The sequence below is a fragment of the Periophthalmus magnuspinnatus genome, chromosome 3, assembly GCF_009829125.3.
Source record: "Periophthalmus magnuspinnatus isolate fPerMag1 chromosome 3, fPerMag1.2.pri, whole genome shotgun sequence".
Classification (NCBI taxonomy): domain Eukaryota; kingdom Metazoa; phylum Chordata; class Actinopteri; order Gobiiformes; family Gobiidae; genus Periophthalmus; species Periophthalmus magnuspinnatus.
The window spans coordinates 14,107,266-14,228,416 of NC_047128.1; the positions used below are offsets into that span (position 1 = coordinate 14,107,266).

Here is a 121,151-nt window from a genome sequence, read left to right on the forward strand (position 1 = left end):
TATATATTATAACATCGATCAGAGAATGGCGTAATATTGGCCCTTAAAAAGCGCTGCAGTCTGTTGTCTTCTTGTGTGATAATTACGGGGCAGATACGCGCTGTAAAAACCTTTCTTTAAAACCACTGAACTCCAGAAACCTGACCTGAGGCTCCCTGTGCGCGCGCACGCGGCCGGAGCCAATAATCAGCTTTACGCGTGCGCGTGCGTGAGACAGACAAGGACTGCGCTCGCGGGACCAGTAAGTCTCCTCAGGAGCCATGTCCCGGAACAGCTCGAGCCTCGGACCGCTCCTCGAGGACCCCTCCACGGCCCCACGCGCACACAATGTCCCAGCGCTCGTGTTCGGCGTGGCGCTCATCGTGACCATCACCGGCGGGAACGTGCTGGTGTGCGTGAGCGTGTACCTGGAAAAGGCGCTGAAAACCTCCACCAACTATTTCATTGTGAGTTTAGCGGGAGCCGACCTTCTGCTGGCGCTTCTCGTGCTGCCGCTGTTCGTCTACGCAGAGGTGAGGAGCAATGTTCCCTCTAATTTTTCACGAGTCTGAGCAAACACAAACTCCCTGAGCGGTCCCATGGACCGCTGTGAGCAACATCGGACCTGTGCACTGTGGTCATGCTGCATCGCATCCATCCAAGTTAAATGGTTTATTAAAAGAATCAAATGACCGCATTTACATTTCTGTTATAAGACTTTTAATTAAGTGCTATAGTCCACTTATACAATGAAAATGACAAAAAACTTGCTCATGGCCTGTGTAGTATGTTAATGCTATTGGAAGTATAAATATTGAATTTTAACTATGGCAAAACATGAACTTCCAACCAAACCACGACAACTGTAAACTCCAATGTTGAAAACACACTTAACATTTTTATGATAAAGCTCTGACTTGTATTATGAGTATAAGCCATTGTGTGAAGCTTTTGCTTGATTTTTACTACTCATAAACTAGTGACAGTATCAATGACCAATACACACTCAGAGGAATCTATCTGCACACCCAGCTGCTCTATTACTGTACATTTATATATCATATCAAAACACAATATATAATGTGTATTTGTATATAAAATATATTCAAAACAAGTAGTATGGGTCAAAATAAATGTATATTTACAAACCACACACTACAAACGGTAAACAAACACACACTGGAAACTAAAAATACACTGTACATGTGACAGTGAGACAGTCATTCTGTGACAGAGGTTGGAGGATCGAGTCCCGCTTGGACCAACTTCTGTCATTGTATCTTTAGGTCTGTCATTGTGCCCTTAGGCAAGACACTTCGCCCAAGTGGTGTGTGCGTGAATAATTGGTCGTGGTCGGGGGTCGCAGATTGGCATTAGCTAATGCTAATGATTACACATAATACACATTTGACCCACAATTAAGTCAATAGCAGAATAAACCACGCTTACCGATCAGGAACAGCATCCAGTCCATCAAATCATAAGGTCCTCTGCTCCTGAGTCCACCATGAGATCTTCACTCGGTTCCACGAACCGCTTCGGGTCCGAGATGCCTCTAGTTTAACTTGTACAAACATCAACAGTGTCCTCGGTCGCGTACTTCCTTTGTTTTGTCCGTTTCGTCATATTTAAACGCAAAACTGCTGCTAAACAGTGCGTAAAATTACGCAATTACGCGCGCGTAATTTTACGCGCGGATTTTTGGCCGAGGGCGGGCCGTCGGAATGTTACGGGGTTAAACACTTAGCATCATTAGCGAGTTTTCACTCCACGTCGGCCACATCGGCTAAAACACTAGGAGCGGGACATGAGGACGCCTGTCAATGACGTTGATAAGATGCGCAAATATGTGAATCACATAATTGGCTGGAGCAGCTCGTCACACTCACTGACTCACATTGAAAAATAGCGCAGAATGAATTGTTGTGTGTTTATTTTATTTTCAACTCCGGTTCGATTTTTTTGTGCGCAGCACAGATTTTCTGTGCGCGGAGACCGTGTCAGCAGTGCGAAATTGCGCACGCGCGCAGCTTAGAGGGAACAGTGGTGAGGAGGGGGCTGAAAGAGGGTGAGGGGGGCATGGAAGGGGGAGAGAGGTGAGGAGGGGGGCTGAAAGAGGGAGAGGGGGACATGGAAGGGGGAGAGAGGTGAGGAGGGGGGCTGAAAGAGGGAGAGGGGGACATGGAAGGGGGAGAGAGGTGAGGAGGGGGGCTGAAAGAGGGAGAGGGGGACATGGAAGGGGGAGAGAGGTGAGGAGGGGGGCTGAAAGAGGGAGAGGGGGACATGGAAGGGGGAGAGGGGTGAGGGAGGAGAGAGCAGTGAGAGAGGAGAAAGAGGTGAGACGAGTGAGAGAGGAGAGAGTGGGAAGATAAAGGAGGAAGGGGGATGAAACACAGAGAGGAGAGAGGGGAGGGTTGAAAGATAATGGGGAGGAGCATTTCAAATGTAGCATTTCGTTCTCAAGGACCACACCACAACAGTGGAATACGATAAAGATATTTACTGATGATATGAACAGATGTGGAGGCTGGGGAAAGACTCAGGTTGCAGGCTCTGTCTCAGGTGGTTAGCCCAGCCAACTTAGGACCCCCCTTTCTTCAGCCCGAAGACCTCGCCAAGAGACAAGGGGTGGGAGGGATCAAGAGAGCGGAGACAGACAGTGTTGATGGGCTTGTATAATGGGTCATTAGAGGTGTGGCTGACGTGAGCTGTGGTTCACTGGAGAGGAGCAGGAGGAGGTTAAGGCCTGGTCTTGCTCCTGAAGCTCAGTTGAATCATATTAACTCCATTTTTGCACCGCTTTGAAACTCAGACACAAGTTTGACGCAAGGAGGAGAGAAGATGAGGAGGGAAAGAGTGAGAAGAGGCGAGAGGAGGAGAGAGTGAGAGGAGAAAGAGTAGGGGGAGAGAGAGAAGGTGAGAGGAGAGAGAGTCTTGTGAGTGCAGTTTTAGTCAGATACATAGATAAATAATAGTTTTGAGAGCTTTTGCCACGCCCCCTTTTTAATTGACCAGTGTCACCACCACCACATGTCTTTAGTCCAACAAGAATTTTCTTAGGTGTCTACAGATCTTGTAAATAGACTATGGTCCACAAAAGGAGAGGTGGGCAGAAGGCAAATGTTGACATAGTCTACTAGGGTAACACACATGGACAAACTACAAATTACATATGGCTATGCTATTTATGTCCTTGTATATCAAAGCCTATGTCGACAGTTAAAGTGTGACTAAACATCAAAACCCCGCCCACAACCACATTTCATATAGAGCTGCTATACTGAGAAGTACCTGGAGTACTAAAGGTTGAGAGTGAGGGGGGAGGAGGTGCGGGATCTGGAGGACTAAAGGGGAGAGTAAAGGGCAGGTATCGATACCTGCTCAAATTAGTTTTAGTAATATTTAATATCTGATTTTTGATACTTTTGACAGCTGTACTCAGAATAGGCCCTGAACTATGAGAGCTAGAATGAGGAAAAAAAATTACATTGTCTAATTTTTAAAGAATTTATTTGCAAATTGTGGTGGAGAATAAGTATTTGGTCAATAACAAAAGTTCATCTCGTAGTGTGTTACTGATGGTAGCTTTTGTTACTTTGGTCCCAGCACTCTGCAGGTCATTCACTATGTCCCCACGTGTGGTTCTGGGATTTTTGCTCACCATTCCCACCATTTTAACTCCACGGGGTGAGACCTTGCGTGGAGCCCCAGATCGAGGGACATTATCAGTGGTCTTATATGTCTTCCATTTTCTAATAATTGCTCCCACAGTTGATTTCTTCACACCAAGCTGCTTACCTATTGCAGATTGAGTCTTCCCAGTCTGGTGCAGGTATCCAATTTTGTTTCTGGTGTCCTTTGACAGCTTTTTGGTCTTGGCCATAGTGGAGTTTGGAGACTGACTGTTTGAGGTTGTGGGCAGGTGTCTTTTATACTGATAACGAGTTCAAACAGGTGCCATTAATACAGGTAATGAGTGAAGGACAGAGGAGCTTCTCAAAGAAGAAGTTACAGGTCTATGAGAGCCAGAAATCTTGTTTCCTTGTAGGTGACAAGTACTTATTTTGAGGAATTTACCAATTAATTTATAAAAAATCCTACAATGTGATTTCCTGGATTCTTTCCCTCCATTCTGTCTCTCATAATTGATGTGTACCTATGATTCCATGCCTCTTTCACCTTTTTAAGTGGGAGAACTTGCACAATTGGTGGTTGACTAAATACTTTTTTGATCCATTGTAATAGGCGTTGTAACAGTGAAATCTTTCGTCCATCAAAACAAATGTGTCTCAAAGTCACATTCCTGATTATACAGACATATTTACTTAATGCTATTATTTTTAATTCTTATATTTTTAATCAAAAAGTATAAAGTCCTGGAAATTGAAGGCCAATAGCCGATGCACAAAAAATTATCTGCCTCTATCTCTATTCAGCGGGTACGCCTCTCCACAGCTCTAACCTATAAATGCCTGGATAAGCCAAATGCCACTGTGGAACATTCCAGCAATAACATCTCCTTGGAGACAAACAGTTAGTGGATTCAGACCGCACAAGAAAAGTGGCTAAAAAAAGTGACATAGTGCAGCTTCAAATGACAAAGGTGCAGAATCAATGACCTGAGCAGGGCATCAGTGATATTTGACGTGTTAGCATTTGCACTAGCACTGTGGTATTAGCCGCATTAGCAACGAGTGAGATCTTGTTACTGCTAATCTGCCCCCACAGTCTGACCTCTGATGACACTGATGCAGCACCACTAAGCCTCATTTCCACTGGCATGGTTCGCTTGGGACTGCCTTGGCATTGAACAGTTGGGAATTGGGCACCCCCAGCCGGGAAGCGTTTCAATTACAAATGGCCCAGACCGCTGTAGACCGTGACAAAGATCTAACAAGACACACCCAAAAGCGTGACGTAGGCCTGCGCGGCCACAAGGCACAGGACAGCTATAAAAAGACCAGTGTTACAGGAGCATCAACACAGATCAGTGGCACAACAATGAGCTTGCGAGGGTTGGGACTGGACGCAGTCAATAGAAGAGCAACAGTATGCCACTAGGTCGCAAAAAACAGAAAGAAACATAAAAATAATTTCTCAGACACTGACTTGATCTTGTGATATACGGTCAGTGATGGCAACATATATGTTGAGTCGATATGCTTCGTGAAACAGATCTAGCCTCCTGTTTATTGATGCACACACAATAAAATACACTGCATTCCAAATTATTTTACAAACGCTATTTTTCTCTGGTTTTACCAAATTGTCAGCATAAATGAGTCATCATAATTTTCAAGTCATCAACCTTTAGAGTAATAAAAGGCAAAGTAAAATCTGTCGACTGGATAAAAGGTTGTAGGAGTGAAGACGTTTCGTTGCTCATCCAAGCCACTTCTTCAGTTTTAGTCAGATTACTCGTGGCCACTGCCTGATATCTATCTGGAGCTAACTACACTGAAACTGTAAACAGCTATTGTTGCAATTGTATTTTTGCTGTCTGACCAGAACTGAAGAAGCAGCTTGGATGAGCAGTGAAACGTCATCACTCCTACAACATTTTGTCCAGTTCTCCAGATTTTGTATGGATCAGACCTGGATGACTGACAGATTACATAAAAACCTTTAGAGTACAATATAAATGTTATTGAACAAATCTCTCCAAATGATTATGCACAACCGAGTTTCAAACCATGTTACTGTTGTAAAGAACTGAAAATAGTCATTTGTTTATTTTTCAGTTACAAGCATTAGCATATTACTGAAATCAAAAGCTATTTCAATCAAAACATCTGACCAGGTCAAGTTATGTTTCAACATTTGACCCCTTATTTGATAGGAGCTTCACAATTCTTGCATCCATTGAACCTGTGGGGTTGTGGACAGTTTCTGCTTGAATTTCTTTGCAGGATGTCAGAATATCCTCCCAGAGCTGCTGTTTGGATGTGAACTGCCTCCTGTCCTCATAGATCTTTTGCTTGAGGATCCTCCAAAGGTTCTCAATAGGGTTGAGGTCAGAGGAGGATGCCACACCATGAGTTTCTCTTCTTTTATTTCCCATAGCAGCCAATGATGCAGAGGTTTTCCTTGCAGCATGAGATGGTGCATTGTCATGCACGAAGATGATTTTGCTATGGAAAGCACGGTTCTTGTTTTTGTACCAACAAAGAACATGGTCAATCAGAGAACACAACTGTTTGAAAATTAGTCTTCATGTATTTCTGGGCCCACTGGAGCCGTTTCTGCTTGTGAGCATTGGGTTAAGGTTGGCCGAATAGAAGGTTTATGCATAACTGCAAGCCTCTGGAGGATCCTGCACCAGCAGCTTCATATACCTGTTTGCTGCTTTGTAATGGCATTTTAGCAGCTGCTCCCTTAATCCAATGTATTTGTCTGTTAGAAACCTTCATCATTGTACCTTTATCTGTACAAATCCATGTGTGATCTGAATGAGCTACAAGTCTACTCTCTATCTAAGGTTTTCATATCTTGTCTAAGGTATTCAACTATTTAATGCTTTTCGGCACAAGAGATATTATTTTTTCCCATATTGCTAGAAAATGATGATCTGCTTAATAATGTGGAACATCCTTCATAGCTATTTTTTCCTTTAATTGGACTTACCTGGTAAACTAATTGGCACAGGTGTCTGAGATTGATTTCACTGACTCAAAGAGTCCTGAGACACAATACCATCCACGAGTTACGCTGGAAAACAAAAAAATAATTACCTTTATGACACTTAAACACAATTTGTATAATAATTTGGAATGTCTGTGTAATCACAGACATTAAAAAAAAACATAGGCGTTAAGGTGCAGATAAATGAAATACAGGCAAAAAACTGATGATAAACTAGAAATAGTTTAATGTTTACGCTAGCTTTAGCTTTAACCTCATCTCACAGCACCACAAACTTGGATTGCTAAATGTCTTTTTGTGATTTGTTGAGATGAGCCTTATGAGAGTATTATTCAGGAACAATTTAGATTTTATTAAGTTAGTATTAGTTATGCTGAGGTGACCTCAGTTGTTCACATAGCAGAGCCCTGTCCCTGACCCTGGAGCCGTACTTGGAGTATGGAGATGTAACATGGCTGGAGTTGCTGCTGGTCCTCCAATGACTGTGTGAGGGCGTAACTAGCACTGCCCCCTGCGAGCCAGTCCCAGGTCCCAAGCATTCCAGACCCCTTTGGAAGGTGGTACCTCCAGAGGTCCGCTTTGGACCTCTAAAAGCGGGCGGTACGGACTGCTTCATGCAGTGGAAACACTCAAGGTCTATGTAAACGAGGCTCTACAGTTAGGTCCATTTAATCATTCTGTTTAAAGAGGAGGTATTTTACTTCTATTTGGTATTAACTGCTAACACATAACATATTTAGATCACCATGTTACTTTTTGTTGTTTTGAAAATGCTATAGTCGCCCAAAACAATGTGTTGGTTTCACTTTTGTTTTTGACATTCTAAGTCTTCCCTCCCTTTGCTCTGTGTGCTAAGTCCCTCCCCCTTCAGTACTATCACATTACAAGGCTTGTGGACTGAATGTTGCGCAGAATCTTACAGCTAACCTTAAGGAGGGTGGCATGGATGGCATATAAAACCTCTTCAGGCATGTTTTTGGTGAGGGAACTATGTTATAAGATGGTAGAAAGTTTGATTTTTTGAAATTTATTTATTTGTTTTTTATTATACTCCCTTTTTAAAGCAGCATTTTTTTTATAAACATGTTTTTATTGCTGAAAAAAGGACAGGTGACTTTTGTATGTAAAATGTATGATGCTGATTTTAATTAATATTCACAATTAGGTACAGAGATGTGGATGGACATAGGGGGCAGGTGAAAACAGACATTTTCTGAGCACTCAAGCATTCAGTATAGGACAAAACAAGATTACAGTTTATTCCTGGTCTAGTTCTAGTATAATCCTGGTTCAGACCTAGTTTAGTCCTGGTTCAGACCTGGTTTAGTCTTGGTTCAGTGAGTAAGGGAGAGGACTTACACGTGCAGGATCCAAGCTGGTAAAACATCCATCCATCCATTTTCTTCCGCTTATCCGGGGCCGGGTCGTGGGGGCAGCAGTCTAAGCAGGGACTCCCAGACTTTCCTCACCCCGGACACGTCCTCCAGCTCCTCCGGTGGGATCCCAAGGTGTTCCCAGGCCAGCCGAGAGACATAGTCCCTCCAGTGTGTCCTGGGTCTTCCCCGGGGCCTCCTCTCGGTGGGACATGCCCAGAACACCTCCCTAGGGAGGCATCCAGGAGGCATCCTGAGCAGATGCCCGAGCCACCTCAACTGGTTCCTCTCGACATGTAGGAGCAGCGGCTCTACTCCGAGCTCCTCCCGTGTGACCGAGCTCCTCACCCTATCCCTGGGCTGGTAAAACAAAATTTGAAAAAAGAAATGGGTCCACACAACTCACATACTGTAAAGACAATTTATTTCTCTCAACAGGGTGTATTGTATCAGGCTTAGCCCTTTGTCAGACATGAATAATCGTAAGAAACATGCGAAGTATAAAGGATACTGATTGTGTACTCACATGACGACATGATAATACTAAGTATGGATACATTGCTAAAAAGAACAGTGGTTGTCCTAGCTATAAAAAAAAAAAAAAAAAAAAAGAGATGATAGTTTGTGAGCCACAGCCACATTATACAGTACATACATTATTTGAAGAAAAGGACAATGGGGACAGCAGCACTGCAGCCATGTTCAGTATTTGTAACAATACATGCAGGTAATTAAAGGTGAAGGGTGGTGCTATGTACATGGAATGGAAACAGTTAAAAATGGTGTTGTTCGGGGGTCACATTGGCTCTGACCACCATTGGTCTTAGGTTGGATGGTCTTTTTTACACAACACATGGTGATAAAGTGAGATCTTTTAGACTTGGACCAGACTGTATGATATTCAAATCTTTTTCCCAGAGGGGAGTCTTGTACTGTACAGGTGACTCTGGGTTCAGCTTGTTTTTTTAGTTTGTTGTAGGCATTAGTCTCGGTTCAGACCTGGTTCAGATCCTGGTTTAGTCCTGTTTTAATCCTGTTTCAGACCCTGTTTGTCTCCTCAGTTCCAGGGCGGGATCTGGACTCTCAACTTGGTTCTCTGTGACTTCTTGATGTCAATGGACGTGATGCTGTGCACAGCCTCCATCTTTAACCTCTGTGCCATCAGTGTGGACAGGTACAAAACACCTGCAGGGGGCGCTATGCAACCCACACCTGTACACACACACCTGTACACACACACCTGTACACCCCCACACACAACTGTACACACACACACACCTGCACATGCACAGACCTGTACATGCACCTGTACACACACACCTGCATATGCAGCTGTACACATACACACTTGTATACACACACCAGCACATGCACATACCTGCACACATATACCTGTACACATACATACACTTTATACACACACACCTGTACACACACACACACACTTGCACACGCACACGCACACACATACTGTACCTGTACAGTGGTCCTTTGTTTATCGCGGGTTTTACGTTCTAAAAATAACCCGCAAAAGGCGAAATCCCAAGTAGTCAGCTATATTTTTTCTAATTATTCTAAATGTTTTAAGGCTGTAAAACTCCTCACCACACACTTAATACACTTGTAGGCATGCATTCACATTTTCTCACATTTATATCTTCTTTAATTAATTAATAGTGACTCACGCATATTTCTCAGTTTGTCTGACCGTGCCTCTTTGTTCGCCACTCCACTGTAGTGTCGATCGAACATTTGTGTAAATTTGACAAGCTGAATGCATTCTATACTGTACAGGAGACACGGAGGAGATTGATTGACAATGGTCTACAGTCCCCTAGTCAATCAGAAAGCAGAACACAATGCGCCTTCATACACTCTAAAAAAAACATGCAAAATTGCACCAAAAAAAAAAATGCAAAAGAGCGAGACCACGAAAGGTGAACCGCAATATAGCAAAAGACCACTGTACACACACTTGTACACACACCTGTACATGCACCTGCACACATGTACCTGCACACACACATCTGTACACACACACACCTGTACACCCCCACATCTGTACACATACACATCTGTACACACACCTCTACCTTTTGATTTTGATAGGAAATAGACTTGATACTCAATACTGATTCTGAAAACAGTCTTTCTTTAGACATGGTAGTACTTTCTTTTCTATTCCCATATGGCCTTATATCTGTGTAATCCCTCAGTGGTCCAGTAGGTTCCATCATGGTTCATGGGTGTATACTAGTCTATGTGTCTTATACTTGTTACAGCTCAAGATCATTCTAAAGCTATTCAGGAAAGGTTCATTTCTTCCTATGATTGTGACTTTTTTAGTATTGATACCTGCTCACATGAGTATCTAGTTTTGATACTAGTGTTAGTATCAATTAGTATCTGATTTTCGATATTTTTGACAATTGCTTTACACACACCTGTACATATATGCCTGTGACATCAACGTGGACAGGCACAACTCCTCCTGTAGAGGGCATATCTAGAGAAAATTAATGAGTTTGTTTTAGACCATGCTAATTCCAGATTTAGACCCGGTTTACTCCTGGTTCAGTCATAGTGAGTCATAGTCCTGGTTTAGTCCTGTTTTAGTCATGGTTCAGACCAGGTTTATACCCATGTTGCTCTCTCCAGGTTCATCGCCGTGTCTGTCCCTCTGAATTACAGCCGCAGACAGGTGGACCAGAGACAGCTGGTGCTTCTGTGCGCCCCCTGGCTGCTGGCTCTGGCTGTGGCGTCTCCGGTCATGTTTGGGGTGAATGATGTCGTTGAGCGTGATCCGAGCGAGTGCCGTTTGGAGGATGATAACTATGTGGTGTACTCGTCCGTGTGCTCCTTTTTTGTGCCCTGTCCTCTGATGCTGCTGCTATACTGGGGTGTGGTGAGGGGGCTGCGACGCTGGGAGCACGACCGCAAACACCGCCTCAAAGTCAGCATCCAGGCCTGTCGTGAGCTGCAGCACCACAACCACGAGACCCAAGACATCAGCAATCACACAACCCAGAGTAACCACGCCCGCAGGACCCCCAAGAACCACACCCACATGACCTACCACACCCACACGACCAACCTCAACCACAGGAACCCCAAGAACCACAGCCACACAACCCCCGACAACCACGGGCACACAAACCCCGAGAACCACTGCCACACAAACCCCGAGAACCACAGCCACACAAACCCCGAGAACCACGGCCACACAAACCCCGAGAACCACGGCCACACAACCCCCGAGAACCACGGCCACACAAACCCCGAGAACCACGGCCACACAAACCCCGAGAACCACGGCCACACAACCCCCGAGAACCACGGCCACACAACCCCCGAGAACCACGGCCACACAAACCCCGAGAACCACGGCCACACAACCCCTGAGAACCATGCCCACTTGACCAACCATGTCCATGCAACCAACGAGAACCACTTCCAGATGACCTACCATGCCCACACGCCCCCTGGTAGCAACAGCAACGCAACCCCCGGCAACCCTGCCCTCATGTCCCCTGAGAACCACGCCCACAAAACTGGCGGCAACAACCACATGACCCATCACGTCCTCACAACCCAAGGCAACCACACTCACACGACCTTCGCCACAGGTAATGAGTCAGGCTGGGAACAAGGAAGTACAGTTATAACTAGTGTATATATCTTCTTTGCACCGTATAGCCCTGGTTTAGTCCCTCCTTTTCCCTCCACAGACACCCCACTCCCTGTTCCCTCCCCTGGCCCATCTCCTCTGCCTTTGCCCTGGATTGTGGAGCGGGACTTGGCCCAGTGTCGGATGGACGTCTCAGGGGACTACACTCAGACAGAGCTGCCGTACCCTCGACGGTATCGCGAGAAGTCAGTGCCCACGGTGGAGTACAGCCCAAAGAAGAGTGCCAAAATCAACCACCGCGAACGCAAGGCCATGAGAGTGCTGCCCGTCGTGGTCGGTGAGCGGGGCATTTTAAGGTCCTAAAATACAGATTAAAGTCATAGACTGTATATATAGATGGACATAGCTAGCCCATTAGCCGCTGCGTTCCAGAACGGAAGTGAGCATGGGCACGATTTGGCTCACATTCACATTTTATGGAAAATGCATCTTCCCTCTCTCTGTAACTGCTGTTTTTTTTACTTTGCCCGTAAATGAAGATATGAACATTAATAACAGACCGACGAGGTGCCTTCTTTCCCAAGGTCCTTGTGTATATCATAGCAACCAAAGAGATTGGCTCTTTGTTTGCTATGATATACATGCTCAGATTTCAAATACTTGCTCAAAGTCTGTGAAAATTCTATATTTATACTGTTATTAAATGTTTAAAAACAGAGCAGAACAAAGTCTGACATCAGTAAAACATCTAACTTTGATTCTGGTCAATTGCTATCTTTTTCTAAGATTAAACTCTGTGAAATTGTCAAACATTGATATAGATAGATATCCATTAAGCTGAGCCATAGTAAATACAGCATACAGAACACATAAACACATGCAAAAGAATTAAACAAGTTGAATGAAAAAGGTCTCCAAATTGGACCGGGAGCCAAATCAAGCAATGACACCCCCTCTGACCATGACCTCTGACCCCTGTGACCCTACCCTCTCTTGCAGGCTGCTTCCTGTTTTGCTGGACACCCTTCTTTGTGGTCCACACCACCCGAGCGCTGTGTGTGTCCTGTCACGTGCCTGTAGAGCTCATCAGCACCACCACCTGGCTGGGCTATGTCAACAGCGCCCTCAACCCCATCATCTACACCGTCTTCAACCAAGAGTTTAAAAAGTTCTTCAGCAAGTGCCTGCAGGGGGCACTACAAAGACTCACCAGCCTCTGCCAAAATAGGACAAGTGGAAACTGACTACTACTACGTCCTGATTCAGTCCTGCTTGAGTCATGGTTCAGTTCTAACTACTACTGAACTACTACAGGAACAAGCTAGTACTAAAAACTCAAGAAAAAATGCAAAATGGATTTAAACAACACATTTTCAGGAGCCTTGATCGATATTAGTTGTCATGGTCCTGTTTAGGAGTTTGATTTTCAACAAAAAGGTGAGAGGGACTAACTGAAAAACTGTTGGCTACTGCTAGCTAACATGTGACTATAATGTTGATTGAGAGAGACTTGTTTAACAACACAAATCTGCTCACCTGTTGTAGTTCCAGCTAAATCAGCTCTTTTTTGTGTTAAAATAAAGCTCAGATTAAAGTCTAATAGAGCTTCAGACAGAGTTGTGCCTGCAGTTAGCATCACACCCCCAGGGAATGTTAATGACATCAGCTGCAAAGGGAAGGACTATCAGGAAGTGCTTGTTAGCATGCTAGTTGTTGTTACGTTGTCCGTGATAGCAAAACTTCGCTCTGGTCTCTGAGAGTTGTGAAAAGTGCTTATAAACTCATTGTGGTGAGTAATTAGGATGCTCTGAATGCAAGCAAGGAATCACTATGGAGAACTACAAACTGTTTAAAATGAAATAGTTCTGTTTTTTTTGTTTTTAAGACAGTAAAAATCTGATATAGCACCTTTAAGCAGTGGTTGCAAGAAACACACGTTTCAAACAAGTACATTGACTTGTTTATACTTTAGATTCTTGCGTACAGAGCTCTGTTTATGTCACACCTTGACAGTTCGGGCTGCCACCTTCCTCACAAGTGTCATGTGATGTTTCTGTGATGTGTCTGCTTAGAGGAGTTAAAGTGATTGTGGCGTTGTCTTCCTACCGGTGGAAGCACGACCACAGCGCCATCTGCAGTCCGACTTCTTCAGAACTGTATCCGAGGTGTGAGAAAGTTGGTACACCCCCTCCTCCCGATTTACAGTCTGGTGGGCCTGTTCCCGGATCTCAATAGCTTCCCTGATCCAACGATGGTACTTGCTGCTCTCTGTACGTATGACCCTTGTCCCAATCCATCAGATCCACTGCAAGAGGGAAAACCATCTCATGGGTTAAAATGAATGTTAAGGTTCACTAGGGTCACTATCTCCCTCTGGTGGCAGATTCTAGTCAGTACAGTTTCTGACTCAGGCTCAGATTTCTCTTTGTTTCCTATTTTATGTATTAAATATTGTCTTGAATTTGTCAATGAACCGTATTTTTATATGAATGTTATTTCCACGTTTTATGTGGGAAACGGCTGTGTGGCCTTTTGCTTTAAAACAATAAAGTATTTTTCAGACTAAAGTGGACTCTACTCTCCTTCTGTTTCTTCTGATCCCTGAGTGTGAAGAGTCTCTGTTCATTTAATCCATTTACACGTCACTGTTTTAGTTCAAATTTTTTGTTTTGTTATTTTTTTGTTAAAGCAGATATATTGTGCTTGTATCTGCCCTATAGTTATAATCTATGACATCCGTGGATCATTATTTTATAATTTGCACATTTAAAATTGCAATATTCATCTAAAACGACTTCATAAAAGAAACAAGTCCGCTGACTTCTGCGCTAGAAAACTACAGTGGGCCATTGTAGTAAAGAGCCACATGCTGCAGGCCCGTCCAGTAGGATAGATGCACTAGAGTAGCGGATTTTTTTTCTTCTTCACTTTAAATACAACTTCAAATGGTGAGGGGAAAAAAGAACATATTCTCTTGTCAGATAGTCAGATCTGGCCCTCTGCTGGTAACAGGTTTAAAGATGCACTATGGGTGTTTCTCAAAGCCTGGGTACCTTGCCTTGGTCTATTCTGGATGTGGCAGGGCATCCAGGTCATTCATGTTGTGTTCCAATGTTCATGTTCTCCACAGGCATGTGTCCTCCGTTTGATCAGCATTTTAGCATTTTACCAGGATACATAAGTGTGTCCTTCGCTACCTTGATCGGGCAAATGTACCCATAATGCATTTGATCTTATATTATGATTAAGGAATGACACTCGCTTTGGACTGGAAGGAAGTGACTTTAGATTAGAAGAACCCACTACCAAGTCAAGGGACCTAGGCTTTCAAAAACCTGTGGAACTTTCCTGGAGAGGAGATTACATTTAGTAATAACAACACCTGTAATTGAATAAATGCACGCTAGATACGTTTAATGCCTTACTGTGGAACATTTCAGACCTCTCTATATGGAGAAAAGCAGGTGTAAGATCCTCCACCAGAAACGTTACGCAGTTTAAGTTAAGGTGAACTCTGACCTACTCAGTTCAAAGGTCAGTGTTGTGCGCGTGACAAAACCAGTGCTCCGCTCGCGAGCGCTGTGAAGATGCGCTGAATACAGTGTCTTACCCAAAAAACATGGCATCACTTTCACAACGAATTTTACGACTATAAAAGAAACCTGCGCGTGTCTCATCTGCGGAGCGACTGTGATGACGGCAAAGCGGCACAATGTGGAGGGACATTTCACTAACTCCCCACGGGGACGAGCTCTACGGGCAGAACAAGCCCTGAGCTAAAGGCAGCTTTGGGTAACAGTGTTTTTTCATGAGATCACTGAAAAAGTTACAAAAAGCAACCGAGATTTATTTTAAAATATGTAAGTTGATTTTTCTTTAACGTTACATAATTGATAACTATTTGAAACATGGTACAACATTGTTTTGTGAAAAAGGTTTGTCAATGGATAGTGAAAACGGGACACTTTTCCTATGAGATGTAGTGATGTAAGTGATCATCTGGAAATTTAACATTTACTAAGATTAGTAAAGTTAAAGTGCTGAATATTGATATATTTTGTCACCTTGCTCATTGTTGATAATTATTGTGAGAAAACATTAACGTGATCAGTGTTTTCACATAGATGATTATCATTTATCATTATTAATAATGTATAACTAAAGGCAAACTGAGCAAATGTATTATTTCAGAAGAGCGTGTCAAACTGGTAGCCCTTCATATGACTCAGTGCCCATGAAGTAGCTCTCAGCTTCAAAAAGGTTGGTGACCCCTGAGTCTAAAAAATACTTAAGCATAAACAGAGAGTGGAAACACATCCTTCTGGCCATACTGAACAAAAATCCAATGAGCACACACCTCTATTTGCAATCATGTTACCATGACAGCATCTAACATTGCCATAGAAATACATGATGTTCGGTGTGGAAAAATGTGTTTATTATAGACCACTGATATTTGATACACATTCTACACATCATACTCAGCAAAAAAACAAATGAGGACATACCTGTTTCTCCAAACACATATATATAGGCCTACTATACAGGAGAGAATGGTGTAGACTGGAAAGAACGAGAGGCAGGCTCTGATTTCATTTGTGTATACAATATGCCCACTACAGTCACCTATTGCATCATATGCAAAAGCACAACTTAGAATCACTTCACTTTGGAGTAGGTTGAACAAGAGATTTTTAGTTCCTTCAATATATTTCCCAACTTGACAATCTTGCTCCAGTTGCAGAAAACATACACATGCAAAAACATCGTATGATCATTGTTCAACTATAAATGTTAGAATTCAAAGTTTCATCAGATCGCCAATGTGAAGGCTAAACCCCAACACTCAAGTGTTGGCTCCCTCTAGTGGTCGTTCTCTTCCACGTCGTCAAAAGTTGCAATAGTAGTTTATACCAGCAGGTGGCAGTGATATTTGAATCACTGAGTGGAGTGTGTATGTCCTTCCTGTGTTACTGTGGCAGAGTGGTTAGCCTGTCTCCTCCTCTCAGTAAGGAGGTTGTGGGTTAGACTCCTGATCTCTCACATATTTGACACAATGGCCTGTTGTTTGGGGTTTAAGGGATTATAGATTTGAGAAACAGCAGCCGCGCTCTGCAGCTCTGTGTATAATCCTCAACACGAAGCACTCCACAGTTAAACCTACGTCACATTTATTTATAAAACTCTGTTCGTTTAAACTGAGCTGGAGAACAGGCCAGAATTCTCAGAGGTGCAGAGTAGCCAAAAATTGCACTCAAGTAAGAGTAACATTACTTCATAATAATATTACTCAAGTAGAAGTACAAAGTAGTGGTGAGAATAACTTAAAGAGGAATTGTTGGGATGTAACATCTGATTTTATGTTAAGTTAATGTAATAAACAAAACATTAATTAATGCACAAAGGGGCTGCAAGAAACACAAATGTGCAAATCATTTCATATTGTTGACATAAAGCGTTTGTCACTAGTAGATTTAATCACAGAGGGAAGAGAAACTACAACTTTTACTCAAGTAAGAGTACTGTTACTTCAATAAAAATATCACTAGTAGGAGTAAAAGTATGCTCTACTCTAAAAAGTACAATTTAAAAGGAAAGTTACTCAAGTAAATGCAACTGAGTACTAAACACCTCTGAGAATTCTCATGTGAGATTGCAGATGTGTTGAGCTGGTTTATGGTTAATATCTCTGTAATTACTGGGTCTATCCATATGAAACAAAAACTGGCCCAGCATCTTCTCTGTCTGTATAAATAAACAAAAGTGAGATCATTTTTAACTATAGCCTCAAAAAGTAGAGGTGAAAATATTCCCTCACACATTTATTTTCGTTTGAATGTAGAATTTGTTTGTGCAATTTGTGAGACCCTGAGCCCAAGTTAATCAGCTTTAAACAGGAATGTACCGGTCTGACTCAGAGCTCAGTCCAGGACTCTCTCTGGACCTAATTAGAACTAAACCAGGACTACAGCAAGACTTAACCAGAACTAAACCAGGACTATAGTAAAACTAAACCAGGATTACAGTAGGACCTAACCATAACTGAGCCAGGACTACAACAGGACCAAACCAGAACTAAACCAGGACTATAGGAGGACCAAACCAGAACTGAACCGGGACTACAACAGGACCAAACCAGAACTAAACCAGGACTATAGGAGGACCAAACCAGAACTGAACCGGGACTAAAACAGGACCAAACCAGAACTAAACCAGGACTATAGGAGGACCAAACCAGAACTGAACCGGGACTACAACAGGACCAAACCAGAACTAAACCAGGACTACAGCAAGACTAAACAGGACAGGACAACAGCCAAACCTTACCAGAACTAAACCAAGACTACAGGAGGGCCAAACTAGGACTAAACCAGGCTAACACCCCTAACCCTGAGGATTAAAAACCTGTCAAGAATTAAACAAGGAACACACAGGACCAGGATTTTATCAGAACTAAACCAGGACCAAACAGAAACCTTTACCAGGACCAAACCCAGATCTAAACCAGGACTAGACCCGAACCCAGGATGAACCAGACCGCACAGCAGTCGGAGCCCTTTGACTATTCGTACTATGAGTATCCAGACTGGTACTCCAACGCCGAGCCCACCAAGCCCCCCAAAGAGTGAGTCTCAGCTGTTTATATAGTCTGGGGTTAGTACAGAGTTTAGTAAACATTTATTTATTATATTTGTATAACATAATAAAGAGGCACTGTGTAACTTTTGCCTGGAATGTTCCACAGTATGGGAGGAAAAATAAAATGCTTGTAATGATATAAATGCAAGATAGATAACTTTAATGTCACAGTACAAAATGCACCTTTTAAAATTTACTGTCCTAGTCCTGGTTTAGTCCTGTTTAGACCTGGTTTAGACCTGGTTTAGTCCTGTTTAGACCTGGTTTAGACCTGGTTTAGTCCTGGTTTAGACCTGTTTAGATGTGGTTTAGACCTGGTTTAGTCCTGTTTAGACCTGTTTAGACCTGGTTTAGACCTGGTTTAGTCCTGCTTAGACCTGGTTTAGACCTGGTTTAGTCCTGGTTTAGTCCTGTTTAGACCTGTTTAGACCTGTTTAGACCTGGTTTAGACCTGGTTTAGTCCTGGTTTAGACCTGTTTAGACCTGGTTTAGACCTGGTTTAGTCCTGTTTAGACCTGTTTAGACCTGGTTTAGACCTGTTTAGACCTGGTTTAGACCTGGTTTAGTCCTGGTTTAGACCTGTTTAGACCTGTTTAGACCTGGTTTAGACCTGGTTTAGTCCTGTTTAGACCTGGTTTAGACCTGTTTAGACCTGGTTTAGACCTGGTTTAGACCTGTTTAGACCTGGTTTAGTCCTGTTTAGACCTGTTTAGACCTGGTTTAGACCTGGTTTAGACCTGTTTAGACCTGGTTTAGACCTGGTTTAGTCCTGTTTAGACCTGGTTTAGTCCTGGTTTAGTCCTGTTTAGACCTGTTTAGACCTGGTTTAGACCTGGTTTAGTCCTGGTTTAGACCTGTTTAGACCTGGTTTAGTCCTGGTTTAGTCCTGTTTAGACCTGGTTTAGTCCTGGTTAAGACCTGTTTAGACCTGGTTTAGTTTTAGTTAGACCTGCTTTAGAACTGGTTTAGTCCTGGTTTAGACCTGGTTTAGACCTGGTTTAGTTCTAGTTAGACCTGGTTTAGACCTGGTTCGGTCCTGGTTTAGACCTGGTTCAGTCCTGGTTTAGACCTGGTTTAGTCCTGGTTTAGACCTGGTTTAGACCCGCTTTAGTCCTGGTTTAGACCTGGTTTACTCCTGGTTTAGACCTGGTTTAGACCTGCTTTAGTCCTGGTTTAGACCTGGTTTAGACCTGCTTTAGTCCTGGTTTAGACCTGGTTCAGTCCTGGTTTAGACCTGCTTTAGTCCTGGTTTAGACCTGGTTCAGTCCTGGTTTAGACCTGGTTTAGACCTGCTGTAGTCCTGGTTTAGAACTGGTTTAGAACTGGTTCAGACCTGGTTCAGTCCTGGTTTAGACCTGGTTTAGACCTGGTTTAGACCTGCTTTAGTCCTGGTTTAGACCTGGTTCAGTCCTAGTTTAGACCTGGTTTAGACCTGCTTTAGTCCTGGTTTATTCCTGGTTTAGTTCTCATATATGCTGTGTCTGTTTCAGAGTGATTCTTCCCTGTGATCCAGTGGCTGATGATAAAATCTTCCACATCGTGATCCTCTTGCTCTCGGTGAGTGTTGCTCTGTTGTTAGGACACTTCTGATATCAAGTACAAACATGAAATACTTTCCTGCATAAAATAAAGTTTAAACCTGGATTAGTCCTGGGACATCGAATGGGTCAAATGCAGAATTTATATTTTCTCTGTATTCTCATTTACACATACCAGTTTACACAGACATAGGGAGCTGTCTTGCACGAGGACACTCAATTTTTAATATTTTAATAGATCCATGGGACACCCCAACAGTGAAGAGAGAGCCACTGTTTGGGGCCCTTACTGATGTGCATTACAACTCATTATGTCTGGGTGAGCCCTGCTAGGCACGTATGTTATCAAAAGTTTCACAAAGTTAACAGGACAAGGTATTTCAATCTTTTAAGTTAATTAGATTTAAAATGAATTTACAGGACAGAAATTGTTGTTCTACCCCATACCTCTAACGTCTTCTACTGATATTATATCGTTATCTTGTATAAAGTACTTTCCACATACACAAAGTAGCTTCACAATTTCATATATTATTCTTTCGTGTCTCACACTGGTGGTAACACCCACATCTGCCTTACGCCATGTCTCTCTGTCTCCAGTTGGCGGCACTGTTGGTGCTAGCGTTCTTGAGCAGAAAGAACAGCCTGTGTGAGGGCTTCACCCGAGGAGCCTCCTCTATCTTCAGGTCTGTTTACCTCATGCATGGGTCGCTGTACCTGATTTTTACTGTCTTAAGAACATGAAAAACAGAACTCCTCACTTACCTTATGCCTTCAGAGCATCCTAATTATTCACCACAATGAGTTTATTAGCACTTTTCACAGCTCTCAGAGACCAGAGTGGAGTTTTGCCATCACGGTAAAGCTAAGAACAACTAGCATGCTAACCATGCATTTCCCGATTCAGTGATGCTAATAAAATGCTTTATAATCAGATGGAGACAGTACACAGCAGACTTATGCTGCTTATACAATATATCTATACTGGACAAGACACACATTGTTGAAATTGAAAAAAGCAGGTACAGGCCCTTTAATACACACTGAAAACTATCATGTCACATAACCACCTGTCTCACCTGTCTACACCTGTCTGCACTGTGTCACCTGTTTCTCTACTGCCCCTTTCAGTCCAGTGAACTTCCTGGACCAGACTCAGGACAAGTCCCTGGTTTTGGCTGTGTTTGGTCTGGTCTTCAGTAAACTGGCCGTGAGTGTGATAGCCCCAGACCCTCTGCCCTTCTACAAGGACACGCCCCCTCATCTCAAAGGTACACACCCCCTCATCTCAAAGGTACACGCCCCCCTCACCTCACAGGTACACGTTCTCTCACCTGAAAGGCATATGCCCCCTTACCTTAAACGTACACATCTCCTCATCTCAAAGCCCTGACCTTTGACCTCTCTCTTAGAGTATCTGAAGATCGTTTCCATCTTTTACTATCCACTGCTGTACTGCCCCCTGCTGGTGTGCTCCACACTGCAGCGCCGCACAGGTTACCTCCTCGGGACAGTCCTCTCCTTCAGTCACAGTTCAGTGCTACTCTGGCAGAAGATCGACTGCCCCAAAACCCCTGAGGTAAAGACCGGGTTTAGACCTGCTGTAGACCCCAATGTACTGGTTTAGTCCCGCTCTAGACCTCTGAGGTACTAAAGAGTCTGGGTTTAGTCCTGGTTTAAGGTACACTTTATGGTCCGTATAGGGAAATTTGTCCTCTGCATTTGACCCATCCTGCAGTGCATTTGGGTTAAACATGAGCAGTAGGACCCATCTCCACTCTTAGCTGAAGGATTTTTCCAATTGCTGAGAAGAAACCCATCCTGACACAGGGAGAATATGTAAACTCCACGGTTGTGCTTAGTCCTCCTATAAGCCCCTGAGATAACTCATAGACCAGGTTTAGTCCTGGTTTATACTCCTGCAGTACCAGCAAAAAATGATATTGTATTGTGTCTATATTTTTTCTTAATCATTTTAATTTGATAATGTTATATGTCTCCACAGTTGTATAAGTTCTATGCTCTCCTAGCCTCTTTGCCTCAGCTCCTCTGTCTGTTCTTCATCTGCATGCGCTTCGTTCTGCTCTTCGTCAAAGGACCAGAGCATGATCAGGTCAGAACTGGTTTTGTAGATAATCAGATTTCACCTAGATGTAAAAATATTGTTCTGGTATCTGTCAGGACCTGGACAGCAGCTACTACACAGAGTATGTGAAGGAGCTGCTCAAGAAGAAGCCCTCAGTTAGGTGAGTCATTTTTAAAATAATTTAAGGTATTATGCAAAATCTATTTATTCTTAGCTTTCTACCATGTTCTTTATACCATCAAAAACATGCCCAAAGAGGCTTTAGATGTCATCCATGCATGTTTGAGTAATCTAGTGATCTCTCCCAGGTCCTATTCAAACCCTCCTTACCGTTAGCTGTAAGTTTCTGTGCAACGCTTCACCCACAATCTTACATCCTCCAATGCTCCCACCTGATAATTCTCCATAAATATACAAAAGCATGAAACAAAACTGTACACAACAACTTCACAAACCTGATGTGATGTGTTTCAATAGAAGGATGCTCGCTGATTGTGTTGTGAAAGCCCTCTGAGGGGGGAGTGACTTAGGGCGAGGAGAACAGGGAGGGAGGACTCAGAGTGTCAAAAACGAAACTTATTAAACATTTTAATATGTTGTTCTCTGCAAATATAGCATTATAACATATCAAAACAATAAAAGGTAACATGGTGATGTGTAAGGTTAACAGAGATAAAAAAAAAAAAAAAATTAAAAAAACACACATTCAGATCCTGTTGTGATGTTTTATATTTCTCCTCCTCTCTGCTGTAGCTCGTCTGTGTCGGATCAGTCCGGGCTGATGCAGAGGATCCTGGAGCTGCCCAAAAGCTACATCTATGTCCCAGAGAAAGGTCTGTCCTGGTCTCAAGTCTGTGTCACACCACCCTGTAACTACTGTACTATACTACTACACTGCTATACTACTACTCTGTATATGTAATCCCTCAATCGTCCATGTCTGAGCCATAGTAAATGCCAAAGGTAAATGTGTCAACTGCATTTAACAGATTTAACTTAACTGGCTTTTACTATGGCACTTGGACCAGTGAGCTTGTCATATTTATTTGAATGTCCCAAACGTCACTTTCAGCAGGAGAGAGCAGACACAAGCACAATATGTCTGTTTAAAGGTCCTGTTTATGTTTAAATCTCTTTCCCAAACAGTGTTCCGGTTTCCTCTGAAGTTGGCCATTGGTGCTTTTGTGTCCTTTGTCTGTATTTACCATGTGAGTATCAGCATGTATAGTCCCTCAGGTGGATTCATCTTGTGACTTATATTAAACTCGGTTTCGCTCTCCACAGACTTCGCTCCTCCTGATCATCCTGGTCGTTCCCACGCTCCACATTGTGCGCTCTGGGATCGACGAGAACATGTTCTACCTCATGATGGGATTCGGAATTGTTCTGTCTGAAGATCGACAGGAGACAGTCAACATCCTGGTTTACTACACATGGCTCCTGGAAGGTACAGACCAAGTCCAATATGTCAGAGTATACAGGTCCAATATGGCATATGTGCAAGTGCCTGTGTTTGATGTTTAATATGTTCTGCCCCCCTCTCTCTTCCCTCCACTCTCTTCATCTTTCTTTCTCTCCAACTCTTTGTTACTCTTCCTCTCCCTCCCCTCCTCTCCTCCCTCTCTCTTCTGTCTGTTCCAGTATGTTACCTGTGTGCTATGACTCTGTCCATCGTAGTCAGTCTGCTCATGCTCATGAAGTCCATGATCCAGCACAGGTCTGTCCCATGCACCTCACACACCTAACACACCTGTCAAACACCTGTCAAACACCTGTCAAACACCTGTCAAACTTGTATAGAGGAGACGTGCCAGATGCCCTGTCTCTCACCTGCCTCTCTTCTGTATATATGTTTCTGTATATTTAGGTCTAACCTTCGAGCCTTGTACAGAGGAGATGTGTGTCAAATCTACAGCAAACACAAAGCTCTGGAGCCGAGCCGAGGGGGCGTGGTCTGCTGGATGGGACTGGTGGGCTACCAGGCTGCCCTCTACAGTCTGGGTAAGGAAGTGCACAGAGAGAGAAAGTGAGAGGAACGTCCTTTTTACTTGAAAACAATCCGTAAGAAACATCATGAACGCAATTTGGATTATCATCTGTTCTCACCACCACCTCACTCAGTCACTCACACACCACATTCACGCATAGGTGGATGAAGTGTCTTGCCTAAAGACACAATGGCATATATATGGGATTGAACCTGCAAACTTCTGGTTATCTCTTTATTATCTGCCTAGAACAAGTCTGCCTAAGCGTTATTTCATATTTTTGATTTCTGCATGTTATACTGAAGTAAGTTATTTATACAATATAGTTATATAGTTATATTATACAACCCTTAAACTCCAAATCAATACAGTAAAAATTTACCACTTCTGATCTTGTTCTGCATTTGCAAAAGATACTTGAGTCATTGAGGTTTTGTAGAAAAGCGTTGTCATGGACACAAAATTATAAGTTAAAGCATGTTACACAATGTTGGTCTTTGTGCAGGCATGGTACTCCAGACAGTGGTGTTCTTCATCTGCTTCCTCTTCCTTGTCTTCCTCGTCATCGTCCCAGTGTTCTACGGGAGGAACCTGCTCGTGTTCCAAGAGGCTGCTCAGACCTGGTCTGTGCTTCATAAAGCATTCGAATGCGAATACATTTCTACTTTAGGCCTTCTCAACAACATTTTTGGCATTCACAAAATTTGTTATGTCTTGGAAGAGCCAAATATTAAATATTGAATATTATTACACTAATAATGCAATTTAAAAAAACCTATACTGCTACTAATAGAATAATAATGTTCATGAGTGGAGTTTTATAGAGCATGTGGTCTGTTTGGTCTAACAGACTTTATAAAGGCTGCTGTTCTGCTGTGGCAGCAGTGCCAGTCTGTCCCACCCTGAGTAAACGCCATATGGGCGTGCCTGGTCACCGGACTCAACACCCCCATGACCCTCATGACCCCTGTGACCCCATGACCTCTCATGACCCCTGACCCCCCATGACTAGAGTGCACTCTCTGTGTGTCTGTCCCTAGCTCACTTAAAACTAAAGACATTTTAAACGTTGTGATGTCATCTGGACCTTTCCTTTCTCAGGTCAGCGTGGGTGACCCTGATCCTTGTCACGATTCTTCAACACGTCACAGCAAAATTTATGTTTGTCAAGAAAGAGGCTGGAACCACAGACATCAACAACAGGTATGACAAAGTTCAGTCTTGGTTCAGTCCTGGTTTAGTCCTGGTTCAGTCCTGGTTTAGTCCTGGTTCCTGTCTCCATAGGGACTCCCTGTTCCTCCTGACGTATCTCCTGTTCTTGGTAAACTCAGTGATTGGCCTGCTGGTGGCTATGTGGAGGATTCTGATCTCTGCCGTGTATAACCTGATCCACATGGGACGCACTGACCTGAGTCTCTTGCACCGCTCCTCCCAGGACTACGACCCAGGTACTCTCACCCCCAAGCACTGACTGTAAATAGAAATGTGATGTCAGCCATAATGGAGCATGCTCCCATTGGTTCAGTGTGTACTCCCCATGGCGTACTCTCACTAAAGAGCAAAAGAACAGCACCACATTGATGTTTTAGAAGGTTTTAGTGCTGAATATTTTTTCCTCTGTCTGTCTGCCGTTCACATTTGTAAGTATTTTTGCAACATGCTAATAAGACACAAAGTGGTTGCAGCCTGGAGCCAGTTTTGGCAGTGTTTGTTTTTAATAGTCGATTTTATGTTCGACAAGAAATAATAATTTATACACCAGAGCTTTCCTGTCCTTGTACTCTGCATCCATCCTTTTGGGAAAGGTGTCCACCAGGTCATCCAGAGACTTCAGTTCGCATAGCCATTGTACTCTTACATTTTGGTCTTCCCTACCTCCTCACAGTCCTCTGGTGTTTGAAAAGTCCACGCTGTCGACCATATTTCATCCGCCACTTCCTTAAAATAGAGCTTGGTGTAGACTCCATTTGCCAGTAGGTATTCAGGTGGATATCCTAGAAACTCGACCATTCACGGACCATCTGACCGTTGCAGGCGATGGGGAATAAAATGTACCCCAGGTAAAGGAAGGCCAGGTTGCAGCCCAAGATGAAGACATAAATGTCTTTGTTAAACTTGTTGCCAACGTCTGGTGACCTGGATGCACAGGGCTGAACCCACATGCCAGGTCTGACCTCAGAAGAGTACCAGTGATACTAGAGTGATATTATCCATTTTCAGGTCTGTATGGATGACGCAAAGACCTTTTAGACCTTCCAAAGTCACCAGGAGCTGTTTTGCGATTGGTCATATGTCACTTGGGGCATGAGGCTCCCATTCTTGGCTTTGGAGAGTCAAAGACAGTCATCTACAGCATTTCAAAGGCTAGACAGGTGAGGCCTCTGTGTTCGAACCTGCCAAAGAATTTCACCAGGTTGTGGGTGTGGGAGTCCAGGACGCTTAGAGCTTCCAGCATGGATACATCTTTAGCGGCATCTTTCATGGCACTGGGGTCCTTGAGGATTTTTACCACCACCATCTTCTTAGTTTGAACATCTTGGCTACTTTGCCAAACACTGATGTTGACAGTTTTTATAGTGTCTTCCAGTGTGTGTGTGTATGCGTGTGTGTGTGTTTGTATGTGTATAATAAAGAGGATCTGTCTTCGTGAGCCCCCATGAATTCCATATGTCTGCACTCCACTGGTGGGCACGTGTTATTTACCATAGCATTATTAAATTAAAATACAGTTTGATATAGCGCTGCACTGCTGGATGTAAATACCTCACTATATGTTTATGTTGAGCACGATGGGAGTAAACTAACTGTGTGAGAGTGTATGTCCTGTCTTCAGCTCAATATTCAGTATTCCCCCACTACCACAGTGTAACCCCTCAATCTCTCCAGTAGCTTATCGGTTCTAATCCTCCCTTTGTCTGGCAGCTTACCGGTTCTACACCCAGTTCCTGGCGGTGGAGGTGAGCCAAACCCACCCTGTGATGAAGGCCTTCTGTGGAATACTGCTAGACCTGATGATGGAGGGAGGGAGAGCTGCACATAAGATCCAACAGGTCGAGGAAGGTTAGTCCTGGTTTATTTCTGGTTTAGTCCTAGTTTGGACCTAGTTTAGTCCTGGTTAGCACCTAGTTTAGACTGAATTTAGACCTGGTTTAGTCCTGGTTTAATATAAGTATAGTCGTATTTTAGTTGTTTCATAATAATCTTGGTTTAGTTTTGGTTTAGTTCTTGTTTGTCCCTGGTTCAGTCCTGGTTTAGCCCTGGTTCTGTCCTGTTTTATCCTTGATTTAGTCCTGGTTTAGTCTTGTTTTATCCCTCGTTCAGTCCTGGTTTAGTCCTGTTTTAGTCCTGGTTTAGTCCTGGATTAGTCCTGTATCATCCCTGGTTTAGTCCAGGTTTAGTCCTGTTTTATTTCTACTTTAGTGCTGGTTTAGTCTTGGTTTAGTCTTGCTTTAGTCCTTTTTTATTCCTACTTTAGTTCTGGTTTAGTCCTGGCTTAGTCTTGCTTTAGTCCTGTTTTACTCCTGTTTTATCCCTGGTTTAGAACTGGTTTAGTCCTGGTTTAGTCCTGGCTTAGTCTTGCTTTAGTCCTGTTTTAGTCCTGTTTTATCCCTGGTTTATTCCTGGTTTAGTCCTGTTTTATCCCAGGTTCAGTCCTGGTTTAGTCCTAGTTTAGTCCTGTTTTATTCCTATTTTGGTCCTGGTTTAGTCCTGCTTTAGTCCAGGTTTAGTCCTGGTTTAGTCCTGGTTTAGTCTTGTTTTATTCATATTTTAGTCCTGGCTTAGTCCTGCTTTAGTCCAGGTTATGTCTTGGTTTAGACCTGGTTTAGTCTGGCTTTAATCCTGGTTTATCCTTGGTTTCTCTCTCAGGTCTACAGGAAAACCGTCCAAATGCCGCCGTCCTCAGTCGCAGAGTCCGCAGACGTTGGCAGCTTGTTTACACTCTGGTCAATAACCCTTCGCTGCTTGGCTCCAGGAAACACTTCCAAACTCAGGCGAGCGAAGCTAACCCGGCTAACGCAGCTAACGGCACGCCCACCACCAAAACAGGAAGCAGGAGGTCCCAGGCAGGAAGTAGAAAGGACAAGAAGGAGTCTGAGCTAGAGCTAGCAGTTGAGGTTAAAATCGAAGAATCGTAGATATATAACTCTATCTCATTCAATAATCCAATATGATTTGTGTGTTTTTTTGTGGTAGGAGGTTGAAAAAATTAAGAAAATTCAGAAAAAAAATATTATAAGACAATCAACATTATTATACTGATTTTGCTATTTTATTTCCTGTTTTTTTCTTTGTATCAACAGCGTGTAATAAAACGTATTTTGTTTCTTGAATGGCACACAGACTAATTCTTTACTTTTAAACTTGACTGGAAAATTAAAACTAGTGCTCCCAGGCAGTGTGGGACCTTTCTGTGTGGAGTTTGCATTTTACCTACTTTACCAGTCAAATGTTTAGACACACTCTCTAATTAAATGTTTTTACTACTTTCTGCATTTTATATAAAAACTGAAGACATCAAAAATATGAAGCAAGATATATGGAATAACATAGCACAGAAAAATAGTTAAGTAGCTAAATGTAAAAAAAATTTGTTTTATATTTACATCATCAAAGTTGCTTTGTCGACAGTGCTGCAAACCCTTGGCCTCGTCTCAATGAACATCCTGATGATATTTGTATATGCCCAATATGTAACATTCTTCAGCTAAGGTAGTGCTGACTAGGATGTAACAATAACTGAAATATTGTGATATCGTATCGTCAAAAATCTCACAGTAATGGGCCATCACAATATATCCAATTACAAGCTAATTTTGCTTAAATGCTTTGTTTTATTGTAGCAACAGCTAATAAACACGGAACTACATAGGCCATGATTCATTTCAGTGCAGACTACATGAGGAAATATCTTCTATACCATAATGGTTGGGATTATGATGCTAATGATTCAAACCAAAGTCCTGTGAAGGTATTTTAGTAGCATGACAGATTTAACTCAGAGACACTGAAGGATGGGTCAAATGCAAAGACGCTGGTTGAAAGATGGGCCAAATGCAGAGAATGAATTTCCCTCACGAGGTATTATATCTTTATTATATTTTAATTGAGGTCAAGCTTAGAACTTTTAATGGAGAAGTCTGCAGTCTATACAGTTCATTAATTATATACCAATAACGATCGATGATGGATCATGACTCAAAGTCTGTTCATATCTTCACATTTTGACCCAAAGGAAGAACAGTTTAGGTCAGTGTTTCTCAAGCTCCTTCAGGTGGGATTTAGATAGCTCTTCAGTTTGTAGGTTGGCCGCATTTAGAGATCATTTGTTCCCCTTTTTTGTCCTCCTTTTATTGTTTAGAACTACAGTGCCAACCATGTACAGTATCCACTTTAGACCTGGTTTAGCTCTGGATTAGACCTGGAATAGTCCTGGTCTAGATCTGGTGGTACTTGGAAACCCAAATCTTTTCTTTGGTGGTGCTCGGTGTGAAAAATTTCACCGGTCACCGGTTTATGAAGTCCTGCTGCTCTACAAAGATTGTTTTAGGGGTAGATTCTCTCTGTTTATGAATGTGCACTTGACATGGAGCCCACCCTGCTGTTCTGGAACTAAATTGCCCATTTATTTTTTTCATACACTGCGAGAAAAAAAATAATATTAAAAGTCTGAAAGCTTGCACGGGGATAATCAGCTACGTGGTAACTAAACTGAAACAACCATGTCATTGATAGTAGTTACAATGTAGCTGGTTAGCCTTTGAACTCTTATTTGAATTTTTCAAAAAGTCTATAGGAATAATCAATGGAAAATTTACTTCTGCAACCTCAGCTGGCGGTCACTGTTCAGCTTCACTGATAATACGCTAAACTCAAAAAGCACCCTCGCTCTGCAACCTGAGACGACTCTAACCCCATACTCACCCACAAATCAAATTCAGTCCATAATCTTCCCTCAGTATCATGAGTCTGACACCACGCCCTTCAAGACAACTGGACATTATGCAAAATCTTTTTTTTTTTTTTTTTAGCTGTCTGCCATTTATGACATTGTTTAGATGTCATCCATGCACGTTTGAATTATTTAGCGATATCAAACAAACTCTCCTTATGGTTAGGTGTAAGATTCTGTACAAAGCTCAGCCCACAAACCTACGTCACCCATGCTCACGCAGGACAATCCTACAACTATACAAAACTATGATGAGCAAAGAGACGGGGGACTAAGAGCATCAAAAATGAAAGTCAAACCTATTAAACATGTGAATACGTTGTTTTCGGCAAATATAGCATTTTCAAAACAATAAAAGGTAACATGGCGATCTAAATATGTTATGTGTTAGCAGTTAATACCCCACAGAAGTAAAATATACCTTCTTTAACAAATACTCACACAAACACACTGATAAGTGGTTTATTCCACACTGATAAACAGTTTTGAAGGAAACAGTGCAAATGATGTCAACAAGTCTCAAAATACAGATAAAGGACACATATTATGCATTCTTTATATCAGTGGTTTTCAGACTGTAGAAAGTGATGATGTCATACTCCCAGATGGGGCAGGGACAGATTTCTTCATTGATTACATTGTACTTTGTCATGAAATATCCTTGCAAATGTTGAATCTGATCATTTCTGTTAGTGACTAGACCCAAGAACTGTATTACAACAGAAATCTGCATTTTAACAATTAATTTTTATCGACTCCATGACTGTTAGACTAGACTGCTGTGATGTCATCTGAAACCCAGCAATTGTGGTCAGCCTTTAAACTTGCTCTTGAATGCCTTTACTTTGGCATTTAATGTTTTAGAACTTAAAATTATGGCCAATTAAAGAACCAGATTATTTCACAGCTTCAGTGCTGCCTTATACTTGAATTGGACAGCTCTATCTACTGGCAGCAAAAGGAATTACCATGGGGACAACAATCAAACCAGGTAATATTCATGTTAATATAAGCTGTTTGGTTACATGATTTAGGAAAAACATTGTGATTGTGATTCGGTTTGTGACTTATTATCTACATAACTTCACATTTTAAACATGTCCAGAAAAAATGTCAAACAACTGAAATCTATACTGACAAACTAATACAAGAATCACATTTCAGAACATGTTTGTACAGATCTAAACTAAAGGATTAGCTGTTTTTATGCACAATAAGACCCCATAGAGACAAAGGGGGGCATCTGACACGCGCACATTTCAGGACATGTTTGTACAGATCTAAGCTACAGGGTTAGCAGTTTTTATGCAGAATAAGCCAGGAGATATTGTGTAGCCTTTGTGATTTGCTAATTGTATCTATTCAAACTGTGATTGCCATTTGATCATAGTTTATCTTGCAGGTCTAATAAGCACACAGTTGTAGTCTGCAATTTGGTGGCAGAAACGCTGAAACGAGTCTGGTGATGATTTAAGTACTGAAAAACTGCACAGGGCTTCTAACTGTGACACAACAATTATGGGAAAATTCAAGCTGTAGTGACTGCTCAGAGGCACAGATTTTATACACAATTAATGAAACCAGTGTGAAAGATGCTGAATACAACTCCAGGTATGTTTTTAATGAAGGAACACTGTTATAACATGGGTAAAAACTCAAAAAAGTACATTTTGCATAATATGTGTTCTTTAAGATAGTTGTATACTCTACGCTTTCCTCTCAGGTCTACACAGTGATAAAGGCAACATGCTGTCTGCTCATTCACAGACACAGGTTTTTATGTGTGTGGTTCATAGACTGTATATAGACTGTATACTCTGATGTGTAGAGAACATTAGCAACAGGAGAGGTTAGCATTTATAGCTGCACTACGCTAAAGGCCACAGATAGATACACTCTTTGGGTTAGCAATATAACATCTTACATTTCGAAAGTTTTATTTTTTCATTGTTTAATTATTTGTTTATCAATTTTTAATGGTTTGTTATGGAAGTGTGTTGCTGTCACATTGTTACAAAATTACATGATATGCATGATTACATGGGTTTATAGCCTACTCTGGAGACATCTTATAGGCTCACTGTGTGCACTATGTAACTTGGTCTGGTGGCGGCACTTTCTTGTCTCCATGGATTTAGATACAAGTTTAGTGCCAGACTCTAAAACGTTCCAGGCAAAGCACTACAGCTCCATGGAGACAAGCAGAAAAATGGCATAGCTCCAAAAATCAGCGGTAATTAAATCAAGAATAAAACCAATGCCTTAGGAAAAAAGATTAGAAGGGGAGGGTCCATCACATGCTAGTCTCCAAGGAGATATTATCGAGCAACATTCCCGACAAAGCAGTAGGGATGCTCTAATCGAATTTGAATCGATATTGAGATTCTAGTCTCTAATGGTCAGTGGTCAGCCTGGGTCTTTTTAAAACAGTGGTCTACAGCCAGTCCTCGGTTAGTAAAAGCATGTGGAGCAGACGCAAGACTTTGGAGGGAAAAAAACTCACTACTGTTTGTGTTAAATGACCCAGATTAAAAACTACCATATGTAGATTGTCCGACCTGCCCCTGTTGTAGATGTTATCTACATTACTGCTGTCTGATTGTCTGAGTGTGCCAGCTTTGGCCTGACAGAAGGCCAGAGAGCACAGGTGAGCCTGAACAAAGGCCAGGAGAGGGGACATCTACTGATGAAAAAAAAAAAACAACTTACAGATGGTAGCTTTAAAGTCAGTCCTGTTCGTATATTACACAAAATGGACACATATGTTAGAATGTTGTTACCTCATCAAAAGTTGTGTTTTGTTTCATTCACAAAACAGGGTTTTATAGTGTAACCCTTTATTATTAGTCTGTCTCCATCTCCAAAGCTCAAAATGCTTTGTTCCACCTTGTGATGTCTTGAAGTTGTGATTTTCAAGTTAACAGCTACCTTTTACCTTTTTTAAGTAGAGATTGGCAGTTTCAATGCTGAAATCATCCAAATGATTCTAGTGAAGATGTGTGGAATTTAAAAACACGGTGCAACACGTCCTATATTACATCATGACATCACAAGTTGGAGCAGAGTGTTTTTCCACCACTATAACTGTCAGCCTCGATGAGCTTCATTTAACTGGAGCCGAACACTATGTGTGACTTCACAGTCACTTAGTCCACTTCTTTATACAGTCTATGTTAAGAACAGGCTATTCACGAGATTTTGCTAATAATCAAGTGTTTTCTGTTTGAGAGAAGAACTCAGCCTAAATATGCAGGGTTCATGGGTTAAATATTTGAGAACGAAAGAAAACACAACTCCAGGTCTGTTTTTGATGAAGAAACAACATTATAACATAGATCCGAAAACAGCGTAATATGGGCCCTTTAAAGACTTCTCACCAGAAAAGTTACATAGTGCCTTTAAATTATAGGATTATTCTGTGATGTTATCGGCCTCAGCTCCGAGCGGCAGGCGGTCGCTGTATTCCGACTCCACTTCGCACTCATTTGTCAGTTTATCCACGGATGTCGAATCGGCTAGAATACTCTCCTCTGTGTCTTTTTCGCCGATGTCCGTCATCTCGTCCTCTGCTAAACCTTCGCTTAAATCCTTCTCTGACTCTGTTTGCGCTCTGAATGTCGCCTTCTCCACTCTACACTGCCCCCTGGCTTTCAGATACATCCTGTATGTCTGACTGCGGTATTTGTAGATCAAATGATAGCACGTAGCACCCAGTAAAGGGACAGTGGACACCGTTAGCAAGCAGATGCTAACAGAAATTATTATTATCAAGTTCGGGATGCGTTTTCTAGTCGTAAAATGCACTTGCACATCGCACTCTTTGCCTTTTAACGTTAAGCAAAGGGAATAGTTTGTATTGGGACGCAAATTCGCAAAATAGTACGTGCTAATTCCGTCTTCTAAATGCGTCCACTGCACTGCTTTTTGATCTGAGCTAAGACATAAAAATATTCCATTCAAATCCTCTTCCTCGCTAGATTCTTTTGGATCTAGCGGCGTTAGCATAGAGTTTAGCCTTACAACAGCTTCTGTTTCAGTTACTGCTAATGCTAAAACACCAAAGTCGAATGAATATTGCTTCACGTCGTCAAAACTGGCATTAGAAACAAAACGTGAAACATATGTTGTATCCGGAGACAAGTTACATTTGCTAATAGCTTTTTCTAACACATTTGATTGACTTTCTGTTGCTTCTTTGGAGTCAAAATCCAAACTAGAGTGTGTTGCTTGGATTGTGGACTGTGTAGCTTTAGCATCATTAGCTATGGTTACTTCATGTTCTGCTAAAATCTCGATTACAACAGATTTTTCATCCTGACCAGCCTCATTCACAGCAAAACAACTATAAACACCGCTATCTTCCTTTTTAAGATTTGAAATGACAAGTGTACCGTTATTATAAACTTTCAAGGAGTTGTCAAGCATTTTGGCTGAGTTATTCTCTGTTAGCTTCAGCGCTAACTCTTTTTTACTGTTAATTCTCCACTTCACAGTTGGTTGAGGATTGCCGCTGTATTCACAAGTCAAAACTAGCAAACTTCCTTCGTAGAATCTCTCATTTTGATCCTCATTTTCAATATTTATCGTCACAATTGGGCGTACACAATTTGAATCAGTCAAATTTACAAGTGATTCGTTTTCTACATTGTTTGGAGTTGCGCACGTGATCAAATCCTGGTCTGGAATGTCGATGTTAGAGTTCAAAATCCAATGCTTAAGCCAGTACATATAGCAGGTGCATGCGAACGGATTGCTGTAAAGTTGTAAAAATGACAAAGCAACTAAACCGTCAAATGTCCCTTTAAAAATAGTTGTGAACTTATTATTGTTGAGCCGAAGGGAGCTGAGATGTTTAAGATTTGAAAAAGCATTTTGCGGTATGCTTTTTAGTTCGTTATTATCCAGTCTTAGCAGTTGTAAAGATGTAAGATTTTGTAGATCATTCCAGGGAAAGTCTTTTAATCTATTGTGGCCTAAATCCAAATTTCGTAAATAAATCAAGTTAGAAATCGCTCCGTTTTCGATGTAAACAATCCTATTCCTCATCATCCACAATGAGGCGACTAGCTTGGAGTTCTTGAAGCTGTGCGCAGGTATGGAACCAATCTGGTTAGCGGTGAGGCTAACTGTAGTAACATTTGCAGGTAAAAAACGTGGGATTTCTGTGAGGCCTTTGGAGGAACAGTCGATGACGTGTCTGGAGCTTCTATCAAAACAGTCGCAGCGATGTGGGCAGGCGGAAGAGGAGGAGGAGAGGATGGACGAGAGGCACAACAAGAGGAAGGACAATCTCGTGGCGGACATTTTGAATCCTGCAAAACAAAACAGTATGTGTAACAACCACAGACTCTATATTTTATAAATGGACATAGCTAACATGCTAGCCGACACGTTCCAAATAGCATGGGCGCGGATGATCCTGATGTTTTTATTTCATCATTGTGTCCGGAAGTCAAGATAAGAACAGTAATAACAAACAAATCAGGAGCCTTCTTTCCATGCTCCCTGCTAAACCAGTGGTGTGGGCGGGAAGGGACATTGCATTCAACAGCCTGGCTCCGGATTGGCTCTTTAGTTGCTATGATACTCGCGTTTTGAATTCGGCTCCAAATTCGCCCGTATAGTCTCGATGAGCTTCATTTGACTGAAGCTAAACGTTATAGGTGATGTCACACTCCCTTAGTCCACTTCTTTATATTAAGGACAGGCTATTCACAAGATTTTGCTAATAATCGTGCCTAATTTGCCTATATTTCAACATTTTTGGTAAAGTTTATTTATTTATTTATTTATTTATTTAGAAAAGGGACAGTGCATATTAATGAACATAAGATACATATGTAAATATGCCAGATTTTAGCCACAGGCTAGTTTCCATCTGTTGTCCCTGGACAGGTTGATGGTCACATTTAACATAAAATACCACATACACAAAATACAGTCAAATACAGAAAAAGGACAGAAGCCAAGTCAAAAACATAAACTCAGGAGGGTTACTACAACTTTTAAAGTGCTGTGTGTATTGCACAAGTCCTAAAGTGCTGTGTGTATTGCACAAGTCCTAAAGTGCTGTGTTTATTACACGAGTTCTAAAGTGCTAAGTGTATTGCACGAGTTCTAAAGTGCTAAGTTATAATGTTACTTCCTGGTTGGACACATGTAGCAGAGGTTGTATTTGTTCTTGCTCTTACCAAACAACTATAATTGTAACCAGGGCTAAAGCATCTCTAATTTACACAGGAGCTATGATTTGACAAATACAATGCATGACAACACCTGGATTTAGTTAAATTAAGTTTAAACTTGCAGAAAATTGTGTTCCCTGAGAGTTAACTGTCTCTGCATGTTGGATGGAGTTTTTTGTGTTCTGGGTGACATACGTAGAGGTTTTAAAACTCAGCTCTACTGCCTGTATTTTACGGCTTTGATTTTTTCCACTTTTGTTTCAAAAACTTCCACATAACTGATGAAATAATAGAAACTATTGAACACAGGTTCTATCCCACTAAACCAAGTCAGAATTAGAAAAACATAAAAACCTGTCATATGCGCTTTAAACTGCCTGATGGATGCAAATGCTTGTCTCCATGGAAACAGACAAGTTTAATGCCATATTATGAAACCTAGCAAAGTAATAACGAAGACAGACAAAAGAAAATTACATAGACCACTTTTTAGACTAAACCAGGACTAAACTACACTAGCTACGATGAGCTACTAAAAAAAACAAAACAAAAAAAAACAAAACAAACACTGATATAACTTTAAGTGCACATGACTAAAAAACATGTCTAGTTTTCCCTTGTTTGACAGTTTTTTAGAGTAATCCCTCAAATGTTGGTGAGATTTATGATTTCATTTCCTGGTTGGATATGGGCAGCACCTGTGACAAATGTTGAGGTAATTCTAAAACTGTTACCTAGCAGCCATAATGTAAGCAAGGGCCAAAGTATGTCTAAATTACACAGTACAGTAGTTAATCATTTGATGACTACAAATACACATTACCACACTTTATTTTGATATTTGAATGTTTAAATGATTACTTCCTGTAATTTATTCAACAAAATTGTCACCAAATGACACTTGCCTGGTGTAAAACTTTGAATAAAGAGAGGATATTAGGCTAAAAAGATTTTTATTAGCTTTCTACCGTGTTACAATGCGGTTCCCTCATCAAAAACATGCCTGAAGAGGTCTTATATGTCATTCATGCATGTTTGAGTAATTTAGCAATCTCTCCTGGGCTCTATTAAAACCCTCCTTAAGGCCAGCTGTAAGATTCTGTGCAATACTCAGCCCAGAAGCCTACTTCACCAGAACTAACCCGTGCCCAACCCCGGATTAAACCGAGTATAAACCAGGTCTAAACTGATCCTATACCATGTCTAAACCAAACCTAAACCCGGTCTAAACCAGGCCTAAAGCCGGTCTAAACCATGCTTAAACCAAGTCTAAACCCGGTCTAAACCAGGTCTAAATCATGCCTAAACCAGGTTTAAACCATGTCTAAACTATGGTATGTCTAAACCAGGTCTAAACCAGCGCTAAATCATGTCTAAACCAGGACTAAACCAGACCTAATCCAGGTTTAAACCATGTCTTAACCAGGTCCAAGCTATGCCTAAACCAGATCTAAACCAGCTCTAAACGATTCTAAACCAGGCCTGAACCATGTCTAAAACAGGTCTAAACCAGATGTAAACCACACCTAAACCAGGTCTAAACCAGGCCTAAACATAGTCTAAACCAGGTCTAAACCAGGTCCAAATCAGGTCTAAACCACGTGTAAACTAGGTGTAAACCAGATGCAAACCATGTCTAAACCAGATCTAAACCAGGTCTAAACCATGTCTAAACCATGTCTAAACCAGGTCTAAACCAGATCTAAATCATGCCTAAACCAGGTCTAAACTACGGCGTGTCTAAACCAGGTTTAAACTAAGTCTGAACCAGATGTAAACCATGTCTAAACCAGATCTAAAACAGGTCTAAACAATGCCTAAACCAGATTTAAACCAAGTTTAAACCAGGTCTAAACCATGAGTAAAACCAGATCTAAACTATGCCTAAACCAGGTCTAAATCAGGTCAAAACCAGGTCTAAACCAAGTTTAAACTACGGTATGTCCAAGCCAGGTCTAAACCAGGTCTAAACCAGGGCTAAACCAGGTTTAAACCAGGTCTAAGCTGTGGTCTTGGCGCTGGTCTCACAGAGCTGTACACATCCTACAGTTTGAGAAGCGCTGCTCTGTGTATCAGGTGTCTCTCTCCGTGGTGCTGACTGTTCCTTTCTCTCTGCTCTCTCAGCATAAACATGTCTGTGTAATGCCTCAGTCGTCCTTAGCAAGAACACAGAACAGGCAAGTAGTAAACGTGGTGAACACAACCTGCAGGTGATGGAAAACTATTACTCCCACATTCTACCAGCAAATACAGCTTATAGCTGTATTTTGCTGGTAGATTCATCCCTTTATTTTCATTTTGCATGGCATTTAATAGAAAAAAATCTGGCTAAAACAAAAAGCTGTTTCTCACCAGCAAGTGCACTATTACATTTTCTGTTTTGTAATGAGTATTGTATAGTTAACATAATCACTATTCCTTCAGAATGAGGTTGAATATGTCTCGCCTTACTACAGATATTTTGTCTGTCTATATCTAATTAGAAAACGTTTTATTGTCCGATAATCAGGAAGTACGTATCAGCATGCTAGTTGTCATTAGCTTTACGGTGATGGCAAAACTCTGATCTCTGAAAGTTGTGAAAAGAGCTTATAAACTACAACGCCTTTAAAACTAGGACTGAACCAAACCAACAACAAAGCGATATGTATTAGAACAGGCTACTCACATGTAAAACCCTAAGTGATCACGACTTGAACTTTACTGTTTCCTTTTCATATTTCCTAGGTTATGCAATGAAATGATCCATGGCTTACAGCGTGATGAAAAATTTGAACTGTTACCATGGTAATTAACATAAAGGTGCACTATTTGAACTGCTTGTCTCCATGAAAATGATATCACTTTGCCTCTAATGTTCCACAGTATGGCATAAGTTGATATAACTGACATTTAGGCGTTTGTTTTTTTTGCTCAAAAGTGCTTTGAAAACATGCATTCTTACTGTGAGCAGGGTCACCTCTCCACAGATCTGACCTCGCAAGATTGACTCACTCCAGAAAATGTGACGTCTTTGTTGTGCTGTCTGTGCTGTACTCACCTCCAGCTCTCCTCTGGGCTCCAGTGCAGAACCAAACAAGAATCAAACAAGAACCAAACAAGAACCAAACCAAGATCAAACCAGCACCAAACCAGGGTTAAACCAGTATCTGTGCTGTGCTGGTCCGATCTGGGTGAGACTCTTTCTGCAGATGTGACAGTGCTGTCTCCTCTCTCTCCTCTGTCCTGTTCACATTTAAAGGGCCAGTACGTCCTTGATTTGTCCTCCTCACTGCTGAGTCTGTCTCTGTGATTCCCAAACAGCGGGACAGGGACCTCCAGTGGCTTACCATTAGTACCACCAGGACTAGACCAGGACTAGACCAGGACTAGACCAGGACTAGACCAGGACTAGACCAGGACTAGACCAGGATTAGACCAGGACTAGACCCAGACTCAAATCCATTCTAATACAATTATTGACACTTCATCAGTGCATCTGACATGGCTGAGCTAATTAGTCAAATTTAATCGAGATTGAGATTCAGTCATTTCTAATTATTTCATATGCTTGTGTTTGCTCTACACTTATAAACTCTCACATCCATCATTATGTTATAATTTGATCTAAAGCTACTTAAAAGAAACAAGTCAGCTGTCTTCTGTGTTAGGAAACTTTGGTGCCTAGTGGGAGCTGACGTCGCTGTAAACTTCATCACAATGAAGTTGCTGTCGGTCACAGTAGAGCGAAGTGGATTTGTTTCTTCATTTGTGCCAAAATGACTACATGAATCCTATGAGTCATTTTTATATATGTATGTATATACGGGTTTTTTATCATGTCGTAAGCTAGAATAAGCTAGAATCCCTCTGCCTATGTCATCAACACAGAAAATAACAAAAAAAAGTGGCATTTATTTTTATTAGTCTAATTATAACTATTTTGTTTAGATTTTTTTTTTTAAATTATGGTTGGTAGGGAAATGTGTCCTCTGCATTTGACCCACCCTTCAGCGCTGCTTCAGGGTTTGACCTATTGTGCATGTTTAGGGTTGAGTGCCCACTCAGAAACCCACTCTGACACAGAGAGAACACACGACCTCCACATAGAAAGACCCAGGTGAAGCAGGGATCAAGCCTGGAACCTTCTTTCTGTGAATTGTGAGTACAAGCCAGTCAGCCACTGTGTCACATAACGGTTGTGCAGTTACCTCTGTGTCATATCCAATGCCCAGTCCAACCAAGTCAAATTGTAAACATGGTACGATTTTGAGTAAGATCTGAATCAAAAATATAATAACTATGTTTTAGTGAAATGAGTCCTCTTAACTTGGCATAAGCACTGTGTATATTACACCATCAGTGTACTTGAGTAAAGTAATAGGACCAGTGGTGGAACATAACAAAGTACAAGTAGTAAAGTACTGTACTGTTATTTTACAGTGGATACTTTTTACTTTTACTTCACTACATTTGAGAGCAGGTGTCTGTACTTTCTACTCCACCAAACCTTTAAACTGGCCTGAAAAGTAAAAAGTAATTATCATATGATTTGAGGAGTTATTTTTTTTTTTACCATGTTTGTGGTAACATTTCGAGTTCAAACTTCGGCTTCGAGCAAACAGAAATAAATGCATAAAATTCATAAGAAAAATGAAGAAATTGATTCATATTGTAGCTATTTTTAATTAATAGAACTATTTTTACACTTTAACAAATGAGCAACACTTGTGAGAAATGCTTTTACTTTTTACTCTTTAAGTACATTTTTAAATGGGTACTTTAATACATTTACTGTTTTTTTTCCATGTGATACTTTTACTTGAGTAACATTTTACCTCTGTATCTGTACTTTTACTTAACTAACAAAATTGATTACTACATCCATCACTGAACAGGACTCCAGTCTCAGAAGAAAAATCCCTTTATACATCCATGCTTCAGCTTGTTATATGTTACATTATATGCAACACTTTTTTTATTATTAGAAAGATATAATATGTTGTTTTGAACTGTTAATCACTATGGCAATGGTAACTGTTATCTTGTGATGTTTCACTATGTCCAACAGATGGCGATAAAGTCGTTCCTTTAAACCACATGCGCACAGTCCACAGTCCCAGAGAGAGGTCTGGAGGAGGAGAGGACAGGACCAGACCTTCTGCATTCTGTATCTTTAGCTGCAAAAAAATTCAACCCCAGACTCCACTGAAAAGTCTCACATTTTTAAGAAAACCTTTTGAGCATTCTTTTTACTGGACTTTATTATGAGATGTAGGTGAAAACAGGAATTTTCTGTCCCTCAAATGCAGGACCCTCCTCTTCACTTTCCCTCTCCTCCCTGTCACTCTCCCACTCCTCCTCTTTCCTCCCCCTTCCTCTCTCTCATTCTCCCACTCCTCTCTCTCCTCCTTCAGTCCTGATTAAGTCCTGCTTTAGTCCTGGTTGAATCCTGGTCTGGTCCATGATTCTGGTTTGGTTCTTGTTCAGTCCTGGTCTGTTCCATGGTTTTGGTTTGGTCTTGATCTCTTCCATGGTCCTGATTCAGTCCTGGTCTAATCCATGGTCCTGGGGTGGTCCTGGTTCAGTCCTGGTCCAGTCCTGGTTCAGTTCTGGTCCGGTCCATGGTCCTGGTTTGGTCCTGGTCTGGTCCAGTGCTGCTCTGTTCCATGGTTTTGGTTTGGTCCTGATCTTGACCATGGTCCTGTTTCAGTCTTGGTCTGGTCCATGGTCCTAGTTTGGTCCTGGTTCAGTCCTTGTTCAGACCTGGACTGGTCCATGGTCCTGGTTTGGTCGTGATCTTGTCCATGGTCCTGGTTCAGTCCTGATTCAGTCCTGGTCCAGTCCTGGTTCAGTCCTGGTCTGTTCCATGGTTTTGGTTTGGTCCTGATCTTGTCCATGGTCCTGGTTCAGTTCTGATTCAGTCCTGGTCTGGTCTATGGTCCTGGTTCAGTCCTGGTCTAGTCCTGGTTCAGTCCTGCTCTGTACTATAGTCCTGGTTCAGTCCCGGTCCAGTCCTGCTCCAGTCCTGGTCCAGTCCTGCTCCAGTCCCGGTTCAGTCCTGGTTCAGTCTTGGTCTCTCTCAGGTGCTGTAGCTGCAGTGTGTGGAATGTAAACAGCTTCATGAATTCTAACGCCTCATTTCACTCACACTGTAAATCTAACACAAGGCCAAGACCGGCAGATCCTGTCTCCTCCTTCCTCTCAGTGAGGAGGTTGTGGGTTAGACTCCTGATCTCTCTGAGTGGAGTGTCCATGTCCTCCCTGCCTATTGTGAATATATGGTACAGGGGAGAGGGTCAGAGGAGCAGAGGATGACATGTCTTTAGTTGATTTCTTCTCTCTTCTGTCCCTCCTTTGTCTCTCTCTCTCTCTCTTCAGTTGCTGATGATGGACAGCTCCAGCACAAAATCACCCCATAAAAAACATGACTATGAATCAGCCCCAGAGACAAACACAGGAGTTATGATCACAGGACTGAACCAGGACTAAACCAGGACTGAACCAGCAGGACTAAACTGGACTGAACCAGGACTGAATGTTTACCTAACCAAAATAAAACAAAACAAAAGGACTAAATCAGAACTAGACCAAGGAAAGAGCTTTTAAATTATTTAGTTTTTCAAATTAACCTGCTGAATAATTTATATATGTAGTCCTAGATTATTCCTACTTGAGTCCTTCAGTACTACTCCTGGTTTAGTCCCGGTTTAACCCTAGTTTAGTCCTGGTTTAGTCTTGGTTTAGTTCTGGTTTAGTCCTTATCTTAGCCCTGGTTAAGTCCTGGTTTAGTTCTGGTTTAGTCCCGGTTCAGTGCTGGTTTAGTCTTGGTTTAGTTCTTGTTTAGTCCTTTTTTAGTCCTAGTTTAGTTCTGGTTTACTTCTTGCTTAGACTTGGTTAGGATCAAGTTTAGTTCAGACTTTTGTTCCCTTCTGGGTTAGCCTGGTTCAGTTTAAATCTGGTTTAGATTGGGTTTAGTCCCACACCAAGTATGAATGCACCCCAAGAGTAAACCAGGACTAAAGTGGGACTAAAACAGGACTAAATCAAGACTAAACCAGACCTAAACCAGGACTACACAGGGATCTAGGCCTAAACCAGGTCTGAATTAAGTCTAAACCAGGACTAAACCAAGACTAAACCAGGTCTAATGCACAACTAAACTAGGACTAAACCAGGTCTAAACCAGGCCTAAACCAGGTTTAAACCAGGTCTAAACCAGGTCTAAACTAGATCTAAACCACAAATAAGATAGGCCTAAACCAGGTCTAAACCATGTCTAAACCAGATCTACATCAAGTCTAAACTAGATGTAAACCACAATTAAACTAGGTCTAAACCAGAACTGAACCAGGTCTAAACCAGGACTAAACCAGGACTAAACCAGGTCTAAATCAGGTCTGATACACAACTAAACTAGGACTAAACCAGGTCTAAACCAAGTCTAAACCAGGCCTAAACCACAACTAAACTAGATCTAAACCATGCCTAAACCAGGTCTAAACCAGGTCTAAACTAGATCTAAACCATGCCTAAACCAGGTCTAAACCAGGTCTAAACTAGATCTAAACCATGCCTAAACCAGGTCTAAACCAGGTCTAAACCAGGTCTAAACCAGGTCTAAACCAGGTCTAAACCAGGTCTAAACCAGGACTAAACACTCAAACTCCCCCTCACATGTCTCTCTGTGGTTGTGCTCGTAGCGTGCCGTGCCCTCTGCTTTTGACAAGGGCAGACCTGAGTCCTGCTTAAGTTCCGCAAATGGACCCAGATCTAATCAAACCTGGTCTAATCCAATCAGGGCCTGGACCATCTCGTTAGGCCAGACCTGGACCAAACCAGGACCAGACCGCATGCATCCTCCTGTATCCCTATGTGTCAGATGCCCTATATCTCCAACTACACCACAACATCTGCAAATTAAAGATACCCTCATCTCAGTCTAACACTACATGGGATATCAGCGGATGGGAGGGCATCTGACACACAGGGATACAGGAGGATGGGAGGGCATCTGGCACATTTCTCCCGTATGTTTTGAGCTGGCTGTATTTGGTGGATTCACATTCTCCTCACACAGTCTCAGAGGAAAACACAAATTCACTCAAAGAGAAAAATTCAACAAGGTGAGAGCGAAGGAACCGAGGAGACGAGAAGAGGAGGGAATGAGGAGGAGATGAGAGAAGGGAGCGATTTCTGTCTGGAATGTTCCACAGTATGGAATTAAATTTATTTTACTTAACAGAAACAAGCATGTATAACATAAACAGGCAAAGTTACAGGTCAGATCTATGAGGAGGCGACCATGCTCACAGTAGGAATACAGGTTTTTCTAGATATGTTTTAGCAATACCAAAACTAATCCAGGACTAAACCAGGTCTAATTGAGGATTTACTCAAGTCTAATCTAGGACTAAACCAGGTCTAATTGAGGATTTACTCAAATCCAATCTAGGACTAAACCAGGTCTAATTGAGGATTTACTCAAATATAATCTAGGACAAAAAACAGGTCTAATTGAGGATTTACTCAAGTCTAATCTAGGACTAAACCAGGTCTAATTGAGGATTTAGTCACATCTAATCTAGGACAAAAAACAGGTCTAATTGAGGATTTACTCAAGTCTAATCTAGGACTAAACCAGGTCTAATTGAGGATTTACTCAAATCTAATCTAGGACTAAACCAGGTCTAATTGAGGATTTACTCAAATCCAATCTAGGACTAAACCAGGTCTAATTGAGGATTTACTCAAGTCTAATCTAGGACTAAACCAGGTCTAATTGAGGATTTACTCAAATCCAATCTAGGACTAAACCAGGTCTAATTGAGGATTTACTCAAATATAATCTAGGACAAAAAACAGGTCTAACTGAGGATTTACTCAGGTCTAATCTAGGACTAAACCAGGTCTAACTGAGGATTTACTCAAATCTAATCTAGGACTAAACCAGGTCTAATTGAGGATTTACTCAAATCTAATCTAGGACTAAACCAGATCTAATTGAGGATTTACTCAAGTCTAATCTAGGACTAAACCAGGTCTAATTGAGGATTTACTCAGATCTAATCTAGGACAAAAAACAGGTCTAATTGAGGGTTTACTCAAGTCTAATATAGGACTAAAGCAGAACTAATTCAGGACTGACTCAGGACTGTTCCACAAAACCATGAAAAAAACAGCTAACCCAGGATTTACTAAAGTTTAAACTGGAACCAAACCCCATCTCACCTCCCTGCTCAGAGCTCAATCTCTCTCTCCCTCCCTTTTTTCCTTTCGTTCTCTACCTCCCTCTCTCTTTGCTTCTCATTTTCTTTCTTTGTCTCTCTCTCTCCCTCCCATTCTCCCTCTTCCTCTCTCTTTCTTTCTTCTCCCCCCCTCTCTTCCCTCTCTCCCTCCCTCCTCTCCACTTTCCTCTTTCACTCCCTCCTCCTTGTGTCTCCTCTCTCTCCTGCTCCTCCTCTCTTCCTCTCTTCCTTCTCTCTCTCGCTGTCTTCTCCCTCCCTCTCTCTTGTCTCTGGTGTTAAACTCAGGACTTGACTCTTATTGATTCTCTCTGAGCTGTGGCTCTCGCATTAACCTGCGCTCACACATTACCCACAGTGCACTGGGCCTGGGGAATAGAACCCTCGCCCACACACTCTGTACTGTTACTTCATAGGCAACACTGTAGAGGGTAAATCTTTATTTTAGGAACTGGAAGGTTGTTGGTTGGATTCCCGCTTGAGCACATAGTGTTTCTGCTTGTTCCTGTCACCTTCTTGTCTCCATGGAGATGTTAATTCCTTCTCCAGAATGTCCCACAGTATGGCATTAAACTGAACTATCCATGGAGACAAGCAGGTGACACCGACCCACTCACAGTAAGAATGAATGCTTTTCAAGATTTTTTGTTTTGCGGTAAAAAAAAACATTTGTCACTCAATGAATGCAGGATAAATAGGTTTAATGCCATACTCTGGAACATTAAAGGCAAATTATTAAAGTTGCTGTGCCGGATTTTTACTCAGTTAATAGCGTGAAAAACAGAACTAGTTCATTTTAAACAGTTTGCAGTGGTCCAAAGTTATTCCTCACTTACCTTATCCATTCAGAACATCCTAGTTATTCACCACGATGAGTTTATAAGCACTTTTCACAATTTTCCAGCAATTTTCTAGCATGCTAACACACACTTCCTGATTAACAGACAATAAAGCATGTTTTTAGGACACAGTGGACTTATTTTGACCTACAGTATGTCTGTATCTGTAATTTTTTGTCAAATAAATGAAAAAAAAAAAAAACACTATAGGAAAACAGTACATCTCCATGGAGACAAGCAGGTGGCAAATACAGACAAAACCATCTATACCTGCAGTTTTGAATACTTCTACTTATACTAAAAGTTGCAGAAATCTAAACTGCAGGGTGAGCAGAATATTATGCAGAATGAGACAGGAGAGTTTGTTTGTGGAGAAATGATGGTGCTTCAAAAACTGCAGCCTCTGTGCTTTGCTAATTGTGTCCATTCAAACAGTCATTTCTTTTTGATTGTGGTTCATCTTGTAGCTCTATTGCATGTACTTGTGTACTCGTACCACTCCTAGTACTTTTACAGTTTCTGGTTTCTGGGCGCTCAGACCCAAAGGAAATCTGTGTTTGTTCGATGGAGGAAGTAAATGAAATATTGATCTGCGCTCTGCCCTCACCTTGTGTCTGACATGTGACTTACCTCCTCTGATACTGGGGGTAATTACTACAGCCAAACGCATTATTTACACAGGAGAGAGGGAGGAGACAGTGAGAGGGAGGAGGAGAGGAGAGAGGGAGGAGGAGAGGAGGACAGGAGGACAGGAGGAAAGAGGGAGGAGGAGGAGAGGACATGTGACTTACCTCCTCTGATACTGGGGGTAATTACTACAGCCGAAAGCATTAATTACAGAGGAGAGGAGAGAAGGAGGAGAGGAGAGAGGGAGAAGAGGAGAGGAGAGAGGAGGGAGAGAGAAGGATGACTAGAGGACATGTGACTTAGCTCCTCTGATACTGAGGGGTAATTATTAGCATTATTTATAGAGACGTAGGAGGGAGAGAGAAGAAAGGCAGGTAGAAGGAGGAGAGAGTGAGGGAGGAGAGGTGGTGAGAGGAGGAGATGTGGAGAGAGGGTGAGGAGAGGTGGTGAGAGGAGGAGAGGACCAAAGTGAGAGAAGTGAAAGAGAAGAAAGACAGGTGGAAGGAGGAGGGAGTGAGGGAGGAGTGGTGGAGAGAGGAGGAGATGTGGAGAGAGAGGGAGGAGAGGTGGGGAGAGGAGGAGAGGACAAGAGTGAGAGAAGGGAAAGAGAAGAAAGACAGGTGGAAGGATGAGGGAGCGAGGGAGGAGAGGTGGGGAGAGTGGGAGGAGAGATGGAGAGAGAGGGAGGAGAGGTGGAGAGAGAGGGAGGAGAGGTGGTGAGAGGAAGAGAGGACAAGAGTGAGAGAAGGGAAAGAGAAGAAAGACAGGTAGAAGGAGAAGAGAGCGAGGGATGAGAAGTGGCAAGAGAGGGAGGAGAGGTGGTGAGAGGAGGAGAGGACAAGAGTGAGAGAAGGGAAAGAGAAGAAAGAGGTAGAAGGAGGAGGGAGCGAGGGAGGAGAGGTGGGGAGAGTGGGAGGAGAGATGGAGAGAGAGGGAGGAGAGGTGGAGAGAGGGAGGAGAGGTGGAGAGAGAGGGAGGAGAGGTGGTGAGAGGAAGAGAGGACAAGAGTGAGAGAAGGGAAAGAGAAGAAAGACAGGTAGAAGGAGGAGGGAGTGAGGGAGGAGAGGTGGAGAGAGAGAGGGATGAGAAATGGAGAGAGAGTGAGGAGAGGTGGAGAGAGGAGCAGGGGACAAGAGTGAGAGAAGGGAGAAAGAAGAAAGACAGGTGGAAGGAGGAGGGAGCGAGGGATGAGAGAAGGAGAGAGGGAGAGGACAAAAGTGAGAGAAAGGAGAGAGACAAAAGAGGATGAGAGAGGAAGAGGAAGAAGGAAGGAAGGAAGCGAGAGAGAGAGAGAGAGGAGAAAAAGAACAGTATGTTGCAAAAAATAAAAAAATAAATTCTTAATCTGCATTGTATCTGTAACAGAGCGAATGAGGTCAGAAACGAAGGAGAGAGAGTTACTTTCACTTTCTTTTCTGAGTTTTTTTGTTTCCACGGTGACATTTCCTGTGTATAATCTCATGTTTGTGACCTGTGATTATCCAATTCACTCTTTAGACCGACTTAAATGTCACACTTTAAAATCAAACGCTCCCAGGAAGAAAAGGAGAGAGGGAGGAAGAGAGGGTGAGAGGAGGGGGGAGAGAAAGAGAGGAGAGCGGGGGAGAGCAGAGAGAGACGAAGAGGAGAGGAGGATGAAAAAGCGAGAGAGGAGGAGAGAGAAGAGAGAGGGAGAGAGGAGGGGAGGGAGGAAAAAGAGGGAGAAGGAGAGGAGAGAAGAGAGAGAGAGGAAGTGGAAAGGAGGAGGAAAAAAGGGGAGAGGAGAGAGAAGAGAGGGGGAGAGAGGAGGGGAGAGGAGAGGAGGGAAGGGAGGGAGAGAGGGGTAAAGAGAGAGGAGGAGACCAACTCAAATGCCACTCTTTAAATCAAATGCTCCCAGCTGCTTTAAGACCTCGGCATTTCAAACTGATCATTATTAAAAGAGCTTGTTTTACCCTCCGTGACCTCTCACCTCTGACCCCAAACTTTTATATTAACTCTACGTGAGGTTAGCGACGAGATAAAGGACAAATCTATTAAGTAAATATCACTTATAATGGAGGCGCATCTCCAGCTAAACGCTAAATGCTAAATGCTAATATGGAAAATGTTGCAGGGGGTAATTGAACTAAACAAATAATAATAATTACAAAACATTCACACGTTTCTAGAGTTTCTTTGCATTTGAACATTTCTGAGGACCAGACCAGTACTAAACCAGGACTGAACCAGAACTAAACCACGACTAAAGCATCTCAGAATAAGATCAAAACTAAGACTGAACCAGGCCCAGTTTAGGATTAAACAAATTAGGACTAAACTAAGTCAATATTCATTTAAACAAGATGCATGAATAAAATGTCTTGCTCAAACACAGGTGCAGTCACAGGAACAGCCATCCAACTACCAACCTTTCACTATCCACTGCCCCGTACGGCCCCAGCCTCCTGTATCAGTTCAAGAGTGTGGTATATTTCAGACAAAAGACCCTCGTTAAACCGGTTACGATCCTGTGATGATCCATAATCTCCATAAAAGCAGAAAAATGTGTTAAACGGCACTTTGGATCGACCTTCAGACAAATGAACCAATGGAGAAGTACATCACATGAGACAGAAGCAGAGAGAGAAGAGGAGCTACTGATGCTATGAGCTGTTTTTTAAAGAAAGCTCCAAATTTCAGATCTTCACATGTTGAACCTTCTCATTATTCATTTGGGATTGTCTCCACAAACTTGTTATATTAATCTCATGACTTAAAGCTCTTTCACCTGACAACATCACATCTGTGGGGCTGAATCATGGCACCACATTCTGAAGATGTTGTGAAAACATCATTTTATTTTTGGTTATTTACCTGACAGAGAAGACGTTGGACTTTGTGTCAGTTTAAACCAGGACTAAACCAGATTTCAACCAGGTCTAAAGCCAGAATAAACCAGGTCTAAAACCAGAACTAAACCAGAACTAAACCACAACTAAAACAGAACTAAACCAGGACTAAACAAAAACCAGGTCCAAACCAGGACTAAACCAGGTTTACACTAGGATTAAATCCAGGTCTAAATCCGGTCTAAACAAGGTCTAAATCAGGTCTAAACTAAGACTAAACCAGGTCTAAACCAGGATTTTAAAAATGACTACATGTAAACCAGGTCTAAACCAGGACTAAAGCCAGAATAAACCAGGTCTGAACCAGGTCTAAAGCCGGTCTAGATGCGGGTGGGGGAGTGACTTTGGTTTGGGCTCACCTTGCTCTGATTGCTCTGAAATGAGTGAGCTGAGAGTTGGGGGAAAATCAATAGAACACAATTAAACCCACTCTGAGTCCTGTTCTGATCCTGGTCTGGTCCTAGTCTGGTCCTGGTCTAGTCCTGGTTTAGTCCTGGTCTGGTCCTGGTCTAATCCTGGTCTAGTCCTGGTCTATTCCAGTTCTGTCCTGGTCTAGTTCTGATCTGGTCCTGGCCTAGTCCTGGCCTAGTACTGGTCTGGCCTTGGTCTTGTCCTAGTCTAGTCCTTGTCTGGTCCTCATCTGGTCCTGATCTGATCCTCATCTGGTCCTGATCTGATCCTGGTCTAGTCCTGGTCTGAATCCTGGTCTAGTCCTGAGTCTTTATTAAATCCACGGTCTTTTCTTCTTAATGCGACCTTCGCCCATCGGACACAAACGCTACAAGGATATCGATCTGAGAGAAGGATGGAGGGAGAGGGGGAAGGAATGGAGGAAGGAGGGGGAGAGAGTGAAAGAGAGAAGAGAAAGGAAGGGATAGAGGAGAGAAAGAGAAAGAGTTTAATATGAAGTGAGTGGAAGGAGAGAGGTGGGGAAGAGATGGGAAAGAGAAAGAGAAGGGGGGAGGATAGAGGGAGGTAGAGTGGAGGAAAGAATGAGGATAGACAGGTGGAGGAGGAGGAGGAGGAGGAGGGGAAGAGAAGGAGAGAGATGGAGAGGGACGGGGAAGAGATGTGGAGGGGGTGAATTAAATGAAAGAGTGTAAAAGCAAAGAGACGTAGCAGAGGTCTGAAGCTCTGTTTAGTTTGGTCCTCAGGCCTCTCAGAGTGTAATGGTAAAACAGGACTAAAACAGGTCTAAACCAGGTCTAAACCAGGTCTAAACTAAGACTAAACCAGGTCTAAACCAGGTCATTACCAGGTCTAAACACCAGGTCTAAAAAAAAGGGGGGGACTAAAACACTTCTAAAACAGGTCTAAAACAGGATTAAACCAGAACTGACCCATGTCTAAACCAGGACTAAACAAGCCTTAAAAACCAAGACTAAACCAGCACTAGACCAAAACTAAACCAGGACTAAACAAGGACTGAACCAGGACTAAACCAGGTCTAAAAAAGGTCTAAAACAGGTCTAAAACAGGACTAAACCAGATCTAAACCAGGCTTAAACCAGGACTAAACCAGGACTAAACCAGGACTAAACCAGGTCTAAAAAAGGTCTAAACTAGGATTAAACCAGGACTAAACCAAATCTAAACCAAGTCTAAACTAAGACTAAAACAGGAGTAAACCAGGACTAAACCAGGAATGATCCAGGTCTAAACCAGGACTGAACAAGGACTGAACCAGGTCTAAACCAGGACTAAATCAGGTCTAAACCAGGTCTAAAAATGTCTAAACTAGGACTAAACCAGGTCTAAAAAAAGGTCTAAACTAGGACTAAACCAGGTCTAAAAAAAGGTCTAAACTAGGATTAAACCAGGTCTAAACCAAATCTAAACCAAGTCTAAACTAGGACTAAAACAGAACTAAACCAGGACTAAACCAGGAATGATCCAGGTCTAAACCAGGATTGAACAAGGACTGAACCAGATCTAAACCAGGTCTAAACCAGGACTAAATCAGGTTTAAAAAAAGGTCTAAACCAGGTCTAAACCAGGTTTAAAAAAGGTCTAAACTAGGACTAAACCAGGACTAAATCAGGTTAAAAAAAAGGTCTAAACTAGGACTAAACCAGGTCTAAGAAATGTCTAAACCAGGACTAAATCAGGTCTAAACCAGGACTAAACCAGGTCTAAAAAAAGGTCTAAACCAGGACTAAACCAGATCTGATCCATGTCTAAACCAGGACTAAACCAGAACTGATCCAGGTCTAAACCAGGACTAAACAAGGAATGAACCAGGACTAAACCAGGTCTAAATCAGGTCTAAACCAGGTATAAACCAGGACTAAACCAGGACTAAACCAGAACTGATCCAGGTCTAAACCAAAAATAAACAAGGCCTAAACCAAGACTAAACCATCAATAGACCAAGACTAAATCAGGACTAAATGAGAACTGATCCAGGTCTAAATCAGGTCTAAACCAGGTCTAAACCAGGACTTTAGCAGGTTGTAAAAGTTACAGTGAGCAATATTTTTCTCTCTAATTCCTTGACCAGCTGTGTCCCCATAATCGAGGTAAACATGTTCAAATCAAATACAACTTTTACACATAAATATTCTAATTCTGATTTATTCTTAATTACAAAAACATAGAGAGGCAAGTTATTGATAATTTAGTGTTTGGGATCAAGATGATTATTCAGTCAGAAAGCAGAAAGAGCCTCATATGAGTCTTTCATTTGTGTTACTATTTTCAGTGCTGAAATCCTGTTGGTTTAAACCTAAAATCTCTGATCTGAATGGTCACTACCTAAACCCCAGCACCTGCAGCCAATCATGAATCAGTGCTAGTGCAGCCTCTGCAGCTCAGTGGGTGAATTCTGGAGGTTCTTTCACATGAGGCCTGTCCATAAACCGAGAATGACACACACTTGTATGTGTCTCTATCTGCAGGTTTTAAAGCTGTATGAGCACAGGTTACATCTCCTCTTTAAGAGTTCTTTCAGTCCTTTTAAAGCTCCTCTCACTGGGTGGAGTCACTGGGTGACTCAGTCTCAAGTACTGTAATCTCCATCAGAGACCTGACCGGGGCATCTGAGTTTTTCCTCGTTAATCTCCTCCGACAGGTCCCCGATTCTCTCACACCTCTTTAATTATCCACAGGTCAAAGAGCACAGCACTTATCATGTGGCCTGGGTCAAGAGGTCAGAGGTCACAGGGCAGACGCCATTACGGCCTGTCATCAAACGTATGGGGAAAAGGTTTTGTCCTACTGGTTTGGTCCTGGTTTAGACCTGGTTTAGTCCTGGTTTAGACCTAGTTTAGTCCTGGTTTAGGACTGGTTTAGTCCCAGTTTAGTCTTTGTTCAGTCCTTGTTTAGTCCTGACTTAGATTTGATTTAGGGAGTGGAGTGTGCATGTCCTCCTTGTGTTACTGTGGTGTGAGTGGTTAGCCTGCCTCTGGAGGTTGTGGGTTTGAAATCTACTAAAATATGAATAACAGTTCAGAGGTCAGCTTCCCCCTCGGGAAGCTGATGAATCTGATTGGTTAATCCACCTGTCAATCACTCCTGTTACCTTAATGTGACTTCATTGATTATTAGACAAAGTGCCTCTGGTGATCAGCTCAGACAACTTTAGATTTATCTCATGTCAAAGATGGAGAGGGAAAATAGTCCTGTTTCAGTCGTGGTTTAGTCCTCATTCAGTGCTAGTTTAGTCTTGGATTTATCGATTGCTCAGTCCTGGTTCAGTCCTAGTTCAGTCCTGGTTTAGTCCTGGTCCAGACCTGGTTGAGCCTTTGTTTAGTCCTGGTTCAGTTCTGGTTAAAGTCTGAGTTCAGTCCTGGTTTAGTCCTGGTTTAGCGACAGTAGCTCAGTTGGTAGAGTGTTTGTCCACTGATACGAAGGTTGGTGGTTCAAATCCTGCTCTTGACATAAACATCATTGGTTGAGCGGTGAGATCCACTGATCGTTGGTGTGGTGGTTGGTGTGATTCTAGCTCACACAGATGAATGCTGTCGTTGTGTCCTTGGGCAAGACACTTAACCCACCTCGCCCTCAGTGTCTGTGTACACTGGTGTATTAATGTGTGTGTGAATGGGTGAGTGGTTCCTTGTTGTAAAGCGCTTTGAGTGCCTTGAAGGTAGAAAAGCGCTATAGAAAAATGTGACCATTTACCATCTATTTAGTCCTGGTTTAATCCTTCTTTAGCCCGCTTTAATCCTGGTTTGTTTTCCATGCAGAGCAAACTGGTGATGTCATCAGAGGGTGACACAGGGGTCATGAGGTCGTGGATGATTACGCTTTGAAACACTGCAGAGGTCAGAGGTGAAATGACATCACAGTGTGGTACAGATGACCTCTGACCTCTGTACAGGTGCCTCATTAGCATTAGTGTTTATGTTAGCTCAGCCGAAGTGCATCGACCAATCAGAGCCCAGGACAACGAGGCAGTGAGTGACGGGTGCTTCCTGTTGTTTTGGTTTAGAGCAAAAGTGGCAATAAATATCTTAGTGATGAACAGAAGTCAATGGAAAAAGCAGTCTCTGTGGAGATGTGGAGAGGCGTTAAACTCAGCTATCTCCATGGGAAAATAGGACCAGAACTATCTCAGGACTGAAGCCCGAGCCAATGATGCATTCACACTTTTCCTTGTTTGTAGGCTGATGTAGACTTGTTTTAGTCCAGGTTTTGTCCTATTCTAGTTCAGGTTTACTTACAAGTTTGGTCACTGTTTAGCAAGGTCTAACCCAGGTCTGAACAAGGTCTATCCCAGATCTGAACCAGGTCTAAACAAGGTCTAACCCAGGTCTTAACAAGGTCTAACCCAGGTCTGAAACAGGTCTAAACAAGGTCTAACCCAGATCTGAACCAGGTCTAAACAAGGTCTAACCCAGGTCTTAACAAGGTCTAACCCAGGTCTGAAACAGGTCTAAACAAGGTCTAACCCAGATCTGAACCAGGTCTAAACAAGGTCTAATCCAGGTCTAAACAAGGTCTAACCCAGATATGAACCGGGTCTAAACAAGGTCTAACCCAGATCTGAACCAGGTCTAAACAAGGTCTAACCCAGGTCTAAACAAGGTCTAACCCAGATCTGAACCGGGTCTAAACAAGGTCTAACCCAGATCTGAACCAGGTCTAAACAAGGTCTAACCCAGGTCTAAAGAAGGTCTAACCCAGGTCTAAACAAGGTCTCACCCAGGTCTAAACAAGGTCTAACCCAGGCCTGAACCGGGTCTAAAGCAGGTCACGCACTTGATTCTTGGTGCACGTTCCTTCAGATTGAGGTGAACAAAAGTCTCTTTGTTGATTCTCACAATACGACTCAGCTCAGAGCTGACAGGAGCAGACAGAGGAGCAAACAGAGGAGCAGACAGCAGACAGGAGAGACAGAGAGAAGCCAAAGGAGCTGACAGGAGCAGAGAGGAGCAGACAGAGGAGCAGACAGGAGCAGACAGCAGCAGAGCCGAAGGAGCAGACAGGAGCTGACAGGAGCAAATGCACCTGTTTTATGACCTGCCTCAAAGGAAGTGCAACAGAAGCAATAGGAAAGAAGGAGGGGGGAGAACAGACAGGACAGAGGAGGGGGAGAGAGAGGGAGAGAGTCATGGCTCAGTGGTTTTCAATGGGGCTGCTCTGATCTCCACCTGCAGGAGACTGGGACTAAACCAAAACCAAACCAGGACCAAACCAGCACTAAACCAGGACTAAACCAGGGCCAAACCAGGACCAAACCAGGACCAAACCAGGACCAAACCAGGACCAATTCAAGGCTAAACCAGAATTAAATCAGAACCAAACACGGACCAAACCTGGACCAAGCCAGAACCAAACCAGGACCAGACCAGGACCAAACCAGGAATAAAGTAGAACCAAACAAGGGACAAACCAGGATTAAACCAGGATTAAACTAGCACCAAACTAGCACCAAACTAGGACTAAACCAGGAATAAACCAGGACCAAACCAGGACTAAACAAAAAAAAAAAAACAAAAAAAAAAACAGGGATAAACTGAAGCTAAACCAGGGCTAAACCAGGACCAAACCAGGACCAAACCAGGACCAAACCAGGACCAAACCAGGACCAAACCAGGACTAGGCCAGGTCTAAACCAGGTCTAAACTAGGTCTACAACAGAACTGAATCAAGTCAATAATTTACATGCCACATATACATCTTTAATGTAATGCCATGGAACATTATAGACAAAGGTATTGCTATACATCTCTGTGGAGACAAGCAGGTGATTGACCGCCTGCAGGAAAAGTAACACAGTGCACCTTTAATTATAATTTTTTTCTTTTTATGATGTTGTTTTTCATTTTCTCAAGTTTCCTCTGTACGTTTAAAGTCACAGTGGTTTTCCTCACTTTCTCATTCCTCACCTCCTCATCCCTCACATCTCCCTCATCCCTCACTCCTCTCTCCTCGCTCCTCCTCACTCATTCCTGGTGCTGCGTTCAGGGACACGGCAGAAACACGGCCCATTAGCGCTCACATATAATGGCCCCATTGGTCTGTGAAAGCCCCATAGCGCAGCTTTCAAGGTCCTCCGGTGTGCGCGTAAATGACAGCATCAATATTCTGATGATAGAAGCAGACAGTTCAGAGGAGATGGTTTTCAATGGAACGAGTGAAAGGACGGTGCATTTAAAAGGTGTCGTAAGAATATAGACTGAAAACATGTGAATGCATCAGTTAGAGCTTCACCTGGTCCTTAGGTCAGGTTTATATCAAACTATTTTAAAAGGATCTGTTCTGATCATCTAACCTCTCTGAGCTTTAAAGCAGCAATTTGTCACTTTTCTGGTGCTGGTCCAGTCCAAGTCGAGTTACAGGTCAGATCTGTGGAGTGGCGATAGTTAAAATAAAGCCATATGAGAGCGACAGTAGCGCAGTTAGTAAAGTATTTATTCACTGATCTGAAGGTTAGCAGTCTGAATCCCGCTCCTGCAGAAGAATACTGTTGTTGTGTCCCTGGGCAAGACACTTAACCCACTTCGCTCCCAATGTCTGTGTGCGCTGGTGTATGAATGTGTGTGTGAATGGGTGAGTGGTTCCTTGGTGTAAAGTGCTTTGAGTGATTTGAAGATGGAAAAGTGCTAAAGAAAAATTGATTGACCAATGCGTGACTATTTACAGTGAAGCATTCCAGCCAAACAAACAATAATATTATCTCCATGGAGACAAAGCAGCAGGTAACTCTCATTAATATTTCAGGGCAGATTTTCATTATTGTCCCCTAAAGATATAGGTTAAAATGACTACAAACTCAGTTACTGCCCATACAAAGCATAATAACATCATAAAAACAACTGTAGTACAGTCTATTACTGTTTCCTTGACCTGCACTTAAAATACCTTGTTTCAGTTTGTAAGAAGACATTTCCGGCATCCATACATTTTCAAATATTACAAAATACAAAATGTTATTACTGCATCAAGGCTAATGGTATATGTAGGGTGACCAGATTTTCAAAAATAAAACCTGGGACACATCCAGGCTGGGGTGGATGATAATAATAAAGAGCAAGTAAATATATATTACCCTTTTTACTGGGGATCAGATTGGTCAAAAATAGGGACACCTGGGACATGTCTTGCATAAAACCGGGACAAATCCATTGTTTTGGATAACTCTGGTGGGACCTATATCAGTACCTCTATAAATACATAAAATGAAAATATAAAAAAAAATAAATCAATAGGCTAAATAAATATTATTTACACAGATTTACATACCAGAGGTTCCATTACTATAGCGCTGATGTCAGAAGACCAGCAGTGACCTCATGCTTCAGCCGATACATTGACTTTACACAAACACTTGAGAGAGATCGCCACACATATCAGAGCTCAGACTCAACAGACAGCAGAGACAGCAGATACAATGGAGCACATGAACCAGATGCCATCAGCGCTACAGTGGAGAGATCAGAGGGCGCTGCACCCAAAACCCTACTCTAAACCACCAATGAGGAGTGGTTTAAACAGGAGGGCTCCAAGTACAGTGCCAACCTCTGTCCCACCTGCCAAGCTTGTGGAAAACAACATGGCAGAGAAAAGGGACGAGATCATATCTGGGATGGGTCTGAAGGCACCAATATCCTAAATAACAAGGTCTACTGGTCTGTACTGAGCTGCCCAGAGACGGCGAGGAGGACCACCAGTGTCCAGCAGCACAACCCCATCATCCAGGCTTTGGTCCAAGATGGATACCGCAAAAACCCCCAAACCCTGGAAGAAAAACTCAAGGAGGGTGTGGATATCCAGTCCCCCATGAGAAGGTCCAGAGGAAGAAGCCAGTTCAGACCAAACAAGAGGAGTTGGTTATTAAAGTCAACATCCAGAAGGCCCAGGACAGGGTGATCTGGGTCCAGCCCACCTCTGCACCAGCGTATCAAGGTGCTAACCAATGTGCTGCGAATCACTGTGCTGCTAACAAACATACTGCTAGTCAAGGTGCTTACACTGGCCCCTCTCAGGGTCCCAGAAAGACTGAGAAGTGGAGGACCAGGAGGGAGCAGTACATGGACAAGAGGGGAACGGACCAATCCAATTACAACCAGGATAATAGGACAGTCTGTGAGGAAAAGCTGGAGTCATTCAGGCCTATGAACTATTAACTGAATTAATTCTTCACTAATGCACTTTTAAAATGCAAATAAAAAAACTGCAACTGCAAAAAGTGTGTATCAGTGTGTATCTGTTTTAATGAGCAATAGTGTGATAACAATAAGTGATAACATTTTTATGAAACATGTTTAATTTGATTATATGTCAACTACGTCTAATGAGTAACATGTCGGTCTACTTGTAATTGACTGCAGTTACATACGTCTGATTTTTTCATGGTCCATTTCATTATTCACATCAAATTGTGCAGTTTGCAAAATGCCAGGTTAGGGTGGTTGGTAATGATAAAGAGCACTCGGTCCATTCTCGACTCACTTGTGAATCAGTGTATAACGTGAGAGACTTCTATTATTGCAGTTGAGTGCACATTTTGGCCTTCTGGCTATTTTCAAGTAGTTTTCTAAATTTGAATGAAAAACATTTGACAATATACACTACCTGGTCAAAAAAAAAGTCACTACCAAAAAAAAGATCACACACTCACACACACACTCACACACATTTCATTGGATGCCTTTAGCTTTGATTACAGCATGCATTCACTGTGGCATTGTTTCGATTTCGCTTCTGCAGTGTCTCAAGATTTATTTCCATCCAGTGCTGTATTAATTTTTCACCAAGATCGCACATTGCATTAATTTTTCACCAAGCCTTCTCCAGCACATCTCAAAGATTCTCAATGGGGTTAAGGTCTGGACTCTGTGGTGGCCCATCCATGTGTGAAAATGATGTCTCATGCTCCCTGAACCACTCTTTCACAATTTGAGCCTGATGAATCCAGGCATTATCATCTTGGAATATGCCCGTGCCATCAGGGAAGAAAAAATCCATTGATGGAATAACCTGGTCATTCAGTATATTCAGGTGTCAGCTGACCTCATTCTTTGAGCACAGACTGTTGCTGAACCTAGCCCTGACCAACTGCAGCAACCCCATATATATATACTGTATATATACTGTATATATATACTATAGAATATACTGAATGACCTATTTGTTTGGTTAAATCCAGGTGGCAACTTTCTTTTGGCCAGGCAGTGTATATGTAAAAATATAATGGTATTTAGATATCCTCAACCCTGTTCTACTACAAACCTGTAATAGCGGAGGTGTCCCATTTTGGGCAGTGTCCTGTTTGTCTTTGGTTTAATCAGATGATGATCCCAAACCAAATATTGGCCTATATGGTAAACTGACACATTTTTACATAAGGCTTTTCCACCTTTAAGTCACTCAAAGAACTTTACAACTACACCTACTAGGAACTACTCACCCATTCACTCACACATTCATACACCAGTTACAGTGTAACTGGTGTATGAATGTTACACAGACACTGGGGGCAAAGTGGGTTAAGTGTTTTGCCCAAGGACACAATGACAGTAATCATCTGTGTGAGCTGGAATCACACCGCCAACCTGTGGGTCAGTGGATCTGCCCAATCAACCAATGATGGTTATGATTATGAAGAGTGGGATTCAAACCGCCAACCTTCAGCTCAGTGGACAAACACTCCAGAATTTTCCCTCCATTTTTAGGTTATTTTCTGTTTATTTTAGTGTGAAATGTGAAAATTGTTGTTGGTGAAGTTTGTGCTTTCTGAGACTGAAGGACACAGAGTTATGGAGAAGGACGCAGTGACAGCGCCGGACGCCATCTTGGATTTACAGGCTCCAGGAGGAAGACGAGCACACGAGTTTGTGAGAGATATTTCAAAATGGTGTTTTAAAGGTGCTGTACCTGATTTTTACTGTCTTAAAAACAGAAAAACAGAAATAGTCCATTTTAAACAGTTTGCAGAGGTCCAAAGTTATGCATTCTGAGCATCCTAATTATTTACCACAATGAGTTTATAAGCGCCAGACCAGAGTGGAGTTTTGCTGTTATGGTAAAGCAAACAACAACTAGCATGCTAACGCGCGCTTCTTGATTAAACATTTTATAATCAGATACAGACAGTACACAGCGGACTCTTTTTGACCTGAAGAGATGCTTATAAAATATATCTGCACTGGAGCAAGACACATTCAGCTCAAATACATAAGAAACAGAGACTGAAGCCGATATGCTCAAATATTCGATCTCCAATGTTTTCTGAATTCTTCCTCTGTTTTTAGTTTCTGTCTCGGTTTACTTCAGTGTAAAATGCCCCTGTGAAAGTTGTTGTTGGTGAAGTTTAAGTGTGAAGGACACAGACTGAAGAATGAGACCATCTGAGTTATGGAGGACACCGTGACAGCGCCAGACGCCATCTTGTATTTACAGGCTCCAGGAGGAAGAGCAGACGTGTTTGTGAGAGGGACTTTAAACACACCGTATCTCTGTGTGAGAGTGAGGGGCTGCCAAATGCATCGAAGATCAGACGGTAATCAATAGCAAAGGTAGAGTGAAAACTAGATACTCATTTGAGAAGGTATCGATACTAAAAAAGTCCCATTCACAGGACAGAAATGAATCTTTCCTGAATATCTTTAGAATGATCTTGAGCTGTATCAGAACAAGACACATAGATTAGCTTACACCCATGGACCACAATAGAACCTACCTGGACGACTGAGGGATTACGCAGAGAATATAAAAGAAAGTACTACCATTTAATGTTGAAAATCACATTCTATTGTCTAAAAAAAATAGTGTTTTTTTTTTTTTAATTATCATCATGGTATCAGAATTGGCATTGAGTCTATCTCCCTCTCTCCTGATGGTTGATATTCTGAGGGCACACTGTAGATGTGTAAATGATTTTGGAGGAAAAGGAAGGATCCAATCAGCGCCCCCTGCTGTGCACTCTGATGAAACTGCACCAAACGTGAACAAACCCTGAACAGAGTCATTTCAGTCTCAGAGACAGAGAGAATAGGGCTGCAGACAGGGACAAGAGGGACACACACAAATGTTAGTGGTCTAGTCCATGTTTAGTCCTGGTCTAGTCCATGTTTAGTCCTGGTTTAGTCCATGTGTAGTCCTGGTGTAGTCCTGGTCTAGTCCTGGTTTAGCCCTGGTTTAGTCCTGGTTTAGTCCTGGTTTAGTCCTGGTTTAGTCCTGGTTTAGTCCTGGTTTAGTCCTAGTCTAGTCTGAGTTTAGTGCTGGTTTAGTCCTGGTTAGAAGATTTCTGGACTTTATTTTCATTTCTCTGAAGACTCACTTCAGATCTTGTGGTTTCATGTCATTGAAATCATCTTACAGGTCACATAAACATCCCATTTTGTTGTGAATGTGAACACAGCCACAGAGAAACATGGTCCTGGTCCTGGAAGTATTACTGAAGCATGAGTGAATGATATGTTTTCATTCTCCCAGTACCCGACCGGTTCACCAGATTAATGTGTCCACCCTCTGGGCTCTTAGTCCTGTATATATAAATGGACATAGCTAACATGCTAGCCACCGCGTTCCAAATGCTGTCAGACTTGTCAGTCTTAAAATGTTAATATTAACTGACTCTACATGATCCTGGGGTTTTAATTTTGTTATTTTGTCCCAAAATTAAGATATAAACATTGATAACAGACTAATCCGGTGTCTGCTTTCCCCGAGGTTGCTCCTGCTACCGTTAGCTACAGGTTTGATTGACAGCCATGTTGCTAAGTGCCCACCCTCTGTCAGACCAGCAAAGGGGGCATGTACCTATGCTCTGGGAAATTCTGATCTCCCTGATTCTCCTTCAGTTCAATCAGAAGACTCTACTTCGCACTGCCTGAGAAAAGACATCAGCATAATTTAAACACTCTACATGTGCTCGAGATAATATTGACCTTCTACAACACAAAAAAGTTCATTTGAAATTCATTCAAAAAATGAAAAGCACTTTTGAAGGTTTTGCTACCTTACTGTGTTCTCATGCTAATTTGCTAATTTTTATTCCTAAAAAAATTGCTCAGATTGCAAACCACTAATGAATTTTATTAATCAGATTAAGGTAAAAGCATTGGCAAAAAAAGACAACAAGAATTTGTCTAGCACAATTCATACACAAGGTAATTCAAAGTACTTTACAGAATAAGAAAGACATTAAAATCACAATAAAACAAATTAAAACATAAATATTCATCATAAAACATTAAAGGAGAAAAGTGCAGAATAAAAACCTTTCAGTCATGCACAGCTAAACAGAACCGTTTTGAGCCTGGATTTAAACATTGTCAAAGTAGAGGCCTGTCTCACATCTTCAGGAAGACTATTCCAAGTTCTAGCTGCATAAAACTGAAACGCTGATTCTCCATGTTTAGTCTTGACTCTGAAGTCCTCAGAGTGTGAGATGGTTCATATGGCACTGACATGTGGGAGATGTACTTTGGTTCTGGGCCATGGAGAGACTTGTACACAAGCAGAGCTGCTTTAAAGTCTATTCTCTGAGCAGAGACCAGAGCACAGGACTTATGTGCTTGTACTTCCTGGTTCTAGTCAGGACCAGAGCAGCAGGGTTCTGGATGCACTGCAGCTGTCTTAAGGCTCGTTTGGAGAGGCCAGTGAGCAGGACGTTACAGTCGTCTAACCTACTGGAGACAAATGCATGGATAAGTCTCTCTAAGTCTGGTTTTGACAATATACCGTAGATTTTTGCCATGTTTTTAAATGGTAAAATGTTGCAGCATGTAGAGATTGAACAACAGGGGTCCCAGGATTGACCTCTAGGGCACCCCACAGCTCAGGGACAGTTTATCTGAGGCACATTTTCCAATTTCAACAAAGTACTCCCTGTTTTCTAGATAGGACTGGAACCAGTTTAGTGCAGCACCAGAGATGCCCACCCAGTCCTCTAGTTTCTGTAAAAGGATCCAATGATCGATAGTGTCAAAAGCAGCACTCAGATCTAACAGGATGAACACTGAGACTTTGCCTGCATCAGTGTTCAAGTCAGATGTCATTTGTCACCTTGATAAAAGCAGTCTCAGTGCTGTGGTGGGGTTTAAAACCAGATTGGAAAACATCAAAGGAATTGTTCATTTGGAGAAAGTTAATAAGCTGTTGGTAAACAACTTTTTCAAGGACTTTGCCTAAAAACTGCTAAAAACCTCACTCCTGGTTGTCTCTTTGATTTTCACACTTGGATTTCCAAATACAGTTCCTGGTTGCAGATTAGCCGGTATAATGCTAGCCTCGATTAGTTGGATTTGACTGTTACAGAACGCTATGGGTGACATTGCAATCATAAGGCCGATTTGAGCAATTCACAAAAACACATGTGGACATTCCAGCACTGGGTTTGCTCATGTTGTGGAGAAAGACCCTTGAACCTTTAAGACACTAAAACACCAGCCTGTATATATGTTTATATGTTTATATGTTTATATGTTTATATGTTTATACATAAACTATAGTCTGTGGGAAATATGCTGAAAGGTTCAAACATCTGGACTATTCTGATTCACTCTTGTCCCTTTGAGTCACATTATTCAGTAGAATCATCCTCTTGTCTTCTCTGAAAAAAATGACAAAACCACTGACCAGCTCTGTTCAAACTGAGAGAAAGAGAGAGGAAGAGGGAGGGAGAGAAACAGAGAGAGACAGAGACAGAGAGAAAGAATGAGAGAGAGTATGAGAGAGACTGAAACAGTGAGAGAGAAAGACAGAAAGAGACCGAAGCAGAGAGAAAGAAAGAGAGGCAGAGAGAGGGAGAGAAGAGGGGGAAGAGAAGAGAGACAGAGAGAGAGAGACAGGAAGAGAGGGAGAAGAGAGAATCAGTGAGAGAGAAAGACAGAGAGTGAGAGGAAGCCATAGAAAGAGTATGAGAGACTGAAGCAAAGAGAGAGAAAGAGAGACAGAGAGAGGAAGACAGAGAGAGGGAGAGAAGAGAGAGGGCGACAAGAGAGACAGATAGAGGGGGGGAGGGAGAGGACAGAGAAAGACAGAAAGAGAGATAGTGGAAGGGAGAGGGAGCGAAGAAGGGGGAAGAGAAGAGAGACAGAGAGAGATAGAGGAAGAGAGAGGGAGAAAAGAGACAGAGACAGACAGCATAAGAGAAACAGGGAGAGAGAAAGAAAGGTGGGTGAAAAGAGAGAGGACAGAGACAGACAGAGAGAAAGAGACAGTGAGAGACAGAGGAAGAGAGAGAGAAGAGAGAGAGGAAAAGAGAGGAAGAGAAGAGAGAAACAGACAGACAGAGAGAAGAGAGAGACAGACAGACAAAGAGAGAGAGAGAGAGGAATGGAGCTAGAGATAGAGAGTGCTGAATTTTGTTCAATAGAAACAATTGAATCTATTTTTATTTCTATATTTTTGTTTGCTCAAATTATGAACATGTTAAAAATAAACCTTTAGCCTTTTCAGCAGCTCTCAAATAATAATTAAAATACTTTTACTTTTCAGTCCTGTACAAAAATGTAGTGGAGTAGAAAGTACAGATACTGCTCTCAAATGTAGTGAAGTAAAAGTAGAAAGTATCCACTGGGTATGAGTCTCACGCAGCTCCGGCCCAAATATCGACCTCCGAATAAAAAAGTGAATAAAAGTCTGAGAGAAATCAATACAAACTCGTTATGAGGAGCAGGTCTACAGCCTCTGGTCAGAGAACATGAACAGAGAGAAGAGGAGAGGAGAAGAGGAGAGAGAGAACATGGACTGAACAGAGAGAGAGGAGAAGAGAAGAGAAGAGGAAAAAGAGAACATGGACTGAACAGAGAGAAGAGGAGAGGAGGAGAGAGAACATGGACTGAACAGAGAGAAGAGGAGAGAGAGAACATGGACTGAACAGAGAGAAGAGGAGAGGAGGAGAGAGAGAACATGGACTGAACAGAGAGAAGAGGAGAGAGAGAACATGGACTGAACAGAGAGAAGAGAAGAGGAGAGAGAGAACATGGACTGAACAGAGAGAAGAGGAGAGGAGGAGAGAGAGAACATGGACTGAACAGAGAGAAGAGGAGAGGAGGAGAGAGAGAACATGGACTGAACAGAGAGAAGAGGAGAGGAGACAGAGAACATGGACTGAACAGAGAGAAGAGGAGAGGAGGAGAGATAGAACATGGACTGAACAGAGAGAAGATGAGAGGAGAGAGAGAACATGGACTGAACAGAGAGAAGAGGAGAGGAGACAGAGAACATGGACTGAACAGAGAGAAGAGGAGAGGACGAGAGAGAGAACATGGACTGAACAGAGAGAAGAGGAGAGGACGAGAGTGAGAACATGGACTGAACAGAGAGAAGAGGAGAGGAGGAGAGGAGAAAGAGAAGAGGAGAGGAGAAGAGAGAACATGGACTGAACAGAGAGAAGAGGAGAGGAGAAGAGGAGAGAGAGAACATGGACTGAACAGAGAAGAGGAGAGAGAGAACATGGACTGAACAGAGAGAAGAGGACAGGAGGAGAGAGAGAACATGGACTGAATAGAGAGAAGAGGAGAGAAGAGGAGCGAAAGAACATGGACAGAGAGAAGAGAGAAGGGGAGAGAGAGAACATGGACTGAACAGAGCGAAGAGAGGAGAAAGAACATGGGCTGAATGAAGAGAGGAGAGGAGAGAGAGAACATGGACTGAAAAGAGAGAATAGAGGAGAGGAAGAGAGACAGAGAGAACATGGACTGAAGAGAGAGAGAAGAGGAGCAGAGAAGAGGAAACAGGGGAGAGGCAGAGAGGAGAGTGGAGAGAGAAGGGGGCAGAACATGGACTGAATAGCGGAGAGGAGAGAGAGAAGAGGAGAGAGTTAGAGGGGGAAGAGGGAGAGAGAGGACAAAAGAGAAAAGAAGAGAAGGAAAAGAGAATGGGGAGGGAGGGAGAGGAGAGCAAGGAGGGGGCAAAGAGAAGAGAGAAAGAGGGAGAAGAAAGAGAGAAGAGAGAGAAAGGGATTGAGAGAAGAGAGAAAGAGGGAGAAAGGGATTGAGACAGGTGTAAAAAGGAGAGGAGTGAAGATAGGGGGAAATGAAAAAGGGACGAGGGAGCGAGGAGAACATGGTCAGAAAAGAGAGAGGGTGGAGAGAGGGGGAGGAAAGAGACTAGAAGTGAAGGAGAGGAAGGAGAGGAAAGAGCAGAGTGGAGGAGAGAAAAAAGAGAAAGAAAGACGGATAGAAGGAAGAGAGGGCGAGAGAGGGAGGGAGGGAGGGGCAGAGAAGAGAGATAAAGATGTCAACTCAGAACAGGAGGGTTATCCATCAAACACAAATTAGGAACAGCTCATTTATTTAAAACTCCTTTTAAAAATACAAACCATTTTATTATATCTATTCAACCAAATTACAAAATGTATTTACAAATCGATAAACAGTGAAGCCTCATGTGTCACGCTCTGTACCAGGTTGACTCAAGTCATGAACAAGATGATATTTACAAAGGTATAGCAATTATTTTAAGGTTAAAGTGCACCTACTGTTTTCATGTTTTTCAAAACTCCGACTTGGTTTAGTGGGACAGGACCTGTGCTAAATATTTAGCATAGTTTGAAATCAGATAAGTGGCAGTTTGTGATGAAAAGTTGAAAAGTACAAAAATCCAGGAAGTAGCGGTGAATGTGTTAATTTAAAAGGCCCATATTATGCTATTTTCTGATCTATGTTATAATTATTTCCCCATCCCAAACATAGCTGGAGTTGTGCTTTGTTTCTTTCACACATTTAACACACAAACCCTGCATATTTAGGCTGAGTTCTTCTCTCAAACTAAAAACACCCCATTGCACCTTGTGATGTCATGTGTTAATACAGGAAGTGCTCTCTTCCACACGCCTTCACAAGAATCATTTGGATAATTTCAGACCTGGAATTGCCAATCTCTACTGAACTAAAGAGCTAACTAAAATGAGCTGTTAACTTGAAAACTACCACTTCATGACATCGCAAGGTGGAACAGAGCATGAGCATTAAGTTGGAGATGTAGACAGACTAATATCACTCAAACGTGTGTGAATCAAACAAAACACAACTGTTATGTTTTTGAGGAGGTAACAGTGTCATAACATGGTCAATTCTGTGTAATATAGGACCTTTAAATAAATAAAGGTGTTGCCATTTATTTAGTCTAATCATCTAACTATTGTATAAATTAGACAAGTTTTGGCCCTTGTTAATATTATAGTTGCTTACGTGCTCACACAGGAAGTAAAATTAGACTATACACTTCACCAAAACTGAAAAAATAGAAATATAAGAAACATTTTTGTAAAAATCTTAAATATAATGATGTTAAGTATCTTTGAGCAAAGTGAGTCATCTGACGTTCATCTGCACTTTAAGGTACACTGACAGTAATAGGCTTTATATGAAGAAGGAACCTTTGTTTCTGTCACTGTCTATTTTACATGTGAAGAATCTCCCTCACACAAAGAACAACGTGTCCAAAGTGTTTAAACTGTGTTCTCTCAGCGCACTCATCTACTTTTTAGTCCGGGTTTAGTCCGGGTTTAGTCCGGGTTTAGTCCGGGTTTAGTCCGGGTTTAGTCCGGGTTTAGTCGTGGTTTAGTCGTGGTTTAGTCGTGGTTTCGTCCTAGTTTAGTCCTGGTTTAGTCCTGGTTTAGTCCTGGTTTAGTCCTGTTACAAACCATATTCAAGTCCTGTGTTAGATAATACGGAACACACTTTTGCATTTGAAATATAATTCTGTTATGATTTTTCCTGGTCTGGTCTTATTTTAGTCCTGGTTTAGATCTCTGAGTTAGTCCTGGTATCTTCCAGAAGTTGACTGCATGTATTTTCTCTATTTTATATTTTGTTTTTAATTAGTAATTGAAAAATCACTAATTAGTTAGTCCAGGTTTAGTCCAGGTTTAATCTTGGTTCAGTACTGTTATTAACTAGATAGAATTCCTGGGTTACTTAGTGCTTTGCAGACACACATTTAAAGGAGTATAATCCTGGTTTTGTCCTGGTCTGGTCCTATTTTAGTCCAGGTTTAGTCCTTCTTCAGTCCTGCATTTTAAATCATTTGAGGTAAATATTGGGTTTTATCTCTGTATTTCCCGCTCCTCTTCGGCTCAAGCCCAGACGCACATTCCTCCACTCTGTGCTGTCTCCAGTCTCCGCGGGTCTGTGAAGGCAGCAGCGGGTCGGGAGCGCGCCTCTCTGTTCTCTCACGCACGAGCGCCCCCCCAACCCCCCCGTGCGCGTGCCCGTGTGAGCCGGAGGAGGCGGCGGGCGCGTGCACGAGGGGGTTGGGGGTTGTGCCCGCGCCTGCTGCTCTCTCTGCTCTCTGACCCCGCAGCGCTGCACTCTGCACCGGGCTGTCAGCGTCTGTCTGCCCGCTCTCCGCGCTCTTCCATACGGCCTCGCTCTCACTCCGGCTCCCCGCTCGTGTCCCCGCTGCTCCGGAGGTCTGGAGGTCCTTTACCGGGTCGAAGGTGCTGCCCCCGCCCGACACAGGAGCAGCCACCTCGGGCACAAGAGCGACACCGCCACGGCCGCATGGAACCGAGCGCGCTGTCGGCTCGCACTTCCAGGATTCCCCCGTCGGTGCGGTGAAAGGGCGACCCGGGCTCCGCGCTCCTTCTGCGGCCACCACCACCGCATAAAAACGGCCCCGAACAACCAAGGTACATCCCCGTTTCTTGTGTTTTTTCTTGGGGAGGCGGATAGCGACGTGAGCTCCGCAGACAGGGGGGGGCATTCCTGACACAAAGCCGACACGGAGCGCTGAAAGGAGGCTTGTCAATTTTACGAGGAAGCCAAAAGGTTAGCGCCATTCACGGTGACACCAAGCACCTTTCGGGGGGTTGCTGGAGCAGCGAGGGCGCGCAGTTCACCGCACACGCAGCCGACCTCATTGTCTACTGCCGGGATTGCTCCACGGATCGGGCGCATTTATTTATTCGCTTCCCCTTCGCTGTTCTGGAGCGCTTTGACTGAAGAAGTTAGCTAGCGTTTACGCACACTGCTGCTCGTCTGCACAGCACGCACAGGCAGAAAGCATGCAATTGTGGCATCTATTTAAGGCTAAAAATATGCAAAATGTAAATAAAAGATTACCTCAGCGGCTCTAGTGCAGGTCTAGCAGCGGGAGCAGGGGAAAGCGGGCTAAAGCTACCGAGCTAGTGCCTCCGTGCTACTGCTGCAGCCATGGAGAGAGAGAGCGAGGGCGCTGGAGCCATGCAGCCGCTCACGGGGCGCCTCTTTCGGCCTGGGTTTGTCCGAAACGCGGGGGCAGATCCGGGGGAGAGGTCGTAACCTTAACATTGACCTTTTATTCAAGCGCGTGTAGGCCGTTTAAACCTGGAAATAAGGTTAAATTGGGTTCAAGCCGACGAACAAAGCAGGGGATTTGCACAGTAAAAGCTCATCAGATGGCAACAGTTCTGTTTTCACTGCACGAAATTACAGATTTGGATTAGTGGATAGAAATGAGTCTCACATTATACATTATATTAAAATGAATGATGAGGTTCTTGCACATTTGTAATCTATATTTAGTCAATTCTCTTCTGCAGACAGAAATTACAGAAAAATGACTGAATGCAGCAGAATTACAGAACACATCCTAGGTTTAAACGGGCTTGTGTAGATCTGGTTTAGACCTGGTATAAAGCTGATATATGAGTGGTTTTGTGCAGGCTTCTTTAGAGAACACACACTTGCGTTTGAAAGCGTTTAGTCCTGGTTCACTCTTGGTTTAGTCCTCAATTAGACCAGATTTATGTCCTGAGTTAGGTGGTGCAGAACACACACTTGCATTTGAAGAGTTTAGGTTCAGTCCTGGTTCAGTCCTGGTTCAGTCCTGGTTCAGTCCTGGTTCAGTCCTGGTTCAGTCCTGGTTCAGTCCTGGTTCAGTCCTGGTTCAGTCCTGGTTCAGTCCTGTTATAAATCAAATATAATTCCTGAGTTCGTTAGTGAGTTCAGTAACAGAGCACATGCTTTCATTTGAAGGAAAATTGTCCTTTGGTTCTAGTCCTGGTTTAGTCCTTTCTTAGAACGGATTAAATCCTAGTTTAGTATCTTCTGTACAACACACACTTAACTAAAAGCGGCTCTGAAAGTGGAATGCCCGTGTCTTCACTATTTACTCTCCAATTTTAAATTGTAGTATTTGATTAATAGCTGATGAGTTTTGTTATTATTTATGAAATTTTAGGTTAACAAAAAACATTTATTACCGTTTGTGAACTGAACACACGCGTAAACACACACATATAACATAAGCATGGAGGTTACATTTAGATAATTTTGTTAGACACAATTTGATAAATAACTATTATATACGTCTAAAATATATGCCATTTCCTGTATTATAAAAACATGAAGACATTAATGTGACTTGCATTGATAAGATGCATTCACAGACCTACTGTTAATTGCTTTTTATATTTGTCCTATTTTAATTAATTTAAACTAAAAAAAAATTGTTAAATGTAAACACATTGCTGTTTGCACCTAATTACAAGATTTGGTAATAAATGTTATAAAATTTAGCTAATCATTTGAAATTAGAAGTTGACTAGAGTATAGGTAGATTCCACTACAGGGATTTGACAGACAGGATACATTTTCCATATGCTTCTTGTGTTATTTCTAGAGTTGCCAAAATTATCTAAAATAAGATGCTAATCAATACTAAAACTATTATCAAAACTAGGTACTCATTTGAGCAGTTATCAGTATTGAAAAAATCATGTTCACAGGACAGAAATAAACCTCTCTTGAAAAGCTTTCGAATGATCTTGAGCTGTATCAGAACAAGTATAAGACACATAGACCAGTATACACCCATGGACCACTATGAAATTTACCAGGACCAAGTGGGATTACACAGATATAAGGCCAGATGGGAATGTAAAAGAAAGTACTACCATTTAATGTGGAAAATCACATTCTATTGTCTAAAGAAAGTGTTTTTATTACCAAGTGGTATCAGAATTGGTTTTGAGTATCGAGACTGTTCCTTAGTATTAAAATTTTAATTTTGTATCGCAACAACATTAGTTATCGCAGGTATTTGAAGTAACATTAGCATTTACACATCAGTGGTACATTCTGTGCTCCTGAAGTCAATGAAACGCTCCAGCCGAAGGCTCGTCTCGTCAAAGGAAATTCAATGCAAAGGCTGTAGGTTTAACGATGTTACAAAACCAGGACTAGACCGAGATTAGACCATTACAAAACCAGGTCTAAAACAGGACTGAACTAGGACTGAACCGGGACTAGACCAGGACTAGACCGGGGCTGAACCAAGCGAGACTAAAGCGGACTCAGCCAGGACCAGACCGGGACTAGACCAGGATTAGACCAGGACTAGACCGAATATAAAGCAGAACTAGACAAGAGAAGATACATCACTATTCAGTCAAACTCACAATTTGACACGATGAGCAAAGACTCACAAAGGCTGCAATTTAATAATTTCCACCACAAACAAAATCGTCAGTCGTATTCTGCATAAAAATGTTTAACTCTGTAGTTTAGATCTGTACAAACATGTTCTGAAATGCATGGGATTCTTGGATTAGTTCAAGTTCAGATTTCTTTTAAATTGTATTGCTCTGTTTAAAATGTGAACTTTGAACTGAATCATATTATTTAAACATAATTCATAAATCTAATCGTAATTCTAGTTCTCATCAAAAAAATTGTAATGCCCTATTAGGGTTGTCAGAAGGATCAAAAATCAGATACTAATCGATACTAAAGCAATTGTAAAAAGTATCAGTAAGTATCAGAACAGAAATGAACCTTTCTTTAATAGATTTAGAATGATCTTGAGCTGTATCAGAACAAGTATAAGACACATAGACTAGTACACACCCATGGACCACAATGGAACCTACCTGGACGACTGAGCGATTATACAGTCTCTCTTTTGTGTTAAATCTTTAGCGCAAATGTCGGTGCCGATGTCTTCTCTGTGTTAAAGTAATTAGAAAATTCATGGCCATAAAATTAATACATGCTATGCCTCATTAAGTGTGTTTGTATCACTTTAATTGATTGAATTAAGTAGTTAGCCATGTACAAGGATAACCACTCTGCCGCAGTAACACAGGGAGGACACGCACACTCCACTTAGAGAGATCGGGAGTCTAACCCACAACCTCCAGGTGAGAGGGAGGTTGTGGACATGCACCCTCACTAATTTAACCTGTATACCCTCATGTTCAATTTTGACCAATCAGAGCAGTGGGTGGAGCTACCTGAGTAATCTGTAATTATTTCTCACATTTCTGTTTTGTTTTGTTTTTTCAGACCTTTTCCTCACGTGGGTTTGACTTTTTGCTGGGACCATGTACTCTGGACCCGAGAGATGAGCTCGCGGCGCTCTCAGTGAAGACTCGGACTCTTAAAAGCGGTCAATTTTGTGCGTTTTTGGTGGATTTCATTGGAGTTTTCAGTATTTTTCTGTTAGTTTTGGGGCAGACGTAGCCTCCCATGTCCCTGCCCCGCTCAGACCATGGCTCACGGTAAAGTCTCCATCTCTGTGGACGAGTACAGCTCCAACCCCACACAGGCCTTCACCCACTACAACATCAACCAGAGCCGCTTCCAGCCGCCGCACGTTCACATGTGAGTACTGCTGTTATAAAGCCTACTGTTGATGTAAATAAATCAGATACTAACCGAACTAGTATCGAAGCTAGATACTCATTTGAGCAGGCATCAATACTAAAAACATCACATTCTCACCAGTCCTGAATATCATTAGAATGATCCTGAGCTTTATAAGAACAAGTATAAGACACATAGACAAGTATACACCCATGGACCACTATGGAAATGACCTGGACCACTGAGGAAGTACACAGATATAAGGCCACATGGGAATATAAAAGAAAGTACTACCATTTAATGTTTTCTATTATCATAGTTGTATTGTAATCGGTATTGAGTCAGTTTCCTAGAATGAATAATTGAATTGTAGAATCCTTATCAAAATAGAGTGAAATTTTAGCATCATGACAACATACTGTTCGTAAAGACTAATACAACAACAGAGCCGCTTGTGGCCACATGTCTGTTTGTGAGTAAAAGTTTATATGCAAAACATTTAAAATTATCTAGTTCTGCTTTTACGCTGAAGAAGGTTGAAGTTCGTACAAAATGTGAATGGCCCATAAAAATAATCAGAAAAAGCTGAAATCTCACTGTACGCACGTGTTTGGGAGATTACACTCAACGCTTCTGCTCATTTTATATTTACTCAAATCTTTTTGCTGTACTTTTAAATTTAGGCAAGACAAGGCGAGTTTATTTGTATAGCACAAGTGGGACACAATGTAATGAAAGTGCTTTATAAAATAAGAAATATATTGTACTACATCAAATCAAAACATAAATAATCATTAAATGAACATTAAAACAGAAGAGTGTAGAATAAAAACCTTCCATTTAGATTCGTTTTAATTATAAATGAGAAATTCAAATTTTGCATATCTTCAGAACAGAATAATATTAATTTATGAAATATTTGCCACCTCTGATTAAAACATGTGAGTAACACAACTATTAATAATATAAGGATGCAGTATTCCACATTCAGTTTTCATACTAAAAAAGTCACATTCACAGGTCAGAAATTAACCTTCATGAATGGCTTTAGAATAATGTTCAAATACAGAACAATGCAAACAAAAAACACACAAAACAAATAATTGCTTAGGTCCATTTATAACATTAAAAACAGGAACGGGTGTGAGTGTAAATGTTTATCATCGGATTATTAAAGTGCATTAGAGGCACCAATGTATCCAGTTTTGCATATCCTTCAAATGTATTCTGTTTTTGGGAAGCAAAATAACTATAAATATAAAAGGTTTTTTTCCGCATCTCTGTTCTGGTGCGGCCAATTTTTTTGACTTTTACAATCATGTGATCTTCTCTTATCAATGATCAACAAACAGGTGAGATGATATATTTAGGCAGTCTATCGTCGTAGTCCCTTATAAATACATTTATACAGTGTTGTTTTCTTCTGACCAACCTACTCTTTCATAGTGTACGATGATGGGTTCTAATTCATCACCTGTTATGAAACGACGGGCTGAGTGAACAAGTGAATCTAATGCTTTCAATGTAGAGGCTGAAGTCTGCATGTGTATTAAATCTACATAATCCAGTACAGAAAGAGCGGTTGCCTGAACAATTTCTGTTCTGTAATTCAATAGGATACAATATGTGTTTCTATAATAAAAGTGATCCATATTTCCAAGACGTGTTTTTTAAAAGATAAGTTTTCGTCAAACCAAAACCAAAGATATTTATAGGTGGTCACTCTTTCAGTCAACGTACCATTTAGTGTATAAAGATTTGTTGCTTGAGCTGTATCAGAACATAAGACGACATAGACTAGTATACGCCCATGGACCACAATGGAATCTACCTGGACCACTGAGGGATTACACAGATATAAATCCACGGTTTCATTGTGTAAAGTGAAACAAGAGGTATTTTTACATTAAAAGAAGACCCCTTTTGTAAACTAAAATATGCGATTGTGCCGCGTTCGCTCCTGACTCTGTATTGACTCTGGGATAATAAAACGTGTCCTTGTGTTTATATTAAAATCTGTCTGCGTTTCCGTGGCGACCTTCAGGGCTAAACCTTTTCTGTGAATCGTCTTTTAAAAGCTCTGTTCTTTCTTTCCCTCTTTCTATCGCTCCTCTCCTTCATTTATTCTTTCATTTATTATTGGTTCACGGCTCTGTACAAGGTTCCTCTGAGCGCCTGTGTGTGCTGAGATTTCAAAGGAAAGACCAAAAGAATGTAAAGTGAATCAGGTTATAATTAAACTGAAGGATTTCACGTATAGAATTCAGTTTTCTGCTTTTGAGAAAAATGACTTAACGTAAATGGTTAATGGTTCTTTCAGTTAATCTTTAGTAGTACAAGTATGATGCTTTGTATATCGGTTTGTTAATAAAATAAATAAAAATAATAAAATAAGATGATTTAAAGGTGCTCTGTGTAGCATTACTGGAACGCTCTCTCTGACCTTTTTTTTTTTACCCAGTTTAAATAGTAAACGAAAGCATATGCATAAAAAAAAATAGCGAGGGATGCACCGATCCGACACTGACTACCAAATATCGGTTCTGTCAATATCCTAGTTAGACATGTGAACTTATAACTATTTACAGGTTGTATTTGGCCCAGAAAGTCTCATAATATTTGACGTTTTATTTATACAAAGTTGTTCTGTAGTTATTGGAGCTACACATTTAGATCTGTTTTGTCTTCTTTTTTTTTTAAAGGAAATAAATGCTGTTTTCAGTCTCTGCGCTGGTATCGGTTGATATCAGTCATCGGCAGATACTTGGAGTCATAATATTGCAGTCGGTATCAGAACTAAAAAAGCTGGATCTCTAAATTTAAGTGAACATATGGTGCCAAAAATTATATTCAAATATCACAATAATATCGTTAACATATAGTTATCGCAAAACAAAACGTATGGAACATTGCATCATTTTCTCATATTGTGGATTCTAATAGTGCAGTTTATCGTCTCTTGTTCTTCAGAAACAAACCTGGACTTGAGGATGGGTGATATGAACAAAAATGAATATATTCTTAGTTTTGGTGGCATATTTTTGAGGACAGAGGGTCAGTAGAATGGAGTGATGGGGCAGAGAGGCAGTTCTCTTAGGGTGTGTGGTGGTATTTGATGGTAGTTCTGGTCTTGGTTTGGGGCAGTTCTTGGGTGTGTGGTGGTATTTGATGGTAGTTCTGGTCTTGTTTTGGGGGCAGAGGGACAGTTCTTGGGTGTGTGGTGGTATTTGATGGTATTTCTGGTCTTGTTTTGGGGGCAGAGGGGCAGTTCTTGGGTGTGTGGTGGTATTTGATGGTAGTTCTGGTCTTGTTTTGGGGCAGGGGGGCAGATGTTTGTATAAATATAAGTGGGTTTCCTGCTTCAGACAGAGCTACACTGTTGCCTCTTGCCCCCCCTCCCCTTTCCTCTCTTTTTTTTTCTCCCATCTTTATCCTTCCTTTCTTTCTCTTTTACTTTTCTACCCTTCCATCTCTTCTTCTGCTTCTCTCTCCACCTCCACAGTCTCTCTCTTTCTCTCACACTCTCTCCCCTTCCTCCCTCTCTCTCTCTCTCTCTCTCTCTCTCTCTCTCTCTCTCTCTCTCCCCCTCTCCCCTTTTCTCTGTCTGTGTAACTCTATCCTTGTAGCAGACCTCTGTATTTACTCAGAGTTTGATGCAGAACAGCAGTCCCAGTCTCTGGACTTTCTCCAGACTAAACCAGGGCTAAGCCAACCAGGACCGAGCCAGGACCGAGCCAGGACCGAGCCAGGACCGAGCCAGGACCGAGCCAGGACCGAGCCAGGACCGAGCCAGGACCGAGCCAGGACCGAGCCAGGACTGAGCCAGGACTGAGCCAGGACCAAAGCAGGACCATAACTGGTTTAGGGACTCGGATTACGTGTCTGTGAGGTCTAGAGTTCAGACCTGGACCTCAGAAGGGTTAATGTGGAGGAGGGGGAGCAGAGGGTGCAGAAGAGAGGGTCAGAGGATGTAGAGGACAGGGGTCAGAGGAGCAGAGGATGCAGAGAAGAGGGTCAGATGGAGCAGAGGACAGGGGTCAGAGGAGCAGAGGATGCAGAGAAGAGGGTCAGATGAAGCAGAGGAGGAGCAGATGGTGCAGAGGATGCCTGTTTCCATAGCGACTTCACTGCTGCAGTTCAAATTGAATTGAAGTCCATTAGCGACAACGAAACAAGAAGCATATGTCTCTACTGCAGGATTTTATTTTAGAGGGAGAAGGGGGGAGGAAGAGAGGGAGGAGAGAGGCAAGGGAAGAAAAAAGGGAAAGGTGAAAGAGGGAGGAGAGAGTGAAAGAGAGATGGAGAGAGAGAAAGGGAAGATGGAGAGGGAGGAACAGGCAGAGAGAAAGGCGGGAGAGAAATGGAAAGAGAGGAGGAAGAGATGGAGAGAGATAAGGGGAGAGTGGAGGAGAGTGTAAAAGGTAAAGGTAGGGACGGTGTTAGTGGGGATTGTAAAGAGGGAGAGAAAGGGAAAGATGGAGAGGAGAAGACAAAAAGCCAGAGGAATAAATGCTCTGCCGTGTGCTTCTAATGAGAGGGAGAGAGAGAGGGGTAGAGTAGTAAAAGCAGGGTGGAAAGAGAAAAAAATAAAAAAGGAGAGAGGGAAAAAGAATAGTGATGTTTAGAAAGAGAGGGGGGGAGGGGGTGGACAGAGAGACAGGAAAGATGGAACAAAAACAGGGAAAAGAGGAGAGAGCGGGGGTTGTCAAATCATCTGCAGTAGATGGAGACGCGCTATGTTCAGGAGGTTAAACTCACAGACTGAACAGAGGAGACGAGTAATCAGTTCGACCCTAAAAAAGAGAGAGAAGAAAGAAAGAGGGGAAGAAGAGAGAGAGACAGAGAAGGTGGGAGGGAGGGGATAGAGTCAAAAGAGAGACAAGGAAGAAGGGAGAGAGAGAAACAGAGGGAGGGAGGATAGAGGGAGAGAGGTAGGACTGAGGGGGAGGAGAGGGAGGGATAGAGAGGAAGAGAGAAGCAGGGAGAGGAGAGATGTACATAGAGGGAAAGAGATGGATGAGAGGAGAAACAAAAGGAGGAAGGGATGGCGAGAGGGAAAAAGATATAGCGGTATAGAGTGTGATAAAGAGAAAAAGAGGAGAGAGAGAAGAGAAGAAGGAGAAAGATACGTGAGGGAGAAAAAAGGACAGAGAGACTGATGTTGATAAAAACTACACTGAAACTGCCCTCACAGGTCTCTCCTCTGATTGGTTCGATGTTCTGTTCTGTAGTTTTGGTGATGACAGCTGATATTACCCAGAAGCCTCTTTGCTCGACCTCTGACCTTCTCATGTTTCTAAACTTTACCCTCTCATCCTCCTGTATCCCTGTGTGTCAGATGCCCTCCCATCCTCCTGTATCCCTGTGTGTCGGATGCCCTCCCATCCTCCTGTATCCCTGTGTGTCGGATGCCCTCCCATCCTCCTGTATCCCTGTGTGTCAGATGCCCTTCCAGATGCTGTGATGTGGTTGGAGAAATACAGCAGGAAAATTGACCTTGTCACTGATAGAAGTGATCAGAGAAGCATTTGTGGGTTTTCCTTTTGGACATTTCTTCTTAAAACACCAGAGAATGAGACAGAATCCTGGCTCTGCTCCATCTGAGAGAGGGACAGTGCTTTTACTGTTTGTGGCTTGGCTCTAGAGTACCACCAGTTTGGACACACGTGATCTAAAATTTTTCCCGGTGCGACTAAAGATTTTCCCTCTGTGGACCGGTTCACCTGACAGATCTTCATCCCTTCTCCTGTGTCCTTTCTCCTCATTATAAACACCTTAAATATTATAAAACACACTTAAATGATTGTTTTAACTAATAACTAAAATAAAAAAAAGCGTTAATTAACTTGCTCTCACTTCTGACCAGGCCGCTAAAGCCAGGCGGAGCTGAGGTGGATGTGCTCAGGTCACACTGGTGCACAAAAGTCGCACAGTCAGAGGGCCCATGGTCAGAAGGCCCACGGTCAAAGGGACCGCTCACTATGAGCCCCGAAGGAGTGAGGGCTGTTCATGTGTAAATGCCCTTTGGTGAAAATGACGAATGGAAGAGGCCTGGGTGTTTCTGGAAACATTCCTCACACAGGCTGTTTGTTAAATATGGACATATTGTACCATCACATAATGCACTTCCATGGCACAGTGTAAAGGCTGTATAATGCACAGGAACAGCTCAATGCAATGATCATTTTACACACGCTATGTGAAGGCATGACTTTACATTTCTTGCTGTTAAGAATGTGGAGCAAGAGCAAGAACGCACAACTCAAACTCCTAAAAGCACCTTCAGGTCCTGAAGCTGACCGCTGTTTAGTCAATTTAAATCCATGTGTCCAGGACGAAATCCATTCCTTTGGAAATAAAAAAGTTTGAAGAACTCCACAAGGATATTATTCAGCTGCGCGTGCGTAACACTGTTGGTCCAATGTCTGTCCCGGTTACAGAGTTAGCAGTCCTCTGTGTTAGCGCTTGGTTAACGGTGTGTGTGATCTTCGGTTCACAGGGATGGCCTGATTCAGCTGAACTGAACCGCGTGTTCCCGTGTGCTCTGGTCTGTGGTTTTCTGCTGGCAAAGACACCTGCCGCCCCACCACAAGCTGCTTTGTTCAGTCTGAATCTCAGCCCCTGGTTTGGGCACAGTCGGTTTGGACCTGTGTATCTTACACTTTAACACTAGAGTATTAACAAACTGTATGTGTGCTGATCGTCATACACGTGCATTTATTTACTTTTATAGTCCAGTGGCCAAATATGCAGTGAGAATATGATCCGAACCAACTGAAAAATAAAGTTTGCATTCGATTTGGATCAAACAAGCGAACTTTAGCACTTTTGTTGTCTGAATACACCCCAAATTTGGCATTTTTCATGTATTTGTGAATGAGTATTTACTTGTAAAGTGCAGCATCAAACCTGCAGATCCTCCACACTGAAACTGCTGATACGCCAATGAAAAAAAACTAGACTGCAAACAATGTCAAAGATCAGCTGTTGAAATTGCAAGTAGGGATGGGACGATATTAAAATTTAGATTGTGACCAAAATAATCGCCTGACTTGTCGCCTCACAATTGCCTCACTTTGCAAACTTTGCAACCCTTTTTACATGGGATGTTATATTCCACTAAAAATGAAATAAATTGTTTTTAATCAACAAAAATCACAATTTTGCTGGCCCAAAATGATCTAGCATTCCCACAAAACTGATTCATCAGAATAAAAGTGCTTCATCGATGGTTTTGCCACCTCTAAACAGGGTCTTCATTGTATTAGAACATAAAGTTCAACATTTGTCCTTCAAGACACTTTCTTTTTCATACCTTTTTCTTTTATAACCAGCACATGAGAGAAAAGGCTGTGCTCTGTGCATCTATGACTGAGGTTAAGCTAACTGCGTATTTGCATACTACTTCCTGTTCTGATGCACCCAAATGAAAATCTTAGGCGCATCAGTGCACCCAACTCAAATTGTCCCTCCTCCCCCACCATAGCCTGCACATTTCGTGGTGACTTTATTTAATTAGCGCTGGCAGCTGAAGCGCAGCAGATAAGCACTGAGGGGGAGGGGACTAAAACAGAGACTGAACCGGGGACTGAACCGGGGACTGAACCGGGGACTGAACCGGGGACTGAACCGGGGACTGAACCGGGGACTGAACCGGGGACTGAACCGGGGACTGAACCGGGGACTGAACCGGGGACTGAACCGGTTATAATTTGGTGTATAAGCTCTCCAGAAGAGTTATCTAATCCAGTTGCCACATCCTATGACTAAATCTAGTTGGTTTAAACTTAAAATGCCTCTCTCTGATATGAATGGTCACTACCTAAACCCCAGCACCTGCAGCCGATCATGAATCAGTGCTAGTGCAGCCTCTGCAACTCACTGAGTGAATTCTGGAGGTTCTGAGCTTTGACATGAGACCTGTCCATAAAGTAATAAAGATAATCACTTGTGTCTTTATCTGCAGGGTAAGGCTCTGGACACACAGGTTCAGTTGTGATTGTAATCAGGGATGCACCGATCTGATACTGGTATCGGATATCAGCAATGATCCAGAAAAAAATTGCTGAAACAGCTGTCAGTTTCCAAATATTGGTTCAGTCGATATCCTGGTTAGAAATTGATGTTATAAGATTATTTACTGGTCGTAGTTGATCTAGAAAGTCTCATGAAGTTTGAATTCTTATTTACACAGAGTTACTTGAGTGTAGTTACTTGAGGAGTAAATAACAGCTACATTACACATTTTAAGACAATAATTGCTGCTTTCAGTCTCTGCACTGGTATCGATTGATATCGGCAGATACTTAAATGCTATAGTATTGTAATCGGTATCGGAACTGAAAAAGCTAGATCCCTGCATCACTAATTGTACCTAAAACTGTTCCTTTAAATCTGTAAAACTGGCTTTACTGTTCATTCTGATCCTGTCAAACTGTCGGCCATTTTGATGAAACTTTAACTCGTTGTAATTAGAGACGAGCGTTAATGGAGGTCAACTGCTTTTGACGCGAGGCACATCTGAGCCACCTGCTACGGAGGGATTAGCATGAGCGCTAACGGGTCACACGCTAACGATCGCTCATCAATAGCACCGCTGCACAGGGGTCACGACCTCTGCTCCCCGGGTCAAAGGTCAGGCCTCAAAACAAGGCGCTAATCAAGTGGAGCAGAGCGGCACACGACCCAGAGTCCTGTAACACAGTGAAATTTAAAGGGTTTAATAAAGTCACAGGCATCAGGGCTGTTAACTAGAGCTGGAGTTTGGATCAGGGTTAGACTTGGTTCTTGTTAAGTAAGACACATTGTGCTTTTGTCTGCTGTATAGTTATAATCTATAATAATAATTTGCATTTTAAATCCCATTATTGATCTAAAACATCTTAATAAAAGTCAGTTCTTGATAAAAAACTGCACTTCCAGGCCTGAGTGAAAATACAAAATGATCACTGCACTGCATCAATGCATCACTTTTTTCCTCATAATGATCGATCCAGATTTTCAATTTTGCTTTATCTTATCAAATACAAAAATGTTTTTTCAGTAATAATTTCCTGAACATGAACTACAATCTTTTAATACTTTTTTTCTTCCTCCAAACAAAGTCTTGTCTGTGTCACGTGTTTTCACTGACAGAGAACTGGCTGTAGACCTCTCCAGTATAAACCCCCAAGCTGATCACTGACCACTAGACATGTCTGACCCTTTGTTAAAATTAGATTACTTTCACAGCCTTCTGCAGCACAGATTCCTGCCTGCCTCTTTACATACTTCACCAGAAATGCCATCACAACAAAGTGCTGCTCTGCCAGACCATGCTGACAGCGCCCCCTGTGGGTAGATACAGATCACAGTAGAGAGGAATGGGATTTGTGATAAAATAGATACCCAACCATGCTGAATACTCCAAATTTTTGTTTAAGGATTAGTTCTGATCTAATCTTGGTTCAGTCTTTGTTCAGTTCTATTTCAGTCATGGTTTAGTTTTGGTTTAGTCCAAGGTTAGCTCTAGTTTAGTCTTGTGTGCATGTCCTCCCTGTTGTACTGTGTCTCCTCCTCTCAGTAGGGTTGTGGGTTAGATTCTTGACCTCTCTCAGCTTCTGTTTTTCCTGGGGGTCAAAGGGCACAGACAGTCTGCTCCTCTGAGATTACCCAGAATGCTTTACTCACTATAGGCAGCAGCCTGTGGGAACTATTATGGTTCAACAGCAGCTCAGAGACCAGGGACCGAACTGGGGACCGAACCCAGGACAGAGCCATGGCCATATGGTCCAAACCTGGTCCAAACCTGGTCTAAACCTGGTCTAATCTGGGTCTAAATTTGGGCCTAAACTCTAAATCTGGGTCTAAATCTGGGTCTAAATCTGGGTCTAAATCTGGGCCTAAACCACAACGCAACCATGACCCAACCATGACTAAAACGGCTCACAGTACTAAAGAGCTCCGTTTCTGAAAGATTTCTTTTTCACTTCTGTTTTGCAGGTAAATATTGGTGCATTTTAAACCAAATGATTCAGTGATTCAGAAAACACCTTTTACAAACGTGCCCTAGAAACGTTCATAAAAAGCTTTGAGCCCAAACAGAATCTGGTGCAGTGAAAGCCCCATTACAACAACAACAACAGGCTCTTTAAACCAATTAAACCAGGACGCCTGTACTTCTATTACCTGTAAAGACTGCACCAGGGTAGGGCTGCTTTTAACACAGCTTTGTGTGAAGAAAGAAAGAAAGAAAGAAAGAGAGAGAAAGGAAGAGTAGAGCGGGGAAGAAGGGAGCGAGAGCGAGGAAGAGAGAGATGATGATGACGATGAAGAGAGAGAGAAGAGAAGAGGAGAGGGGGAGGTAGAAAAAGAGGAGCGAGAGATGAAGAAGAGAGAGTGGGGGTGTAGAAAAAGAGGAGAGGGAGAGAGAAGGGAGGAAGAACGAGAGGCATAGAAAAAGGAAGGTTGAGAAGGAGGGAGAGAGATAAAGGAGGAATAGAAAAAAGAGAAGGGAGAGGAAGCTGAGAAAGAAAGAGGAATAGCAAAAAGAGAGGAGAGAGATTGAGAGAGAGAAGGAGAGATGATAGAGAACGAGAGAGGAGACACGGGAGAAATGGGAGAGAGAAAGGAGAGAGGGAGAGAAAGGGAGAAGTAATTACAAAGAAAGGAAAGAAAGAAGGAGGAAAAGAAAAAAAAACAAGTAATTACAAAGAACTATTATTTCCTTAGTTTGGAGGAGAAAGGAATGTAATGAAAGTGAAAATGTGATATCGATTTGAGGAGGAAGAAGGACTCAATAAAAACAAGATGTCCAGCGTGTTCAGGGCAAAGATCATGTTAAGTTTGTTTGTTGTTTAATGAAAGTAACAAAAGCAAAACATCGACTGTGTGAAATGTAATGAAGGTGAAGCCAACAGTGAGTCCAGCTGTGGTCGGAGAAGACTTAAAGGAGATCTATTGTGTTTGTGTCTGCTTTATAGTTATAATCTATGACACCTGGGGATCATTATGATATAATTTGCTTATTTTAAACCACAATATTGATATTTTTGAAGTACCATAATTTCCCTGTAGTTTAGATCTGTACAAATGTGTTCTGAAATATGATTCTTGTATTAGTTTGACAATTCAGATTTCAGTCTTTTCGTCAGTTCTTCTGGACGTGTTTAAAATGTGAACTTTGAACAGATTATTAAAACAGAAATCGCAAATCTAATCTTAATCGCATTGTCAGAAAAATCACCATTAGTAATATTAACCTATCCAAACTGAGAATCCAAATGTGTGAGGCTCATTCTGGTTTCTGATTGGATAATTGTCTTGAACCAAAACGCCAGACTATAACATAAAACAATAGGACATCATGCCCAATGTTTTTTGCAGTTAAGAATAAATCAGCATTATTTTTGTTGCGTTCAGGATGATGTATAACTTGTGTCTCTTTTTTCATGCATATTCTTACACTTCTCTGTTCTCTTATGTTATGTCAGGGTGGACCCGATCCCGTACGACACGCCTAAACCAGCCTCTCACACGCGTTTCGTCTGTATCTCGGACACTCACTCTCGCACCGACGGGATCCAGATGCCCTATGGAGACGTGCTGCTCCACACTGGAGATTTCACAGAGCTCGGACTGCCCTCAGAGGTCAAGAAGTTTAATGACTGGCTTGGTAAGACTTATTATAAATACTATAATCCTACTAATACTGTAAATACCACTGTAGATACTATACTATACTACTACTAATGCTACTGCCAACTACTGCTACTAATATCACTACTATTACTTCTATTATAACTCCATCCTCAGACCTAAATCAAAACATGGAAAACAATGGTGATAGCCAGTATGCTAATTGGTGTGAGAGTACCAATTAGGAGTTGAACAAATATGTTTAATATGACTCACAGTTCATGTAGCTAATCAGACCCAGCCAACCCAACAAACTGTAAACAAATAGGTTTGTTAGTTTCAGTGTAGTTAGCTCCTCCCTTCACATAGATATAAGGCAGTGTCCACCAGAAATCTGACTAGAACTGAAGAAGCGGCTTGAATGAACAGCCAAACGTTTTTACTCTAAAACCTTTGTCCAGTGACAGAATAGAATTTTTCTTTTGCTGTTATTACTATTGTTACTGCACCGAGCTCATGCAGCTCCTCTGAAGTCAAGAAGTTCAATGACTGACTCAGTAATATGCTTGCAATTCTGTTACAATTGTATATACACTATACACATAAAAGAGAATGATTGTAATTTGAATAAAAAGTCGCTCACACTCGCCCAATTGAACCGTGGATCAGTCTGTGATTATGGCCCAGCCCTGTTACCATGTCATTTACTTTGACTATTATTTGCTCATAATCCAGTTTGTGCGTTTTACATCAGACATCACTCTGCCCTTGTCCGTTTTCTCACGTTTATAAATAGTTTAAATACATCCTTTTCACAGAGTTTGAGCAAGTATTTATCAGTAAAACATTAGGACTGCAAGATTAATCGCAATCTAATCAAAATCGAAATTTGAACCGACACAATTGGCAAATCATTTTTAAAGTATCATAATTTCTCCACAAACAACAAACTCTCCTGTCTTATTCTACATAAAAGTGTCTAACCCTGTAGTTTAGATTTGTACAAACATGTTGAAATGTGATTTTTGTATTAATTTGTCAGTTCAGATTTCAGTCTTTTTGTCAATTTTTCTGGATGTGTTTAAAATGTGAACTTTGAACAAAAACCTTTTATTAAAACAAATTGTAAATGTAATCCCAACTGCAACCTTGGTCAGAAAAATAGCTCTTTTTAATTTAATAGTTAATAGTTTAATTATGATTTCTCTGGTTACAATAGCAGCTTCAGCACTTGCAGCTCCAGATCGGGTAATGTTCCAAATTTCACCCAGGACCACACAGCAGCACACTTAAACTGTGTCTGCCTGAAGTGTGTCGGCTGTGACCTACGACCCTCAGCCCCTCTGCCTCGTGACCTCTGACCCCATCCTGTCTGCGGTTCACGACAAAGTGCTGTTTAATGGAGTCTAAAATCCCACACAGGAGCAGCCCCGGAACGCAGCACGGAGCAGAGAGCTATCGATCAGAAACTGAGCAAAGAGGAGGCATTATTAGACTATTATTACATGTCGAACACAAAATTTGCATATCTAAACTTGTAACCTGTAGTTTTTTCACTTTTTTAATACCACAGAGATGTCTTTAATAAACTAAAATTTGAATTTGAATCATGATTTGTTCTTGATAAATCCACAATACTAATAAAAGGTAATATGTCAAGGGTGCTTTTCTCTCAACTGGATTTAACAAAAGATTGGCAATATGTGGAAGTGTAGGCTTTACACTACAGTCTATGGTAGAAGACTGTATTGTATAGAGGTTATGTACCGACATCATTTCATTTGAATAACACTCCTCTTCTTTCTGACTGAGGTTCTAAGGCAGACTAAATGTGCGTCTTTGCTTTTTTGGCCTAATTTTTGTCCGTGGAGCTATTGTTGTTACCTCAAATTAGCTTTATACAGCAAAATTCAAACAGATAGTAGTTCTTCGTTGTTGCTGTGACTGTGCAGAGCGTAGTTAGCTTGTTAACTAATGATAGGCGAGCTAAGGGACACTTCAACTCGTGACGCAGCAATTAATCCTCAACACACAGACTCAGAACCGTGTTATTTCAGGAGAGAAAGGATCAGTTCAACTGTGTCTGATCCATAGACTGTATATATAAATAGACATAGCTAAGGTGCTAGCCGCTGCGTTCCAAATAGGAAATGATCTCAGGTGTGCTTCCGGCTCCATCGACTCTGGCTCCAATTCACTTTACATTGAGAAACTGTCACCCCTCTCTCTGTAACTGCTGCAATGAGCCTCATCATCATGGTCTTAAAATGTTGATATTGACCCACTCTACGAATATTATATGAACATTAATAACAGACAAATCCGGCATCTTCTTTCCCAGAGGTTGCTCCCGCTAGCATTAGCAACAGAAATGACTACGCTGCTAAGCTCCTGCTCCGTGCTAAACCAGTGGTGCAGACGAGAAGGGGCGTTACCTTCAACAGCCTTGCTCCAAATTTGCCCATTTTACTGCTAGCCTCAATTAGCTTAATTTGACGGGAGCCTAATGCTATGGGTGACATCACACTCACTTAGTGCACTTTTTTTATACAGATCTGATCCCGAAGTCTGTGTCAGTGATAAATGTGAGTGTAGTCTGCAATGTTCTGTTTTTTAGCTGCTAGTTTCACTCTTCACCGGTTTTCTATTGTTAACTTGATTTTCTTGTTTTAGAGTCAAGGACAAACTAAATATTTAGCAGAGCTGTAGACTTTTATATTTGTTATTAGACTGTAGCAGCTCTGTCACATTTTACATGGGTTTGAGCTAAAAAATTCTGAATGTGGTGGTGTCATCTGCATAACCTCTATACATTTCTACATATTATCAATCTGGGACAGCTCATTGAAACCGTTCCAGAAAAGCGGAGCGTTCAGATAAATAAAAGAAAAGCTGATTGGTCAAAGCATCAGAACAGTGGAGCAAATAGAGACATCAAACCTTTGTTAAATCCAGCGGAGAGAAAACCACATGGATCTTTCCTACTAGATCTAGATCGTCCAATAGGCTGAAGTACAGTTTTGGTTTGTATGGCCCCTTTGCCTTTTGTTCTGCCTTTGATTCGAAGGTTGGCAATTTGAATTCCGCACTCAACATAAACATAGTTAGTAGGGCAACTCCAGGTCCTGCAGATGAATATTGTTGTCCTTGGCCAAGACACTTAACCCCGCACCCCCAGTTTGTTGAATGGGTGAGTGGTTCTTCGATGTAAAGTGCATCGAGTGCCTTGGACTACTGTCACAAGCCCAAACACTGGAGAGCTACAGGGTGGCTTCTAGTGAATATCACAGGAGTTCTAATTTTTGCACCTACAAAATAACTACTTTGAATATGACCACCCACCTCTCTGCCTCTCCCCTCTCTCTCCTTTCTCCCCTTTCTTCCCTCCATCTCTCCTCTCGCTCTCCTTTCTCCCCTCTCTCTCCTGTCGCTCTCCTATTGCTCCCCTCTCTCTCTCCTCTTTTTCCTCTCTCTCTTGTCTCGCTTCCCTTTCTCTCCCCTCTTTTTCCCCTCTCTCTCGTCTCACTCCCCTATCGCTCCCCTCTCTCCCCCTCTCGCTCCCCTCTCTCCCCTCTCTCTCTACCCTCTCACTCTCCTCTCGCTTCCCTGTCGCTCCCCTGTCTTTCCCGTCTCGCTCCCGTCTCGCTCCTGTCTCCCTCCCATCTCCCTCCCATCTCACTCCCCTCTCTCTCCCGTCTCCTTCCCCTCTCACTCCCTTCTCACTCTCCTCTCGCACGCCTCTCGCACGCCTCTCGCTCCCCTGTCGCTCCCCTGTCGCTCCCCTGTCGCTCCCCTGTCGCTCCCGTCTCGCTCCCGTCTCGCTCCCGTCTCGCTCCCGTCTCCCTCCCGTCTCACTCCCCTCTCACTCCCCTCTCTCTCCCGTCTCCCTCCACTCTTGCTCCCCCGTCTCCCGTCTCACTCCCCTCTCTCCCCTCTCTCTCCCGTCTCCCTCCCCTCTCTCTCCCCTCCCTCCCTTATATGTGCATGTGCCAGAGGTTTACTTAACCGGCTGCTGCAGGTGCACAAATACTCGGCCAGAAAAAAAACTGTGAATTTATGACCGAAGCTCGACCCACTAACAGAGCACAACAGAGACGAACACAGACAAACGCAGAGCAGAGAGGGGAGACCCAACAAAGTTACTCCATAAATAAGGGAGGACAGAGGAGGAGATAGGTGAAGTTAGAGAGGGGAGGAAGGAATGAGGGGATGAAGAGGCGGAAAGAGATGAAGGGAAGAGGAAAGTGGAGGAGGAAGAGAGGAGAGGAGAAGGAGCGACCGCAGCAAAGAAGAAGGGAGAGGAGGAAGGAGGGGAGAAGGGAGAAGATATGAGAGAATGAGGAGAAGGAGAGGGTTAAAAGAAGGGGGAGGAGGAAGAGAGAGAGGAGAGGTGTAGCGAGTGCAGGCAGGCGAAGAGAGGAGGATGTGATGAAGAGAGAGGAGAGGGGGAGGATGAAGAGCAGGGGGAGTGGACAGGAAGAAGAGGAGGAGAAAAGAGGAAAATGAGGAGTAACTGGAACAAAGGAGGGGGGTGAGGAGGAGGGGGAGGGAAAGAAGGCTAAGGAGTGGAGGAAGAGTGATAGAAGGGTAGAGAGGAGGGGAAGGGATAAAGAGGAGGATGAAGAGGCACGTCTCGGTGTGAGAGACAGAGAGGCAGAGTCCGATCATGCCTCAGAATCTGACCTCTGGGACAGCTGACCTTCAGGAGTTTCCAAATTAGACATTTTACCCAGGGATAAATCACACATGTGTCTGGAGCTTTAAGCCCCTGGTCCATCTGTCTCCTCTGAGCCGGCGCCATCGTCACAAACACATTCATAATATGGACATCAAAATAGTGACACACATTTTGGACTTTGTTTCCTGCCCAAAAACATACCTGCAGTTGTGATGATTATTATTTATGTTTTGATATTAGGATTCTGTTCAAAGTTCACATTTTAAACACGTCCAGAACAATTGACAAAAAGACTGAAATCTGAACTGACAAACCAATACAAGAGTCACATTTCAGAATATGATTGTACAGATCTAAACTACAAGGTTTGACATTTTCATGTAGAAAAAGACAGATTTTATTTGTGGAGAAAATTATGGCACTTATGCAATTGCAGCCTTTGTGATTTGCTAATTGTGTCCATTTAAATTTTGATTTGATTTCGATTTGCTGCAGCCCCAGTGCAATGAATCCAATTTCAATCAAATCAAGATCCAATTGTTTGTAACGGTCAGTGATTCAGTGGCTTGGGCGTTTTAATGGATGTCTACAGCCAATCCTCTGTCAGTAAAAACATGCGGTTTGGAGCAGACACAAGTAGTCTGTCATGATAACGACTATATCGACTTAGTGTTTAATATATGAAAGCTGGAACAATATATTTTGGGGCTCGGTATTTATCATGTGTACATTTTCTTTGCAGCAATGGTTAGATTCTTCATAATTTTTCTTATAATACGGTGAGATTTGAGCTGTTGAAGGTTGAATAAATAACTTGAATGGCTAATTATTAGTTCATTCTGCTATTTATTTGTTGCAGTGCATACATTTTTATGATTCTGTCTATTTAAAAATCTGTTCACTGGGATAGTACATCAGTGGCATAAAGTAGTTTCAATATTATCGCTTATGGCAGTGTTTCTCTGTATCAGTATATCGTGCTTCAAAATGTGTTAGATGTCAGATGTGTTGACCTGGTTTATGGTTAATATCTCTGTAATTAGATAGATAGATAGATAGATAAAAACTTTATTAATCTCCAAGGGAGAAATTCAGGTGTCCGTCAGCAAACGCACACTTGCACAAACACACACAATAATAACAGTAGAAACAATAAAATATTACTATCAATAGTATAAAGTATTCGTCATATAGAAATTACAGTTCATATCAGGCAGATCTGTTAAACAGCCTGATAGCTGAAGGGACAAACGACCTCGAAAAGCGCACTGTCCTGCAGCTCAGTGAGAGGAACCTGTTACTCTTATTATTACTCTTAATTATTGGGCCTATCCACATGAAACAAAAACTGGCACAAAGTTAAATGTCTTCTCTGTCTGTATAAATAAACAAAAGTGAGATTATTTTTTCACAATAGCTTTAGAAAGTGGTGTCATTATTCAACCCCAAAGACGTGATGTTGTCAGGTGAAAAGACTTAGGCCATAACATAAAAAAGATAATAAAAAGGATAAATGTGCCATAGAGTTATGTAGACCCCTGTCCTCCGTCTAAAAACATGACATCGTCAACCGTGAACCCAACCTATTTAGGGCCCTGTTGTCTTTCCTAAGGACACAGATATAAGTCCACATAGCAATATAAAATAAACAATTTAATGTTGAAAGAAACAAAGAAAGAGTGCACAGGAGACTTAAAACCTCTAAAATGGCTGCACACTCTGTTGCCGTTTACCCCACAGCTCCGGGAGCTCAGAGATGGAGAGGTAGTCTGTGGTCTGTGGTCATTGGCTCATTTGACCTTCAGAAGTGGAAGTCCCAAACTCCAGACAGTTTAACCTGAACATAAATCACTGTGTTCATAACAGTACAGTCTGGGCTCTGTCTAAAAGATGGAGTGTTTGAACCAGGACTAAATCATTCTAAACCCACACAAAGCAGGTCTAAAGCAGGTCTAAAGCGGGTCTAAAGAGGGTCTAAACCGGGTCTGAACCAGGTCTAAAGTGGGTCTAAAGCGGGTCTAAACCAGGTCTGAACCGGGTCTGAACCAGGTCTGAACCAGGTCACCAATGCCCTCAATATACTATTCAATGTCAGTATTTTTCGCAACGCAATTGAGAAGCGATTAAAGATTTCTCAAACATGAATCACTCCAAAATACAACTTCAACTAAAAGCTCTAAAAAGTCAATTTTTTGGAATAGGTCTGATTTAATATTTGATTTTTTCTCAATTCTCAGTCTATGGGAAAAATAAATGAAAACTTTCAGAACCAGAGCAGATTTCAAATTGGCCGGGACTGTGAAGCTCTATAGACTATAATTAAATATCAGAAAAGGCTTAATGTTGTATTTAAAGCTTACATAACAGGTCCCCTCTTTGTTCCTCTTCTCACCTGCTTAAGTCTGACCATGTGTTTCTCTGCCCTGTGCCCTATACACCTGCTCTTTCTCTCCTCTCAAACTCTCAAACTCCCTCCTCCCCTGTGCAGTTTGACCTCCGCAGGCCACCGTACGTCTTTTCTCTCTAACAGGAAAAGACACGGCCATTTATCAGAGCGCTCAGTTTTCCTCCGTGCCCCTGCGCCTCGAACGCAGCGTGATTAGTTCAGGGTCAGGGCTGAGAGCACGGAGCACTTGGCACCACTATATTTCAGCCTGGTTAAATGGAGGGAGTAAGAGAGGGAGGAATGTAGAGGAAGAGGAGAGAGGGATGCGCAAACATGGGGGAGAGGTTGAGAAGGGGAAGGAGGAGAGAAGGAGAGGGGGAGGAGAGATAGAAGAGAGGGGGCAGAGGAGAAGGAGAGAGGGGAGGGGGATTGTTGTAGGAAATAGAGGAGAGGGGAGGAGGAGAGAGGGAGAGGAAAGGAGGAGAAGAAAGAAGAGCGGTGAAGGGGGATAAGAAGAGAGATGAAGGGAGAGGAGAGGAGAAGAGGGAGTAAAGAAGAAAAATAGGGGAAGGGAGATAGGAGGAGAGGGGGAGGAGGGAGAGATGGAGGGAGGAGGGGGTTTCAAGGCCGAGTATAAGAGCTCAGACCAGGGACAGACCAAGGACCGGGACTCTGGACACAATAACAATACATCACACTGAGGTTAGACGTAAACACAAAATATATCCACTGTCCAGAGCTGAGGGTCCAAAGAGTGAGAGGGATGTTTGAGCCAGAATGGGCTTTAAAATGAAACCTTACAATGAACTCTCAGAAAAAATTCTAAAATATGACATATTCACTCTGAAAACTCTAACCGTTGCGAAAGTGAGTGTGTTAGAAGAACGCACAAGTTTATTTTAAAAAATTTCTTTATGAGTGTTTTGTCAAAGAATATGTCAATTTTTGGAAAGATTTATTTTTAAAAAGTGATGTCTATGAGGAGAAAAAAATGCAATACTCCATTTAGTACAGACAATTTTTAAAATTGATGTGTTCTTGGTTTTGCTTTTGTCTGATCCTAACACTTTCTCCTCTTTTGTCCAGGGGGGCTCCCATATGAGTTTAAGGTGGTGATCGCGGGGAACCACGAGCTCACGTTCGATAAGGACTTTATGGCCGAGTTGGTGAAGCAGGATTATTACCGTTTTCCCTCAGTGTCCAAACTCAAACCCGAGGACTTCGATAACGTTCAGGCTCTGCTCACCAACTGTGTGTACCTGCAGGACAGTGACGTGACGGTCAAAGGCTTCAGGATATACGGAACGCCATGGTGAGTACTTATACATAGAGCTAATATACAAAACACACCACGGTGAGTACTTATACATACAGCTAACACACAAAACACATCATGGTGATTACAACAATATTATACATACTACCACAGTAATAAGACATACCAGTATTTATTCTACCATTATATTGGCAGGGTGCCTCACCAACAGCAGACTCTGCCTTGTCAATCAAATTATGCAGCGCTAATCACCTTTCGTCAACCTGCTCTTCATAGAAATCCTTTCCGTGTTTTATTTCATACTTTGCCTGCCTAATCCAGTCCGTCATTCCCAGTGATCTGTTCCAGGTTTTGTGCTATGCTGTAGTAGGGCCATGCACAGGCAGCGGTAACAGCGCTCTTTCCCAATAAACTTGATAGGAACTTGACATCTCAGCAGTAATTTATACTTTATACTGGAGTTTGTAGTTGATAATAAAATTACCGTTTTTTCCAGACTATAAGTCACACTTTTTTTTCATAGTTTGGGTTTTCATAGTTTGGCCGAGGGTGTGACTTATACATAGATGCAATTTATATGTGAAATTAATAAAATATATAATTTCACATCTTTGTTATTGTCACACTGTACTGTACACTGCACACTTATATTTTAGAGCGACGTATAGTCTGGAAAATATGGTAAATATATTACATTAATGCTCAGTGGCACTTTGCTAGTTTAAATATGCAACTTTGTTACTTTCAGTCAAAACAATCAAAAAAAATTTTAAATGTTTTTTGACAAATCCTACTTGGCTAATGACCTAATAGTTGGCTGTGCCCAAGCACAGCCAATCAGAGCACTGCTTTTTGAGCTCACTTCTGTTTGACGAGAAAAGCGACAGAGGATGAAGAATTCAATGGATTTACTGATTTAGTGAGTGAGATTGAGAGTAAACTTGTTAGCTTGTTTTTATATCTGATTAATTGTTAATATCTTAAGTTAACATACCAGACACGTTTGTTGTTTATGCTTCATGTAGCTGAATAAATATAAATATGTTATGCTGGTGTACTGTACTGCTATTTAGCCTATTTTACTGTTGTTGTTATTATTATTATTATTTGCTTTAAAAGATAAAGTGTCCAATCTTGGCCTTAGATTTTTGTAAAATAAATTTTACCAAGAAATGCGACTTACAGTCCAGTCTGACTTGTATATCATTTTTTCTTCATTATTATGCATTTTTTCTTTGGTGCGACTTATACAACAGAGCGGCGTATAGCAGCAGTGGTCTCATTTTGTCACAAACTACAGCTTTTATAATAAATTCAAAATTTACTTAGGTTTAAAAGGCACTAGTTAAACATTGGAGTCTTCTGGTTTGGTTTACCCTCCGCCTCTCCTCCTCAACTGTTTCTCTTCCCCTCCCTCTTCCACTGCCCCCCTCTCTTGTAACAGTCCCCGAGGTTAAGTGCTACAATCTGACCTCTTCCCCTCTCTCCTCTCCTCATTCTCCCTCCTCTCCTCATTCTCACTCCTCTCCTCGTTTTCTCTTCTCTCCTCATTCTTTCTCCTCTCCTCATGCTCTCTCTCCCCTCTCTCTTTTCTCATTCTCTTTCTCTCTCCTCTTTCTCTTTCTCTCTCTTCCTTCTCTCTCACTCTCACGCTCTCTCCTTCCTTTATTCTCTCTCTCTTTCACACTCTCTCAGGCCAAACAAACTTGACCCTTGTTTGTCTCTCACATAACACTGCCGCTGAACTGTGCACACTACAGACCTCTGGGTGTGCTCTTCTGTTCATGAGCAAAACACTTCACCCTTAGGTATTTAGTCAGGACTGAATCATAACTGCAGTGTGGAATTTTGAGGCCCTCTCTCTATCTTGTCTTCTTTTTTCTCCCCTCTCTCCCCTCCTTTTCTCTCTGTGTCTGTTTGTCTAAATAAACTCATGTGGGTCGTTCTAAAATTAGTCTCTGCAGCTTTGGCCCTTTGTCCTGAATCCTGCAGCATCAACAGACAATACTAAATCAGGGCTGGACCAACCGGGACCGAACCGGGACTGAACCGGGACATAATCGGGGATGAACCAGGACGAAACCAGGACGAAACCAGGACGACACCAGGACGACACCAGGACGACACCAGGACGACACCAGGACGACACCAGGACGACACCAGGACGACACCAGGACGACACCAGGACGACACCAGGACGACACCAGGACGAAACCATAAATAAACCAGGACTAAACCAGGACTAAACCAGGACTAAACCAGACCTTTAAAAGTGTGAGAGGTTAATAAATTTAACACAAACAGGAAGTTCAACAAAAGAGCACTTCCTGTACAAGTTTACGACCTTCAAGACAAAAATAACACAACTGAAGGTCTATGATGGCAGGGCATCTAACACATGGGGATGAGGGAGGACGGGAGGGCATCTGACACACAGGAGGCTGAGATGGACAGAGTTATTCTGGGTGTAAATGGGTGTGACCTTTTGCAGCTGAATAAATGAATGAAAAGCGTGTCTTCTGTAAATGACACATCTGCATCTCCCGGAAGGACGTGTCTGTTCATATCGCCCCAAAGGACAGGCCTCTGTAATGGGGTTAAAATGAGACACATTATGACAAAGAGTGCAATGACAATACAATAGATTCTAATGGACAAATGCAGCAGTAATGTACAGTTTGACCATCGCTGGACACTGCATGAAAAGTGTAATTTTTTGATGAGTGTTGTGATTAGTTTTAGCTTTATTTATCTTAAAAAATCTCATGCATTTCAGAATTTGTAGAGGTCTAAACTACAAGGTTAATAGCTTTTACGCAGAATAAGACCCCAAGGAGACACAAGGGGATGGCGTCTGACACACAGGGACATTTCAGAACATGTTTGTAGAGGTCTAAACTACAGGTACAACAATGATTTTCTGTAAAAGAATATATATTTTGTTCTTTGCAGAGGACATTCTATTGTCAAATTGTAAAAACTCTATCTGGATAATTGCCTTGGTGTAGTGGTCTTACTTGGGACCTGGTCTAGACCTCGTTTAGTCCTGGTTTTGAGATGACTAATAACTTTGGTTTTACCCTCATTTAATTTGTAGCAGCTATAAAGCATTGCATTTTTGGTCACTATTCTTTTTAACACACCTATTTCATTACTAAAAGAAGGGGTATTTTATATATATTTATTTAGATATTTAGATCACCATGTTACCTTTTGTTTTGAAAATGCTATATTCACCCAAAACAGCATATTAACATTTTAATAGGTTTCACTTTCATTTTTGACTGAGTCTGAGTCTCCCTCCCTTTGCTCTCCATGCTAACTCACTCCCCCTTCAGAGCATTATCATAACACTATCAGTGTGCATCCCACTAATGAAACTACTGCACATCACATTAGGTTTGTGAAGTTTTGTATCATGTTTTTGTATATTTATGGAGAATTGTCGTGTGAGAGCACGGGTGATGTAAGCTTGCTGAGCTTTGCACAAAATTGTGCAGCTAACTGTAAGGAGGATTCAGATAGTGCTCAGGAGAGATCACTAAAATACTCAAACGTGCATGGGTGGCAATAAACCTCTTCAGGCATGTTTTTCTTGAGGGAACAACATTATAACATGGTAGAAATCTCCAAAAAGTAAATTTGGCATATTATCCCCTCTTTAAGTTATGATTGCAAATTAAATGTAAAACATTTGTAGACATATGCATCCCATCTGGTCTGGTCTTGTTCTGATCTGGTTTTAGTCCTGGTTTAGACCTGGTCTTGGCTGGTCCATATGTTGGTATGTCTCCAGGGACTTGTGCTGTCAAAACTCACAGCTTCATTTCACTGAATCTTCCTCTGGGAATTTAGATGTAAAATGCAATGTGATATCTGCCCCTGTCTGCCCCTGTCTGCCCCTGTCTGCCCCTGTCTGCCCCTGTCTGCCCCTCTGGCTCTGCCCCTCTGGCTCTGCTCCTCTGGCTCTGCTCCTCTGGCTCTGCTCCTCTGGCTCTGCTCCTCTGGCTCTGCTCCTCTGGCTCTGCTCCTCTGGCTCTGCTCCTCTGGCTCTGCTCCTCTGGCTCTGCTCCTCTGGCTCTGCTCCTCTGGCTCTGCTCCTTTTTTCCCCAGTGTAAATAATTATACTTTTAATCAACAGCTACTCTTTTGTCTTGTCTGACTAAATTGCTAAACAAATTCATAAAAGCTTTTTGTTAATGAATGTATTTTTTTGCCAATTAGTAACAATAACAACAAACCTTACAGTGTCTCGTTCCTGATTCCAAACATCTTAATGAACCCTGAGTGGGCGTACCCTCTTCTGCCTGTCCACATGTTTTAAGTTTAAAGAAAGATGGAGAAATGAGCAGAAATCCAAATGAAAGTTGTGTGTCTGTAACAAGATTGATCTACGTTCCAGTTAATCGTTTATTATTTTAATTATGTTGTCAGAGAATTTCATTTGATTAACAGTGTGGTGCCTAAAGTTGTACTTCTGAGAGAGAGTTTTAAATCATGCATTTAAAAAACAGCACTCTGCTCAGTATAAGTCCTGTCTTAGTCCTGTCTTAGTCCTGTCTTAGTCCTGTCTTAGTCCTGTCTTAGTCCTGTCTTAGTCCTGTCTTAGTCCTGTCTTAGTCCTGTCTTAGTCCTGTCTTAGTCCTGTCTTAGTCCTGTCTTAGTCCTGTCTTAGTCCTGTCTTAGTCCTGTCTTAGTCCTGGCCTAGTCCTGGCCTAGTCCTGGCCTAGTCCTGGCCTAGTCCTGGCCTAGTCCTGGCCTAGTCCTGGCCTAGTCCCGGTTCAGTCCCGGTTCTGATCCTGGTCTTGTCCTGCTGTAGACCTTCTCTAGTTCTAGCACTGTCCACATACTAGTCCTGGTCTAGTTCTGATCTGGATAGTTCTGATTCAGTCCTTGTCCATTCCTGGTTCATCTCTGGTTCAGCCCTGTTTTAGTCTTCTTGTCCAGTTGTACACCTGGTTCAGCTCTGGTTCAGCCCTGGTTCAGCCCTGTTTTAGACTTCTTGTCCAGTTTAGTCCAGCTTTAGTCCAGTTGTACACCTGGTTCAGCTCTGGTTCAGCCCTGTTTTAGACTTCTTGTCCAGTTTAGTCCAGCTTTAGTCCAGTTGTACACTTGGTCCACTCCTGTTATAGTAGTCGTGGTTTGGTGCTCTAATCCAATTTTAGTCCAATTTTAGTCCAATTTTAGTCCAGTTTTAGTCCAGTTCTAGTCCAGTTCTAGTCCAGTTCTAGTCCAGTTTTAGTCCAGTTTTAGTCCAGTTTTAGTCCAGTTTTAGTCCTGCTTTCGTCCTGCTTTCGTCCTGCTTTCGTCCTGCTTTCGTCCTGCTTTCGTCCTGCTTTCGTCCTGCTTTCGTCCTGGTTCAGTTCTGCTTTAGCTCTGCTTTACTCCTGGTCTAGTCCTTCTATTCCCTGGATGCAGTATCGGTGTCTTTCCTCGTTGCCTTGGTCATAAATCACAGCTTCTTTATTTTCGTTATTAATATTAATTCACTGCACCACACGACCACAACTCCACAGGCAAGAGACGGAGCAGAGGAGAGGGGCAGAGGAGCAGAGGGTCAGAGGAGGAGAGGGTCAGAGGAGCAGAGGAGAGGGGCAGATATATTTATTTTCCTCCTCTTTGCGTCTCCTCGTGTCTGATCGTCTCTTGTTAATAAAATCCGACAGGAGCAGAGGAGGGACCGGGCACTGAAGCGTTTTAGAGGAGCTTTAAAAATCCATTATGTTTGAAACGTGGGCGAGACTGGCTTTAAGAGAAGTCTGCTAATTGAACCACCGTCTGTAAGAGTGGAGCTTTTAGACAAGTTTTTATCCCAAACATTTAATTCAATTTGAAGGAAACGACTTTAAAAGTGCACTATGGAACTTTTCTGCTGAGGTTCACCTGCTTGTCTCCATGGGTATAATGTTGCTTTTTCTGGAATCTCCCATGGTATGACATTAAACTTCTATTTTTCTTTTTGTTGAGTTTTTATATTGCAAAAAAAACCTAATTAAAATATATCGAAAAAACATGCATTCCTATTGTGAGCCTCTTGTCTCCATGGGGATAGATAAGGTTAATGCCATACAGTGAAACATTTCAGGTAAAGCAACAACATCTCTATGGAAACGAGCAGGTTGCAGACTCTCCACCAAAAAATTATACCGTGTCTCTTTAAACCAGGTCTAATTTGGCCAAACAAGAGACTAAACCACGGACTAAACCACGGGCTAAACCACGGACTAAACCACGGACTAAACCACGGACTAAACCACGGACTAAAGCACGGACTAAAGCACGGGCTAAAGCACGGGCTAAAGCACGGGCTAAACCACGGACTAAACCACGGACTAAACCACGGACTAAACCACGGACTAAACCACGGACTAAACCACGGGCTAAACCACGGGCTAAACCACGGGCTAAACCACGGGCTAAACCACGGGCTAAACCACGGGCTAAACCACGGGCTAAACCACGGACTAAACCACGGACTAAACCACGGACTAAAGCATGAATATAACTTGGACTAAACTAGATCTAAACCATGGCCCAAATAAGGATTTAACCAGACCAAATCTTCAAGGAACTTAAAGCCATAATATGTAACTTTTAGCCAAAAAAAAAAAGCATGCAAGCCCACTCAGAGCATACTCTGAGTGGGCTTGCATCTCCACAAACCTGACTCTTTTCTCCTGATTGTTTCTATGGAAATGTTCTTTGGCTAAAATATTCCACATAAAACATGGCAAAAAACATGCTCTAAAGTGGTTTTAACTTTTGTATTTCCATGGAAACGTGCAGGTGACATGCCAGATCCAGAAAGTTACTGTATCTTTGTTTTTTCATTTGAAAGTTGTGGTTCTTCATTTTGCGGAAATTAATTCTTAAGTTTCAAATTTTCTGTGTTCTATCCCCTAAACAATGAAACACAATGGTGAGAGACTTTCCTTGGTCTCATTCAGAATCTGTTATTTTAACTTGTGGTGTTTATGAGGTTAAAGTGTTTAGAGAGAGGTGTTTGGTCCTGATAACCTCTGGTCCCGGGGCACAGGAAGGAAGTCACACATTTAAACTGGTCAGAAATACAACCGAACACGAGAATGACAACTGAACAATGATTCTATTCACAGAGCACAAGCTGAGAGTGTTTGGACAACTCCAGCACAAGTGGGTTTAACACTGTTTCTAATGGGGCTGTCACTAAAAGATTCATGAGCACAGCAACAATATGTGTCGCTCAACCATTTTAAACAGGTACAGAGGCGTTAACATCTGAGAGAGGTTGAAATCTGAAATTTTACACAGAATAAGAGACACAGGGAGGGCATCTGACACACAGCCATTTCAGAACGTTTGTAGAGGTCTGAACTGTAGGGTTAGGCTCAGTTGTTTATTGCACTGAAGAACATAGAAAAACATGTGCCCTTACAGTGAGCGGCCTTGCATCTCCACAAACCTAACTATTATTTGGCCTGAAGGACGGCTGCCTCCTGCTTGTTTCCATGGAAATGTTGTTCCTTCGGCTACAATAGTCTACAGTCGGCATAAAACTCAATGTATATAATAAGAATATCTCCATGAATAATGTTTCTAAGTATGGTTTTAACTTTAACTACATTTCTGTCTATATCACACTCCTTTAACTGTACCTGTTTAAAGTGTTAGTTAAAGCTGGTGGCCACATTTCAGATTGACTCCATGCTGTAATACTGAGTTCCTCTGGGTGGTTATTTTTCCTGTGGTTGTGAAGCACACAGAGAAGCAGCAGTTTCTCACAGCTCTGACACGCAGAGGTCAGAGGTCATCGGGAGCAGACAGAAGGATCAGAGGTCACACAGAACAAAGACAATGAGACGAGTTTAAATGAGATAAGTTTAGACCAAAGAAAAGCAGGAAGTGACAGAGACAGACTAAAGAGGGTTAGGGCGAGAGGCTGTCTGAGTCTGAACTGGGATATTTAAGATCTGATCATTATTCAAATATCTTCTCTAAGGCTAACAGAATTCAGTATCTTCGGGCTAAAAGCTCTTTTATCTAGCCTAATTTGAACAACTATAGCGTTTTCTTTGGACAGAAACTAGATTGTAATTGCTAGTTACCATTACTGTCTAATAGTTCAGATAAGACCTTGGACACACAGGCAGCGACAGACATATCGGCCGATATGATTATTCGATATCATGTCAGCCAATATCGATGCTTGCTGCTAATGTTAAATACCTTCTTTTTTTTTTTTCTCATTTTTGATTAATGACTCAAAATGGAACCAGAACAGTGTTATATGGGTGCATATTACACAAAGATGGTAACTAATAATTTAATATTCCAGAAAAATACATTTTTAAAGTTCATTTGTGATCCTTACTTTAACTGAAGGTAAAGTTGTGAGCCTTGCCGTATATATCGGATATCGGTGTCACTCAGAAAATCCATATCAGCCCATCCCTACAAGCAAACATAGGGCATTTTCCAAATATGGTGATTAGTCATTAATCAATCATATGAGATGTAGTTAGTGTGTCCAAGGCCTAATGCATAAATGGGGTCAGCTTGACCATGTTTTTGTTTCAAAAGCATTTTGTAATACGTTTAGTATTAGAAATGTTGTATAAACAAAAATATAAGTGTCTGTTGTACTGTTGTCACAGTACTAAAACTTCAAACTCAATACCGATTCCAATACCACAATGATATAATGAATAAAAAAACACTCTTTTGACAATAGAATGTGAATTTCAGCATTAAATGGTTGTACCGGTACTTTCTTTTATATTCCCATGTGGCCTTATGTCTGTGTAATCCTTCAGTCGTCCAGGTAGGTTCCATCGTGGTCCATGTGTATACTAGTCTGTGTCTTATACTTGTTCACTTCTGTCCTGTGAATGTGACTTTTTTTAGTATCGATACCTGCTCAAATGAGTATCTAGTTTTGATATTAGTTTTTTGTATTGATTAGTATTAGTATTGATTAGTATTAGTATAGTATTGATTAGTATCTGATTTTAGATACTTTTGACAACCCTAGTTTGTTGACGTTGGAAGTGGGTGATATGGCAAAAAAATCATGATTTTCTCAGAGCCAGATCACGATTTAGATTCTGTTACAATTAATCTCTGATAGTTCACACATCTCTGTGATTGGTTAAATCCAGATGTCACTCACTCAGGGCCTTATAGAGGCTGACCAATAGGAGTAGCAGGTGGGTAAACATGTCTGTTTGAGCACAGAGCTGCATTAAAAGGAGAAATAAGACAATTTGACCAAAATGATGAGATTGATCTAGTTGGATCAGGTTGATGTTTGTTTTAGTGCTCAGTTGTACAGTGTGTCGTGAAACCCAGTCTGTCCATTGTCTCAGGTTAAACCTGCTTATTCTCCTCCTCAGGCTTTGGGCTTTGTTTAGCTCAGGTTTACAGTTCTGGGCTTTGTTTAAATCACTCACAGGTTAAAGGGTTCAACTGAAATGAGACCCTCTGATCCAACTGTGGGGAAAACTGGAAAATCCTGATATCTGGGTTTTGTTGCTTGTCTAAAGAAAGGAACTTTATTGATTACATTTAATGCATTCACTGTTTTGATTATTAAAATTGATATATTTCTTATTAAAGGCCTTGTACTTGATTTTTTTTTCCCCCAGGCATTTGAGCAAAATTAGTCCTGAGGTATATTGTATAAGCAGTTCTCAGAATAAGTCTACTGTGTACTTTCTGCATCTAATTTTAACTCTTTTCCCATCTCTGACAGCTGTGGAAAGTGCTTATAAACTCATTGCTGTGAATAATTACGATGTTCAGAATGCATACCATTTAAAATGAATTCGCTCAGTTTTTCTTATTTTTAAGACAGCAAAAATCAAGTACATAGACTTTAAGTTAGTAGTAGGTAGTGGTTTAACAAAGAAATAGTGTTGTATGCTAAATATATTCAGTTGATATAAATACTAATATATTACAGAATATCTTTAATCAGACTTTGCAGTTTGATTTTTCGGGGCATTGTAGGATTCAGTTGACTGCAGAGGAGCGGTGACATTTGGGAAAAGACTGAAAAATGAACTGTTCATCTATTAACATCTGGAGACTATCTGCTGGAGATAACCTGCTCACAAAGGGCAGACTTGAAGAATGAGAAAACAAAGACCTTAGAAACCAGGTCCAAGTCAGGACTGAACCAGGACTGAACCAGGACTGAACCAGGACTGAACCAGGACTGAACCAGGACTGAACCAGGACTGAACCAGGACTGAACCAGGACCAAACTAAATACTAGGTGCTGTTTAGCATTGGTATTGATACTACCAATACCAAGCCAGATCTAAACCTAGGGGTAAATTGAGACTGAATCAGGACTAAAACTAGGTCTAGACTTGAGGCTCAAATCAGGACTAAAGAAAGACTTGATTAAAACAGGACAAAATGAGTAAGGATGCACCATTCCAGCTTTTTCGGTTCTGATATCAATACAGATCAGCCGATACCCAATACTAACCAATACCAATGTCGAGACTTATTTCCTTTAAAGTCAGTTAGCCTATTACACAAAAGATCCAACTGTGTTATGTAACTGTCTTGTGAGACATTTTAGGCCCAAGTCAGCCTGTAAAGTCTTATGTCCAACCAGGATATTGGCTTAACCGATATCATGGAACCAATCCAGCGAATATTTCAGTATCGTGTCAGTGCATCCCTAAAAATGAGGACTTAAAATAGGACTAAAACAATGGTTAAAGAAGGACTTACACTAGAGTTAAAACAGGACTATAAATCAGTACTAAACAAGGGTCTAAGCCAGGACCAAACCAGGTCTAAAACCAGGGGTATATCAAGATTTAACCAAGGCAACCATGGACTGTCCTGAACCAAGACTAAAATCAGGGCTAAACCAAGACTAAAGAAAGACTTTAACTATGATTAAAATAGGACAAATCAGTACCAAACCAGGACTACGATAGAAAACCAGGACCAAACAAAGAGTAAACCAGGTCTAAAATGAGGATTTGAAACAGGATGTAAAACCAAGACTAAACTACAGTTAAAACATTACTGAATATTCATACCAAATCGGGACTGAGACTAGTCTAATACTAGAACTATAGCAGTACTAAACCATCTCCAAACCAAAACTAAAACCAGGTCTAAACCAGGTCTAAACCAGGTCCAAACCAGGTCCAAACCAGGACCAAACTAGGACCAAACTAGGACCAAACTAGGACCAAACTAGGACCAAACTAGGACCAAACTAGGACCAAACTAGGACCAAACCAGGACCAAACCAGGACCAAACCAGGACCAAAGACTCCAGTCCTTACATAGCAGTATAACATTTGGGGGGAGCAGGGGTCATGTTACTGTCATTAAACCTGACCTGTGTGAACCTGCCAGACAAAGACCAGGGAGGAGCAGCTTTTCTGTCAGAGGAAAATCACCAGGACTATTCCCAAAATCTGACACTTTTTCCGAACTTTTCAGGATTTCCATGCAGTTTCCTAGGTGATACCTGTGCACTCCCTGGCCCCTTGTACATATGTGTAGGGTCAGATTTCAACCCTAAACTTGACCCGTCTGAACCTGACAGGCAAACACCAGAGAGGATTTGCTTTTCTCTATCAGGGTCAATCTAGGGTTTTAACAGGTGTCAGGTGCAATTCAAAAGTACTAGTACACAATATACTCTGTGTCAGTTTGGTCAATAGCTGTTTTATTCTCACTACTGCCAGTAGATAGAGTGCCAGCCATAGTTGCCAAGTCTACTTTTTTATAGCAACTTTGGCTTTTTTGGGGGGGGGTTTGTCGCTGTTATTGATGTTAAATATGCTTGTTTCATTGGCGCTCGTTAGCCGTTGCACAAGTTGATTCTATTTCTGTTTGGGTCTTTTTGTGATGTTCTTTTTGCTTGTTTTGGGCTTTTTTCAAAAACTCGGTTGCTTGTCTCTTTCTGAAAATCCCTGCAACCCTGGTGCTAACTTCAGATGCATTATTTGAATTTTCAATATTTTGGCAAAGCAGTTTCTCTAAGGCATTTTAAAGGCCATAATAATACTGCATGTGTTTCCTTTAAAGCCACAACACAGGCCAAACACCTGTGCTACAATGTGCTAATGTTTATGAAATAATACAACTGCATAATGATTTTTTCACCCTGCATTTCCTGTAATCTCCTCTGCATCTGTTGTACATCTGCCTCCTCTGCACGTGCCTCCCCTGCTCTTGTCATACACTTGCTTCCTCTGCACTTGTTGTACACGTGCCTCCTCTACACCTGTTGTACACCTGTCTTCACTGCATCGTCTCCTCTGCACCTGCTTCTCTCCCTTTGCCCCCGTTTTCAGTCAGTTTGTCTTTATCAGCTCCCTCTGGACTTTATAGACCTTCTGTAGACCTCTTAGACCCACCTCTAAACCGGTTCAGATCCCAGACCATGACCCGAGCCACAGACACATTAATCTTTAGTTCTGCTTTAGTCCTGGCCTGGTCCTCTGAAGGTGGCCTGCTCTGAACTATCATTTATCACAAACCTCCAGAGACCAGCGATGTGCAGCTTTAATATAGAGACGGAGCTAAAGGCTGAAACAATGGACTGTACAGGAACTAAACCAGGTCTAAGGCAGGACTGAACCAGGTCTAAAGCAGGACTGTAACAGGTCTAAAGCAGGTCTAAAGCAGGTCTAAAGCAGGTCTAAAGCAGGACTAAAGCAGGACTAAAGCAGGACTAAAGCAGGACTAAAGCAGGACTAAAGCAGGACTAAAGCAGGACTAAAGCAGGACTAAAGCAGGACTAAAGCAGGACTAAAGCAGGACCAAAACAGGACCAAAACTGGTCTAAAGCGGGACTGAACGATGTCTAAACCCGAACCAAACCTGGACCAAACCCAAACCGGGACTAAAGCAAGACTTAAACTGCACTAAAACAGACTAAACTAGGACTTAAGAAGGACCAAATCATGAAAGGCTGAACCCGGTCTGAACCAGGACAGAACCAGGACAGAATGTAGACCTCTATCCCTCTTAATCCACATTACATCATTAAAATCCTGTTGACTTCCTCTCTGGCGCACGTTCTGAGTCGGGGGTCTGGGAGCGGTTTCCATGGCAACCCCCTTATTACCCAGCATACCCCTGGGGAGATGGCGCGGGTTAAAACCTCTGACCAAAACCATTTAGCCTCAACGAAAGAACGTCGATATTCAATTAGTCTGCTAACGAAGCCGCCAGAGGAGCACCGTGAGAGAGGCTCATAACCGAATTATACAGGAGCAAATGAGGGCGGGGATAATGGACTAGACCAGGACTAAATCAGGACTAAACAAGGACTAAAACGGGACTAAACCAGGATTATAACAGGATTGAGCCAGGACTGAACTACCAGAGGACTGCTACAAGGAGAGACTAATAAAGGAATTATACATGGCCAAGTGAGGGACTGGACATTGAATAAGATGAGGAAAAAACATTAAAAAATGCACCAGAAATGACTTACCTGCTCAAAAATGTAATGTCCTGGGTTAGTCCTAGTTGTAGTCTTGGTTTAATCCCAGTTTCATCCTAATTTAGTCCCGGTTCAGGCCCAATTTTAGTCCTGGTTTATTCCCACTTGTAGTCCTGTTTTAGTCCCGGTTAAGTCTCTGTTACAGATGTCATTAATCAGACTTTAACTGTGTGTCTGCTCCTGGACACAGCTCAGTGATCTGTGAACTACCAGGACTTTGGAGAGAAGAAGAGAAGAGGAAGAGATATTAACAATACACTCTATAGTTTACATTTGCTGCTCAAGAACTCTTTCACCTACCACACATCTTCACTACTATGTACTTACTGTTTCTTTGTGTTCACGTTGTAAGTCTCCTCTCATATCTCCTGTTTCTCTGTGTGTTTCAGGACTCCGTGGTTTAATGGTTGGGCATTTAACTTACCTCGAGGTCAGTCTCTGCTCGACAAGTGGAACCAGATCCCAGACGGAGTGGACATCCTCATGACGCACGGACCGCCGCTCGGTAAGAAATATAACAAAACAATACACAACTGTCTAAAACAGTACAACACAACAGAATTAGAGCTCATACCTAACATGCCAACCCAACGCGCCAACCCAGCACAGCAAAGCAAGAGCATCAATGCATGACTGATGGAACAATCATTTCTGGGAGTCAGTATTTATTGTGGGCACTTTTTCTTTGTACTAGTAAGACAATTTTGATTATTTTTGTGTACTACGATCAGGTTTGAGCTGTAGAAATTTGAATTATGAACTTCTATGACTCATTATAGCTCCTAACTAACTGCTGAAGTGTTTCATTCTGCTATTTATTTCTTGTATTTCATATTTTTTAACAATATTGTACATTTAGAATACTTTTTTGGGGATAATTCAAACAAATGCTGGCAAACCTATTCGTGAGCAGAAGCGCCATTATGGACCCAGAGGAGGAAGAGGTTTAGAGCCTATGTGCTCTCAAGCCTGGCTGTGTTAGTGTTCACTTTTATTAAGGCGTCTAATTGACGTTATAGAGTTCTGCATCATTAAATTAGAAAAATCTATTAACTGTTTTTGGGATAATTTTGCCTTGTGGTTTGGTTTGAATGTTATTGTTTATCGTCTACATTTACTTCAGCAATATATCACACTTCAAAATTTGTTATCATGAAAGGCCTACACAGACTGCCACTCAGTAAGAAGCTGCACAATACAATACACAACAATCCAAACAACAGTACACTCGAGAAAAAGGAGGAAATGCATGCAAAAGTGTAAGAAACAATACTATACAATACAATAGGAATGATACAATAAACTGCACTTTCTTTGTGGTGGCAGTTCCAGTTAAGTGGGAATCCCATTCATTTCAATAGAGAATTTAAGAAGTTTTGCCGCTAAAATATGGCATAAAGTAGGTCAATTTGTGTAAATGTTCTATGTTCATGTGCAACAACAAGTCAACACTGCACTGATTCTCTGGAGGCTTAAAAACGTAAGTATCAGGGATTTTCCAACATTAACAGTCTGTGTTGTGTAGGTTTCAGAGACTGGGTGCCAAAGGAGCTGCAGAGAGTGGGCTGTGTGGAGCTGTTGAACACAGTGCAGAAGAGAGTCCGACCCAAACTGCACGCATTCGGAGGGATCCACGAAGGTAAGCACTCTCGCCCCACAGCAAGAAGGTTCCACACCTTTCTGTGTGGAGTTTGCATGTTCTCCCTGTGTCTAGGTCGGTTTCCCCAAATCCTCCAGCTAAGGTAGTCCTGACCAAGACTGGGTAAGGATCTGGAGATGGGTCACACTGCTAAGGACTGGTTTAACCTAGAGACACTGAAGGACGGGTCAAATGCAGGTTTAACCCAGAAACAAAAAAGACTCAAATAAAAGCATAATTTTTCTATTTGGTTGTTTATTGCACTGAAAAGCATGCACCCTACTGTTAGTGTCCTTGCCTCTCCACAAACCTGACACTTACTTGATCTGGAGGAGGACCCCTTCCTGCTTGTTTCCATGGAAATGTTGTTCCTTTGGCTGTAATCTTTCATAGTATGTCATAAAAAGTATCTATTTCCATGGAGAATGTTCTGAAGTATGTTTTTTAACTTTGTTTTCATGGAATCATGCAGGTGCCACCTCTAGAAAGTTGCATACTTATATTTAAAAATGACTTTTCAGACCATATAATGTTCACGTGTTGTGTTTTCTTTCCCTCTCTCTCGCTCCCTCTCGCTATTACTCTCGTTCTCTCTCGCTCTTGCTTTCTCTCTCTCCCAGGTTACGGCTTAATGACAGACGGATACACGACATTCATAAATTCCTCTACCTGTACCGTCAGCTTCCAGCCCACCAACCCTCCCATCGTGTTTGACCTGCCCAACCCACCGTCATCCTGAGACCCCGCCCACTTCAGGAGAGGCCATGCCCACCTCCTTATGAGACCCCTCCCCCTTGACCGAAACCACACCCTGTACTCCTCCTGCACTGCAAGAAACTGACCTCTACTCAAGTTTAAAATTGATATAGAGTAGTTTAGGTTAAAGTTTCTGTACCTGATTTGTACTGTCGTAAAAACGTGAAAAACAGAACTATCTCGAGTTTTCTTCTCATGACAATGCTAACAACAACTAGCATGCCAACACACACCTCCTGATTATCGAACAATAAAACGCATTCTAATTCGATCCAGACAGCACACAGTGGACTTATTTTGACCTCAAGAGCTGCTTATACAATATATCTGTACTGGGGCAAAACACATTTTGCTCAACTACATGGGAACAAATCAGGTACAGATCCTTTAATTTTTCAGAAATACCTAAATCTTGTTTAATAATTTTAAACTTGTGCAGACATTTTTGCAGTGTGAACCCCTCAGACTCCCAAACCAGCACCACTTTTCTATAAATATTTCTTGTTTAATTCATAAAGAAAAATTCAAAATGGCGGCACTTTGTAAACAGACTTCCTGCTCTCTCTCCAGCTAAGCTTCGGTGAATCGTGGGAGTTTGAAGGACTTGAAATGTGCCGCCAAATTTTCAGTTTCTTTGCAAATGTTTCTCTAAACTATTGTTGTAAAAAGACTTTCTGGGGTGAAATGATTTGGGGAGTTGACATTGGAGAATATCGGCGTTTGTGTCGGTGCCATATGTAATTCAAAATGCTGGTGAAAAGTAGGATTCTTTTGAGAATTTTAAACCAATTGTGACTTTGTTCCATTTTAATCTTTAAAATGTCTTTTTATTGAATGTTTATGGTATTTTTAAATTATATTGTAAATATTTATGAAGTTAAAAGTGGCACATGCTAGACAAAGCCTCACAACCAGAGGGTCCCAGGTTCAAATCCCAGATCACATTTTGTTTTTGTTTTTTTTCTGTTTGCATGTTCTCCTTATGTCTTTGGCAACCTTACACATGCAGAACAATCCTCCAGAATTAGGGACTCCTCACCAGGATCCTGGCTTAGATTCTCCCACAGTGGCTGAGGGGCTAGCACCGGTGCCCCACAGCAAGAATGTTTCAGGTTTGACTCCTGGGTCATCCGGTTCTTTCTGTGTGGAGTTTGCAGACCTCGCCTCTAAGATCATGGAGATAGATCCCAGGGTGCTGGGGACCTAGAGACACTGAAGGATGGGTCAAATGCAGAGGACACATTTCCCAGATGGGATTAAAGAGTGTCTTAACCTTAAACTATTTCATAAAAACAAAGGCTTTACTTTTATAACTTTTAAACCCTGTCCGGTTGTCTTGGTCTTGTCTGGATTTGATTCTGGATTTGTTCTTGAAAATATTAGGCATAAAGGTGCACTGCGTAACTTTTCTGGAGTGGGATCTGTCACCTGCTTGCCTCAATGGAGATGTGATTGCTTTACCTGAAATGTTCCGCAGTATCTATTCCGATCAATCATTCACATCACTACTTCACAACTCAAATACAAAGAAACCCATCTTTAGCTCGTCGTTTGGCTGACCGCAATGTGCCACTGTTTTAATTTAGTTTCAAAATCATAATGAATGTTTTATCAAATGTACAGATTTCCAGCATTCGATGTAAAATTGTCCAAACGCCGATATTCTCCGGGAGTTTTGTGGTGAAAACAATCTTTTTCTGTACAAATATTTGTCCATCTGTAAAATAACAAAGCTTTTGTCAAATTGTCAAATTTAGTTTTTTCAGCAATTTGTGTTTAGCGCTTTTTTATTCGTCAATCTTTTCTTATTGGCCGAGGCAAAGTCCATATGAAAACAGGCTCAGGTTAAGTCCTGGTTAAGTCCACATTAAGTCCACATTAAGTCCAAGGTTAAGTCTTGTTGATGTGTTCATTTCTGTTCATTTAGATTCTATTTAAATTCCGGGCTTTAAGTCCAGACATTTAGTCCTGATTCAGACCTGGTTTAGTCCATATTTAGTCCTTAGGACTAGTGTATTATTGACAGTCCGGATAACTTTCTAATTTAAAAGTAAACTAAACTCTAAATTTAGTTGAGTTTTGTTTATCCTGGAGTAGTAATAGATCTTGGTTTAACTGTAGTTTATTTTTGGTTTAGACCTGGTTTTCACCTGGTTTTGGCTTGGTTTAGTCATGGTTTTAGCCCTAGTTAAATCCTGGTTTAGACCTGGTTTAGATCTATTTGGTAGTACAAGTAATTTTGTTGCTTCCGTTAACTTCTAAAAACAAAACAAAGGATATTAAACATAAATTTTTCGTATCTGCTGCTGTGTTGGTGTGAGCAGCACTGTGAGGCTCTTCTATAAAGCTTTATATATCGCCTTATTTGCATCTTATTTACATAAAGTCTGTGTTTATTATGGTCCTGTCTAAGCCCCGCCTCCCCAGCTGCACTAGTGATGTCACAAAATGAGAACAAATACTCACATTTTCAGATTCTGATTCTCACAATTAAAACCATAATCCAAAACAAAATATTGGATTACCTTTCAGTCAGTCAAAACAAGACTTTGTGCTCTCTCCTAATATTGTCATAAACCAACTAACTGCAGTTTCCAAGCAATAATTCATGAACTAAACCGGAACTGAACTAGGCACAAAAATACAGAGGACTAACCCAGGTCTAAACCAGGGACTTAATTTGGGACTAAACCAGGACTTTGTGATTCCTGAGTGTGTGTAGATGAGGTGGACACATTTAGAACTCATTTTGTTATATTTCTTACAGAAAGTGCCAATTTCAAAATACTTTTTAGTGATTTTAAAATTATTTGATTTTATTTCAGCTTTTTACATATTTGCTCTTATTAAGGGTGCCAATATTAGTGGAGGGAATGGTGTAATTTACAAACAGCTTAAATATTACGCTATTTTCTGATCTATACCATAATGCTGTTACCTTCTCAAAGACATGCCTGGAGTTGTGTTTCGTTTCATTCACACAAATTCTTTACATTTAGTTCTTCTTGAAAACTACCGCTTCATGACTTCAGACGGTGGAACATTTTGAGTTTTGACTAATAATAAAGTATTACTCAAAGATGTGTGAATGAAACAAAACACAACTCTAGGTATGTTTTTGAGGAGGTATTATAATAAGGCTAAAAGCTCAAAAAATCTATTTTGTGTTATACAGTGGTCCCTCGTTTATCGCGGGGGTTACGTTCTAAAAATAACCCGCAATAGGCAATATCCGCAAAGTAGTCAGCTTTATTTTTTACAATTATTATATATGTTTTAAGGCTGTAAAACCCCTCACCACACACTTTATACACTTTTCTCAGACAGGCATTAACATTTTCTCACATTTCTCTCATGTTTAAACACTTCATATATTATATCTGTCTTCCTCGTTGATCGCTTTAAATTTGTTGTTCATGTGCCTCTGCTCCAGCGGTATCCACAGAGGTGCCCTCTCCGTGCAGAGAAACACTTGAGTCCAAAGCGTTTCTGAAATCAACATTGTGGGTTTGGTCGGGGAGAAAACTTGTAAACACACAGCACTTAAGAGTCACACTGCTGCGATCGAACGTTTATGTAAAATTGGCTGAACACATTCTCTACTGTTCAGGAGACACAGCACGGAGGAGACTGATGGACAATCGTCTACGGTTCCTCAGCCAATCAGGACGCAGAACACAATGCGCGTTCATACACAGTTGAAAAAAAGCATGCAAAATTTCACAAAAAAAATCTGCGAGACTGTGAAAGATGAACCACGATATAGCGAGGGACCACTTTGAATCAAACTTAGAATTTTATTTTCTGAATTTGGCATAAGATTATTACATTAACATAATAATTTGATTTGTGACATCTTTAATGGTGAAAATTGTTAAATCGATTAATCTTGTTTTAGCACCCCCTAGAGGACACACACAGAACTGAGATGGATGTACAATATATTTGAGATTATTCATGTGTACTATTGTATTTCTTTATAAATGGGTCCTTTCCTAATGTTTTTTATTATTACTCCCAGAGGATGAAGGACTATGGGAAGGCAGGAGATGTCTTATTTTTAACAAAACTGTATGTTTAAAGAGCATTTGTTGAAATTTTCGCATACATTTCAGGCGGTAAAAGTAAAATTCTTGTCGACTTTTCGAAACTAAGACAAAGGTCTATGTGATATGACCATTGCCTGGCCAGTTTGATCTCCACTCCCTCTGTTACGTCTTGAGCCAGAACCAAAAATAACCATCCAATCAGATTTGTTTATTTCAGTAATGCATGTGAAATGAAGGAGCTCATTGGCCACCCATCATTTTGAACAAAGTCACATTTCTCTCCCCTCAGATGAACAGAATTTAGTGCTTCGCTCATTGACTCTGCAGAAATCTAACATGTCCTCTATTATATTTTTTCGTTTCTTTTTTCTACATAATTGTTTTGTTGCGGACAGACAATGCATGTTCGTGATTGGCTCGCCCTGTCCATCACGCCCATTTGAACTCTAGGGGAAGAAAATGTGAGTCTGCTCCATTAAAAAGACCTAAGCTGATCACTGACCATCAGACATGACTGAATCTTGATAATGTGTGATTAATTACACATGTAGCATTACCATAATATTGTTAAACTCCCCTCATTTTTATCTCTTTGCCTTCCCGTGTCCCTCCTGAGCCCCCGTAGCTCATTTCATTTGAACAAAGAGAGAGTTGTTAATCTGCAGGCGATGGATTAGGCCTGACTAAAATAAACTTATCTGAACCTGAGCTGGACTTTGTTAACCTCGCTCTCTTAAAGCTGCACTGTGGAACTTTTCTTAAGAAGGGTCAGTCATCTGCTCATGTCCGTGGAGATCATGTATCACTTTGCCTGGAATGTTCCACAGTATGCCTTTATACTTGTGTATATATTGCATTTATTCAACTAAATGTGTTGTTATTGCTCTAAAATACATGGAAAAACAAGCATTCTTCCAGTGGTGTTCCCTTTACAGAGCTGAGCTGTTACTTGGCTTAGTACTGGCGTCACATTCGTTTTTACACAGAGATTGTATCGCTTTGCCTGGAATGTTCCATAGCATGGCATTGAAAAGGTCTATCTTGCATTTCAACTACAAGTGCAGCTATTGTATTAAAATACCTAGAATGCATATTGTGAGTGGTGTCCTCTCCACAGATCTAACCTGTAACTTGGCCTGTTGGGAGTCACCTTCTTGTCTCCATGGAGATGAATACATTTAATTCCAAGCAAAGCAAGAACATCTCCATGCTGATAAGTTTAATTAGGTTTGTTTAACCTGGAATGTTCTAAGCAAAGCAACAACATCTAACTGAAGACAAGTCAGTAGCAGACTCTCCACTGGAAAAGTTCCATAATGCAGCTTTAAGCAGGTGCAGGTGTAAGCTGGGCTTTATTAAACCTGGCTCTCTTAAGCCTCCGTAGGTTGTTTTTTGTTTTTTTCGTTTTTAAAAATCCTCTCTCTGATTTTGCACTGTGTCCATGCAATCTTGCGAGCACAAAAAAAGTCGTTGCCGATGTCTGTGGCGTAGTGTTTCTCTCTGATTGTAGCTCTTTCGGTTCATTGTGATATTATTATTATTGTTATTATTATATTATTATTATTATTATTATTAGCTGCCTTTATATGCAAATAAACTGCAAGATTTTTACTGAAAACTCCTTGTGTTCTGTCTTTGATTTAATGTAAAGTTAATTCTCTTTTTTTTAACATGATAAATTGCTTTACCCTGTCTCTGGAAAGCTCAGAAATGCTTTTTTGTTTGTTTGTGTTTTTGTTTTCATTCTTATTTTTATTAAGATGGGTATAAAATAATAAATCATCCATGCAGGTTTGAGTAATCTAGCCATCTCCCACGGGCCCTATTTGAAACCTCCTTATGGTTAACAGTATGATCCTGTACAAGGCTCCGCCCACAAGCCTAGGTCATCCATGCTCCTGCATGCCAATTTTTCATAAATATACAAAAGCGTAATATAATAAAATACACTACAACCTCACAAACCTGATGTGATGTGCAGTAGATTCATTATTTATTTATTTTATTTATTTATTTATTTATTTGAAGGACAGTGTGCAGATGCATTAAAAAGATGGCTGCACCAGATTTAGCAAAATGCTAATTTCCATCTGTAGTCCTTTATTAGTGGGATGCATGTCTGGGGTAGCAATCTGCAAAACTTATTAAACATGTTAATGCGTTGTTTTCAGTAAATATGGCATTTTCAAAACAATAAAGTAACATGGTGATCTAAATATGTTACGTTTTAGCAGTTAATACCCCATACAAGTGTAATACGCCCCTCTTTAATGGTTCCAACTCAGATGCATTTACTTTCAGTTTACTAAAGTGACACAATATTAACTCATCATTAAGACAAAAGGACAGCCATCTCATGTTTTTGTAACATATATTGGCATTTCTTTAATGTCCGGCCAAATGAAGCAAATTGCGGCCAATAGAAAAAAATAAAAAAACCATCAACCAAATAGACCATCAAAACTTAAAAAAAATATATATATTATTCAGACTTCAGTCACTGTACATTCGTTTTTGCAGTGTGGGTCTGTGTTAGCGACATTAGCATGTGTTAGCATGTGTTAGCAGCAGCATTAGTGTAGGCGTTAGCAGCCCCTGGGAGTGTGACATGTGCAGACAGATTCACAGCTCATTTAAATCAGATCACACCTAAATCACACCTGTAAATCACACCTGTGCAGGAGAAACTGGAGCAGAATCCAGAGACACTCAGGGACAAATGTGATGAGGAGCACAGACTGTATAAAGAAGAAAGCTGTGTGACGTCAGCCATAGATAATATATATTAATGGACATAGGTAACCTGCTGGCCCTCTGTTGCCCCTCTCTCCACAACTACTGCCGTTACGTTCCTCATTTTGGTCTTAAAATGTCTGTATTAACCCCATTTCTCTCCGGCCAAATGAAGGCAACTGAGGCTAGCAGTTATATGGACAAATGTGGAGTAAGTTCCACATTTGAAATTCCAAACACGAGTATCATAGCAACCAAAGAGCCAATCTGGAGCGAGGCTGTTTCCCGCTCATGCCACAGGTTTGGTAGGGAACGGCACTTAGCGACGCTGTCAATGAAACCTGTTGCTAAAGCAAACGGGAGTGACCTCGGGGAAAGAAGGCGTCTAATTTGTCTGTTATTAATGTTCATGTCTTGATTCATGGATAAATTAGCTAAATAAAAACATCAGGATCATACAAGGTAGTTACGAACATTTTAAGACTGTGGGGAGGCTGATAGATGTGGTTGAAGTAGGAGGTAGACTCAGAAAAATTCCCAAATAATACAATTTATTACAGCTCACCATGGTAATGCACATATTTACAAAAGAATAACTGTGCTCAACATAAGCAAAAAGCAACAGAAATTAAGAAACTGAGGAAACACCCCACATATACCTGGTTACACTGATGGGCTCCCCGAAAGACTGGCTTGCCCTGCTTTTATACCCTCTCAACCCAGAAGCACCTCCCCCAGGTAAACACCATTTACTTCTCAGGTATGGTAGGTACAACTTCAGCTGGATCTCATACTTTACTACTTTACTTATTAGGGCCTGAATCCCTTTATCTCAAAAAGTGTTTAAAATAAAACTATAGACACTTAAACATTACAAAATACAAAAAGATATTGAAACAGAAAGAAAAAAACTTAACTCAGTTCTCCCCTCCACATGGTCCAGCCCACAGCCACCTTTAAAGTAACAGGTGTGTGTGGCCATTAAATTAAAGGCAAACTAAATGAAAAACTAAACTAAACAAACCCAGGATAGTTCTGTATAGTTGTATGTTGCAAAATTACTGAAAATGACCAAATATGTGAATAAACAAAGTGGGCCATTGTCTGTTTTAATATCACTTTAAATTTTGTCAGAAAGACCAAAATAACGAGCCTGAGAGGGGCGATGGTTTTTCTGTGTAAAGTGAATTGGAGCCAGAGGCAAAGGAGCCAGAAGTGTGCCCATGCTCACCTCCTATTTGCAACGCGGCAGCTAGCAGGTTACCTATGTCCATTTATATACAGTACGTATACCGTCTTTAGTGAGGAGTGAGGTAGAGGAGAGACGGGCAATACCAGACCTGTAATACTTGGCTGTGTATCACAATGTCGATCTGGTATGAATGAGTTTTATATCAACTTGACTGGAACTCCTCCACTATTAATATCAGATTTGTTTTTTTTTCAGTGACGCATATGAAATAAAGGAGCTTGTTGTTCACCTGTCACATTGTTCTCCCCTCAGATGAACAGTTTAGTGCTTTGCTCATTGATTCTGCAGAAATCCTCCATGTTTTTCAATCCCTTGTGATATCTTTCCTTTCTTTTTTCATCATAAGCAGCCTTATTTGTTTTGATACCAATGCATGTCCCTGATTGGCTAATCCACCTGTCAATCACCCTCATCTTTGGGAGATTCAATGGTGACCAGACTCACATTTTCAGAACTGGAGAGTTATTTAACCAAATGAAAAATTGTATGTTAAACTGTACAGAATTTGTTTACAGATTTGATTTAGTCAATGCTGCAGGGTTAGATCAGCGCTCACATATGGACTCAACATTTAGAACAGCATTTAAGTCACACGTGTGAGATTATGCACAAATCTACATTGGATTAGCATCTCGTAACGTGCTGGTTTATTCAAGTGTCTCTGGATTTTTTTTTTTTTTTTTACTCTCTCTGGACGATTCCATTGACATGTAAATGCAGCAGCCAAGGTTTCAGCCAGCACTGTACACTATTCAAATGTCAATAGTCATTTCAGGAGGGAGGGAGGGAGGGAGGGAGGGAAGGAGGGATAGGGAAGAAGGGGGTGAGGGAAGAAGGGAGAGAGGGGCTGCAAGGGAGTGAGGGAAGAAGGGAGTGAGGGAAGAAGGGAGTGAGGGAGAAGCGAGCGAGGGAGATATAGGGAGGGACAAGGAGACGAAAAGAGGGAGAAGAAGGGATAGGGAGGGGCGAAGAGAGGGAGAAGAAGGGATAGGGAGAGTGGAAGGTAGGGAAGAAGAGCGGGAGAAGCAGGGATAGGGAAGGAAGGAAGAAGAGAGGGAGGAGGGCAGGACGGAGGGAAGAAGCGAGGAAGAGGAGGGAGAGGAAGGGACAGAAAGGGGGTTTGGGAAGAAGAGAGTGAGAGAAGGAGGTAGAGGAGTGGGTGTAAGGAGAGAGGGAGGGAAAGAGAAAAGGAGGAGTGGAGCAGAGAGGGAGAGAGAAAAAGAGAAGAAAGGGTGAGGAGCAGAGAAGGGAGAGGGGGAAAGGAAGAGAGAAGGAGGAAGGGAAGGAGTGAAGAGAAGGAGGAGGGAGAGGAGGGAAAGAGAAAGGGAGGAACAGAGATAAAAACGTGGGTGAGAGAGGAGGAGGAGGAGGGAGGACAGAAGGAGAAGAAGGCAGGGTGGAGTAGGAAAAATTGAGGATGAAGAGAAGGAGAGGGCATGAGAGTAAGGGAGGGAAAGCAAGAGATAGAGAGGATGAGAAGAAGGTAGAGAGGGAGGAGAGATGCACTATAGGCCCAATTGAAATGTCAATAGTAATTTTTCGGAGAGAGGGATGACAAAGGGAGGGATGGAGTAGTGGAGCAGAGAGAGGGACAGAGAAGGAGAGAGGCAGGGGGAGAAGAAGAAAGGAGGAGAGGGGTAAGAAATGGAGAGAGGAAAAGAGGAAGAAGGGGAGAGAGGGAGGGAGGGCAGAAAAAGGGAAGGGGGATAGGAAAAAATTGAGAAGGGAGAGAAGGAGAGGAAGAGGACGAGAAAAGGAGAAGGGTGAGAGGAAGAGGATGAAGGGAGGTGAGAGAGGAACAGAGAGATTGAGAGGAGGAGGAGAAGGGAGAGAGGGATAGAGATTCACTATACGCCCAATTGAAAAGTCAATAATCATTTTAGGCTTCCGACAAGTCAAGGATGTGCGGCCCTGGGGGAACAGAGGGAGGAGGGTGAGATAGATGGAAGGAGGACGGGGATGAGAGGAGAGAGGAGAAAGGGGGTGTAGAAGGGAAGAGAAGGGAGAGCAAAGGGAGGGATGGGAGTAGAGCGACAGAAGGAGAAAGAGAGAGGGAGAAAGGAAGAGAGAAGAGAGGGTAAGAGATGGGAATGTGAGAGAGTGAAGAAGAGACAGAGAACGAAAGGAGAAGGGAGTAGAATGTTGAAGGTGGTACTGATGAGAAACAGCTCTGTGGCTCCTCTGGGAACAACAAGAAAATCTAATGCTCCTTTCTGCTCCTCTGGCTCTGCTCTTGTCTGCTCCTGTCTGCTCCTCTGGCTCTGCTCCTGTCTGCTCCTGTCTGCTCCTCTGGCTCTGCTCCTTTCTGCTCCTGTCTGCTGCTCTGGCTCTGCTTCTGTCTGCTGCTCTGCTTCTGTCTGCTCCTCTGGCTCTGCTCCTCTGGCTCTGCTCCTCTGGCTCTGCTCCTCTGGCTCTGCTCCTCTGGCTCTGCTCCTGTCTGCTCCTGTCTGTTCCTGTCTGCTCTTGTGGCTCTTTCTGATCAATGGCTGTGGCTGTGTTCTAATCAATATTGTGTTTTTTGTTTTGATCCAGTTAGTCTGTCCCCAAACAAACTCTCTAACTGTGTGTCAGATACCCTCCCATCCTCCTCTATCCTTGTGTGAGACATGCCTCCTATATCCCTGTCCAGATAGACAGAAAATGAAGGGATGTGAGAGAAAAAAAAGAAAAAAAAGAGTGGATACAGAGAAAATAAAAAGGTTTAAAGGTTGTGAATATTGGACAAAACCACGTGAGCCGCGTGTTAAGCAGAAGGTCACATTCAAACTGTGAAAAATGGTTTAACAGAAATGAAAAGGTTGACCTCGAGAAAAAGGAAAAAAAGAAAGAAAAAATATGAAAAGATGAGTTTCTAAAGTGTGAAAGAGAGAACATGCAAATGATAACCACTCTGCCACAGTAACACAGGGAGGACATGTACGCTCTACTCAGAGAGATCAGCAGTCTAACCCACAACCTCCTGGTGAGAGGGAGGAGGCAGGATACATATGATTTTGTAGAGGATGTGAATCTGAGAAAACGGCTGCTCAGGACCAAGGACAGCACCACAGAGAGAGAGGAAATGAGTGAGAGAAAGAGACACAGAGAGAGGGAGGGAGGAAAGGAAAAGAAGAGAAGGGGGAGCAGAGGAGAGGAGGGTGACATAGGGAATAGAGGAGAGAGAGAAGAGAGGGAGAAAGGAGGGAAAGAGAAAGGTGGAGAAAGATGGCGAGGTAGGGCAAGAGGAGAGAAGATGAAAGGATTGAAAGGGAGATGGAGAGAGGTGAGAGAGAAGAATGTGGTTGAAAAAGAGAGGGACAGAAAGCCAACATCATATTGTTAACGTAAAGCTTTTTCACTTTACTCACAATGGGAAGAGTAACCAAAACTTTACTCAAGTAAGAGAACTGTTACATTGTATGATTTAATACTTGAGTAGAGGTAAAAGTATGGGCTCTGAAAACTACTTGTGAGATGTACAGATTTATATACACACTTAAATGCAATATATACAATTCCTATGTATTATTTTTTTTAACCTATATATGATAACACACACTTCCTGATTCTCAGACAATAAAAGACTTTCTAATTAGGTGCAGAAAGAACACAGTGGACGTATTTTGACAACAAGAGCCTGTTAGATATTAAATCTGTGCTGGAGAAAGACACATTTTGCTCACAATACATGGGAAGAAATCAGGTACATGGCTTTAGATAGTGAAATGCCCTTTCTTGTGTCAAATGATGCCATAACTTCCACTGTGTTTTACCCATGAACCACTATATTAGATTTATTATATCTGAGGCCCATAGAGGAGCCAGTGTTGTCCTTGAATTTGGACGCACCCCAAACAAACCATGACCTTTGCCCTCTGAACTCTTTGTTTCCTCATCGGGGTTGTGAGAGGGAGTGATTTACGGGTGCGACGCTAACACAGACGCTAACAGAGACGTACAGGGAGTCGGAAAGGTCAAATCACTCAGGCCTGATCATGAACTTTGATCCTGAAAACTGGGGTCAAATGCAGACCAGGGACCAAAATAAAAATGGCTTCTGTTCTTGTACAATAATTTCTGTTCAAGTTCTACAAATGGATGATGTCATAATTTCAGATGCAGGGATGGGGTTTATATTACTCTATGGGGGATTCACTGGTTTTGAAAGACTTATGATCCACAAATGTTGAACTTTAGCTTTCTGTTTGGAGTTTGCATGTTCTCCCTGTGTCTGGGTGGGTTTCCTCTCTCAACCCAAAACAGGCACAATAGATCAATTTCTCCAGCTAAGGTAGTCCTCGCCAAGACTAGCTCAAGATCTGGAGATGGATCCCATTGCTCCTGACAGGTGTAACCCAGAAACATTGAAGGATGGATGAAATGCAGGTTTAACCCAGAGACACTGAAGGATGGGTCAAATGCAGAGGACACATCTCCCTACAGGGACAAAGTGTACCATAATCCAAGACCTAAAAATAACTCAGATTTTGCATCTAGTGTATTTATTTGGGTGGTTCAGTAGTTAGAGCAGTGGTCTCCCAACTCAAAGTTCGGAGGATTGATTCCTGCTCAGATCAAGTTTTGTCACTATCTTAGGCAAGACACCTCTCCCACATTGCCTAGTATGAATGTGGTGTGTGTGTATTGGTAGTGGTCAGAGGAGCTGATGGTGCAGATTGGTAGCTTTGCTTCCATCAGTCTGACCCAGGGCAGCTGTGACAATAGAAGAAGCTTATCACCCCCAAATGCGGAGTGGATAAAGAATGTACTGTAAAGTG

General features: G+C 41.9%; 4 protein-coding genes across 4 annotated transcripts; 3 read left to right on the forward strand and 1 right to left on the reverse strand.

Moving 5' to 3' along the window:
* Window positions 1-246: 246 nt before the first annotated feature.
* On the forward strand, window positions 247-12,866 carry LOC117393812 (D(4) dopamine receptor-like). Its single transcript, XM_033991821.2, has 5 exons — window positions 247-512; window positions 9,056-9,168; window positions 10,653-11,001; window positions 11,725-11,959; window positions 12,622-12,866. The coding sequence occupies exons 1-5, from the start codon at window positions 261-263 to the stop codon at window positions 12,864-12,866; spliced, it is 1,194 nt and encodes a 397-aa protein (XP_033847712.1). The 5' UTR covers window positions 247-260.
* Window positions 12,867-18,131: 5,265 nt separating this feature from the next.
* LOC117393813 (receptor for retinol uptake stra6-like) lies at window positions 18,132-28,009 on the forward strand. Its single transcript, XM_033991822.2, has 17 exons — window positions 18,132-18,247; window positions 19,752-19,818; window positions 20,400-20,485; window positions 20,931-21,070; window positions 21,212-21,378; window positions 21,805-21,912; window positions 21,981-22,045; window positions 22,639-22,718; window positions 23,032-23,093; window positions 23,170-23,332; window positions 23,527-23,602; window positions 23,753-23,886; window positions 24,379-24,496; window positions 24,975-25,076; window positions 25,158-25,321; window positions 26,796-26,933; window positions 27,741-28,009. The coding sequence occupies exons 1-17, from the start codon at window positions 18,150-18,152 to the stop codon at window positions 28,007-28,009; spliced, it is 2,037 nt and encodes a 678-aa protein (XP_033847713.1). The 5' UTR covers window positions 18,132-18,149.
* A 5,223-nt stretch (window positions 28,010-33,232) lies between these two features.
* Window positions 33,233-68,675, reverse strand: LOC117393814 (immunoglobulin superfamily containing leucine-rich repeat protein 2-like). The gene is made up of 2 exons (XM_033991823.2): window positions 68,147-68,675; window positions 33,233-35,135 (listed from the first exon to the last, which is right to left on the reverse strand). The coding sequence occupies exons 1-2, from the start codon at window positions 68,673-68,675 to the stop codon at window positions 33,235-33,237; spliced, it is 2,430 nt and encodes an 809-aa protein (XP_033847714.2). The 3' UTR covers window positions 33,233-33,234.
* On the forward strand, window positions 68,236-110,206 carry mpped2a (metallophosphoesterase domain containing 2a). The gene is made up of 7 exons (XM_033991695.2): window positions 68,236-68,601; window positions 72,239-72,556; window positions 84,010-84,191; window positions 92,305-92,530; window positions 106,355-106,470; window positions 107,491-107,604; window positions 108,225-110,206. The coding sequence occupies exons 2-7, from the start codon at window positions 72,444-72,446 to the stop codon at window positions 108,341-108,343; spliced, it is 870 nt and encodes a 289-aa protein (XP_033847586.1). The 5' UTR covers window positions 68,236-68,601; window positions 72,239-72,443; the 3' UTR covers window positions 108,344-110,206.
* The last annotated feature ends 10,945 nt before the right edge of the window (window positions 110,207-121,151 follow it).

What these genes read in the sequence shown, in the direction of transcription:
- LOC117393814 (XM_033991823.2), bottom strand. Translation starts at nt 68,675, where the DNA reads ATGCCCCCCCCTGTCTGCGGAGCTCACGTCGCTATCCGCCTCCCCAAG. An exon ending in GGTTGGGGGGGCGCTCGTGC is followed by an intron (nt 35,136 to 68,146) that starts GTGAGAGAACAG and finishes TTTGTTTTGCAG; the next exon opens with GATTCAAAATGTCCGCCACG.
- LOC117393812 (XM_033991821.2), top strand. Translation starts at nt 261, where the DNA reads ATGTCCCGGAACAGCTCGAGCCTCGGACCGCTCCTCGAGGACCCCTCC. An exon ending in ACAACCACGAGACCCAAGAC is followed by an intron (nt 11,002 to 11,724) that starts ATCAGCAATCAC and finishes CCCTCCACAGAC; the next exon opens with ACCCCACTCCCTGTTCCCTC. An exon ending in AGTGCTGCCCGTCGTGGTCG is followed by an intron (nt 11,960 to 12,621) that starts GTGAGCGGGGCA and finishes CCTCTCTTGCAG; the next exon opens with GCTGCTTCCTGTTTTGCTGG.
- mpped2a (XM_033991695.2), top strand. Translation starts at nt 72,444, where the DNA reads ATGGCTCACGGTAAAGTCTCCATCTCTGTGGACGAGTACAGCTCCAAC. An exon ending in GAAGTTTAATGACTGGCTTG is followed by an intron (nt 84,192 to 92,304) that starts GTAAGACTTATT and finishes TCTTTTGTCCAG; the next exon opens with GGGGGCTCCCATATGAGTTT. An exon ending in ATTCGGAGGGATCCACGAAG is followed by an intron (nt 107,605 to 108,224) that starts GTAAGCACTCTC and finishes TCTCTCTCCCAG; the next exon opens with GTTACGGCTTAATGACAGAC.
- LOC117393813 (XM_033991822.2), top strand. Translation starts at nt 18,150, where the DNA reads ATGAACCAGACCGCACAGCAGTCGGAGCCCTTTGACTATTCGTACTAT. An exon ending in ACCACAGACATCAACAACAG is followed by an intron (nt 25,077 to 25,157) that starts GTATGACAAAGT and finishes CTGTCTCCATAG; the next exon opens with GGACTCCCTGTTCCTCCTGA. An exon ending in GATCCAACAGGTCGAGGAAG is followed by an intron (nt 26,934 to 27,740) that starts GTTAGTCCTGGT and finishes TTTCTCTCTCAG; the next exon opens with GTCTACAGGAAAACCGTCCA.